This window comes from Trachurus trachurus, assembly GCF_905171665.1.
Source record: "Trachurus trachurus genome assembly, chromosome: 7".
In the NCBI taxonomy this organism is placed as follows: Eukaryota; Metazoa; Chordata; class Actinopteri; order Carangiformes; family Carangidae; genus Trachurus; species Trachurus trachurus.
The window spans coordinates 29,367,709-29,511,887 of record NC_139901.1 but is presented as its reverse complement, the minus strand read 5'-3'; the positions used below and the strand labels follow the sequence as shown (position 1 = coordinate 29,511,887).

At 42.0% G+C, this 144,179-nt stretch overlaps 7 protein-coding genes across 8 annotated transcripts; 4 read left to right on the top strand and 3 right to left on the bottom strand.

Annotated features, from left to right (window-relative positions):
- Positions 1–2,817: 2,817 nt before the first annotated feature.
- Positions 2,818–6,940, bottom strand: opn7d (opsin 7, group member d; the record flags this gene model as incomplete). The annotated part of the gene is made up of 5 exons (XM_083975218.1): positions 2,818–3,285; positions 4,200–4,537; positions 5,994–6,121; positions 6,546–6,708; positions 6,850–6,940. The coding sequence occupies 5 exons, from the start codon at positions 6,938–6,940 to the stop codon at positions 2,818–2,820; spliced, it is 1,188 nt and encodes a 395-aa protein (XP_083831344.1).
- Positions 6,941–27,267: 20,327 nt separating this feature from the next.
- On the bottom strand, positions 27,268–30,882 carry emilin3a (elastin microfibril interfacer 3a; the record flags this gene model as incomplete). The annotated part of the gene is made up of 4 exons (XM_083976231.1): positions 27,268–29,216; positions 29,763–30,358; positions 30,486–30,605; positions 30,731–30,882. The coding sequence occupies 4 exons, from the start codon at positions 30,880–30,882 to the stop codon at positions 27,268–27,270; spliced, it is 2,817 nt and encodes a 938-aa protein (XP_083832357.1).
- An 18,112-nt stretch (positions 30,883–48,994) lies between these two features.
- On the top strand, positions 48,995–60,842 carry samd10a (sterile alpha motif domain containing 10a; the record flags this gene model as incomplete). Its single annotated transcript, XM_083974668.1, has 6 exons — positions 48,995–49,007; positions 50,794–50,975; positions 58,688–58,856; positions 58,962–59,110; positions 60,631–60,682; positions 60,820–60,842. The coding sequence occupies 6 exons, from the start codon at positions 48,995–48,997 to the stop codon at positions 60,840–60,842; spliced, it is 588 nt and encodes a 195-aa protein (XP_083830794.1).
- Positions 60,843–61,500: 658 nt separating this feature from the next.
- Positions 61,501–85,441, top strand: uckl1a (uridine-cytidine kinase 1-like 1a; the record flags this gene model as incomplete). 2 transcript variants are annotated; one of them, XM_083975326.1, is made up of 15 exons in its annotated part: positions 61,501–61,544; positions 67,569–67,762; positions 70,679–70,785; positions 72,529–72,699; positions 74,757–74,828; positions 75,001–75,190; positions 76,230–76,291; positions 77,567–77,583; positions 77,751–77,852; positions 77,962–78,055; positions 80,519–80,581; positions 80,705–80,827; positions 83,660–83,767; positions 84,092–84,248; positions 85,322–85,441. In XM_083975326.1, the coding sequence occupies 15 exons, from the start codon at positions 61,501–61,503 to the stop codon at positions 85,411–85,413; spliced, it is 1,596 nt and encodes a 531-aa protein (XP_083831452.1). In that variant the 3' UTR covers positions 85,414–85,441. The 2 variants fall into 2 exon arrangements, with proteins under 2 accessions (XP_083831452.1, XP_083831451.1); XM_083975325.1 differs by having other exon boundaries at positions 80,519–80,827.
- Positions 85,442–90,920: 5,479 nt separating this feature from the next.
- On the bottom strand, positions 90,921–106,500 carry LOC310988154 (uncharacterized protein; the record flags this gene model as incomplete). The annotated part of the gene is made up of 6 exons (XM_083974667.1): positions 90,921–91,460; positions 93,370–93,534; positions 100,136–100,662; positions 104,595–104,673; positions 104,835–104,892; positions 106,367–106,500. 6 exons carry the CDS (start codon positions 106,498–106,500, stop codon positions 90,921–90,923), a joined length of 1,503 nt encoding a protein of 500 aa, XP_083830793.1.
- Positions 106,501–118,994: 12,494 nt separating this feature from the next.
- On the top strand, positions 118,995–125,573 carry LOC310988697 (sodium/potassium-transporting ATPase subunit beta-1-interacting protein 3-like; the record flags this gene model as incomplete). Its single annotated transcript, XM_083975384.1, has 6 exons — positions 118,995–119,048; positions 120,127–120,264; positions 122,389–122,469; positions 123,940–124,137; positions 125,218–125,278; positions 125,521–125,573. 6 exons carry the CDS (start codon positions 118,995–118,997, stop codon positions 125,571–125,573), a joined length of 585 nt encoding a protein of 194 aa, XP_083831510.1.
- Positions 125,574–127,852: 2,279 nt separating this feature from the next.
- On the top strand, positions 127,853–137,508 carry LOC310988631 (YTH domain-containing family protein 1-like). The gene is made up of 6 exons (XM_083975305.1): positions 127,853–128,306; positions 128,689–128,716; positions 131,086–131,180; positions 132,071–133,801; positions 134,951–134,995; positions 135,770–137,508. Exons 1-6 carry the CDS (start codon positions 128,277–128,279, stop codon positions 135,782–135,784), a joined length of 1,944 nt encoding a protein of 647 aa, XP_083831431.1. The 5' UTR covers positions 127,853–128,276; the 3' UTR covers positions 135,785–137,508.
- The last annotated feature ends 6,671 nt before the right edge of the window (positions 137,509–144,179 follow it).

Here is a 144,179-nt window from a genome sequence, read left to right as displayed (position 1 = left end):
GCTGCTGTAAAAATGGAAATATTTGCAGATTGTGTTTTATCTGTGCATTTGCAGAGGAAGCTTCTAATCTACCAAGTGAAACATCAGTTTAAACATAGTCAATTATTGTTGCGCCTTCAAGTGCTTAACCAACAGATTTGTTAGTGTATTGAGCGGTTATTTAGGCAAATAACTTTAAATGAAGTAACAGGAAATGCACTGTTGTTTTGGTTTTTGTTGGTTTTTGAGACACTTGCTCCTAAAATGTAGAATGTACTGGACTATGGGCATCACAGATTTGTATTATCTTGTCTTCATGTCTCAGTTTCTCTGTTGTCTGAAGCGCTTAAATGTATAGTTCAACATTTTGGCAAATTGGCCCATTGCCATTATCTCTATAGTCATAGCAGTAGGTTCGTTACCTTTATTTGTCTGTGCAAACTATTTTTAGAACGGTGGAGCAGAGCCGCAAGCTGCTCAGAGCTACGCTACGCAGGCTAATGGGATTTCTTGGTTTCCTTCATCAAACTCATCAAATACACAATCCAACAACTCCACAACGCTCTGGTGGACAAGTTGTGCACATTCACCATGCTATGAGATAATAACAGAACGTTACGAGAAAGAGTTGTTTTAGAGGTAAATGCAGAGACTGCTTGATAAAAAAACTGCCCCTGAAGGCAACGTGCATCAGTGTTTTTACATGAATTTCCCTCTAAAACAACTGTCTGGTAACGTTCTGTTATTATCTCATAGCGTGGTGAATGTGCAGGTCACAACTTGTCCACCAGAGCGTTTTAGAGTTGTTGGATTGTGTATGTGATGAGTTTGATGAGGGAAATCCAGAAATCCCATGAGCCTCTGTAGTGTAGCTCTGAGCAGCTCACGGCTCTGCTTCACCGTTCTAAAAACAGCTTGCACCGACAATTAAAGGTAACGAACCTACTACTAAGACTATAGGGATTATGGCAATGGGCCAATTTGCCAAAATGTTGAACTATCCCTTTAAGCTGTTGTCTTCAAAAAGAAAGGTTGAGCAAAGATTTGTTTCCGTCTTTAGAAATGATGCAAACCAAACCAGGAATTTTAAACAGACATGGCACCAAGGTGCTGCCAGTAATGTCAGTCCGCTCCTTTGTAGAAAATGAGATTGCAAGTGAATTTGAACCTTGTGGACTCTCAAGTTAATGAACAGTTCCCCAAGCAAAACGTCTTCACTGATAATTAAAATGAGTTACGGAAGTGTTTTCTTTTTTTCTTTTAAACACCGTAACCATGCAGCTTATTTCAATAGGGGGGAAAAAACGTTTTAAATGTTTTTTTCCCCCACACCTGTGATGGATTTCTTTAGAGTCAAGGCATTTTTAAATTTACTATTCCTGTCATATTTTACATATAAACCTTTGTGATGTCTAAAAACACTGTGGCTCCTTCGAGTTTGAAAAAAGGAAAGAATTTCAAATCAATCTGGTAACAAATGTCCACACAGTGTTTTATTCTGTAGTAAATAAGGCTGCACAGGAGATGGGTTGGATTTCGACATCAACACGCACAGTAGGCTTTCCTTTTATATACATACAGTACATGAAGCCACACAGCACAGCACCATGTTTAAAGGGAAAGCAGAGTGAAATATATTACTGAATGCCGGCTGCTCTGAAAGCTACCTGTCATACAGTACATGCACGGTCGGACGCGGTAGCTTGTAACCATGATGAATAGAGATTGTTGATGACTTTGTAACTTGATATGTAGTGTAACTTCACATAATTTAACAGAAAGTACAAACACCAGAAGATTAAGGGCACTGATGAGTTGAGGAATCTGTGAAATGAAAGGGCTGGTTTTGACTAAATAAAAGTCTGAATTTTGGCTAAACGTGAGGTGTAATCAACCTTGAGTCCCATATTTAAAAAAAAAAATCAGCATTCATATCAGATTTAACAGTCTTAATGTCGACAGTGTCAACAGCAAACTTGCTTTTGCTGGTTTCATCCGACTGCCTGTAATAGAATAACTGCAGGCTACGCACTTGTCAAGCATGTTGACTTCGTTAAAGTGACTAAAGCTGTCTTTTTATTATCAAACACTTGAAGCCTGCAGGCTTGAAGTTGTTTGTCTGAATTGTTTCATTCCTTACAGAAAACAGCAGCTGTCAGTTTGATTTCATGTCTGTGTTTGAGTAGATTCCAATGGAGACGAGGAGAAAACATGCAGAGAAACATTCAAGACTACATCGAGCGAATGATTGATCTCTCTGGGCTGAGGAACACTTAAACAGTTTCGTGCAACAGTTACACATGTTTCTTAAAAAAACTTGATCGTAGTTGGTTGTGTATTAATCCTGTAGTCCACAGAAGGGACTGTAAACGGTGTCTTCTTCTCCAGTAGTTAAATAAACCTTTTTTTCTTGCCATTTGTTTTGTAACTTCTGTAATTTTGCCCTTGTATTAAGCAGTTTGTCCCTGTTGTACACAAAGGTAGAGTAGCAGGTCGTTTTCGGCTCTTTCAGACTCCAGTCTAGTCACAGAACATTAAAAAGAAACCGGAAACAACACGGAAATAAGCGACACAATATTACAAAGTATAAATTTCAGTTGCAAATCCTCTCGGATGAAGTAAGCACAGTGTGGACTTCTGGGAATCAATGAGCCACTTGTGAGTGACTTTCAGGAAGAATGCCTTTGAAGGTCCTTGTGAATGTTGCTGCGCTATAAAGTCGCAGTGACACACACTTGTTATAAATTTGTTGTGTGCCCACAGAAAGCTCTCTTGTCTTTTTCTGGGCACCTTTCCTGTCTCGTTATCTTCATGAAAGAGCGAGGTCAGGTGGCGTCACTAGAGGAAATCGGCCTGTGGTTTGGCCGAGAGCTGGCCGACTGTCACCTCTCTGTAGCTGGACCCGGTCAGGATGCAGGCAGTCCTCTGGGCCGCCGTCACATGACACAGCCCTGCGTTGTCGGTGCAGTGCAGACACGCGCCGTAACTCTCCTGCTGTCCGTTCGAGGCGCTCGCGTCCTTGCGCTGCGAGTTGGATCCGAAGCGTTCTTTGGGATCCGACAGCGGACTCCCTCTGTAGATCCTCTGCCGCAACATGGACGTGTCTCTGTAGAGGCACTCGCGAAAGTTGGGCTTACACAGCAGGTAGACCATCGGGTTGTAGATGGTCGAGGACTTGGCGAAAATGGCGGCCATGGCGAAGGCAGTGGGAGGAACCTGCGTGGCGTCTCCGAAAGCGGCCCACATGGCCACGGCGGCGTACGGCGTCCAGGCACACAGGAAGCCTATACAGACCGCCACTGACAGCTAGGGGGAAAGAAACATGCATGAAAAAATACATAATGGATACAAAGGGCAAAAATATGTCATGCAGAAGATTTATTTTATTTCACATCAGTGGCAAAGTATTAAACATAAATGGTTAAGATACAAATATCTGCAGGATGTACCCTTTATTTGGTAACACTTCATAATAAGTACACACTTTTGAGCATTAAATACTGAATTCTTCATTTATAACACATGAATACTCATTAGTATGTAGTTTATAAACAATAAAAATGTTTTACTCATCATTGATAAGCACTGACTGTATTTATAAACTACATACTAATGAGTATTCATGCATTATAAATTAAGAATTTAGTATTTATTAATGCTTAACTAATGCTTAATAGTGTTTATTTATTATAAAGTGTAACCCTGTATTTATTTCTGCGAACATATACATACAGGTATGTAGCGCCACATTATGTAATAACGCCGCTTTATGTAGGCTTAACAATGTAATAAATTATCACCTCATGAGGTAATAACGTCACATTTTGTAATAAAATTCTTGAACACAATTTGTAATAAACGTTGCCGCATTTTATAATAAGTTGTTACATATTGCATTGTTATTACAAAATGCAGCTGTTGCACTTTTTTAATGAAGAAAATGTAATAATTTGATGCATTATGCAACAACTTATTACAAAATGCGGCAAAGTTTATTACAAATTGCGCCATTAGTACATCATTAGGTGAAAATGTATTACATAATGCAACGCTATTACATAATGTGGCCCTACAAGGTAGCTACATATGCAAGATCTTACAAAGATGAGTTATTTTTATAACCTTTTGAATGATTCACTGTCTCATATCCTGCTCAAACCCTGCCAAGTGCAAAACCTGAAGTCAGTGGTGCTGAAGCGACACACTGATAATCCTCTGACCTTGACAATGAGAGCGTGTGCATTGGTGGTCTTGGTCTGTGGCGGTGACACATGCTGCTGGACGGCCTGACGTGATCCGCGCACTGTCAGCAGAATGAAAGTGTAGGAGAGGAAGATGACGGTGCAGGGCAGTGCATAGCAAAAGACGAAAAGGCAGACAATGTAAGACAAAGCTGAAAGCTCGTGGTTGGGTGCATGCCAGTCAATGCAGCAGGCTGTGCCATAAGGTTCAGCACTGTAATGTCCCCACTGTACCAGGGGCCCTACAGCAAACACGGACGCGTAGCACCACACTCCCACCACCAGGAGGCGGGCGTGTGAGGAGGAGAACTTGTTACCTGATCAGACAGGAGATACAAAGACACAGAGAGAAAAAAGGTTTGCAGTTACAGTTGTGATAAAATCTGCAGCGTTGGCACCGACAACATCCTCAGATCAACATGCAACAGTTGAAGCTACTCCAGGCAAATTCAACCTGGGGCTCTACTTTTCTAATATGTTAGGTCTAAAAGAATGAATCTGTATTTTCTTTTTCATGTCTCCTGTTCTGCAGTAGTTCTGTCTGTCCTCGCATCGCCACAGCAGCGTATAATGGGAGCGGACGGATCTTAGGCTGTTTAGGCTGTTTACATCCCACAAAACCAGATTTTTTTTTCACAGGCAACCTCAGATGGCTTCAAACATACACCGAGGGGTTTGTTTACTTCAGGAAAGAGAACATGAATATGTTTGTAAACAGAGCTGTGATACAAAGTCTTGCGCGAGAGTCAAGTTATGTAATCATACTGAGCTCGTCAACTTGACTCTCACGTGAGACTTTGTATCACAGCTCCGTTTACAAACATGTCTTCTCTCTTGAAGTAATCAAACTCCTTGGTGTACGTTTGAAGCCATCTGACGTTGTCTGTGAAAAAAAATAGTGGTTTTGTGGGATGTAAACAGCCTAAACAGCCTAAGATCCATCTGCTCCCATTATACACTGCTGTGGCGATGCAGAGACAGACAGAAGAACTACTGCAGAACAGGAGACATTAAAAAGAAGATCTTTAGATTCATTCGTTTAGACCTGAAATATTAGGAAACTAGAGCCCAGGTTGAATTTGCCTGGAGTTGTGCTTTAAAGGGATAGTTCAACATTTTGGCAAATTGCCCCATTGCCATAATCCCTATAGTCATAGCAGTAGGTTTGTTACCTTTAATTGTCGGTGCAAGCTGTTTTTAGAACGGTGGAGCAGAGCCGCGAGCTGCTCAGAGCTACACTACGGAGGCTAATGGGATTTCTTGGTTTCCCTCATCAAACTCATCAAATACACAATCCAACAACTCCAAAACGCTCTGGTGGACAAGTTGTGACCTGCACATTCACCACGCTATGAGATAATAACACAACGTTACCAGACAGAGTTGTTTTAGAGGTAAATTCATGCAAAACCGCTGATGCGCATTCCCGTCGGGGGCAGTTTTTCATCAACAGTCTCTGTATTTACCTCTAAAACAACTCTGTCTGGTAACGTTCTGTTATTATCTCATAGCGTGGTGAATGTGCAGGTCACAACTTGTCCACCAGAGCGTTTTGGAGTTGTTGGATTGTGTATTTGATGAGTTTGATGAGGAAAACCAAGAAATCCCATGAGCCTCCGTAGCGTAGCTCTGAGCAGCTCACGGCTCTGCTCCGCCGTTCTAAAAATAGCTTGCACCGACGAATAAAGGTAACAAACCTACTCCTAAAATAGCAATGGGCCAATTTGCCAAAATGTTGAACTATCCCTTTAAGTTTGCCAGCCAGTCACTCACCGTGGTTGGGGAAACAGACTTTGAGGCAGCAGACTAAGGACAGAGCAGTGAGGTTGGTCAGGCTGCACAGACCAAACAGTACGCCGCACATTGCATAGAGCTGACAGGTGATTTCTCCAAACAGCCACCTGTGAGAGGAGGAGGAGGAAATGTGACGGAGCAGCTCGGGCTGCAACTAATTCATTAATTATGAATCTGTGGATTTTCTTGATGAAGTGCTTAATTACTTAGTCTGTATGATGTCTGGAAATTACTGTATGAGCAAAGCCTCTTGTCATTTCCTAAAACTCAAGGTGACCTGACTTGTTTTGTCCCAGCAGCAGTGAAACACTTACAGATTATAAAAATGATGCAATGATGTAAAGCAGAAACAATCCTTGCAGTAATGTTGAATATTTGGCTTTTCTGCTTGATGCTATTAATGAATTCATGCTGCAGTGTTAACCTACGACTCTCTGTAGTTGCTGATTATTGTTCATTGAGGAATTAATTCGGTGTCGAGATGGTACAGTACAGTAGAAGTTGAAGAGAAGAGGAGTGAACCTGAGGTACCTGTGTGAAAAAGATGATGGCACTGCCAGTGGGAATAGAGAGAGCGTCATCCCAAGGTCACTGATAGAAAGATTGATGATGAAGAACTCTGCCGGCTTCAAGGTCGACCGCTTGTGGTACGCAACAAGTAGCAGAATGCAGTTGCCCATGAGAGACAGTACACCTGTAAAAAACAAAAAGAAAGAGGGAGAGAGATTGAGTTTGGCTAGAGATTGTGCACCTGTGGGGATTCGACAGGCAGGCGCAGAGCGAGCAAATGATAAACAGAAGGAAAGGACGACGACGGCTTTTCATGCGGACTTACAGAACACACTGTAGAGGGAACCCATGAAGATGTCGTACTCCTCTGGGATGGTGGATTCGAACACAGCAGATGTGTCTGAAGCATTTCCCATCTGAAACACCATTGACATTTACTGTAGGACACACACACACACACATCAACACACATACATTCATTGTTGTAAACTTGAATGAAAACTCTCAAAAGGGAGCAAATTGTATTGTTGGACGAGTTTGATTGAAATTACAGCAGCAAAAGCCGCTCCAAAACCAAATAATAAACATTTTTCCTCAGTTTTGTTTCGACAGCATCTAAAATGTGGAGTGTCTGCTCGGCAGTCTGGAGTGCAAGCTGTGCTTTCTTACTGTCTTTGTTGCACAATACCTCCAGCCCCATTGGATCAGATGTAAAAATAGATGAAAAAGCTTCTTCTTTTTTTTTAAATAAAAAATAATCCTTAGCTAAAGATGAGGACAACAACTCGTATTAAATTGAAATATACAAAGCAAAGCTGGATTGACAGATGGAAAGAATTTGAAAGACTGTGCCTTTCAGGATTTACAACAGGAGCAATGAGATGAGAGATCAGGAGCCACGGAACAAAACAATGATGATTAAGATAACACACGCTCAAATTTGCCAGATCAAAGGACGGTGGATTTGCAGGTTTTGTCCCCGACTGATGCATGTTGTTTACACATGATGCAACCTCATGCACATGCACAAATACAAACACGTGGAGCAGCAGGAATAGGAGTGATGCATAATGAACCCAGACAGGAGTTTGATCACTCAGCCGTGCAGGAGAGCTGACAGGTGCTGCTAGTGGATTTCAAAGAGCTGATAAATTAACCTCATAGATCCTCCTGAGCATCAGAGGTGCCCACGCTCTTTGTTATGAGTCAGAAATCAGTTAAAAAGATAAAATGTAATGAAATAAAAAGAATCCATGGGGAAGGAGGAGGAGCTCTGCAGGGAGGAATCTGGAGCAGCACTTGCAGCGCTATCGCATATGATGCAGAGGCAGCACTGACTCAATGTTTTAAACAATCACAGGGGATAAAGAAAGAGGCTTCATTATTATGCAAGTCAGCCCACCAGTCAATGATGAAATGCCTAGTCAGTCTGAGTGGAGTGAGTAATTATGACCACTCAAATACAAGAACTCCTCTGATGTATCGGCGCATGAAGATTATTATCAGGCTCTGTCATCAATAAGCACATTTCCATATTATTCTGCTGGAGCACAATTTAGGTTAGGGTTAAGTTTAGTATAGTATAGTTTTTAACCGACTTAATGAGTGATGTACATGCTTTTTGGTTAAAATATAGTTTTGTTTACAGCGTTTTTACTATATTTGTGACTTTTATTCTTCATAGTCTGATATTAGATATGATATCAATGCTATTATCAGCCTCAAAACACTGATTAGCACAATGAATATGTCTTTCATACTTCCTGCAATTATCAATTATCCTTTTTTTTCCCCCACAGTAATTTCAGTGCATAATACCAAGACCATTAAATTTGTGTTGGGTTGTTTCCTTGGTGATAACCATCCTCTACAACAGTGGTTCTCAAAGTGAGGTCCGGGGACCCCCAGGGGTCCCTGAGTGGTTTCAATGGGGTCCCCAACTTTTTCTCAAAATTTTACCTCATTTTTTTCCAGAAATATTAAATATTTTCCAAAAATTTCTTGACATTTTTCCAATAATTCATGCCATTGGCAGTAATTTGAACATACATTGACTTAAAAATGTAACGTTATTCAGTCTCAGAACAAATATTTGTGTATTTCTGGTGTTTGTTTCAAAATTTTGTCCAATGGGCGCCGGGTCCATGGTCTAATTTGTGTCAGTTTAGGGGTCCTTGAAGTAAAAAAGTTTGAGAACCACTGTTGTAGAGCAGTGGTTTTCAAACTTTTTTACATCAAGGACCATATTGGACAAAATTTTGAAACAAACACCAGAAATACACAAATATTTGTTCTGAGACTGAATAACGTTACATTTTTTAGTCAATGTACGTTCAAATTAGGGCCAATGGTGTGAATTTTTGGAAAAATTTAGAGAAATTTATGTAAAAAAAATCTGCAAAAAAGTGGTAAAATTTAGATTCTGATTTGAATAATGTTCACTTCAAAGGGGTCACTTTGAGAACCACTGCTCTAAAACAAGTAGAGCTGACAGAGAAACATCTATGCAGAAAATGTTTTTCTTTTTATCTCATCCAAGCCTTCGGACAGGAAACCGTCACACCTGGAAGATTTAAAGCTTGCACACTAATCGGGGAAAGTTTCTGCACAGATCCGAGAGTGTGCGGTTGCTTCTCCCTCAGCTGTGCCGGTCTCTAAGCTCCAGCTCTCCCACTAAGCCTGAGTGAGCGCCATTTCCCATTGGTTTTTCAGGAACAATCCCATACTTATCCCGTCCTATATACAGTACATCAGCAGAGTTTTGATTTAACAAATGAGCGCCTCATCGACAGAAACAGTTGGACTCTTTCTGTCAAAGCCGAACTCATTCTCCACGTCTGAGCGCATTTATGTAACCAAGGAAAACAAAAACCTACACCACCACCCTCAGCCATGTGAGTGTGTGAAAGTGTGACACAAAGAGCTGGGGAAAGCTTAACCGGCTGAACTGAGCTGCGCCTTTGGTCTGCAGTGACAGATTGAGTATTTTGAGACTTGGCTAAACTGTGACACCACCACTGTTATCATTTCTCTGAGCCTGCGCCGAATCGCTCCTCTGTTCAGCCGTGATTAACCGGGCGCCTGTGCGACCATGACATTGACCTCAGAAGATGATGATGAGCAGTAAACTGTATATTGCCCGATGACCTGGCTTATGCACCCCATTATTTCACTTTAAATGCACATTTGCATCCTGTCCCGACCCATTTGTCTGAGCGCCGTCGCTGTGAAAACGTTTCTCACTGTGTAATTTACCAAGGAGAAGATTTTTAATTTCTCCATATTCACTTTTACTGCCGCCGTCAGCATGACAAGTTAGTAATTCCTGCTGCGTGTCATCAAAATGTCTCATGTGATACCACCGCTGAAACTAGAGCTGTCACTCACACAACCAGTTAAATGTCTGTATAGTCAGAGAAGATGAGCAGCCATTTGACGGCTGACGGGCTTGTCAGGGTGTGTAAGTGTAAGGGTAGTTGGTGTGCAACCACATGGACCGGCGTCTGAGCCCTGACGAGGCCGAGAGTCTGCATGGTTGGCATCAACCGGCAGCCTGTGGCATCGCTCCATCGTTGACTCGCATTTTAAAACTGACCGCTGCCTGCCTTTGTCACAAAATGCTGGCTCCTGAAAAATGTCCCTACTACAGATGTTGAGGATCGAAAACCCCATGAGCCCCCGCTGTCATGGAAAAATACCTAAACTGAGTCGAGCCGAGCTGAGCCGAGCTGTGACTGTGAAGTGGAAAACGGCCGTTGGTCTTTTTGGCAACAAAATCCTCGCTGGTCTTAGCAAACGCCCAGATGTTTGTTTACAGTGTGTGGGGAGAGCGTGATGGGAGGAAGGAGGCGGAAGTCACTATGGTAACCCAGTGCAGCTGAGATACATGAATGGGGGCTGTACCGTAATTACCCTAGTTAGAGTAAAACATTGATTTTACGATTTCACGTTTTTAAAGGTGTACAGAAAAGAAAAATGAATTTGATTCCACTCTGGGTCCTAAAATTTGTGTAATAACTCGTCTATCAGACGATGTAGGCCGAACTTTGTGCAAAATTCTATTTTCGAGTAAATCCGGGATGAAAGTGGGGTAGTTTTTTTTTCACATTGGATAATGCAGGCGCACGGATTATGCGTCACACTGCTCATGATTCATCAGCCACTGATATTGGATCCGTAATCCGTCAATCAAACGTCTGAGACACACACACACCGAGCTCGGTCTCGCCCCAAACATTGAATATCCCGCCCGCTCGATAACGACCAATCAAATTTGTTTTCCCTACTCGGGTAAACTTGTGCGGCAACTCGTGGAAACTCGTAGAAGGACAAACAGGACGATGTTAAAGGTGTTCAGAAATGGCCGTTTGTCCTAACTAAATAATCGCGATTACGATTTTAAAACGATTAATCGAACAGGCCTAATGTCCTATCGAGCAAATTACTTATTCAATCCGACCTCAAAACGAATTGTTCAGTGTTGTGTATTTGTCTTTTGTTTCACATTTTCAATCTCTGTACTAAAAGATGAAAATTATCTATACTAAAAGATGAAAATTATCTATAAATAAATAAAGACTGAAGTCAGACTAATCTTAAAGCAGAAGTAAGTGATATATTTGTGTTAATATAAGTCTTAAATAGTTATATCTTCCGACAGCAATCACTTACATAGAGTGTTTGGTCTGAAACACGGGTCTCTCAGTCACTCTGCTCTGCTCTGAGCCGAGGAGAAAACATTTATCGTATCCTACAGTTTTTATCCAATGAGGAGAGAGAACGGCATGCAGGGCTGTGTGTGCAGCCAAGGGACACCGTGAATGTGGGGACGAGGACTGTTATGGTGCGTTCAAGGCAGCCCGTAACTCGTGTTTTTCCGACCTGTGAAGTCGTACCAGTTCGATCTGGTACGAGTTCACGGGTCGGAAGTTACGAGTGGCCGTTATAGTGACTTTCACAGGTAAAACAGGTCGGAAAAACACGAGTGGGTTGCCTGAAACGCTACAAAGTCGTAAGTTGTGACTTGAAGCTGTAATTTACGGTTTCAAAAGCCTGCCTGGAACGCAGCATTAGCCCAAACGACCGGATCGCTTACTTCTGCTTTAATTGTTCACATCCGTGTTATCTGACATGTTTCCCTCAAACCAAATGCAGAAATCCAGAATAATGCTGGCGATGGCATTTATACATTTCATTCTTGAACAAACAGCCTCCAGTGCGACATTGACAGTCAAACATCCGTGTTTGTGCTTTTGACGTCGATGAATCATAAAATATGTGTGTCTCTGGATGTTCAGTGTCACATAGGATCTTGGAAACTCGGCTTGATCTGCCAGCTCTGTCCCCTCCAACCAGCCGTGACAGCGTTGCCGGTATTGTTTTCACCTTACGTGTGTGTGTGAGTGTGTGTGTGTGTACGTGTGTGTGTCACCATGCCAAAAAGTATTCCTGGAGACGCCGACTGTAGCGAGAACTACCACAGAGGCAGTTTTGAGCCGACCACTCATCTGTCTGTCCGAGGACTGGTTTTATCACCACGACAGCGTCACACCTTGGCAAGGTGACGTCCCATATACACACTAGAGGTCGACCGATTCATCGGTTTGGCGGATTAATCGGCCCCGATAGGACGTTTTACAAACTATCGTAATTAACGGAAAATGGCCCCGATAGTGGCCGATGGCTGTTTTTTTTTTTTCCCCCCGCAGCGCCGTGAACTGCTCCTTCCATGGCCTGCTACTCTCTGTCTCTCTGATCACTGAGGGGCGGGGCTGCTCTGCACACACAGCGCGCATGGGGGAGGGAGGGGGGGGGGGGAGAGAGAGGGAGGGGGGGAGAGAGAGAGAGACGGTGCGTGAGCAGCGCAGCGGCAGCAGAGAGAGGGAGAGAGGAGAAGGAGGTGGAGACGACGACACGCGTCACTGTAAGTGTATTTAAGTTGAAAGTGAACAGACATAACCTCCTTGGTGGAGGCAATAAGTACCACCTGTTCAACAAGCATAAACGTGCATCATATTTCAGCATAAACAGCGACATTTCCACCGCAAGTTTTACGCAACCACACGTGCTTAACAATTAACAGCTCGTTAAAACACGCTAAAAGAAAGCTGTCTCTGTGTAGTCTGTTCATCTTAGTTTGCCATGAATCTTAAAATTTGGCAATTTCTTGTAAACTTTAGCCGCTGGCTGAGACAAACCAGCCCCCCCAACCCCCCCCTCGATTTTTCCCCCCCAGATATTATGGAGGTTATAGTGACTTTGCTGTTGGAAACTTTACTGTTGCTGCAGTGGGTTAGCTAGGCTATATTTGGAAATTAATTCCGAATTTATTCTTTTAAAAAAGATAGCCTAATTAAAAAAAAAAACCATTCTTTAGTAGTGATAAAGAACAGGTGTTTAGACTGATGTTCAGTATATCCATTTAGGTGTTTATTATTACATTGAGACTGATGTTACTGATGTTCAGTATATCCATTTAGGTGTTTATTACATTGAGACTGATGTTCAGTTATGCAGATTTATTTATTTCGGTATTTATTACTTTTATATCCAGTTCAAGATTTATATATTTATTTTGGTATTTAGTACTTTGAGTTTGATGTTCACTTTGCGATTTTATACATTTGGATATTTATTAGCTGTTCAGTAAAGCAGTTGCTGCTAATAAAGTCAGAGATTGTGAATTTCCAACAGTGTTGAATTTTTTCGGGGGGGGGGGGGGGGGGGGGGGGGGCAGTATCGGCCAATTAATCGGCTATCGGCTTTTTCCTGCTCTAAACTATCGTTATTATATCGGCCTTTAAAAATCCACTATCGGTCGACCTCTAATACACACACACACACCTTACGCCAAACATGTGTGTCTCTAGTTTATCCACACTGTTTTTTCCTGTTTCATGGCAATATCGGATAAAAAAAACGAAAACATTTGAAGAAAAGCTGTCCAGCTGTTGCAATCACCTTTAATAGTTTTTGCCTATTTACTCATTTCTGTGCTCAATGTGAGCAGTTCTTCAATAATTAATAGGTGGGTATCGCTTTAGATTTCTGAATTTAATCAATTCGATTCCAATCCACAGTTTCCAATTTGATTCGATTTCCGATTTGATTAGATATTGTTTTATTTAGAGATATTTCAGTTTTAATACCAATTTTGCTTGGTTATGAAAGAGACTTTCACAGAACTAATGCTGCAAATTGTGTAAAGATGGTACTCTCACCTGTTGCAGCAGTTGGCCTACATTAATGCACATGCATCAGCTGGTTGGAAAGAAGTTTGTTTATCTGGAACTAACTGACTCACTCAGCACTCCTCGGTACTCCTCCGCACAGTGATACAGCGCGTCGCGGAGCCCGCCTGTGTGTAAGAGTACCGAGGAGTGCTGAGTGAGTTGGTTAGTTTCAGATAAACAAACTTTTTTCCAACCAGCTGATGCATTGTACATTTTTACTTTAGATCGTACTCTTGAACTGGTATATTGTTTTGAGACGTGACTTCTCGTAGGCGGCAAAAATACGCTGTTTAATCGTCCCTCATTGACAACAGTGCATTGCCTGTGTCTCGGTGCAGTGTGATACGCCGTTGTTGTGTCAATTTCTGCTAGGCCTACTTGAGAACTGCTACTTTGTGGTTTTCCGCATGCGCAGAGCCGATTTTCCAAGTTTCATTTCCACGCCCATATTTTTTTGAAACCCTGTGTTGCAGCTCTTCAATCCACACTATTGTTCAATTTTGAATAATATGTACTGTGTTGTATTATCGCTAAGCACTTGATTTACACGTGTTTATTTCATTTTTTAAATTTATTTTTTAATTTGCACGTGTTACATTCATTTTTTAGCCTTTGGCAACATGTTCACATCATTTATGGTGAAAAATGTCCTTAAAATCCTTATTCTATTTGCTTTTAGCCTTTCAAAGTTGGATCAGTAGTCTTACATGAATGCATAGAGCGGGAGCATTATTTGATAGGATGTTATTGGATTATCAAAATATGCTACCCCTGACATAAATTTCATTACACTGACTTTTTGTACACTTACTTTATGCCTTTATTTGATATACAGAGGTAGAAAACCACAAAGTAGCATTTTTTGATAGGGTACGGTAGCTTGAATCAATAGACAGACCTATTGGTTTTCGACAAAGCAGCAGAAATCGACTGTTTCTCAGTCTGGGGAGAGCAGAGACCCTTCTACTGTACCTAGTGTACTTAATGGGAATTTGTAGCTCATACAACCCCACTTCAAAAAAGCCGAACTATCCCTTTAATAGTGCAACTCTTAAGTATGATCGTGGGTGATAATTCAAGTACTGTGATCGATGTGTATTTCAGCAGTGAATGGTCACAACAAAATGTAAACAGTAGCGCGCTGCTCTGTGATCTTGTACTTTAAAAGATCAATCTACTGTATGGATTTCATGAATCGATATCTGATCTTTCAAATGAAGATTGATATGAATTGGAAAATTGATTTTTTTGAACCCAGCCCTAATAATGAATCACCTATTTATTTAGTCCATAACACCCAAGAAAAATGAGAAATAGTCAAAATGTCCAAAGACTCTGCTTGTTTTGTCCAACGAATACCAATTAATTCAGAACCTAAAGACATTTAATCCACTTTTTAAATGTGTTGTTGGGGAAATTACCATTAACAAAATAGTTGTTGGTTAATTTTCTTTCAATTGAATTAATTTAAATGAATTATACAAGTCCACACACATAATTTCTGTGCAGAATATTAGTGTTTCATTGAGCTTGTGGTTCACTGCAGAGAGCAGCATTTGAAAGCTAAACCTTATCGTATCCAACCTCAGCGTGCTGCTGCTGCTGCTGCTGCGCCGGCGGCTCATCCTCTCAGGGCCGCGTGAGAGTCAGACCTCTGTGAGGCTGAAGTGGCGTCTGCTCACCCTTGCTGTGTCCAACTGCCTCTGTGTCTAACTGCCTCCTCATTTGAGAGTGAGTGACAGTGACAGTGGAAGTGAATGTCATCGCGGCACAATATTTACACCATGCTTTAGCAGCATGACAAAGAGTTGCCAGAGGCTCAACTCTCAAACATCGCAGGGCACGCTGTGACAAATCTTACGTAATAATAATAACTGTGGAGAGTTCATCACGTGAGATTATGTCCACCTAACGTACAACGTTGAGGCTGCACAGCATTGCAGTAGAAGAGTCTGACCATGAGTCTGTCATGGTTTTTGTTGCAGTGCGACTCTGCACTTTTAGTTTTCTTCATCCTTCATCCATCCTTTTTGCAAATTCAGCATTTTCCTACAGAAAACGCTTTGTAATTTAAAATTTTAATTTAAAGAGAGGGATTAAAATTATTTATAGTTCTTTCTATTATTTATTAGGCAGTGTGGTATAAGACATCAGGATTTGACCATAGGGCAGTGAAGACTGGAAAATTCTTACGTATCTGATTGTTACAGACTCAATTTATCATGAAGCCTATTGCAAACAATACAAACATCGGTCATTTAATAGATCTTTAGTCTTTACTGGATTATTTTTCCAAATGATGCTATTAATTAAAATCCTTTCTATAAGATGCTGTAAAGTGTCACCGATGTTAATCCGATTTAAAAACGTTGTTTCTCTCATTGTCTCCAAGCCTGTGGGAAGGACAACAGCCACAAAGAATGCAAAAATAAATAAATAAGTGCAATTCTGCCACCCTAGTAAGTCCTGTCATCATCACTCCAGCACGACTGCTTCCTCCTCATGACACAAACATATTACATAACCACAGTCTGATTGAGTATGGGAAAGCAAACATTTCCGTGTCAGCGGCGGGTCATATGCTTTCATGTTATTTGCCATTTACTCTAATCTCCAACTGAAGGTCATTCACTCTGTTAAACCTTATTGTGTGCCATTGAAAGACATCATGATTGATCAGTGTCAAAATATATAGATTTTCCGTTGTGAGGCGAGAACTCACATACAAATGACTCTTCATTCAGATATTTCTGTGCAGCCAACAGCAATAGGACATCATGCATGCGGACATGCATGTCCAGAGAAATAATGTGTGGCAAGCAGCCGGAGAGCAAGTCGACTGTTGGATCAGTCAGCATTAAAATAACTTCAACTTGACTGAAAGAAAAAGGAAAGCAGTGTTTTTTTTTTTTTTTTTTTTTACAGAGACGAGTGATCAGTGATCTCATCCCTAATCCTGCCGGAGATCCCACAAGTTGGCTGTGATGTCTGCGCGTTCATCACAGCAGCATTGCAGCCTGCACAATCTGTTTCCACTTCTTTGAGACAGTGTTTGAACCTTGACTGAATGCCCTTCAGTGATTATCCTTTTTAACAAGAGCAGATTTTATCATTCCACAGGGAAGAGTTGTAAGATTACGTCCTCCTGCCTGCGAGTCAGAATAAACTAACAGAACCCCTGCACAGAAAATGAAAGTACTGTACTGTAATGAGAGAAATGAAGTAAATCCTTTTGGAGACATGTCAGCTTTTTGTCTCATATCCCATGGCTAGCAAAAAAAAACAAAAAAAACATGCAAGATCAAACAACCCCGTAATCATCCACAATCCACTCTTTGTTGTCGTCTAATTTCTTCATATTGCACTGAAAACAGACCAGACACTGTGCTGCTGCTGCTGCTGCTGCTGCTTACCTTCCAGAGAGGAATGGCTTGTCCTCAGTGAAACACATGGAGGCCAGGTGGAGAGCAGGACACAGAGGAGAGGAGCCGGCCAGTCGCCGAGAGAGACAGAGAGACAGAGAGACAGAGAGGACAGAGAGAGATAGACAGAGAGAGAGAGAGTCCGGTTCAGGTATCTTCCTCCTCCTCCTCCTCCTCCTCCTGTTCAGTGTGACACACACAGTCCGGCCAGGTGGACACGGTCTCGTTCTCTTACGCAGCGCATGCACTCGGCGTCGTCATAATTGTGGAGATGCACTGAGCCCCACTGATGTAGAACGAAAAGCCCACAGTGACGGCAGGCCAACCAGAGAGAGAGAGAGGGAGAGAAGGAGGGAGAGAGAGAGAGAGAGAGAGAGAGAGAGGGATCAGTATAATACTCTGAGTGTCACTGATGACTCAAAGTACCGCTCCCTTACACCATTTTCCTCTATCCCTTCTAACTCACTACTTTTCCTGCTCTACTTACTTATATCCCCTGTTCTTTGATTTGTTTCCACACTTGAGCGTTATTCACCTTTAGACAGCATCAGTGTGAGTCATGCATGTGAGGAGGGCTTCCACTGTTTAGTCACACACACACACAGCCACTCATATCTGTACTGTACCTACGAGCGACGGTGTGGGTATAATTGCATACTTGTTACTTGTTTTTACAATTAATCGCGGTATTAAACGCCACAATTAATTAAACGTAAAGATTCCTAAATACCGTCGTCACTTTCCAAAGAAGATTATGTTGGAAACACAGAGGCAGATGTGCACCAAGGTAAATGTAATATATACTGGTCCATTTACCCAACGTAACATACAATTGGTAGGAATTTAAATGTTAGTGTCTCATTTATGATAAAAAACAAACAATTAAAATAAACTTAAACATTTGGTATAGATGACAATTAATGATTTGAATATTTAAAACACACATTTAACACACAATAATTGGTTATATATTAATACTAGATACTTAAAGGTATAATATGTAGGAATTCCCCCCATCTAGCGGTGCGGTTGCATATCGGAACGTATTCTTGATGTTGCATTCGCGTGAAATCGGGCAGACGTCAGACAGACAACAGACGCTGCATGTAACAGGGTAAACAAGTGGTCCGCCAAACAATGCAGGCGTGACAATATGTTGTCATGGTGATGTGGTATTGTTTTACCGTCTTTCTCTCGTGGAGTAAAATGACATCCGGTTGGTTTGCCGACGGCCGTCTGCCTGACTGCACCTGAATGCAACACCAGTGCCTCCGTCCTTCCTCACACTACACAGTGGTGACAGTTTTAACAGGCCGAGCCGACAGCTCCGCTGAGTTTCCGTGGTTACCTACGGTCACGCTGCCACTGAACGTAAAAAATGGCGATGCAACATGGCCGCCTCGGTTCGGTGCGTCGCCCACTTATGTATTTGTAACGACTTGTAACAACTCATTCTAAGGTACGAGAAAGCTTTCATTTGTATGCGGGTGTGATTCCACTTCAGTAAAATATGTATTTATGAAAGACATATTTGATTTTTGCTAATAAAAAGCCAAATAAGTTACATACTGGGGCTTTAAAATATTTGATTTTTCACATTCATATGTTGTGAAATTAATTAATGCATAATAACCGTGATAATCGTAATACCGTGATTATTTCTCTGACAATAATCTTACAGAGAAAATCTATAATCGTGACTTCCCTAGTATGTACTTGTCAAAACTGACAGTCATAACCCGTAGGAGGTGGAGGTGGGGGCTGCAGTGGGGGGGGCGTATTAATATTGCAGAATGCGCCTCTGAAGTGGTAATTTAAGATAAGACTCCAAGGGAGAAAAATCACAATTGTAATTTTTCTTATCTTGTCAGTGGGATATTAGGCAGCTTATTCCCATCTTTCATCATGGTGCTAGTTTGTAATGAAGAAATATGCCAGTGATGATCTTCAGTGAGCGCCCTGTGTGTTGGCCCCTCCGTGTTAATGGTTTTTAGTAAACAATGACAATAAGATGCAGAGTTTACTACTGGAATGAGATTTTATTACGTGATGTGACGATGCTTGCTTAGTTCATTGGTGCAAAATGAATGTGACAGCCACTTTAGAAAGTAACAGTGTCACGCCGTGTCGCACAGTTAATGCGGTCCTGGTTGGGAGCATTTGAACTGCACCTGAAGCGCTGTGTCATCCTACTGCTTCAAACCCCTCCATGCAGTTTGCTCTCGGTAGCGCTGCTCTTCTGACTGACAGTCGTGGAAAGCTGCTTAAGGGAGCGTGGGGCTCGCTCGCCGGGGCTGGCGCCGGGGCTGCAGGGCTGCCAGAAAGCTGTAAAGAGCAGCACTGTCATATTAATACCTCGGCGCAGGGTCCTGGTCCTTCTCAGCCCTCTTGCTCTGACACGTTTATGAACTTAGTGTCACAGCCTGTGGTCCGTTGTACGATGAAGTCCCTGCACTGACTTAACTGGAGATGACAGTCGGGCAGGAAATGATCAGAACAAGAGGAAATTGTGAGAGATCATTCGAACATGGAAGCAGTCACTTTTATATCAGACTGTAAAGAAATAGTAGTAGATATCTTTAAAGGTAGAATCTGGAGTTTTGTTCGTTGCAGTTTGTACACAAAACATTGAAACACAGCGGTTGTCAGGACCGCAAAAGAAAGGAAATACAGTCCGAGTGAAGCGCTGGAGCCGATAGCCGACCGTCACCAACATGGGGAGCCTCCAGTGTGTTCCAATGTTATTATGCCGTTGTGGTAAGCTGGGAAGCGGGTGTTAGCGGCAGATGCTAACCGCTACCGCTAGCCGAAGTTAGCATCGAGCTAGCTCACTACAACCGACGGCCCTAATACTTACTTACCAGTCGAGGCTTTATTTGTCGTGACAGTCGGGAATCGGTCCGTGGCTCCAGCGCGTCACTCAGACTGTATTTCTTTTTCTTTACGGTCCTGACTGTGGCTGCTGAGAGAGAGAGAGAGACGTGCTAGCACGCGGTAGCATCAGAGACGGCTAGTGAGGCTAGCAGCCCTGAGCTACTACTCTGCTGCACATAGCTTCACCTGAGCTCCGTCATTGGCTGGAGAGAAAACACAGACTCTCTCGCGACTATCCCACTCTCCACTCAGAAATGTCCACGTGCACAACAAAACAAAGCAAAAGACCAAAATACAGGCAGGGGGAGGGGGTGCTGCAGACACAGCCCCCACCACACAGGACTAGAAGCCCACAGGTGATGATTAAGATGGATTTCATTTATATACAGTAAGTCTAATGTTTATTTTTGGGCACAAAACTCCAGACCCAACCTTTAAGTTGGTCCCTCCACCACTTTTGTCCAGACTGAAATGTCTCCAAAGTTATTGGATGGATTACCATTCAATTTTGTGTATAAATTCAGGGTCCAGAGATGAATCCAACTGACTTTTCTTATAGAGCATTTCCTCCAACTGCAGAATTTTTACAGATAACCTTGTACAGTATCTCAGTGGCTTTGATGAGCCCCTGACTTTTCCTGTATCTGCCACCATGAGGTTATGTTATCATGTTCCCCTTCTGGATGAACTTTGGTGATCCTCATCAGCTTGTAAAATCTGGGGCTATAGTTGGAAACACTTTATAATAAGTAGACCTACACATTATTAAAGCAGATATCAGTGGAATGTTTTTGTTAATATAAGTCCTAAATAGTCCTATTTTCCGTCAGCAATCACTTACATGAAGTATTTCAGCCTAAACACGAGTCTCTCCGTCACTCTGCTCTGCTGTAACCCGAGGAGAAAATTTTCCTTGTGGGATACAAGTGTTATCCAATGAGGAGAGAGAACGGCATGAAGGGCTGTGTGTGCAGCCAAGGGATGCGCGTGAATGTGGTGACGTAGCACGAGGACCAATTGATGCCTGACAAGGGCGGGGGCTGCTAACTCATGGTGCGTTCAAAGAAACTCGTACTTTGTGTTTTTCCTTCCTGTGAAGTCATACCAGTTCGATCTGGTACGAGTTCACGGGTCGGAAGTTACGAGTGGCCGTTATAGGGAACTTTCACAGACAACAGGATGGTAAAAACACGAGCTACGTGTTACCTGGAACGCTACCAAGTCGTAGTTGTGACTTGAAGCTGTAACTTACGGTTTCAAAAGCCTGCCTTGAACGCAGCATTAGCCGAAACGGCCGTGAAGCTGATATCTGCTTTAAGTTAAGCATTAAATACTGAATTCATCATTCATATGAATACTGATTAGTATGTAGTTTATAAACACAGTTACCGTAAATATGTTTTTCTCATCATTGATAAGCACTAACTGTATTTATAACATACTAATGAGTATTCATGTGGTATAAATGAAGAATTCAGTATTTATTCATGCTTAACTAATGCTTAATAGTGTGTACGTGTTACCCTATAGTTTCCTAATATTTTAGGTCTAAAAGAATGAATCTGAAGATTTTCTATTTAATGTCTCCTGTTCTGCAGTAGTTCTGTCTGTCCCTGCATCGCCACAGCAACGTATAATGGGAGCAGATGGATCTTAGGCTGTTTAGGCTGTTTACATCCCACAGAACTGCAATTTTCAGATCAGATGGCTTCAAACACTGAGGGGTTTTGTTTACTTCAAGATAGAAGACATGTTTGTAAACCGAGCTGTAATAAAAAATCATTCTTTCAGACCTGAAATATTAGGAAACTAGAGCCCCAGGTTGAATTTGCCTGGAATTGCCTTTTTAAAGTGTTTTCATGTTGTGATGATGAACCTATGTAAAATTATAGTGAGTTTTAGCTGATTGTTTAACATTTAACATTATTGTTGCACTGTACACTGATGAGAACCAAACAGCAGACAGACACAGTTAGTAACAAGCAAATGTTTCCTTCAGGAGTTGGTTGAAAAACATAAATATAAATATTAGACACAAACATTTCTAAATCCACTTTTCATCACCATTTCGTTTGTATTCATGCTTTTAAAAAAAAAGAAATTTAACGTCTAGTTTTTATTTTGGCTACTGCTACTGTAAAATATATCCTGGAGCCAATCCATGCAACAAATATCTCTTAATTAAATTTACTCTTTTGATTCCTGCTGGATACCGAGCTGACGCTGTCATCCAACCTCGTGTTAGGTTTCGCAGCAGCCGTTGACGGAGAGCAGATCCCATCCCTCAACCTCTGAGAGGCTGGATTACAAAGCTTCAGGCTGTAGACTTAATCTGATGAGTTTTTGCAATATGGCTAATTGGCGCTGCTGGAAATTTTTTTTGCTTCTCGCCAGTGAGGAATTTGAATGCGCATGTGGAATAATGAACGTTTTCTCAAAACAGTTTTCTCAGTTTCCTACGAAGCCTGCCACTCTGTCAATCCAATTAGTGCACAGCCACATTCTGCCCAAAGACAGAGGAGGGAAAAACAGAAAATGTGAAAAGCACATCTGAGGTATCTGGTGAAATAAATGTCAAATCCAAGTCTGTTTTATACTGGAAATATCTGAAACAGTGTGAATCTGTTATGTGGTCAGCTAGGTCAGAAAGATCCTCTGGTATTAATTAAATTGACTTTGTGATGTTAGAACTGTTTTATCATTTACATTCAAAGAAACCTCTACAGCACAAACATGGTCTATTCATCCATAAGAATAAAAGGACCACTTTTCCTTTCTAATAAGCTATTGTACTAATTGTTCAGGTATAAAAAAAATGACTACGTTTCATACAGATTAATACATTAACTTTGTCATAACTCATTAGCATAAGCCGGCCCTGGATGGGATTTTCAGTCATGTCTCTGAGTATTGAATTATCATTTTACAGTGCTTCCTGTCTGAGTGGCCCTAGAGACAGAAAACTGCACTTTGAGTCGTTGGGGTACGTTAAATGTATTCTGTGAGGTTTTTATCTCTGCAAACCACTCACACAGCTGATTTACAACAGTCTCACACACACTCAAAGAAGTAAGAAGTAAGAACAAAAAAAAATTATAATAAACAAAAACTCTTGGGACCTGTTTTAGCTGCTACTCTGTGAATTGTCATGAAGTAACTGAACAACACCAGTGCTATACGTGAAAATGTGAAGCTTTTTGAAATAAAAAATCGATACGACAGACAGACTGAAGTATTATTGACTTCGGTTTCAACCCTTGAGGGCTGACGGAATCATAAAAACACCCAACGATTTTAGACTATATCATTCAGCGTGTCTACCCAGTGACCCAGCCGCTGAGTTGTCCTCCAGCTGTGAAAATAAGTTTCACACCAGGCAGTCATTGTAGTTTTTTGTGAGAGAAGCGATTGAGTTTCATGAGTTTCTAAGGAGGAAAGAGCAGAGTAGTAAATTGAATTTAACTAAGAAGAACATGTGAGGGATGATGTCAGTGCTGGTCTCACAGTGAAGAGGACAAGGAAGGACGATTGTCAGTGTCTCTGTTTTAATGGGTTTTAATTGTTTCTAATCTTGAAATGACTAAAAGTGAACTGGACAATACAAGGACGTTTTGGCCTGTTTGGCTACATATTACTGCAACTGAGAGACTCTGTTATCTTTTTATTATGTCCCTCAAAATAATATTAACATTAACATTTCCCTTTATTCATTCATAATCCATACGATTTATAATTTTAGGTGAGGCGTTTAGTGAGGGTAGGTCACCAGTCTGTCACTGTTAAAAGTGTCAGTTACAGCTAAAAAATTGTGTGAATAACACTGATGAAAGAAATAAAAACTTTAGTTCACTCTGTTGATGTTTTTTTAAACAAGAGACAGTGAAAGGAAATGGGTGTAACGGTATTTCTGCATGTGACCCTTGTGTACTTCATGCTTCCAACATCCGTCCAATCTCTACCGCTGATAAATAATTAAATCCTGGGATGTACATGTATATGGAAAACCTTTCTGCACTTTTCTACTCATGAAATCTTTATGTTCATTGAAGGTGTCTGCTGGCATGAATTAACTTCCCCTCTGCTGCTAATGTTGTTTAGTTTAATAATCTTCTTTCACTTTGGGGACCGAGCCAAATTGTACTTTAGGCACTTAACTCTGGCAGACATCCATCCTCTGTGAGTGTTGCGGCCTAGACCCTAGGAGTGTTGCGATAAGGACTCGGTATTTCATCTTCCTCGACACAACGAAAGCTGAGAGATTGGTGAGATGGCCCCCACTCATTTGTAATACTTTTATTTGTCATCTCTAACATTTATGTTTCGGAATTTCACAGTGTCTTATTTTAAAGCCCCAGTGTGTAACTTATTTGGCTTTTTATTAGCAAAAATCAAATATTGCTTGAATAAATACGTATTTATGAAGTCGAATCACACCTGCATACAAATGAAAGCTTTCTCGTACCTTAGAATGAGTTGTTACAAGTTGTTACAAATACATAAGTGGGCGACGCACCGAACCGAGGCGGCCATGTTGCATCGCCATTTTTTACGTTCAGTGGCAGCGTGACCGTAGGTAACCACGGAAACTCAGCGGAGCTGTGGGCTCGGCCTGTTAAAACTGTCACCACTGTGTAGTGTGAGGAAGGACGGAGGCACTGGTGTTGCATTCAGGTGCAGTCAGGCAGATGGCCGTCGGCAAACCAACCGGATGTCATTTTACTCCACGAGAGAAAGACGGTAAAACGTGGGTCAGGTAAACAATACCACATCACCATGACAACATATTGTCAGGCCTGTATTGTTTTGCCTCATGCTGGCGGACCACTTGTTTACATAGAGGCTTGTTTATCCTGTTACATGCAGCGTCTGTTGTCTGTCTGACGTCTGCCCGATTTCACGTGAATGCAACATCAAGAATACGTTCCGATATGCAACCGCATCGCTAGATGGGGGGAATTCCTACATATTATACCTTTAAGCCTAATTAAGTACAACTTGTCCAGTGTAGAGAACAAAAACGCCATGATTGCATTACATGTTGCTGCTCCTTGATAAATGTCAATTGCTGGAGTTTATTACTAAGAAGCTCCGAGTCCTTGATTCAAGGTGACCCTCTCCCGGACTCGTATATGCCAACTGTAATAAACACTCTGTTCTCTGACCATCCCTATAATGAGGACAAAAGCACTCCTTTCACCTTAAGCCTCTACAGAGGACATTATATAGGATGATTCACATTTTAGACCACTGCAGCCCTCTGTTTACTCAAATAACCTGTGTCCTCTGTCTTTGTGCCAGCTTTGCCTTTTGTGATTTGGGTGCATGCCTTGGCCAGTGACAGTCTGCGAGGTTTGCAGGGAGCATAACTCAGAATCGGATCCATGAGTGAGCAGTGAAGAGACTATGAGTCAGAGGAGACAAATACACCAGAGCCCCTCACTGCCCTTTCTGTCCAAATGTCTAGTTGGAAACAAACAAGATTAATGTGTTGTTGTCTTGGGTTGTGCGAGGTGTGAGCTTAAAGAAGGGATGTGAGGAACACACAAAAGAGAGGGAATAAAAAATATACATGAATCATGACAGAGATGTAATGAAGCCATGAAATAAAGTGGGACTGTGGTGTACTGTTTATGTATGGGTTTAGTCATGGTACATAATGTTTATTTTTAGACATTAAGTCCTGTTTGGAGGTTATGTGTGAAAGATTGCCTCTGGAAGAAGAACAATATCTTTCTCTTCGTCTCACTTTTTGTGAATGTGCATTTGTTTTCATGGCATCTGCATCATTACCCAGGTTTATATCTGTGACTTGAAATCACTCAGTCTATCACTCAGCACCTCTAACCAAAATGTTGTGTTTCTCTCTTCTCTCTGTGTCTGCCCTCTTTTCCTCCTTGGCATTTTCATAGTTATTATTCACCACATGTATCAGGCTAAAACATTTTCACTCAGCAGTGAGCTGATCTCCCGCATAGGTGTCAATTTGATGGTTATTTGTCCGATAGGGGGACAAGGGAGGGGGGTAAGGGGGTATTAGCAAGGTCACCATAGTGCCCTGTTGTAACATCCATTAAGAAATATGTTCAGAAAGGTGGGCTGGTAGATTTGTAACCCAGAGAGAGAGAGAGAGAGAATTTGTAGTAGGCCGCTGTACTGAAGTACCCGCTGGTTGTTTGTCTGTATCACCTTGGCAATAATGCCAAGTTGTAATTTTCTTCTGGCAAGCCAGGGCTGTCCCTATGAACTTAATTTTTGGAGGGAATGTTTATGCGCTGCATGAAACACAGCTTTATTCAAGTCAGGCCAAGTCCCCAGCAGTCAGCAGCATTAACGCTTCTCTATTGCCCCCTTGTGGTTTCCTCACTTTTCTGCACCAACACTTCACTTTCACCTCAAAAATTAAACATGACAAATTTCTCAAATTAGTTGTACTATGAGTCTCACAGCCGTCAGCTGATGCTTCTGAGGAAGACGGCAGGTTAAAGTCGAAACATGTCAAGGTAAAAGAGCATCTCCCAATATTTATCTGTTTAAAATATATAGTACAACTACTGATAAGAAGAAGAGAAAGTATTTTATACCCAACACCTGTTGTTTGAAATGACTGTTAAACAAGACAGCATGAGCAGTACAGGCACAGTAAACACGGTAAAGATTTATTGGATTGTCAATATTAAAAAAAGAGTGTTGGTAAGAGACTGAAATGCAGACATTTTATGCATGATTACAATTAGTATAAAAGCTAATGTTCAAAAAGTGAAACCATATAAAAAACAACATATCTTGGATACCTACTAGTCTAGACATAAGAAAAATCAATACAAAAACTTAAACATGTAAACATCGTTAAACAACTGGTCATATAAGGATTTTTCAAAATCTGCATGGAAACAGTAAACTGAGGCAGGTGTAGTTCGCTGTTGTTTTCCTCAATCGCTGTGGCTCTAAAGAAGGGTCCATTGAAACAAACAGTTCATCTTAGCACCTTCATGATACAATTTCACACTTCTGTGTCATGAGTGCAGTTGGAATTAGCTGCCATTTTTGTTTTCACTGCATACCATTAACATTAACTAAATCCATACATAGTTCAGTGCAGGTTCAAAACCTTTGTATTTTACAATTCAAATAATCAGACGGGTTTTTAGTGGACCCTCACTACACCTGCAGCATTCTTATCCTTTCTCATTCAAAATGGTCCGTGTGTGCACTGAACTAATTCAAAATGAAGGTGTCCCCTCTGTTTGGTTCGGCCTCCAGCTCTACACTTTGTTGTGTTGGCTCTGCTTTGGGAGTGCAGTTTCTGAGTTCGCCCCTCAGCTCAGTCAGCTGCTGAGCGTGGCTAGAGAGAGTCCCGTTCACTTGCAGGAGAAGCCCATTCGACTGTCTCTCGAGCTCCTCCCTGATTCTCTCCAGGTCGTCCGCCAAGTAGTTCAGGCCCTTGCACTGATCCTCCACGGTGGCAACACGTCCACCGACCTCAGTTACCTCTTTCTGAACCCCCATGGCGGTGCTCCGGCAGCCACGGACCTCCTCTGCTAGCCGCCTCTTCATCTCGTGCAGCTCGCTCTTAACTCGGCTGAGTCTGCGCTCACCTGCCCCAAGCATGGAGGCCTGATGTCCAACCAGCTGGACCACGCCCTTTATCTGCTTGGCGAGACGGACCTCCCTCTCGTGCCAGGAGCTGTTGGCTTGATCCACCTGGTGGACGACTGTTCCCAGGGAGTCCCGGAGGCCTCTCAGCGTGTGGTTAACTGAGCGGACATTAAACTTGAGGATTGTGAGCTCTCCCTGGATCGGAGTATCTCCTCCTTGTTCTTGCTGATCCCTGAAGGTCAGACGCCTCAGGATGTTCTGTAGCGTAACATTCAGGGTATTTAAACGGTCGCCTTGCACGTCCAGTACTTGATTTATTTTCTGCTCCTCTGCAAGGTTAGCGTTTGTTGCGGCGGAGTCTCCCTGGATGGCAGACGGGTTTTGAGGTGGTGATGAACAGGAAGTAGAGCAGAGAATCTCAAGGCTGCTCAGGTGCTTCTTCACTCTGTCCACATCCACCTCCAGTCGTCCTCGCAGGGACTCTAGTTCTGTCTCCAGAGTGGGAACGGCGTGACCCTCTAGCAGAGCTGGGGCAGTGGCGTTACCCAGCTCCTCCAAAGCCATCAGTAAACGGCCCTCCAGAGCCATCAGCTTGCCCTCCATTCTGGCCTCCAGGCCCTGTCCTGTCTCGGCTCTGTCTGGGACGGCCCTCCGCCTTCCAGGGTCATCACTTTTAATCTGTCCGGTCAGATTGAGTTTGGTCTCAACATACCCCAGACGTCCCTCCAGCATTCCTTCGATGTGGTCCTTGTGTCCGCCCAGCTCCACCCTCAGGTGCCCCTGGGACTGGTTGAGACCTGCCACTGATGTCTCCAGCAGCTTCACCCTTTCAACCAATCCACTCACTCTGTCACTACAGTTTTCTGAAGCCTTTAAACCGTGGATCTGCGTCTGGAGGTTTCTTAGCTCTGTTCTCAAATCTGTGGTACTTTCCACCAGAGCATCTTCCATCTGTTCTTGCCTCTCACCTTGCTCCCTCTGGCACTGACGACGCACATCGCCAGCCTTCTCGTCGCAGCGGCTCTCTGCACTCTCCACACGCTTCTCAAACCCACCAAGGATTTCTGTCCTGGCTACATTGAGCTTGGCATCCATCAGCTTCTCCATATCAACCTGGGCGTTGCCATCTGAGTCTGGCACCACTCCAAGTCCATTTGACATCTTCGTAAGTTCTCCTTCATGTCCCATCACGGTTGCTTTGAGTTCCTGCAGCTCTATTGTCTTGGCTTGTAGCTCTGTCCTGAGCTCCTCTACCTTTCCATTCAGTTCTGTAAGTCCTGGAAACACATGACTGCCATCTAGACCCTCCGTCTCAAGGTGGTCCCCAGGAATCTCACCAAACCCTACGCTGGATGGACCTGACACTACGGCCGGAGCAGGAACAGGGCCAGGGGCGGCAGAGAGCAGAGCCGACAGCATCCTGTTGGCATCCTCTCTCAGAGAGGCTCGTAGACTTTCCTCCAGTCCATTCACTGTTCCCCTCAGGGTCTCCAGACCCAGGTTTAGACGTCGAACATCCTCTTCCATTCGATAAATTCGCTCCTCTGTCTCGGTGTCTAGGGCCTGACCTAAGGAGAGAAAGGAAAGCTATTAAGACTGGAACAAACATACGCTTAAGTGATTTGTTGTGATTACAGTTTGAATCTGATTGAAAAAGATTTATAAGTCAAACTTTCAATCTTGTATTTCCATTGTTTAATGAAAATATGCATGAAGATGACCAGTTTAATCTCCTATACAGGTGCATCTCATAAATTAGAATATCATGGAAAAATCAGTAATTCAATGTAAAAAGTAAAACTAATACATTTTATAGATCCATTACACATAGAATAAGACATTTCAAGTCTTTATTTAATTTCTTTAATGAAGACCTAAAATTCAGTATCTCAAAAAATTTGAATATTACAAAAGACCAATTAACAAATGCATATGGTGTTGGCCTTCTGAAAGGTATGTCCATCTACGTATATGCACTCAATACTTGGTTGAGGCTATTTGACTGTTGAACTACTGGAATTTGACTTTTCCATGATATTATAATTTATTTAGATACATCTGTACACTAAACAGTTAATTATTGAATTAGGATGCAGTCTGGAATAGGGACACACCTGCAGTCTCACCCTCAGGCTGCTCACCACCAGAGGATGGGGGAGGGATTTCCTCTGGTATATGTTCCTCAGGTCCTTGGCTGAGCCCATGCTCATGTCCAATTTCATGTTCATGTTCATGCTCATGTTCTTGAACATGCTCTGTGTGATGTGGCTCCTGGTGCACTTGCATCGGCTCTGGTTCTGGCTCTGGCTCCGGCTGCGGTGGATAGGGCTCGAATGAGGTGTCTGGGTAGGAGGAGGAACTCGGAGGCCCAAAGTGACGCATGGGGAAAGAGTGAAAACTGCCAGTGGGCGGTCCTTTGGGTTGACTCCATGGGTTGGCTTTCACAGCGGTGTTAATAGGTGGGCCCTTAAACATGGGACCCTTGAACATGGGGCCTTTGTTGTACTGCGGGCCCTTGAACTGTGGCCCCTTAAACTGTGGCCCTTTCATTGGCGGGCCCTTGAATGGTGGCATCATTTTCATGGGGTGTTGGTAAACAGGAGGACCCTCCATACAGCCATAACCAGAGTAACCTGGACAACAGCGCCACTCCAGCTCTGTGACAGTCTTATGTGCCACTTTGTACAGTGGTTTGTACATCAGACGATACCTGAGGGGAATAACCAACTATTAGTTTATAATGTTTGGTCACAAGTTTCATTTTTCTCTTCAGGATGAGGCAGATAAAAAAAAACACACATTTTAGCATAAAGTAATAAAATATTTTGTTTACTCACATCAGAGTTGGACACTTTTGGCCCCAGGAACACTTGTTGTATTCAGCCTTTACATAGGGTGCTGACCCATCCTGCACAGTGTAGGGAACTGTCTTTTCAGTGACATAAGCACAGTGGTTCCTATAAGACAGAAGATAAAAAAAATGAGGTAAGTCTAGTTGGCTGAAAAAAATAAATAGTACAATGTAATTTAATATTTTAGATGATGAAGACTTGATCAAGACAAGGACAAAGAGAGAACTTACTTGTGTCTGCTGGTGGGTTTCCCTTGGTCATGATGTTGGCTCAGCCCAGCCTTATACTGGTTAAATTGGAATGGTCTGTAGAATTTGGTTTCGACCATTGACAAAAATAGAGTCAGCAAGACAAAATGACTTACAGCCATTGCAAAATGCATCCTTGAATATCCCCGTGTTATATCAAAAAGCTCAGTGAAAAGAGTCCTCCAGCTGATCTCACAGGAGAAAAATATTCTTCCCTTTAAGGGCAAGCAGGAGCCTAAGTAATCCACTCCACTCACTTTATATGGAAATTACTGAATTGACAGTCTTCTGACAAAACAAGATGTCTCAATATGCAGAGGCTCTGAAAAAAGGCTGAAAAATTGATATTGGAACGAAAGAAAAAAAAGCTTTCAGTCTCAGCGGTACAACCTTTGCTAGAAAGCAGAATGCCACCCTGTGAATGTTGAGTCTGATGCCGGCCGTGGGTGTGGTGCACTCTGTCAGACTGACAACAGTCCACTGTGAGTGTGGTGGACTACAGACACCACTAATAGGGCCCCACCGACACCATCTGCATATCTCCTCCCACTCAACCTCCTCAAAGTAACACCAGGTTGACATGAAAGTCGAGAAGACAGCCCTCAACTTCACAGTTTGCACTTATTGCTGTAATTTTTTTTTTTTTTTTAGAAAATCCAGTTTTTTATGAAACATCAAGGCTGGCTCCACCAATCAGGGCCAAGGTTGAACTATTTTCCCATGGTGACATCACGGCTAACCAGAAGGGAAATAGTCCATCACCTCCAGAGTGTACAAGACCAGGCCTTGTCCCAAAATAGCAGTTCTTTTTTAACCACCTTTGCGTAATGGTGGAAATAAATAATGACCCAACATGACAAGTGGATGTAGCTGATGTTTAGTTGTCCTTTAGAGGATGAAGAAGATTTACCCTGTGTTTTGTAGAAACTTAAAATGTATACAGCATGCTTTGGCTTCAGGGAACTGATATTGTTCATAGTATACGGTTTCACTGTTGCACAAACCGGAAAGAGAACATGCTGTTGTTAATGCTGCTACTTCTACTGTACATCTAGTACATTATCTACACATTAGCCTTTGGGTCACAAAACCTGGCTCAAACTTTGACCTAATAAAATGGGAAAAGTTGCAGCATTTTGCTTCCTAAAAGCTCAGTCTGTGATATTATCAACATCATCCCTTGTAACCCTTTTCAGCTCCCATTCTACTTATCTGTAGCCTATATGTATTCATTATATTAAATTCTTGTGCATTATCAATGTATCCCTCTATTCTTTTATCAATAGTTCAATCTGTTCACCACAAACAAAAATTCTTTAAAAAAAAACAGTCTATCATTTTTTCTTCACAAACTAATGCCCAATGATGGACAAAGTATTTTGACATTAAAAATGTATTTGACTGAAAGTAGAGAATTATCTAGTATTGAATATCATACCAAAAATATTCATATACAAAATGGCTTATTTAAAAGATTTTCGGATCATAATAATGGATAATAATGATAATGTGTTTATTTGTAAGCTTCATTAAAGTTGAAGCTGCTGCTACTACTATTTTATATACTTCAGAGTAGCTTAATCTATTATATTATAAGTGCTATAGAAATAAAGTTCTTCTTATTATTACATCATAATGATTTTCTGAATCTGCAAAGTAACCTGGACATTTGCCTCCACAATGTATCTGAGTAGAAGAATAAGAAAGTTTGTTCTTTTGATTTATTCAAGCGCTTAAACAATTAACCAATTATCATAATTCTGTGTCATTTAGTATAAATTCTGTAGCGCTGAAGAGGAATCCACATTTACCTTTTCATTCTGGCATGACTGAGCTGTTTTGATATATGGTAGTGGTGCTGGCATTGTTGAGTTTTGAGAAGCTGAGAAAATCTGTGAAACATCTTGGGCTCATTTACTTCACACATGCTCATTGACACAGTCCAAACCCTGACCTAACAGCAAACCTCCAGGAGCAGGAACAAATACAAACAAAAACACAGTGTTGAAGGCTGTGACAGTACACACCCAGGTCCTTGAGTGCCTCGGCCCACAAGCGCACACATTCATTCACAACACAAAGTCTTTGTGGAGTTGAAGTAGTTCAGCACCACCGTGGGTACAGAAGGAGGTCACCACATCGGAGCGTCTGTGAGAAGAAGCCGCGTTGTAGCTGCATGTATTCATCCTAATCCATTTAGCTGAATATGTCTCCATCAAAGTGCAGCTCTCCGCTTTCAAAATGAAATATGGAGAGTCGCAGCTTTTGGAGGACAAACTGAACAGTCACTCTGAATAAAATTAAAACTTTCAATGAAACTGGAACTCAGATGAAGTTTTCAACAGCTTTTTTCTTTTGGCCTCTAAAGCTGTTGATTGCATTTGATTTTTCCATCAATTCTTCATTTCTTCAGTAATTTCTATTACACAGGGGGAATGCAGGACAGCATTACAATGAACATGTCATTATTCTACAAGGTAAAACATTACCATACCATTACCAAAAGCACAGTACAGTATATAATAGTCCGTGGTTTACAGGTCTCTGTGTGTGTTTTGTATTGTATAGTTTTAATTCAGTATTTCAGTCACATTTTACAGTATTCAAATATTGTACCTTAAACTCAACTACATTTATCTGTCAGCTTAAGTTGCTGGTTATTCTTCAAATTAAAATACTATTTAAAAAAAAAAAAATACAAAAACATTCATTATTGTGTTAAAGATGATGCCCAAACTACGTTTGATTAGAGAACCTTTGACCTCTGACCTCTGACGCCCTGACAGAAGAGTGTGTCATTGATTCAACCATAGAGATTTCTCCTTTCTGCACTTCACAAATTGTTTTATTCAAATAAGTGTCTTGAAGGCCCAAAGAAGTCAAACTTAAAGCTACTTAAACTAGAAAGTCACACAGATTAAAATTGATTAAATTTAGGGGAAATTATGTGGATGTGCCCCTAAAAAAGTTATGGGTTCTTCCCTGGGCCGTGCATCATCGTTAAACCATGTTCAGTGAACATTGGTTCAGTATTTTTTTCAAAATCCTGCCGACAAATAAACAGACATAATTTTATCGTCTATTTTACAACACACCAGATTCATATTGTGATTATTTGTAGGAGGCCAGACCCCTTAGGAAACAATGGACCAACTTTTACTTACAACTTACTGTTGTTTAGACAAGCCTTTTAGTTGATTGGTTGCCTCAGATATGTAATTTTATAGTTTGAATTGCTTTATTTTGCCACTTTGCAATTTATCATAAAGCACTTTGTGATTTTATCTGTGATTAAGCGCTATAAAAATAAACATTACATACTTACTTAGAGCAAAACTATATATGGAGAGTAGTTAAAAACTCTACTTTGACCAGCTGCAAAAGAAAATGCTCTTAAAACTGATTTATAGTATAAGAAAAGGTCCTTATCATATAATATAAAGAGTCAAAAGAGGCAGTTTTCTTATTTCTCTCAGTTGGGGGAGTTGTAATGTGGGATCTGAAGCCTCAGCATACAGTATATATGGACCACCGTTAACGCCAGACAGTCTTGAAACGCTGTTTTGCCGTGATCATTGTAACATGACCTCATTTTGAACAAGAGAAACACTGTGTCCATTATTGTGCATGGACCTTTTGATTGACCCTGTTTAGAAGCAGGCCCCATTTCCTGCATCCTGTTTGCACCAGGTCCCACCTCTCTTACCTGGAAACACCCTCCTTCAGTGCAGATCACACAACAGTGAGTGAGTGAGAGTGTGCTATATACATATATTCTCCCTGAGCTCTCGATTTGTAAACAAGACTCTCATTGTGCCACGCGAAACATGTCACAGCAGCACACGGCGTCCAGGCTCGTACTTTCTGCTCCCGTTAAACAAATGCATCTTTATTCTGGCGGCCGGCGGCATGCAGCTCCACCCAGAGTTTTCCCCTGAATGGCATCACACAGTTACAGCTGTTGTAGCTTCCACTCACCTGCCCGTCATGACGCTTACGTCAGACTGAAGCTGTTGATGGACTTCTCGACATCGCTGCATTATGAACAGGGTGAAGCCTGATTTGTCTGCATGTTCACAAAACAGCACATATGGACGTCTGTGCAGCATATGGGCAGATACATATTTGTTTATCCCTTCTCGGTTTCTTTGTGTCTGTTTAGTTTTAACACCAGCTCTACAAATTCTGAGCGTGCCTGTAAAATCCCTTTTTTGTGTGTTTTTGGTTTTCAACAAAGTTGGCGCCTCACTGCACTGTGTAGTGTTTATATACTGTATCTCTTAAATGCTGCATGTTAATTGTCAAAGGCTGTAACTAGATTTTCTTTCCATTTCCTCGGATTAACTGTACAAGACTTTTAAAAGGAAAATGTTGGAAATGCAGGTTAAAGTTGTGTCTAATTTGCAGAACTGTTTGTTTTAGAGTGGCCTCTTATATGTTCACATCCACCAGAGAGAGTTCGGTCTCAACACTTCACAAACCTGAATCTTGTTTCCTGTCGTGTCACCCACTATCTGCTTTTTCATACCAGAGCTGAATCTATGTGGGACTATTTCTTGAAAGATCATTATTTTTTATATAGTTAAAGTTAAAGTGAATTCACTCTGAGGCATTTGTCATCATCACCTTAAGACTTAAGTGTCATTAAATAAGGTAAATGTTGATCTGGACAAACCTAATTTGGTGGCCACATGTCACGGCACACTTCACACATTAGCCAAGAGCTTCAGTGTGTTTACTGCTGCCAGACTCACGGCAGTGTGTGTGTACACATCTGGAGACAGGACGCCGCCCCACCCCCCAACACACACACACACACACACACACACACACACACACACACACACACACACACACACACACACACACACACACACACACACACACATACACATACACATACACATACACATACACATACACATACACATACACATACACACACACACACACACACACACACACACACACACACACACACACACACACACACACAGGCTTTCTCTCTCTATAAAGGCAAACTGCTTAGCTTTATAAACTTATAAACTTCTTTTTTTCTCATACAATTAAGCTCTCAAAATTGAATTTCCTTTAAAAAAAAAAAGTTTCTTTAGAGTTAGATAATTTTTCACTGATTAAAGCTTTTAAGAATCATTTTCTCTCCAAATTAAACAACCAGCAGAACTCAAAAGCCACATAATCTCTGCATATATACTGTTTATACTGTTAAATTTGGCTCATTTAAATTTGTTGAACCTAACTTCATAATCTAGTCTAGACTAACAAAGCTGAATTACACAGAACAACGTCTCCGTTATTCATTTTATCGCCTGATTCTTCACCACAATGTCTAATGAGCATATATGGTGGAATTTGGATAAACCTGTTCAGGGTGGATAAGTAGGAAAGTGACAAAGAACCCAATACATCCAGTAGGGGAGAGCCGGGTCGATTGATACACTTTTCATTTAAACGTCTTTTTCAAAGATGACGTTATGTACACAAACATTTTTATCATGTGATCAACAACTCACATGTGTATTCTCTTAGTTACAAGTGTAATTTAACACATATGTTGGATGATCGCGCTGTTTTATAACTTTGAACGTAAGTTGACATTTGTCTCAAACGCCCCACCTATGCGGGTCGTTTGAGACACAGAGGAGGGACGGTTGAAACAGCATGTTTTAAACAGAAACTACTGACATTACTCTCGTTTTTATGAAGCATATCGGACAACATACTAGTGTACTTGTTATTGCCAAAATGTCACATAATTTCTCACAATATAAATAGGTCAAATAAATATTTTTGTCCCGTGCGTAATTGTCAAGATCCGCATTTCGATTAAACTCGCCTTTCTTCTTTTGTACGAGTTGTTGGACGACTGCATTTTCATTTCATTTACTTATTTCCCTGTCCTAAGTCATGTTTATGGAAACACAGTTGAACATATTGTCATTTTACCCTCGGCATTTTCCCCTCACTTTGCTGAATATCTGTTGATTCACGTCATAAACACGAACATTAAAAATATGTGGTGTTTATTAAAAATACATGTTGTTCATTCAAATCGGTTGTTGTTCATTGCAAAACAGTTAGGGTATTAATTTGGTGATTTATATACAGATATTGATCGCGCAGTGTGACCACAATCACTACGCACGGTGGCGTGAGGGACATTTGAAACTGCTGTATCAATCGTCCCTGCAGCGACTCCTGACACTTAAACCTGTTTTGCCTCTAAACTTCAAAACTATGACATTGCATACATTAGGACCTGTTTATGTACGAATTCATCTGTTGTTAGGTCATATTATTATTGCATGAAACACACAATACAACTTTTGATCACAAAAAAACTACCGCACCTAACATTTTACTTTCCGTAGTCAAAAACCGGTTCGCGCTAATAACTTTTGAATGGCGTGACGTAATTTCACAAGCTTTCCCAGGATTGGTCGGTGTTGAGTGCTGAACATAGTGACACAATCTGACGGCTCAAGCTTGTGTGGTTTTCGAGGAAATCGCTGTTTATCAATTGTCCCGTGTATCAATCGACCCGGCTCTCCCCTACATTCAGTGTCAGTCTACATCATTAGTGTACATCATGTACATCATATCGTTTATTTTGTCTGACATGGCTCACCTGTGCAAGTCCAAGATTTCAATCATTTCACTTCAGACATGCCTAGGGGTCTTTTACAGACAGAGGTCTAAGTTTTCTTGTCTAGTAGCAGTAAGACATTTGTGATATTACAGTCATTCATTGTTCATACAAGCTGTAAACTAACTTGTATTCATGCCCATCCATAGTGCAATATCTCCAACCAAACAACAAAATAATATTTTGTGTCAGGTAGTGTGGAAGGACTGGACCCAAATGCAGACTCAAGGGAAACAAAGCGGGTTCGGTGGCACAGAAAAGGTTTAATTTAAACTCACAAAATCCACGGAAACATGCAGGGGGAAACACTGGCACACGGGGCATGGACACGGCGAACAACAACACAGACGATTAGACAAAGACAAAGGGAGACACCGAGGCTAAATACACAAGGGAAGACACAGGTGGTGAAACACATTGGATAACCAGGAGCAGGGAGCACACAGGAAGACAGGACACAAAACTTCAAAATAAAACAAGAAACAGGAACTCAACAGGGACCAAAAGACACAGACCATGACAATCTTGTACATAACAGTACTATTTTGTTTTAGATATATTTTTGTACATAGTAAAGTCTTTATATTTTCTTACTTCCTTTAAAGGGACTACGAGGAGTTTTGGAAACCAAAGTGTTTTCACACTACATTTCCCATGAGCCTCTGCACGCAAGACAGAAGTTTTCATTGATCAAGAACAAAAGTCGGAGGTTCGAAGACGATCAGATACCGTCGTAGTTCCGACCATAAACGATGCCAACTAGCGATCCGGTGGCGTTATTCCCATGACCCGCTGGGCAGCGTCCAGGAAACCGAAAGTAGGAAATGCTGGGTGAGTAGACCACTAAATAATAATATCACAATAACTATAAAGACAAAAGTGTGGATAACGTAGATTAATCCACGTAATATGAAACTTTTTTATAACCAAAAGCAAATTCCTCTGGGTCTCTTTAAGTGTCCTATACTTTTATGCTACTGTTGCAAGTGAATTTCCCACACGTGGGATCAATAAAAAGTCCAACATCTTATGTATATTACACTGTAGTGACTCATACTACAAACACTTTTTTATTGATTTCAAGTTAAATCCAGTGCCATGTAACTAAATGTCCATCCTGGATGAAATGACTACTTCATAGAGCAGAAATTATTAACTTAATTGCTGTTACAGTGAGACTGTCTTTTTCTTACCTTGCCACATACAAATAAGCAGATGTGTAGTTAGATGGATGGATTTATGAATGAATATATTTGCATTTAGTCTTTGACAGTGGGTCCATATACTGTTAGACAGGGCACAATAAATCAGTCCTCACAGAATAAGACTGCCCCCTTGTGTTAAAAATTAATATAGACGTGTGACTGCCACCACACTTTCCACCAAAAAAATGGGTCAAGTTATTACTCGGTCCATAGTGTTACAGTGTCATAATAATAATAATAATGTTTAATGTATTGTTTGTAATTGAGTAAAAATGATAGACTTGGCAGGATTTTCTGGTTCATTCTGAAATGACCATAAAAACAGCTGATGAATAGAAATCCTTAGTTAGACAATAAAACAAAAGGCAGCTGCTCAGTGTAAACCTCAGATGTATACTATTAATATTTGAGGCTCTTTGAAGTTCTCTCCTGTGGAAACTATTAATTTAAGCGAGTCTTTTCATCTCTTAGCGCTCTAACAAGGCCAAATGTGTCAATGCTTAAAGTTTAAGAGGAGCTCCAGTGGCCCAGTCTCTGTTTTCTTTCTTCAGAAACATCTGCAGAAAAACTCCTCATCATAGCCCCACGCTGCCAATTAAAGCCACACCAGTCAGCTGGGTTTATGGGCTCGTGTGGAATCTGTGGTGCAACTGGGATAAACTACAATGTTGTTTCTGTGACCACTGTTTTTAAAGAATCAGGCGAGGACCAATGAGGCCGTAATCACCGGCGGTCGACGGGAACATTAACTGGGAGTATTTTAGGAGGCGCCGGGAGGATGTGAGAGAATATCTGGCAGATGTTTTTGTATCTAGTGTGGCATCATTTGAAATAAACATCAATGGCGTGACGCAGCGGGGAGCTCCACCTCGCATCTTGCATTGTTTCTGATAAACCCAGAAATAACCAGGTTAATGCGGGACATCCAAGTTACCTGAAGTGACACAGCATCACAAACTGCCATGCTGTTGTCAGTAGGGCTGGGTATCGTTTAAAAATGTTCGATACCAGTACCCTTAACATGATATCGATACCAATTGAGTACTTCATTCGATACTTTTTTCAGCTTCATTAGATACTAATCATGTGAAAAGAAAGCAATCGGTTACATGAATGTCGCCACTCCTCCCCATTCAAAAGATTTTTACTAGGGATGGGCAATGAATTGTCAGTCGTTCAATAAAAAATAAAAAATACGGTGGTGGACCAATCACACCGCGCATTGAATCGAAGAACACTTGCGGCGATTGGCTGCAAGCAAAACCATAGAAAACAGTCATTTTTTATTTATCTGGGTACAAAAAGTACCGATTGCAGGTATCGTTTGACAGGCGCAGTTTTAATACTACTTGGTACTGGGTTGTTTCGGTCGATACCTAGTCGATACCTAGTTGTCAGTGACAGGTATGTGACCGGTGGTGTAGCAACAAAAAGTGGACTCCATGAACTGAAGGGCAGTTTGCAGAGTTTCTCCAATGATGACTCTCAGATCCATAAATATTCAAATGTCTGAATGTTTGGTTTAGAAACTTGCACTTCGTACAGTAATATCTTGCAATCAAGTGCACTTTTAGGGAAATATGTATATTTACTTTCTTCCAAAAACTAAAAAGCTTAGTTTAGCATAAAGACTGGGAACTGGGGCCATAACCAGCCTGTCTCTGTCCAAAGTTAGAGAAAATCTACCTTCTGCAACTCTAAACTCAACAGATTAAACCTCAGATTGTCATTTTTAAACAGGTTTAAGAAACAGGACAAACAACCAGCTCTTGCTGTATAAGTTTGCATGTCTAATACTTGTTTTAATGCTGTTTTATTCTGTCTTCTATTTAATAAATTTTCACTGTGCAAAGTGTCTTTGAGCATTTGAAAAAGAGCTTACAAATAAAATAAATTATTATTATGACCTAATGTGTTACTTAGGCATCTTAATAAGTGCTGATAGGAGTAATTGGTTAACTGTGGACAGAGCCAAGCCAGCTGTTTCTGTCGCTCGCAGTTCCCAGTTCTGCTAAACTAACCTACAGTAACTGTCCTGACCTAACCCAGTTTCATCTTAACAAATAAACAATAGTCATGGTACAGTGGGAGATAATTTACGCAATGATTGCACTTAAGCATGCAATGACTTCTTGGCTATGGAATGAACACAACGCAAAATGTTTGTTTATTTACACTTCCAGCTGTTATGAAGCAAGACTATCATTCATCTGTTGAACAATAACTCAACGCTAACTCATGTGCCGCTAGGGGTGTTAACGGTTAACACAAGTCACGGTTCGGTACAGGTTCGGTACAACAGATACAGATTCAATGTAAAACTAAAAACCATCTTCTGTTATTAAATTAAAAAATAACTAGAAAATTAACATAAAACAAGTGCATTAGGAGTGTAATAATCCCATTCATTCATACTAGAGGAAAAAACACCTTGGTACTGGCAACTATACTGTTTAGACTAGATGCCAGTTGCTTTGGTACACCCCTATGTGCCACCATTGTTTTCTGTTATTCTACTGTTTTCAAATAGTGGATACATTTTCAAAGCTTTTTTGCTGAAAACAGCTGGCTTATGCATCTGAAAACAGACCTTCATAGATCAATGAGAGTGAAAACAGAGTAATGACAAAACTTTGGAGGTGAGACGGCTGAACAATGAGCCTATTCACTCTAAACCTTTTGTTGGGCTGAAGGTAGCACCAGATTCTCAATTCATCATATATCGAGCGACTCCTTTCACACCATCAAACTGTTTTCACATGAGCATTGTCCTCGAAAAAATATCAATCATGGACGCTTTAAGTAAGTAGAATTTTGAGGTATTAGTAATTAACTTGTGTGTTTTATTTTGAAAACTATAGCTACTGCTGCAGATTAAAGCCTCTACACATCTTCACACAGGTGTTTTTCATAACTCTGGAATAGATGTGAGCTGTTAATTGGAGCTATGTTAATGGTGTCTATAGAGATTTGCACTAATGAGGATGATAAGAGGGAATGTGCCCTGCCCTAAAGGGTACGACAAAACTAACAGAGTGGGACAGAGAGACAAGTGCTGTTTGTACAGGACTTCACTGTCTGGTGAAGAGGTATAATTATACTTCATATAAAAAAAAAAACACCTGTGGCTGAACTATTAATGTACAGAGGCTGTAAGTTATTTACATACAAAATGACCATCATAAATGCATGTCATAACAAGCAGTCAGAGGTTGCTCTAACTCCCTGTGGGCCAGCTACAAAATGAAAAGACTGCTTATACATTAATGCATCAGCGCTAACAAATCAATAATATATAAGACAAACTCTGACATGGTCCCATTTGGATTGTAATTTTACTCTTTATACGTTTGAAGTACATTTTTCGAATAATATTTGCATTTAATGAAGTATGTATATTTTGAATGCAGGACTTTGGCGTGTAAAAGAGTGTTTTATGCTGTAATTGCTACTGTGAGTATTTAGAGTAAAGCCTCTGGATGGTGTTATTGATCTATACAGTACGTCTCAACAAGAAAGTGGATTTATATGGCACTGCAGTTTTAATATTAATAATATAATAATAATAATATTGTGTGTAGGTTGTCTGACTCGAAGAAAAGATGTCGAGTATCCTTAGCTTTGGAAATGTGTTAGAATATTTAACAGTCCTGTTTTAAAGAAACAAAGTATGCAAATATCCTGTAACATCCTTCACACATGTAGCCCTTTCTCTTATCAAGCCCTATGCACAGACCTTTTTAATATTTTGTGTTTCAAGTGCCACCTTGATCTCGCAAATCGTCTTTCATCATCACACTTTCAAAGACGGTCATGTTTTGGTCCGTACCAGAACATTAAATAAATCAACAGTAACTCCTGCTCGGTGGTGTAAACAGCTGCTGTGTCAGATTTTGGTAGAGTTTTGTTTTGTCGAAACTGGTTCAAAACCAGAGCAGCCTGATATAAAAGTATGAAATATTTATAAATATACAGATGAGAACCACTACATGTATTTTAGTCCAGATCCTTCAGGGGCGATCCCTCGGCTGTTCCCTAAAGCTCTGGTGCGGCTCGTAGCAGAGGATAAACAAGTTCAGTTTGCCCTCATTTTTTAGGCCATTGAATGTAGTATTTATAGGTCACCGTGGACAAATAAACCCAAACCCCTCCCTGACACAAAATATTGCTATTAAATCCACACAAATGTTCAGGCAAATGACACAAAAAAACATTGTGTTAACATGATACAAGTGCTAATGTTGAAATGTCAAATTACACCATACACAAACAAAAACACTAGAGATGGAAAAATATGTTTTCTGAATTTGCTTGTGTTTGTCGAAGTGCATCTGTGGAGTTTCATACCTTACATAAAACCACTGAATATACAGCTAGTTTAAAGTACAAATACACAAGTATATCCAAAAAATATCAATATAGCATCTTTATTTTATTCATATGCAATATTAGAACTTGACCATTGGGGAAAAATGGTAAAATAATGACAATTTTGCAAGGGCTGTCTGATCTTTTATTTAGTTTCAAATAACTCTTAGAGGTGAAAGAACTACATTAATAATAGAATCAAACTTTTTTGCAAGAAAGGTAAGTATTCAGTTCAGAAAGAAACCCCAAAACATTGTTAAGCAAAAGCTATTTACATGCAAATAGGCTGTAAGGTTTCTTTGATGTCAAGGTTTTAGCTGGTGAAAAGTAAGTGAATGAGGTTTAATATAATATAAGGTTTAAGGTTATCAAAGCCTCGCAGAAAGGATGAAATTTAGCTCCAAGGACCAAACTTCAAATATTTATCAGTAAAACAGTATTTGAAGTAGATCTATAGAATTTTGAAGGTACACTGAATTTCATAGAAGCTTTCGCATGAATAGTTTCAAGAAATTTCAAGACAGTCAAGTCAAGTAAGGTCTGGATCTAATTAGTCTTTATTGTGCTTTTTTTTTTTTTTTTTGCAAGATTTAATGTTTTTATTTTACAGTATGTGCTAAGCAACACACATCACTTTGCTTTCCCACCCACAAAATGGGTGCTATACATGCTAAATCATTAAACTGAGCTCCATGACCAGGATAGCAGCAGTAAAAGCAGAGAAAGTGCTGTAAAAAAATATTATGTTCAGGGCTGATAATGAATGTAAACATGATATTGAATCATATACTATGCAGACAGTTCCAACTCTTGGCTGTCTACGTACTATGGGTCTCATTCATGAAACGTGAGTAAATCTGTGTGTAGATTTGCACATAAAAGCTCACGTTACTAAAACTCTACTCCGGATTCATGAACGGTGCGGGAAACTCAGATTTGATCGTAAACACGTGTGTAAGATGATGAATCCCAGCCCATCGTAAACTAACAACACGCCCCTGGTGATCAGCAATTAGCATAGATCTCCATACATGAATAGCCATATAAGGAGATCCTGACCACCATGTTAGGAGGTAGGTGCCTCCTGCTCACCTGCGGCCATGACGCAAACGAGGAAAGAGGGAGAGAGAGAAAAAAGAGAGATTGCGGATCGAAGTCATTTTGGGTGAAGTGGAGTCCAGAAAAAATATTTAATTATCTTCTGTTAGTAGTGGTGTGACTGGGACAGGTCAAAGGCTGGAGGGAAGAAACAGATTTAGTGAATTAATAATAATAATAAATATAAGGTTTATTAAAGAACCGTTTAAGAAGTAAAGCCAGAAATATTCGATATGATGATATATGAAAATGTTCGATATGAAACATGAAAAAAAAACAGCAGCGACGGGAGGAGTCTCTTCACAGCCTCAGCTGTAGGCAGGTTATATTGTTACAGATGCACCAGCCGTCTGTCACAGCTCCATCCAAACCGGTGCCGACTGCGCTACATGCGCAGGGTGAAGTGTGCACCCACCGAACGTGTTGCAACACAAAAAAGTTTTTTTCCGGTTTTATATCAGATTATTTTCATCATTAGATGGAGCCTTGACGTGTTTGTGCGTGTCCGATCCCTAAAACGTCTCTCTCTCCAAATATTTCTAATTGTTTGTCATGTTTAAATTACGTGTTTCAAAGGCGTCGGCGTATTTTGAACATGAGAGAGAGTAATACGGATTAAAATTGTAATTTTCAACAGTGACAAGCAGTATTTCTGTGCATTCCTACATTTACACAAGCGCTACACACAGTCCGGAGCAGGTGTAGATTTTGTGAGTAGCTACGAAAAAATCAGCACTACTAAAAGATTGATGAATGCGGAAATCCACGTAAATTTGCGTTGCTCAGGGTTTACACAAAAATCCGTGCTGCTCACGTTTCATGAATGAGACCCATACTATATGTCCAGCTGAAGTGCACTCTGAACCTCTCATACACACCCTCAAGTGGACAACAACTGGCACCTGCAAATGGAGATTACAGGAGGCTCGAAGACAAAGAGCAGTCGACAGGATGTCAAAGACAAGAACTGGTTGACCTGGGACTTCGAACACCAGGGAAGAAACATCTTAGTGAAATTGCCAGGAAGATTGTTTGAACTTCTCCTCTGTCATGTTATTTGAAAAAAACAAGTTGTAGGTAGTGGTTATGACTCTCTTACCAAGACGCTGTGAGGAAGAGAGTTGACAACATGATGAGGGGGGAAGAAGACCCTCCTGTACCTGAAGACATGCAGTACCTTTCAGGGCGATGAGACCTGATGCATATGGCTGCAAGACGTGGCAACTAAAGTGGAGACTCAGAAACGTACATACATCGGAAATAGTATTAAAGGAGAATTACAGTAATTTTCTAAATAACGCTCTACAGCTCTAGGTCCCCGAGTGCGACCACAGGAAAAGACCGGAGAAGAATATGTGCAGCCAGGACTTAGCTCTCCTCCCGCTAGCTGCGCTACATTGCAGTTGAACAGCAAAGTAATGGGGGCAGAACTTTAAAACCGTGACTTTGCCCTCTGTTATGCTTAAAATATCATCACACATGCTTTGCAACATCCACCAGTTCCTTACCACACAACACTGAGTGTGCATAAACTCCGTTAATATGAGACAGCAGTGCTACATGTGTGTTTTTGTAGCTCTGTTCATGCTGGCTTCCTTGGTATAGACCTTACTGTAGTCGACTGTCGAGCGTCGACAGTCTGCATCGGTGCAGAAAGTGGAAGTAGGGGAATATGTCCACACGTTGAAGAGATTTCATGGTCGTGCGTGTTTATTCGAACTAGAATATACAGATGAGGAGCAGTCTTCATTGATATGGAAACGGTCCCGAGCTCGAAAGTCGACTAGTAAGGTCTACCAAGGAAGCTAGCATGAACAGAGCTACGTGACAAAAACACACATGTAGCACTGCTGTCTCATATTAACACAGTTTATGCACACTTGTTGTGTGGTAAGGCACTGGTGGATGTTGCAAAAGCATGTGTATTGATATTTTGAGCATAATAGAGGCCAAAGTCATGGTTTTAAAGTTCTGCCCCCATTATATAACTGTTTAACTGCAATGTTGCACAGCTAGCAGGAGGAGAGCTACTGTAGGTCCTGGCTGCTGCACATGTTTTTCTCCGGTCTTTTCCTATGGTTGCCCTCGGGGACATAGAGCTGTAGAGCGTTATTTAGAAAATGGCTGGAATTCTCCTTTAAACATGCACAAATCCAGAAGCAAGGGCATCAAACGTGTTGAAGAGGAAGTAGGAGGAGGTAAAGGTGCAAAAGAAGCAACATAATACGTGGAGTGGAAACATGTGACGGCGGCCTCACCTGTCTGAGGTGTAGCCTACGGTGTGATGATGGTTCACTTCAAATAACTCTCAGGCGAGACGATCTGTGTGACAGGTTTCATACCTCATGGCCCATTAGATGTAGAGATAGGAGACAAACTGTCGACATCATCAAAGCAAAGCGTCTATACTGTAGATCCTGATCTTCTGTGGTTCCTCGCGCTGCTTTTGAACTGTTGGGCAAGTTGTTGTTGTTTTCGTGAAACTGACGAAACGTATCTGCTGACGTCTAAGCACACCATGCATCATCATAGTTGTTGTGTAGTTGTCCGTGTGAATACCAATGGGTAAATGAACAAACTGCACCAAGAGTTGCAAAACTAAGTTTTAAGGTAAAAATTTGTATGTGGATGTTTCCTTCCTGTCATTGTGCCAGTCCAGATAACAGCAAAACAAACTGTGCAGGAGTTCACTGTTGTTTATGATGGGCACGATGTTGGACTTTTTCTTTCAACTTTAATTGTTACCCTTTCCTGTTCTGTACCGTAGGCAGTTCTCTCCCCTGACAGCTGGACACTTGATGATTGCAGTAAACCAGACTATCATGGATGGCAGTGTTCCCAATTTTGGCAAAGGCCTTGTGCTGATTTATTTTTATTTCTTTTCTTTTTTTTATTTTATTTTTTATTTCTCATTCCAACACACTCCTGCTGCCCCAACATCAGTTATCCACCACAACTGGGAGCAGCTCTTGAACTGTTGCCAAGGTTAGGCTTTAAAACTTGAAGTGTGATTTAACCCAAAGAATGAACTCTGAGCCGTTTCTCCATAAACTAACATTGAAAAAACCCACAGCTGGTCTGAAAGCATTTATTAGCCAGGTGTCTGATTATTTTTGAACCCTGTAAATTTGAGCACTGTTTAATCTCTGTATTCTTAAATTAATGACATGGACAGAAACAGTGCATTAACATGGTTTTTAATGTTAGTTGGCTGCAGGGGTAAGTATATAACAAGCCTGTATGTTGACTTTGTGTGCAAGTATTCATCTTTTATGTCCTGCCGATGGTATCTGAGTCTATACGTATGCTGCTCTTATGGTTTCCATGGAAATTAACGGGAATATATGGGAATAAATGGGAATAAATCCGAAATTTACAAAATTGAAGGTTGGCTTTTAACAGGGAACTTAAATATAGTTGGGGAAAATATATTGTAGCATATAATCTTGGCTAAAACAACCAGATTTAATGCAAGTACACTTGAATATCTATGCTATTCTCAATTACATGCACAGATGATTTCTTGAACCCTGGAGGCCACAATTTTGGGGGTTATTTTACTTTTTGATTGGGTGGGAGATGGGGGGTGTGAGTCATATTTTACTCAACATTCATGTTTTTGTTGTTCAGTAAAATAATTGATTGTTCATACAAGAATTAAAACTTGATAAAGTTCTACTCACAAATAAATCTGTTGAAATGTCATGTTTTTTAATTGTATTATTTTGCATGGATGTCTGCTTATGACAAAACAAAATATTTATTATAGGCTATGATACAGTTTGTTTATACTCCCAATTTCCAGTTAATTCCCATAAATTCCCCAGCTTAACTTCCCATGGAAAGTTTCTGGAAATTTTCCACCCCTTTGCAACCCTAGCTGTATGTTGACTTTATGTGCAAGTATTCATCTTTTATGTCCTGCTGATGGTATCTGAGTCTATATGCTGCTCTGCTCTATATGCACTAGAAGGCATAAGATCAAATCAAAACAAGAAAATAAAACACAAATTCAATATAATCTTTACTTACAAAAACAGCAAAGACATGGAAGTGACAGCAGTCGATACTTTTTGATCATGACATGATAAATTATGATGATGCTCAAAGGTCACTTCCCCCTGCAGCTATAGCTACGTATATCCATTACTGTAAGAGCATGATGGGATCAATGAAGTGGCTTTATTATGGGGCAGGTGGGGGCCGGAGCGGTGCTGTCTGTTGGTTTATCTTCATGGACAAACGAAGCCCACATAGAGGGTCCATCACGGTGCCCACAGGCGCGCACAGAGCTGCCTTTCTTTAAGAAAAAAAAAAAAGAAAAAGAAAAAGGCAAAGGGGGAATTCCTTCTGTTGGATGCTGCAGTGATGAGAAGCCTTTTCATCCGGCTGTTTTTCAGTCTCTCCACTGGCTGCGTTAATTACAGGGCCCGGGGCTGCACTTTGAGCTCACTGCGCTCCAATGCGAGCTCTTGAGAAAAAGCCGCGCGTCTGATTCTCACGACACAGATAGAAACCACACACAAATAAATACACGCGCGCACGCACGGATGCTCGCGCCCGACAGAGCAAGCAAGCAAGCGGAACCAGTCTCCCTCCCAGCTGCTGCTCGGCCACATTCCTGTCTGTCTGTCTGTCTGCTCTGCCTGGTCAACAACTTCAGCTCCAGCGGGAGGGAATGACACCGAGGAGAGGACGACGTGAGCCGCCGCTTTGAAGGATGCGGAGACTCCTTCCTCCTCTCACACCACCACGCACAAACTTTTGTCTGTAGACAGACCCAGCACGGAGAGGGAGAGGAGGAAGAAGAGGAGGAGGAAGAGGGGGCGCAGGACCCGCCGCAGCCCGTGTGTCCGTCTCGATGATGGGCAGACTTTGACTTGATCCACCACACACGGCACCGACACCATGGCTGTGGACGGTAAGCAGCAGCTTTCTGTCGGTTTCATTTCCTTATTAATTTCCTCGGAAGTTATTTTTTTCCTCCACAATGGAGCTGAAGCGCTCGCATGAGTTCATTTGAATAAACTCAACACTTGTGAGACCGGTTTTCCAGGTATGTTAATAATAGTAGTAGTAGTAGTTGTAAAAAGCGCCTGCTGTGCTCTGATGTGATGATAATAACATAATCACATTAAGAGCCATGAAACGCTGCCTTCCTTGCCTACCTCATTAAATCTTTACATAATGCAAAAGATGCCACTGGGAATAATAATAACAACACGACATGACAGAGTGGCAACTTGTAACTCAGCTGTGTGAACGCCTGTAGCCTACACAGGGACATTATAGAAACACTGTGGTGGTTTAAACTAAAGGATGCAGATGCTGCTGGTGCTGAAATGGACAGCTCACCACAGGAAACCAGTGTCATCACCAGTCTGATGGTCAGACTGATACTGGGGTCAGTTTGTAGTTTTTAATTCCTGTCTGCAGCCCCCCTTTTCAATGTATTTTGTTCTGAATGCACATGTGCTGCTTTTTTGTGTCAGAAATGTTCAGATGTTCCCAACAGAAGCTTTAATCTGCAGTTTAGATTGAACCAGTGCACCAAGTGAAACATATCGCAGGCAGGAGGCTCTTCGCAGCAGATTTAGTAAAATAATTTTGCTTCATGAAAGTGTTTTCCTCTGCAGCGCTGGCACTGGCAGTATATGTGTTAGTTAATGAGCGCTTTTTTTCCCTCCCATAGACGTGCAAAACTAAAGGAGGTAAAAATTCAGTCTGACAAATGGTCTTAATTATCCGTATTCAATCTGTGAAAGAGGCACATTACTGTTTACAGCAGCAGCCTGGAGGAGTGATGGCACAGTGAAAGGAGGGTTCATGTGTGCACAGTCGTGGGGTTACACCTCAAAGAAACAAAAAAATATTGCATGGAGTTTTTATTCATAATAATCCGAAGCTGCTGCTGCTGCTTTGGCTTGATGATTGCGGGACTCGGCTTTGCTCCACTCTCAGCGGGAGATGGTGAATGACAGAGAGAAAAGGCACAAAGCTAGAAAAACCCAAAGACACTCTTTCATCTCTTCAAACCCTCGTCCCCCGTGTCGGCCTCTCACTCTGTCCTCTTTTCAAATTCTCTTAGTCAATTTTAAGATATTGAAAGTGCGCGTATCGCACACACAAACACATCTGCAGAGCTTCAAACACAGCAAGAAAATCCTTCCAATCTGGCACATGAATCAGTAATGACCCGTGGCTTTCTGCCAGAATCTCTGCCAGTAACAGTGTGTTTACTGTAGTTGCACACTTTCTTTAATTACTGGGTGTAGGGAAGCCACCTGCTGTTGAGTGGGCTTGGATGTCTGCCTACAGGCCTCATGGTAATGATGAGAAAGTGGCTCGTCTCACAGCTCTGACATTCACCTACAAGGTCTGCACAAAGTAATAGTTACACCTGAACGCCGCCGACTACCAGGAATAACCCACCAGCTTGTCCAGGCTCACATAACTTTGAACATTTCTTCGTGTCATTGCCTTCTCTGTTTCATTAGAACAGGCACAAGCAAGAACATTGAAATGAGATCATTCCTAAATGACAGGGTGTCTGCTTGGGTTCAACGCCGACTTTTGTTTTCTAGTCACGCAGAGGCGAGGAGGTTTTTGCAGAACGAGTTTCGTGCTATTTTTACATTGTCAGTGATGATAGTTAGTTCTGGCTGTGTAATCATTATGCTTGATGCTTTTTTTTTTTATCTCTCCAGCGGCGTCCAGTTTCAGTTTCTGCAGGCCGGCCGTGGAGTACAGGGCTCTGCCTGAAGACTTCAAGTACCAGCTGAGTCGACGAACAGGTGGGAATCTAACCTGGCATGACGGGCGTGGGCAGAAGACAGCAGGAGGCCGGACAGTGAAGCTGCTGCAGCAGCCGGGCACAGAGTCCCTGCAGGTACTCAACACCTACATGACCTCCACGTGTCCAACAGAGCGCCAGGTTCACAAACTGATGTCGTGTGATTACACCTCCAGGTTTCTTTTTTCACCTGGCAGAGAGGACACACGTCTGTTCCCTCCTAATGTAACATGATGGCACCATGTATAAAGAATCAAACTGAATCAAACTGAAGAATCAGTTTTAATATTATTATATCTAATAATATAATAGCAGTTATAACTATGACTACAGTGCATCTTCACTGGACTCACTATTCAATTTGATTACAATTCATCAGTCTACGATTCAGTTCGATTGGATTATACGATGCATCACACCTCAATTTTCTATGTTGCCACACATGACTTCTTCATTAATTAAACAGGAACTACGCAGGATTTCTCCTGTGGCTTTAGGCCTACTACATTTTTACCTTAAAGCAGAAGTAAGTGATATATTTGTGTTAATATAAGTCTTAAATAGTTATATCTTCCGACAGCAATCACTTACATAGAGTGTTTGGACTGAAACACGGGTCTGTCAGTCACTCTGCTCTGCTCTGAGCCGAAGAGAAAACATTTATCGTATCCTACAGTTTTTATCCAATGAGGAGAGAGAACGGCATGCAGGGCTGTGTGTGCAGCCAAGGAACGCCGTGAATGTGGCGACGTAGGGACGAGGACTGTTATGGTGCGTTCAAGGAAACTCGTATTTTTCCGACCGTGAAGTGGTACCAGTTCGATCTGGTACGAGTTCACCGGTAGGAAGTTACGAGTGGCCGTTATAGTGACTTTCACCGGTAAAACAGGTCGGAAAAACACGAGTGGGTTGCCTGGAACGCTACAAAGTCGTAAGTTGTGACTTGAAGCTGTAATTTACGGTTTCAAAAGCCTGCCTGGAACGCAGCATTAGCGAAAACGACCGGATCACTCACTTCTGCTTTAATTAAAAAGTTCCAGACTAGTTGTTATAGTTACTACATGACTTGTGACTTGTTACCAGTGAGAACAGCGGCTCTCTGCCTTCATCTGGTGTCTCACGGCTGAAAACCAACCTTGCAACATCAGTGTAGTTACTCAGCCGCCGCCCCGGTGTCCCAGCCTTGTCTCTGCTGCACCGCGACACAAACGCGCTCCGTAACCGGCAATCTTTTGTTTATGACAGTTAAGACTACACAGATACACACGTCGTACCATCGTATATGTTACGTAAAGTTAACCACCGCTCCATGTATTGATTTTTCACCAGTTTCATTGTAAACAAATGCACATGGAGGAGAGGAGCGTTACCGAAACAGCGGAAAAGCAACCGGACTTGCATAGTTCCCCTTTAACATAAATGGTCAGATAAATATGATAACTTTTTATACTGTATACATAAAATAAAATAGCAAATATTATTTAAATGCACTTCCACAACACAGCAACTTCCTTGGAATCTGAACACACGCAGACAAAGAAAAGGCTTAGTCTACTTAAAGGTGCACTTTGTTAATTTCTCCAAAACAAAACGTAAATCTTGGCATTGTGCTTTAAAATCACTGTCCCTGTACGTGAACAACATCATCAAACTTGAATAGTTAACTTCATCGATTCAGAATCGTCACATTAAGAATCTCGATGCATCTTTGAAAGATTATTTTCGGCGCTGCTACTTGGAACTGGTTGTTTGATTGATGCCAAACCTGTGAGGTGGTGGCCAGTAAAAGAAGATGATGTGATACAACTAAAATTTCAACAGCCTCACCTGCAGTTAAACCACTGTGTGTGTGTGTGGCTAACAAAGTTGTTAGCAGATGTCTGGCCCTGTCGGTGATTTTAATTACTTCCTACATAACTCCATAATGTACAGGATGGTGAAGTTACAGGAAACCATTAACACAACTGGACCCATGCAGCTGATGCCAGTCGGACGGCAACGCTGGTTGAAACATAAACATATAAAAGAGTAAAAGTCTTGTGCTGCATGTTTTGCAATGGTTTTGCACAGTCTTTAAAACTCATGGTGGCGCTATGGTATGGTGCCACTTAAAGGTCCAGTGTGTAAAATCGGGGTAAAACCATCTAGCGTCTAGATTCTAGTTTGCAGCACTCGCACTCACCCCTCCCGTCGGCAAAGTGACGGTGGCCTCCGAGGACAAAAAACTTGTTTACCACAACTGGGATGATTGGGAGCATTTTAGGAGCATGGAGCGATGAGATGAAGATCTAAACCATTGTGTGCTGGATGGATTTTCCGTTCAGGCTTTCGTACAAACATGGCGGCGCAAGATGTCGACACTGTCTAAAACAAGACCTTTGCTATATGTACGTATATAAATTATTAAGTTATAAAGAATTATAAGGCTACGAAAACCAAACAAATTAAATTTTATAGCGATTATACACTTATACAAATATATTCATGGGTAGTATATTCAGATTTTGCCAGTAAACCTTGACAATTACGACACACTGAACCTTTAAAGTGAACAGTTCAGCAACTGGAAGATTAAATGATCTCCAAAAGGCAGAAAGTTACAGATGACACATTCCCTTTACATTTCAAACAATATATAGTATTTATAGTATATTCAGATTTCGCCAATAAACCTTGACATTTATTACACACTGGACCTTTAAATTGCTAATGTTGCTAATTTTTAGAGACTCCAGAAGTGTCCTGTTTTTCTGAGTTCTGATATTTCGCCAAGTGAACGTCTGGTTCATCTGGTCTTGATATGCGGCCAAATTGTTATTGTGCAAGTTCTTGAAATTCAGTCGGCTAATTAGTTTTCTAGTTCATCTCTCAGACCGAGGAGAGGTCGGCTCCGATTGGCTGTTTTCCACAGTTCGGTGCAGACTGGGTCAAAGTTCATGCGTCCTGCATTTGGCTCTCTGGCGCTCTGTATACATCCATACGAGGCCGATGGACAATGCAGCGCACACACCAGTAATGAGGAGCTGCTACACTGTGAAGAAATGCAAAAATATTCACAACATGTACAATGTCGTCATTTACATTCCAGTGCAGAAAGTGTGAGAAGAATTCAGGTTCCAGTTTAAATATGTAAATAATAAGTTTCCTTTTCATTATCAGTCCCGCTGCATTTCAACACACAAAAGTCATTCATGCAAATAGAAAAACAAATCTTATGCCTACTTAAAAAGTTATTCAAACGAGTCCCTTTTCCTTCTTCAACATGAATATACATGCCAACGATTCCCGACTGTCGTTCACTTAATTTTCTGTGCAGAAACGTCTGAAAGAAGAGATTCGTACACCGACAAACGCGGCCGGTCTCCGTACATTGTTGCGGATGGGCACTTTGTTGACAGAGAATGGACGCTGCTCTCTCCCCCAGCGGGTCTGTGGGCTCTAACAGCCTTTCACCGTGGCTTTAAATAGCACCGGTCCTCCAACACTGTCTATGTTGGCTGAGAGCAGAGAGAGAGAGAGACACACATTTTTTTTTGAATTGATGGTATAAAGCCGGCTGTGATTGTTGCAGGTTAATAAACATTATGCAAAGCCTTTTTTTTTTTTTTTCCATTGGTGATTCTGTTCCAGTTAAAATTAAATCTTTCAGTTGACATTCACTTTGTTATCTGATACGGGCATTGTCTGCTCACACAGTCAGCGCCGTCGACAGAGAACAATCCGTTTGTGTTGTACAGTAAACCGGCCTCGTTTAAAGCCCTCGGTTACTAGTCGGAGAGTCCACGCCTTTGTCTTCTCTGCATGAAAGGCTCTTTAAAAGGCGGTTATGAGCTGGAGCTAAAGCTGCAAACATAGAACTGGTCTGGGCTGATAACAGAGTTGTATGCTCTGCATTGTTCGTTTGCGTCAAGCCTCTTGGATGCACATAATGTAGTGGCCGGTTTATTTTTGTCTTGAGGAACATAAACTTAATCAGTGCTGTGTGTTTGGAGCTGCACTGGAACATGCACACAGCGTTTTCATTGTTCAGTGTTTTCTCCTTTAATTACTGGTGTTTACTCTGTTTTTTTTCCAACATATACCGGTATTACTCTTCACCTTCTCCTCCAGTCTCCTCTCATCCACATGTTTGTTTGTGAGCGATCCTGTAGAAAACACTCATTAAAGTCTCCCGCTGTCATCTGACTGTCATGCGTCCCCATAGCACCACTGTACTGACAACAGAACAACACAATACTTTTATTAATTTTGCAAACACTGACTGGCAGCAGCTTACTTCTGCGACGGCCAAGAAGCAATTAATCGCTTAATTGCAAAAAATAATTTAGAGAAGTGATGACAAGTGGGATTTTGGTTCGCTGCCTGTTTGACACATTAAAAAACAATCGGTCACTGGTGTAGAGGCAGAAGACAGTTTATAGTGATAAATACAGTTCACATGATTTAAATGTGTTAAAAAGATGCATAATTCGACAATATATATATAAATATACAGGGTTTAATGATTCATCATTTCATTTATAAGTTCATATAATGGTTAAAAATGTTAAAAGCATACTAGAATTCATGTTTTTATGTGATTTGGTGCATGTTGATAAAAAAGTGTACTTCGCCTTTAAGACCGCAATGTGTGCGAGATATTCTGTTGATCTTAAGACCAGAGAGTCAGTGCTTGAGAGCTATACAGTAGAAGCAAATGGTTTTCTTACCTTCTTTTCAGTGATTAGTTACAACAAGTGTTAGCCAGCCACATTCCTTTGTAATTATGTGGAATAATAACTTTGGATTTAAAAAAAATATTTTTTCTTAACCACAAGAACGTTTCCAGAGTGTATTTTTGTTGAAGTGCATAGCCGGGCTAACTACAGACAGTACACTGCCTGTGGAACGTAACTTCTTGCTAGCAATAGACCACTGAGTTAAGCCATTGCAAGATCTCAAGCTATTCAAACCTCTACAATTGGTGAATTGGAAAATCTCTCCACTGTATTAAACATGACAGATGTTACAGCTACATTCAAATTGAATTTACCAGTGCAGTTCAGAAGATACATGATGTACCTATCACCAGTCAAGTGTCATAACGCTAAGTGCAACAAAAGTGGCGGTGTGAAAGGATAAATACCACGTTCACGAGAAAAAATAAAGGCAGTGCTTCACTGAGATGAAAGGAAATCCTGGGCACAATTTGGACATCAGTGTGTGGGTAAAATATATGACGAGTTAATTTGCAAAAGCAGATCACTCTGTTTTTTAATTATTATTTACACCAGATGATATCAGTCAAACTAAAGTTGAGTGGCTTTGACCAAGGAGATGAGACGTAACAAAACAGATGTATCTCAAAAACATATAGCTTTATTGAAAACAACACTATGCAAAGAATAATTCAAAAGCATTTAAAAATGGCATTTATCTGCTTTTGCAAATGAACTCTTCATATTTATATATAATTCATCAAGTAAACTCTATCACTCTTATATTTAGGAAATATGATCTGTTAGATGTTAAACCACACAAGGACATAGTGTTTTTAGAGGGAATATGGTTGTTTATCACAAGGGAATGAAATATAGCTATGATATATAAAGATATTTAATAGATTATCAGAATCATATATTATGAATTAATGTATCGTGCACTACATGTCAGAAGTGGCCTCAGAAGACATGTACTCTAATGGAAATATAATGGGGATGGTATTTGAAGAACAAACATGTCTCTGAGCTGCAGCGTGCTCTATGTATATTGATCAAACAGTAACATGTTGCTCTGCAGCAGATTGAGATATCAGCTCACTCTGATGTATTAAACAGATTTCTAGCACAAGACTTTCCTCGTTCACTCTTAAATATAAGCCTGCCCCCCTCTTCTTTTTTTTCTTTCTCTTTTTTGAAGCACCTCTTTCTCCCATCTGAGGAAAGTCTGAGTCGGGAGAGAAGCGCTGAACCTGCTGAATTTTTAAAGCTGATTGACTGATCAAAGGCCCAGTTTGATTAGTCCTCCACAGTTTTACATCCTGCACATCTTTGAGATTAAAGAGCTGCATCTCAAGATCACACTGGCCTACAAGCTCCTCTGTCTGCGCTGTTCCTGGAGCTGCTGCTGCTGTTGCTGCTGCTGCTGCTGCTGCTGCTGCTGCTGCATGTTCGGCTGATCTTCCTTTACGCTGCGTTTGATCTGCGTGAACATATGGTTGTGATCCTCGCAGCGTGCTGTAATGAGTTTGAACCCTGTTCTTCCTTATGCGTCTTGTCAGTTTCTCATGTACAGTACACGTAGTTGGCCCATACAGTGGCATGCAGCAAAATGTTGAGCACCCCTGGTCAACATTTCTGTTAATGTGAACAGTTAAAGGGATACTTCACCCAAAAATCGATAATTCACCAATTTTCTACTCACCGTCATGCCAAGGAAGAGTTTGGAGAACTTTCAGAGTCATCAAAACGTTTTAGGAGTTCCAGTTCCATATAATGGCGGTGGATAGAGTTCACTTTTGAATCGTCCAAAACACACACTATGAAACATCCAGATACCTCCATACTGCTCGTCTGTACTGACCCAAGTGTCCTGAAGCCGCCACATGAAGAAGTTGTTCAGAAAAAATGAATGTGATCTCTGTTTTTATCCTTGTTGTAGCAGCAGCTCCCAGTGGCTCTGCTGATGTTTGTGCTCATGCGCGAGATTTGCTGCGAAATGTTCGTTCGTCGTTGTAAACCATTGGATGTTTGATGTAAACACGGAAGAACATCTCGCAGAAAATCTCGACAACTTCTTCATGTGGCGGCTTCAGGACACTCGGGTCAGTACGACCGAGCAGTATGGAGGTATCTGGATGTTTCATAGTGTGTGGAAGATGAAATGATCTCCAAAAGGCATGAAGTTAAAGATGACGCATTCCCGTCACATTTTGAACAATATATATATATTTTTTTTCATCTTTTACATTTTCATAATGACAGAAAAGGAAAAGGGCCCTAGTTTAGTTTAGTTTAGTTTAATAAGTTTATTTGTATCAGGGACAATGTACAAAATAACATTAGTCTCGAGATGAGACAAGATGCCTTGTACCGGATTTAGCTTACTAGCTACTTTCCATCCGTAGTCCCTGGGCAGGTGAAATAAGTAAAGGTTTGGGCCCCCTGCATAATTAGTAGCTAGTAGCCCACCCTTTTGAAACTATCACAGTGTATAAATAGTAAATATCTTGTCTGACACCTTGGTAAAAGTTATCTGAGAGCTCAAGTCTCCTGGATTTCCCATTCTGTTGCGGGCTGCTGCTTTGTTTCCCTTTTTCACTCTAAAATTGTAGAAAACAAAAATAATACGCTGACATTGCCTAAAATATTGCAAAAAAAAGAGAGTTTTTTTAATGTCCTTTGGAGATCATTTCATCTGCCACTTGCTTTGCATGCCAGTATGTAGATGCGCATGTTGCATAACTTAGCTCTTTCATCTGAAAGGCACGGCAATTTTATTTGTATAGCCCATTTTTACAAACAGTTTGTCTCAAAGGGCTTTACATGGCATCATAACAACATCCTCTGCCCTCACATCGACTGAGGAAAAACTCCCGGAAACCCTTGTTGAAAGTGTTTGAGTCTGAATTGTCACCGTACAAGCTTGATAAATGAGCAGCAGTGTTTGCAGAGCTGACATTAATATACAGGGAACAAAAAAACATGTGTTTATGGATCTGATCATAAATAGATGTGGGATTTTTTAAAACCACAGTTCCAGTTGTGGTATTAGTCAAAATGTCAAACTAGTTATCTAACATGCATGTTCCTGTCCTGTCTGTCTTGCAGTACCGATCCAGTGACAGCTACGGGATCTATCACACGAGCCCGACGCAGCCCAGTCTGATCCGTCCAGTCGTGCTCTGGTCACAACAAGACGTTTGTAAATGGCTGAAGAAACACTGTCCGCACAACTACCTGACCTACGTGGAGGCGTTCTCCCACCACGCCATCACAGGTCAAACCACTGAAATAACTCACACAGCATAAATAACAGATGGAGTTGGAGAATTACAAAAAAAAGAAACTGATGCTTTGAATCGCCTCTGCTTCCTCCTGGCAGGTCGCGCGCTGCTGCGTCTGAACGGGGAGAAGCTGCAGAGGATGGGGCTGGTGCAGGAGACGCTTCGACAGGAGCTGCTGCAACAGGTGCTGCAGCTGCAGGTGCAGGAGGAAGGACGCAACCTGCAGCTGCTCAGCAGAGGTGAGGGAGTGTGTTTTGTTGTTGTTTTTATGTCCATTTGCAAAACATCGCCTGGAGAGGAGGAGGCACTCAACATTTTGGAAAGAATTCAGCTCATGTTACAGTATACGGCTGGGGAACCAGTAAGCCAGGCTCTGTTCAAAACTAACAAAAACACTTTCAGTAAAACTTACTGATTGACATATCATATGTTTCTCCCGTTGTATAGATGTATAGATAGATAGATAGATAGATAGATAGATAGATAGATAGATAGATAGATAGATAGATAGATAGATAGATAGATAGATACTTTAATACTTTAATAATCCTTCATAGGAAATTATTATTATTATTATTAAGAGACTTTCTCAACATATCATGGTTTAAATAAGGATAATTCGATTTTATTGCCGTTTATTCAATATTTATGTTTTATGACGGGGGAGAAGAGTGTATTTGTTTCAGATTTGGGAAAATTATCCTCAGGAATAAAACCTCATTATCTCAGTAAGACAGAAGAAACAAACATCATCGCTACTGTACAGCACTCGACAGTGAGATTTAGAAAAGCTGATGTTTTTCTGTTTGGATAGAACCAGGCTGGTTGTTTCTCCCTCTGTCTCCAGACTTTATGGTAAGATAGAAGGACAAACACTACAGAGCATATTGATCCTCTCATCTGAGCCAATGAGCATATTTCCACACAGTGCTGAACTTTTTTTTTTACATTCTTTTTATTGAACATATTCAAAATTATAACAGTCAAGCACAGTGTATATACAGATTATATGAGATATAATGTAGCAAATCCAGAATACATCCACAGCAATGGTCTTAAAAGTCCTTATTAGATCTAACATTTAAGGCTGTTGCACTCTGAGTTCCCAGGTACTCTAACACTTTGTCAAACTTTGCTGTAAAAAGGTCAGTCATTAGTGACTCACCCTCATGCTGATGAATACTCCGGAGTAGTTTGTTATTCCTCAAAGTGCATCTGGAGACCTGGGAGGCCGGTTCGTAGTCCAATGAAAACTTTATATGAGAGTCAATAGCACCTGACACAAAAACGTCCACAAAACTACACAGAAACCATTTAATATTCCTCCACACTGCTCGTCCACTGCAATCCAAGTGTCCTGAAGGGATATAGTCCAGAGTTTACTGGAAACAACGTAATTGAGGCAAGTTTGGTCACGTCCATGTGCATGGCGTGAAAGCGAGAGCACGCCCCAGGCAAATTCAATACAGGACTGTTTAGGCTGTAAAAATGTCCTAAATGACGTAGTTTCCAGTAAACTCTGGACTATCTCCCTTCAGGACACTTGGACTGCAGTCGACGAGCAGTGTGGAGGAATATTAAATGGTTTTTGTGTAGTTTTATAGATGTTTTTGTGTCGTCGGGCACTATTGACTCTCATATAAAGTTTTCGTTGGACTACGAACCGGCCTCCTGGGTCTCCAGATGCACTTTGAGGAATAAAAAACTACTCTGGATTTCATTTTTTGGTTAACTATTCCTTTAATACCAAATCTTTGTTTTTCTTAGTCTGATATCAAAGACTTCCACAGATGCATTGAAGGAGGTTCATCTCCTAAATGTACTGTGTTCTTACTGTATGTGATCTTAGTGATTCAGGGATACATCCAAATAGACATAATAATATTGGATTAGGCTGTAATTGCTGCTTGTTTATCAGTGCTTAACTTCTTTTATTAATCGTTCTCTCTTTTGCAGGTTCCTTTGGAAAGGTGTCGTAGCCATATTGCTGGAAGAAGCTCGAGGACCCTGTGGAATTATGGGATATATGACTTTAAAACAACAACCACAAAAACAAAACAAAAACAATAACACAAATGTGAATCGATCTGTGGGAGGAGAAAAAAAATTCTTCCGGCGCCGAGCGACATCATTCATGATGTGTGATAATATAAAACTGAAGACGGCAGGTTTCACTTCGATGAACAACAGACACAATCTTCACGGACCGACGATGACGGTGACGATGAACTGAACTGCGATGATGAAAAAGCACCATGACAATCTGTTTCTGTCGATTTATTGCTCTGTTGTGTGATTGATTACAATAACCATTCCTCTCTCACTGTCTCTGCCTCTTTCTCTCTCTTTTTTTTAAATGTAAAAAAAACAACTACAAATGAATAAAAAGAAACATAAATGCCTTTATTTGTTCTATTATTCATTTTAATTTACAAATCTCTACATAAAAGGTCAGAGATGTGTGCATTTATCCTTGAAGGGGCGGCTGTGTAGAAGCACGTGATGACGACATAGGATGACGACGCTGGTGGTGAACTACATTACCCAGAATCCCACCGCATGCATATGTCGAGGAAGGGGAGGAATCAATCCATGGCTTTACCCAGCTGATACCGGCTCCGAGGTCTCGACATCCCCATGGAGACGGAGTGCGGGACAATAATGTCATCCCGCTCGGACAGGTACATGAACCTCTGACGTGTTTTTATTACTGTGTTTTGTTTCTGTCGATACGAAAAATACTGCGTGGTTTGGTTTTTATTTTATTTCTAAATGTCTGCAGCGTGTTGGAGCTGTGATGTAGCGTTATAAACCACACTGACTCCCCCTCCTCCTCCTCCTCTTTCTCCTATAATTAGAGCAAATACAGCTCTGTGTTTCGACTCTAATGTTACTAATACAACAGAAATCCCCTCTCTGCTCGTATATTTTGCATTAACGACGCCCTACGGTGACAGGATGATGATGCTGAGTGCAGTTGTTGCAGAAACAGAAACGCGATAAAACACGAAGCTTCTCCCAGAAGTGGGTGAGCTCGTGCGTCACAGCCCAGGCTTCCTATTAATGAGAAACCACTAGAAAATCCTGAAACACCTCCGTCATAAATCCTCCAGTATTTTACTTATTAGTCTGTAATAATAGTAATTGTGTGTGTCTCTCTGTGTGTGTGTGGGTGTGTGTTCAGAGAATGAGGGATCTTAAAGGATTGTGTCACAGGCTAACAGTCAGGTGGTTATTATCTAAAGGAAGGAGGAGTCAGTTTATTTTCAACCTTTAAACTCTTTAATTATCCAGTCTGGGGTGAAATGTGCATTTATTCACGTACAGTGTTGCAGATATTCAGAGCATTTTTACTTACTTTATTCTACCCTATACAATACAATACAAATGACCCATTACATTACAAATAAATGTCCCAATTCAAAATGTTAGAATAAAGCTATACTGTAGTAAGTAGAAAAAGCATCAAAATAAAAGTAGCCTACTTTTCATGCAGCAGAATGATAAATCCCACCAATGTTAATAATCATGATTATTACAACATTATTGATGCGTTAATGTGCAAGAACAGCAGCACGTTAATGTTGCAGTTTGGTCAAGGTGAAATACTTCAAACTTGTTGCTGATATAGATTCCCTATGTAACATATGCTGTTAAAGAAATGTGGATATACAGTATATAAAGAAGGAAAGTACAAGTGCTTCAAACTCATTTAAGCTTTTTTTTGTTATTATTTGTTCGTGAGGCCATAAAATAAAGTAACTAAACATGTTCAGTTTATGATAAAATGACAGAGAAAAGCAGAAAATCATCTAGTTTGAGTCCAAAAGCCTGAATTAGGGAATGTGTTTTGATTATTGAAATCGTCATTATTGAAATCTTTCAGTATAGTTCATAATGAATTTTTCAGCTCTTGTCATTCTGTTAATGTGTTATAATAATAATCAAGCTACACAGATGTGATAAACACACACTAACACTCTGGTTAGAGTCGTCTTACATCAAGTTAAGTTTTAACGTTTGGTGCTTGAATTGGGAAACCTGTTAATACTCACGTCTATTTGACTAATGTATTGAATGCAAAGAGTTTTTTTTATTTTTTTATCCAGGTGAAGAGTCTCAGGAGAGAGAGTGTAAAGCTTATAACAATAAAACTGGCTTCACGTCTATTGACCTGAGGAAAAATAATTGCACCACAATCAATATTTAGAGCTGCGGTCTCACTTAGCTCAGATGAGTTCAGAGGAAGTGGCCTCATGAGACCAGCAACAGAAACAGTTAGAAACTTAATAGTTTTAGTGTAAATGTAATGTTATTTCAAGGATCAATGTGCCACCTTTTGTGATTTTTTTTTTCTGTTTAAAGGGATAGTTCAACATTTTAAGCAAATTGGCCCATTGCCATAATCCCTAGTCATAGCAGTAGGTTCATTACCTTTAATTGTCGGTGCAAGCTGTTTTTAGAACGGCGGAGCAGAGCCGTGAGCTGCTCAGAGCTACGCTACGGAGGCTAATGGGATTTCTTGGTTTCCCTCATCAAACTCATCAAATACACAATCCAACAACTCCAAAAGGCTCTGGTGGACAAGTTGTGACCTGCACATTCACCACGCTATGAGATAATAGGCAAGGCAAGGCAAGGCAAGGCAAGGCAATTTTATTTGTATAGCCCGTTTTTACAAACAGTTTGTCTCAAAGGGCTTTACATGGCATCGTAACAACATCCTCTGTCCTTAGACCCTCACATCGACTGAGGAAAAACTCCATGGAAACCCTTTTAACAGGGAAAAATCGGAGAAACCTCAGGGTGAGCAACAGAGGAGGGATCCCTCACCCAGGACGGACAGACGTGCAATAGATGTTGTTACAGACAAGAAACAGTTTACAGTTTGTCACAGAATGTGCGATATGGAAATGTTAGCAGGAGTTGATGAAGGCAGTCTCTGGTGAGGGAAATTCATGCAAAACCGCTGATGTGCGTTGCCTTCAGGGACAGTTTTTCATCAAGCAGTCTCTCATTTACCTCTAAAACAACTCTGTCTGGTAACGTTCTGTTATTATCTCATAGCGTGGTGAATGTGCAGGTCACAACTTGTCCACCAGAGCGTTTTGGAGTTGTTGGATTGTGTATTTGATGAGTTTGATGAGTGAAACCAAGAAATCCCATGAGCCTCCGTAGCGTAGCTCTGAGCAGCTCACGGCTCTGCTCCGCCGTTCTAAAAATAGCTTGCACCGACAATTAAAGGTATAACGAACCTACTGCTATGACTATAGGGATATAGGGTGTTGAACTATCCCTTTAACATCATTGGAAACTGAATAAAAAGTCAAAGCCAGACGTCTTAAGGAGCTCTGGGAAACTTTGATGGGCATTTTTCACAGTTTTCCCCTGGTGCGTTTGCTGCCAGGCCTTGAATATAGGTCACTATTACACTGTGTTTGTCTTTGTGTGTGTGTGATGCTCTGATGTTTTTGTGACTGTGTGCATCAGATTCAGTGAACTGAGATAAAGGATCACCAGCAGCAGCAGCTAGAAGAAGAAGACATCCGTCCTGTCCTGTCCTCGCTCTCAGGAGCATCTATTAATACCGGGGCCAAGCAGCTCTTTGCTGTCAGTGTCACAGTGTTGATCCTCTTAGTGAGAGTCGTCCCACACACACAAACACCGAGAGGAACGAGGGACACATGGGCAGCAGCCTGGAGAGAAAGAGAGAGAGAGAAAGAGAGAGGAGAGGTCAGGGCTGTTTGACTGTTCAGGCTCCACAGGTACAGATGGAGTAAAAACACACAAACTGAGCTATAATCTGCACCACACAGACTAACACGGTCGGTGTTAGTTTGAGATAGACAGAGAGGTGTTGTTGTAGTTTTTTTTTGTAGTATTTTTTTTTTTATTTAACGAGGTTGTTGCCCCCGGCGACAGACGACGAGCTGGAGATTAGGAGGTTCTCGTCTGAAGTTGACATGACTCTGCTGGACTGTGCCGGGGCCAGGATCTCTGGCTGCTGGTCCCTCAGGTCGGACCGCAGGTAAGATACTGTAGATAGAAGACGTGCAACTGTCGTTATAGCTGCTGCTGCTGCTGCTGCTGCTGCTGCTGCTGCTGCTGCTGCTGCTGCTGTTGTCTGGTCGGTGCAGCCGGGGACGCCACACGACAACGCAGATATGTGTGTGTATCTGTGTGTGTGTGTGCCATAAATAGACTGCGAACAGGGTTTGTTGGGAGGTCAGAGGAAGTGCAGGATCTAGGTTAGTTTTTTGCAGGGATTTTGGGGTGTTTTGTTCGTGCTGGGTCTCTGAGGGATGCTGCCTGCAGTGGAGCCATTACTGAACACAAGCTCTGGAAGAGAGAAACATTAGAAACATTCATTAGTAGTACACGCTCTCTCTTTCTCTCTCTCTCTCGGTTCCTTTTCTGCTTTGTCCCATTTTGTTTGCAACGTATGTTAAGTTTGTAGATCATGTGTGAAACAAACCAGCAGAATCGCCAATTCAACTACTAATTAGTACTGCCAGTGGTAAAAAAAACAGCAGGAGTTGCAACTAAATGTGTCCTGGGAGAGAAGGCGTGACGCAGGAGCTGTAAGCTGCGTGTTGAATAAGATCCATAGTAAACAGTGGCGTGAGAGTCTGAGCCTAATTACTGTACAGTCATCTGAGGTCATTATATCACACTGTGACTTCAACACCGTGTCAGAAGTTACTGGGACTGGTTACTTCAATCTAGATAGATAGATAGATAGATAGATAGATAGATAGATAGATAGATAGATAGATAGATAGATAGATAGATAGATAGATAGATAGATAGATAGATAGATAGATAATTGAAAATAAAGATAATGGTTTTTTTTCATATCCGAAAAGGAGTGGAAAGAAGAAAACTTATTTACTCCCACCCCTTATTCATAAATTAGCCATCAAGCTTTCTTGTCATTATAATCTATATAATAAATTAATTTATGAGCATCCTGGCAGAAGAATTTACTTCGGTATGAATAAAGATCTATCTATCTATCTATCTACCGGTATCTATCTATCTATCTATCTATCTATCTATCTATCTATCTATCTATCTATCTATCTATCTATCTATCTATCTATCTATCTATCTATCTATCTATCTATCTATACAATAGAATATACGCTACAAGTGCTATTATTATTTAATTAAACTCAAGTTTGTAAGAGTTTCCAGCAAAATGAGCTTTAACTATCTGTTTAAATAACAAGAGAAACATGTTGTTTTGTGTTTTATGTTGTGTTCTCATCATAATAAGGCAGCTAACATGTGTTGTAAGACATGTTGTAGGAATGTCAAAGACTGTATTTTTACTTTTTGCTGCTTAAAACTCAAAGATATTGTGAAAAAAAGAGCTTTAACTACAAATACTCAGTGACTGTGGCCGTATAGTTCATTTATATTGCAGCCAGTCAGTATACTATTGTGTATACAGGTTGTAAATGTAAATGTACGTATGTTTGGACAGGTGAGAATTTAAAGGAAGAACCTGTTCAGACATGACGCAGCTGAGTTTGACCTCACAGCAGGTTTAACAGCTCGACACGCTTACATAACACACACACACACATACACACAACTTTGTGTTTGTGTAACTGTGGACAAAGATGTTTCGATGTTGAGCTGCAGGTTTGAAGTGTAAGTTCTGCATCTTGACAGTTTCGTTGTTTACTGCCGAGCTCTCTGAGAAAGTCTCTGTCAGGATGAGTTATGTCACATTTCTTCCTTGTGAATACTTTTTCTTTTTCTTGCGTAAGTGTCCTTTTCATCTGTACAAAAATATTAGAAATATGTGTGTTGTGTTTTTCACTTCAGTGCTCTTGTACCTTTACCTACATGCTTTCTTTGGTTAGATTCGTAATTTGTATTTTTTGGGTAGTGAGTTTGAAACTAATAAATATTTTCAATACTACAGTAATACATTAATTTATTACAGTAAAAATTCAAAAAACTTCCAGAGCACACTAGAGCAGACCAGGAAAGACAAGATTTATTATCAAAAGTAAAAGCAGAAGGGGCGAACAACGCGTTTCACATGTTGCTTCATCAGATTTGCTTTTTCCATTAATTTATTAATTAATGAATCTCTAAAATGAGAGAAAATTGTGAAAAATGCCTTTATGATTTTCTTAAAGCCCAAGATGATAATATCACATTTCTTTGTCTCTTGGCCTTTAGTGAAGCCTGAATGTTGTTTTCTTTGTGTTTTATCTCTTTGGTTTAACTTCATTTTTGTTTGTTGCTGTCAAAACCTTTTATTTAAAGCTGATTTATGACGCTCTCTTCAGTTCTTCTCTTCTCTTTCCTAGTTTAATTTGACTTGTAAAGCACTTTGTAACTCTGTTTAGTGCCATATGAATAAAGTTTATTCTTATTATCATGATTATTATTATTATTGTTACAGTCTAAAACTTTTCAGATGTGACATTCACAGAACAGTAAATCCTCATGGGTGAACAGCTGAAAAAACGCTTGACATCTGTGACTGACAGCCTGTTTGATTAATTGACAATCAATAATTGTCTATTATTTCCCTGTCACTCAACTTATCGATGAGTCATCTCAGCTGCATTTTGTTCCTGCTCCCCTTCATTCACTCAGTCGCTCTGTGTCGAGGAGCATTGCCGTGTGTGTGTGTTCAGACTGTGACCTGTGACCTGTGTTGTTGTTGTTGTGTTTTCCAGTGGGAGTGGGGACGACTCGTTGGACCGGCTGCTGCCCCCCGCCTCCACGGCCCCCCCTCGCAGGAAGAGCACCCCCATGCTGAGTCAAGCCGAGCCTCCTCTGCTGCGCACCGGCACGCGCACCATCTACACGGCCGGGCGCCCGCCGTGGTACGACGAGCACGGAGCGCAGTCCAAAGAGGCCTTCGTCATCGGTACGACGACGCTCACTCATCATCATCATTATCTCAAGGAAATCGAACAAAACTGGACTTGGTTAAAGACGTTTCACCTCTCATCCAAGAGGCTTCATCGGTTCATGTAGCATCTGACCAGGCTGAGACTGGTCCAACTATCTGGTGGTGTGGAGATCCAGGTATTTAACCTCTTGTGAGGGCGTTCACAAGGCCGATGATGCCACTGGTTCCCTTTGTGCTCCATGTGCCAGTGTAACGTAGGTGCACTTACTCACCCATAAAGGACGTGCAAACCGGCTGCCAAGCGCTCATTGAACTCTTGGCAAAACAGCAAAGGGCCAGGTTGACATCGGCTACACCAACGACAGTCATTAGAGTGACAGTCGTTGGTGGAAAGTTGGTTTTGACTTTGTTAGTGGGGATGAAAGGGCAGCATTGTAAATTGTAGATAGGTGGTGTCTCAGACCCTCTGTTTAGGGATGGTTTCTCTACTTTCACATAGATGGCTTCTTTTACTCCTCTTTCGAACCACCTGTCCTCTCTGTCCAGGATGTGGACATTGTTGTCCTCAAAGGAGTGGTCTTTCTCCTTGAGATGTCAGATGCGAACATGAACTGATGAAGCCTCTTGGATGAGAGGTGAAACGTCTTCCTAGACAAATAACCAAGTCCAGTTGCTTTCGATTTAAATTTCCTTGAGATAACTATGACCTGCACAAATGAGAATATTCACAGGCTCATCATCATGTTTTTTTGTTTTTTTTTTACTTGTATCTGTGTCTGCCAGTGATGGGAATAACGGCGTTACTAACGGCGTTATCTTTTTCAGTAACGAGTAATCTAACTAATTACTATTTCCACCGTTACAACGCCGTTACCGTTACCGACAATTAAATGAGGCGCGTTAAACTACTTTGAAGCCGTTGTCCTCCGACTTGGCTCATCTCATCTCAGACACAGAAGCTGCTAAACTGTTGTTGTTTTTTCCTCCTCTCCTTTGGTGAGGGGAGGGGGGAGGAGGGAGGGACGAGACAACCGCATAAGTGATGATGATTGGTTGAGGCAGAGTAAGGTTTCATGCTAAGCCAATCAGAGGCAGTGTTCAGTTTGTACACAAACCACACACGCACGCAGTTTAGCCTCACACACACAGACTAGCAGAGGGAAGCTGCCGAGATCGGAGGGAAAGTGGAAACAGACACTACTTTAATCTCCCTGAGGTAAAAGACAAGAACATGTGAGGTGTAGCTACATTATGTCCCGGAGCGAAGTGTTTGTCCTGAGCTTCTGCTCACCTGACTCTGTGCAGCTTCTTCATTAAATCCAAACAGTCCGACACAGCGACGCTCTGCTCCTCTTTGACTAAAGTCTCTGTAGCTCATCAGCTGGAACTCTTCCAGAGCAGCTACAGCAGCGTTGTGACCTCAACCATGGTTGGTGAGAGCAGAAATGTTGTTGTTGTAGTGAAAATGGGCGGGCTCGTGAAGACGCGAATTTACACAAAGTCAAAACGAGCGATAAATCGCATTTCTCGCGTATCTCGCGTTTGGTCGCGCGTATAAACTCGAGCGAAAAAAAAGCGTTCCTCGTGTTTGGCGGGAAGCCCCTTGCGGGTCTTCCCGCCAAACACGATGAAAAGGACGAAGACGCGAAGGTCCCGTCGCCATAAAAGAATCGGGTGTAGCGTCGCAAAAAAAAAAAAGTCGCGTATACCGCGTCTCGCGCCTAATCGCGTCTCGCGCCTAATCGCGTCTTTGCGTCACGGCCTTTTACACCGCGGACGTAACGAATAAACGGTGACGGTGTGAACGAACAACATAGAACAGGACCAGACGTGGCGTTGTTTCCTCTTTTCACCGACAGCTCCACTCTCCCTTACTTACACTAACTACTGTTATTGTTGAGGCCAGATAATTGTGGGATTTGTAGTTTTTGACCAATCGTGTGCTCTTTCTTTTTGTGATTTTTCCGGTTCACACATGTTTGTTTTTTTTAGGGGCAAATGCGAGTGAAATGCTCGCCCATGGTGGGCATAAGAAAATGTAAGACCTGTCTAAAATTATTTAAGACTTGAACACAATAATTCAACAAATTCAAGACATTTTAAGACCTATAGATTTTCACATTTTAGACTTTTTAAGACCCCGCGCGCATACCCTGTTATTTCATATAAAAGTTTAAGTGCATACATATTTTATGATGCTGTGTATTATATATTTAAGACCATCTTAGAATTTTCTAATAAATTTAATACTTTTTAAGGCCTTAATTTTAGATACATGAATTTAAGACTTTTAAGGATCCGCAGATACCCTGTTGTGCGCTCGCAGCAGGACAGATAATCAGATGGATAATCGGTAAAGTTAATAATTTCACTTAATGTGGCCATGAATAAATTAATTTCGATGTTTCGCCTGTTATTAAACGCAAATGTTGAATAGGTCTCCGCTGTTTTCACATTTAAAAAGGTCTTTGTTGTCTTTGTACAGAGACAATATGAGATTTGCTTGTAGCCACAGCACTTAAAAAACCCACTGTAACCTATTTTCATAGGCACACCAGCCTCGCTTTCAATAAAACACACACTCGCATTCCATAATTGCGATCAGTGAAATATATGAAAACAATAAAATACAATTTAAAAATGAGAGAGAAAAAAATCCAAATTCTTCGACATATTTAAACTTTAAAAAAAGAAAGAAAAAGTAACGCAATAGTTACTTTCCCTGGTAACTAGTTACTGTTATAGTGAAGTAGTGGAGTTACTAATTCAGTTACTTTTTGGGAGAAGTAATTAGTAACTATAACTAATTACTTTTTAAAAGTAACATTCCCAACACTGGTGTCTGCACATGCAACACGACCAGACAACATTAGACACACTCTGAAACACAAACATAATGGGCCTTTGAAATGTGTGTGTGTGTGTGTGCAGGGCTGTGTGGGGGCAGCGCCTCAGGGAAAACCACCGTGGCCAATAAGATCATAGAGGCTCTGGATGTGCCGTGGGTGGTGCTGTTGTCCATGGACTCCTTCTACAAGGTGAGACTCATCACTTCAGTGTTATTATTTAAACTTTATCTCTCTTTGGCTTCACTGTTGTCACATCTGGTTTTAGTGAGTTCATTTAAAAAAGCATAATTTCAATCGATTACAGTGATCCAATGCATTGCAATCACAGGCTTGAGTTAATGACGATTTGCAGTAACTCTCAGATTGAAGCCTTCAAATCTCATTGTGAATATTTGGTGCATTAAATCCTACAATAAATTAGAATATCATGGAAAAGCCCATTTGCAATATTTCTGGTCAAATTGCCCCAACTAAGTATTAAAGGAAAATTCTGGTCATTTTTGACCCCTAAATCGTTGTCCTGATGGTCACCCAGTGTTGGTTGGAGCAAAAAACGCGACTAAAATTGATGCAGGCAAACCAGAGTTACACCATGGCTACCCGGCGCTAGGGATAGCCACAACGCTAACCTATGGGGGCAATTCTTTCAACCACAACAAACACTCAGAAAACAATCAAATATCTATGGTACATGACTGGAATCCTTAGAGACACCACTGAACTCATATAGTGTACAGTATAAACAGTATAAACTTTGTGTTTTTGCATGTAGTCACTCACCTCAGATAGCCGAACTCTGTGATGATTTCTTTACAAAAAATAAACGGTCGGAGATATTTTGGACATTACCACAGGTTTTGAATGCAAAAATGTATTTATTATTTGATTGAATAATAGAGACACAAATGTATCTCCATACCGAGGCCCAAATGCAGCTGTTTGCAGATGTTATGCTGCTGCTCTTTGTATAAATAACTTCTTCATAACAACTTAAATTGTGACGACATGTCAGTGTTGTGTTCACAGACTGTTTCTGCTGCCTCCAAGTGGACAAGAACTAGTTGTTGCTGGTTTAATTGAATGATCTTTTAAAAAACACATTTATATCTACAGCTGTGAAGGTGCAGCAGCAGTGTACATCAAATTAATAATAATAACAATAAGCTATTTGTATTTTAAAAAGGGTATGTACTGTATATTTATTAACACATCATTATTTTTAAAATAAACAACGCCCTGAATAATTTAATTATCTGCTTATCTGTTCTTGTTCTCTGAATGTGATATTAACATGCATGTAAAACACAATAGTGAGTCCACAAATGGAAATAAATGTACGTGTGAAGACAGGTTATAATGAAACAAACCTTTTATTCTCATCATTTAACTGTTGTTGATGAATAAATATGACTTTTTGCAAACAGAAATGTAAGTAAATGCTATAAACTTAACATTTTATGGTGTTGGAAAATTAGCCAGACAGAATAAAGAACACAGAGAAACCTTTCCATTATTTTTCAACATTAAAAAATGTCATTAATTATGGCAATAAAAAGGAAAATGTATCGTTTGTTTGAGCCCTAAAAGGCTTTTAGGAGGAGAGAAGATATGTTTTCTTTTGTCCTCAGAGGAAAAGTTTGGCGAAACATTTCTGGAACTTCCTCTTAAGCTGCAATGTCCAATTTTTTAAACATTTTATTTCATGTACAATGTGTTAATCAGCCTTCGGTGGGTTTTCTAACTCTGTGTTGATTCACTGTGTTTACGCCCTGGTGAGCTCAACACCTGCTGCTTCTTCAGACGCACAGACCTGAGATCTGTATCGACCTCCTCCTCCTCCTCTAACTGAGCAACAAAGTGAAGAATCATGTTTTCCTTAAAAAAAAGTTGAACCTTCAGTGTTGATCTTCTCTGTGTGTTTGTGTCTCACAGGTTTTATCGCCGGAGGAGCAGGCGCTGGCGGCCAGTAACGACTACAACTTCGATCATCCCGGAGCGTTTGACTTTGAGCTGCTGGTCACGACCCTCAGGAAGCTGAAGCAGGGCAAGAGCGTGAAGATCCCCGTGTACGACTTCACCACGCACGGCCGCCAGAAAGACTGGGTGAGCTACTGCTGCTGCTGATGTTGTCGTTGTTGTTATATCACAGAGAAGAAGCTTTGGTTTCACAGTTTGGACGTTTTTCTGCAGCTTTTTATTCATCAATCCAGAATCAATCAAACTGAAGACGTAGAGCTGCTCATTAGGGGCATAAAGTGTCATGCAGAAGTTTACAGTATGCACCCCTCGTCTAAATTTCTGTTAAAGGGACATTGTGTAACTTCTCCTGTTATCTATTCAGGAAAATCGATTATTTGGTTCAAAAGTCTGTTTTTCATTAATCAGTAATCCCCCCCATCAACAAACTGAAGTGTTCCTTTCAGCTCTGAATGAGCCGTTCATATCATTCATATCTCCATGGAGCGGGTAAGCTCGGTGCTGCTGCCATGTGGTGTCGCCATGTTTTTACGTTCAGTGGCAGCGTGACGGTAGGAAACCACGGAAACTCAGCGGAGACACCGGAGCTGTCGGCTCAGGTCGAGGTGGCGTCTGTGAAAAGTCACCGCGGTAACGCAGTGAGGAGGAATGGAGCGTTACACTGATGCTGCATTCACCTGCAGTCGGGCAGACGGCCGTCGCTAACAAACCAGATGTCGTTTTAGTCACAGAAGTCCAGAGAAAGCCGGTAAAACAATACCACATCGCCATGACAACATATTGTCACGTGTATTGTTTTGCCTCGTGCTGACGGACCACTTGTTGACATAGACGCTTGTTTATGCCGTTACGTGCAGTGGCTGTCGTCCGTCTGCCGTCTGCCCAATTTCACGTGAATGCAGCATGAAAAATACGATTGAGTTGCTTGTGATATAGTACAACCGCAACGCTAGATGGGAGTAATTCTTACACAATGTACCTTTAATGTGAACAGTTAAACAAGTGGAAGATGAAATGATCTCCAAAAGGCAGAAAGTTACAGATGACACATTCTCTTTACATTTTAAACAATATAGTATATATACATATACGTATATATATACTGTAAATTTCTTTTTTTTTTTCATCTTTTACATTTTCAAAATGACAGAAAAATAAAAGGGCCCTCAGCAAAGGTTTGGGCCCCCTGCATAGTTAGTATCTAGTAGCCTAGTGTGTAAATTTACACAAATGTATTATTAGTTATCTGAGAGCTCAAGTCCTCCTGGGTTTCCCATTCTTTTGCAGGCTGCTTTGTTCCCCTTTTCACTCTAAAACTGTAGAGAACCAAAATAACACACAGAAATGGCTTAAAATATTGCAAAAAAAAAAAAAAAGAGTGATTCATGTTTAACTTTATGCCTTTTGGAGGTCGTTTCATCTTCCACTTGCTGTTCTGTTCACATTCACAGACATTTTGACCAGGGGTGCCCAAACTTTTGCATGAAACAGTAATACATCGATTCAATGATCAACAAGCATCGATCCAAAGTGAAAACATTAAACAGACATAACTGCATACAGTATCATCATTCAAAGACACGCCTTTATTTTGAAATTTCCCCTGGTAGATCTGAGCGATGATGAGTGTGTCTGCTGCAACGCAACGCGTGTGAAGCTAATGACTAAGATCTAAAAATATCTGGTTTGAGACTCTAAACAGGAGAAAAGGTTCACACCACAATCCCTCTTTAAATAGACAGTTCAGTAACTCAAAATGTGAGACTTTAGAATGAAGAAGAGGCTGATTTTAGATTATTTTTCATTTATATGTCTGGTTGAGCTCAGAAATAATAAGTTAGTAGTATCAGTGGTCCCTCAATAGAATCAAAATCATATCTTCTCGTTATGAAACTTGTGATTTTCACCCCTACACCGACAGGAAACCACATTCAGCTGCAGAGAAAACATCCTTTAAAACATTAATGTGTGTGTTTTACATGTGTAAACAAGTGAAAGTGACACGGCTGCAGCGGTTTCTCTCTGTAAACATGTTTTTTTTCCTGCAGTATAAGCAGCAGCATGTTCCTCTAAAGTGACGCTCTGCAGCTTTAATCTGAGACGAGTTAAACCGACTGTTCATGAAGTTATGTTCTACGCTTTGAAGACTCTCACTTCTTCTCTTTTTCTCGTCCTTTATGCAGAAAAATGTGTACGGGGCCAGCGTAATCATATTTGAAGGAATTATGTCTTTTGCAGACAAAGAGCTTCTTCAGGTGAGGAGGCGTTCAGGTGTTTTTTTCTCTTTTCCTGCTTTTTGAAGAATTCCTGAGTGAAGTAATCACCGGCAGCTTTTTTGTTTGAGCAGCTGCTTTGTTGAAGTAAATGTTATTGAACTGTTCGGCGCGTGTGTGTGTGTGTGTGTGTGTTTGCTCTTTCCACCTGCAGCTCCTGGATATGAAAATCTTCGTGGACACAGACTCCGACATCCGGCTGGTCCGTCGGCTCCGCAGGGACATCACAGAGCGAGGACGCGACATCGAAGGCGTCATCAAGCAGTACAACAAGTTTGTGAAGCCGGCGTTCGAGCAGTACATCGAGCCGACCATGAGGCTGGCCGACATCGTCGTGCCCAGAGGTGGGAGAGACGGACGCCGCCATTTTATTATTCTTAACCCTCCTGTTTGTCGTCCTTCTGGGTTAAATTGACCCAATCTGTTCCCTTCCTCCATCCTTTCTTCTTTCCTTTCTTCCTTTCTCCCTTTCCTGCTTTCCATAATCCCTTTTTCCCTTCCTTCCTTCTCGTCGTCCTCACTTCTTCTTCCTTCCTCTTTTGATCCAATTGACCTGATCTGTTCCCTCCCTCCATCTTTCTTTCCTTCCCCTTTCCCTTCCTTCTTTCCTCCCTTCTTTCCCTTCTTCTTCCTTCCTTGAATGAGTCTGTTCCCTCCCTCCCTCCCTCCATCTTTCTTTCCTTCCTTTTTCCCTTCCTTCTTTCCACAATCCTTTTTCCCTCCCTCCCTTCCTTCCTTCCTTCCTTCCTTCCTTCCTTCCTTCCTTCCTTCCTTCCTTCCTTCCTTCCTTCCTTCCTTCCTTCCTTCCTTCCTTCCTTCTTCTTCCTTCCTTTTTGACCCAATTGGCCCAATCTGTTCCCTCCCTCCATCTATCTTTCCTTCCTTTTTCCGTTCCTTCTTTCCTCCCTTCTTTCCCTTTCTTGAATGAATCTGTTCCCTCCCTCCATCTTTCTTTCCTTCCTTCTTTCCACAATCCTTTTCCCTCCCTCAATTCCTCCCTTCCTCCCTTCCTTCCTTCCTTCCTTCCTTCCTTCCTTCCTTCCTTCCTTCCTTCCTTCCTTCCTTCCTTCCTTCCTTCCTTCCCTTTGTCCTTACATCTTCCTTCCTTTTTGACCCAATTGACCCAATCTATTCCCTCCCTCCCTCCATCTATCTTTCTTTCCCTTTCCCCTTCCTTTTTTCCTCCTATCTTTCCCTTTGTCTTTCCTTCCTTCTTTCCCTTCATCCTTCCTGCCTTCCTTCCTACCTATCTTCCGTCTTTCCCTTCGTCCTTCCTTCCTTCCTTCCTTGGCCCAGGAGAACAACAGGAAGGTTTTAACTGTGTTTCAAAGCAGCAGCAGCAGCAACAGGCCAAATGACTCTGTGTTGTTTTCTCTCTCGAAGGCGGAGGGAACATGGTGGCCATCGACCTCATCGTCCAGCACGTTCACAGCCAACTGGAGGAGGTGAGTGAGTCAGTGTGTAAGCGGGCGCAGACGGTGGCGCCACCATGTGGTCAAACGCTGTAACACAGAGAGAGAGGAAGAAGGTCATAAACTGTTTGTACTTTTATCGATCCTGCTCCAAAGTCTGGTGATATTTTAAATTAATCAAATTAAAAACATCATTATAGTTTCAATTCAATTGTTCAATAGTTTTTTATCGAATCAGGATCCACATCTGATTCCCTGTTGAACTGAAATCCTTTAAAATCCTTTGTCCTTTGTTTGTTTCACACTGTCCAAACCAAAACCACAGGCGTTCTTCTGTGATGAACGGGTGTGAAGCCGTTGCAACATGTAATTCACCACCGCTCTGCGACTCTCATTAACCCTTCCCTCGCTCATTTTTCTTCCTTTTGCTTATAAAGAAAATTAAATTACATATTTTAGTCCTCATTGCAGGTTTGTGCCTCACTTGCAGAGGCTGCAGATTAATTCTTCTTTATCGTTATTCAAATATGAATTAAAGAAGTTACAGATTTTTCTGTTAATATGAGACACTAAACACAAACTGAGGGTAAACTTATTGCTCTCTGGGCCACAGATTATTTAATACCTGTTCAACACTGTGGAAATCAGAGCACTTGTCTTTTAACATGTCAGACGATGAATGAATATTTAAGACTCTTATTCTGAAAATTCTGTATTGCACAGTCGCATCGGTTGTGTCCAGGTGTGTCGTCTCCATAGTCGTCTGTGGTAAAACTGTCAGACAGAGCTGGTGATTGAAATGTTGATTTAAGGATTCATTGGCTCCTGAGCTGAACAAATCCAGGCTCTTTACCCAGATGACACCAGATCCAAAATGGCAGCCATCACTGAGCCACATGGGCACAGCAACGTTTTTGTTTTTTTGTTCCTTTTATTATCACGAACAAACACACTCACAGTTTATTTTGATCTGCAGCCTGGTGCTGTGTAAATACTGTGACTGCAAATCCACAGCTGAAAATAGTCCCCAACAAACACAATCAACGTTTTTCCTCCTGTTCCAGCGACGAGTGGTGAAAATCACAGAAAGTTTATATTTGTTTCCTCATTTTAAAGATTTACGTCTTCAGCGATATTTAACAGACATGCTGTGGAAATCCTGAAGCATTAAGAGGTGTTTTGAAAGGATTTGTAAAACCAGAACAGTCTTATCCTCTGAAATCCTTTTATCTTCTGACTTATCTTTTCTTTTTCTTTCTCTTTTTTTACCCTGTCTCATTGTTTTTCTCTCACCCTCTCTTCATGCAGCGTGAGCTCAGTGTCAGGTACGCTCGTGCATATTGTCACTTTGTTGTTTTTGGATCAGTCGCTCTGTGTTTAGAGAACTTGGCCTCGTCGGTAACTCTCTGTATCTTCGCTCTAAAGGCAAGGTTAAAGTCCGACTGCTTCATGATGTAGCAGAGAATCAGAGTTAAAAAAGCTTTTCTCTCAGGGCGCTCCTGGCCTCGGCTCAGCAGACTCAGCCGCCGCTGCCTCAGACGCTCAGCGTGTTGGAGAGTACGCCGCAGGTCAGAGGCCTTCACACCATCATCAGGTACCGGGGCCGTCGCTGGAGTCTGCAGGCAGCTCTTGTGTGATTGTGCAAAAGTGAAAACAATATAATACAACTTTATTAATAACGAATCATTTTCACTCTGCTGCAGGAACAAAGACACGAGTCGAGACGAGTTCATCTTCTACTCTAAGAGGTTAATGCGGCTTCTCATAGAGAATGCACTCACCTTTCTACCATCTAAGGTACTTTAAAGCAGCTGTCATCTATGTTTTTATATGAACAATTAATCACATTATTACTCATGTGAAATGGATGAACCCACAGATGATAAGTGAGAGTTTTAGAGAGTTTTTCACATGTCTAGTTAAAGGGATAGTTCAACAGTTTGGCAAATTGGCTCATGGGATTTCTTGGTTTCCCTCATCAAACTCATCAAATACACAATCCAACAACTCCAAAACGCTCTGGTGGACAAGTTGTGACCTGCACATTCACCACGCTGTGAGATAATAACACAACGTTACCAGACAGAGTTGTTTTAGAGGTAAATTCATGCAAAACCGCTGATGCGCGTTTCCGTCGGGGACAGTTTTTCGGCAAGCAGTCTCTGTATTTACCTCTAAAACAACTCTGTCTGGTAACGTTGTGTTATTATCTCATAGCGTGGTGAATGTGCAGGTCACAACTTGTCCACCAGAGTGTTGTGGAGTTGTTGGATTGTGTATTTGATGAGTTTGATGAGGGAAACCAAGAAATCCCATTAGCCTCCATAGCGTAGCTCTGAGCAGCTCATGGCTCTGCTCCGCCGTTCTAAAAATAGCTTGCACCGACAATTAAAGGTAACAAACCTACTGCTATGACTATAGGGATTATGGCAATGGGTCAATTTGCCAAAATGTTGAACTATCACTTTAAAGAAAGAGTTTAAGTGTTAGCAGATAAAGAGCTGAATTTTTCCCCTGAGGAGTCGGCTGAGGGGAAAAAAACAGAACCAAAATTCATGATATGTTTAAAATAAGCAACTGTTTATGAATCTAAAAGGTGGTTGAATGTGGTCACAGTTTGTTTTCACTGCCCCCAAGTGGACAAAAGAAATCATAAAAATTCACTTCACCACAGGTGTAAAGGACCATATCAGTGGTTCTGCACGTTTGAGACTGTCACATACAAATCATCTTAACAACTTAACGGGCTGAGATCAGGTTTAATTTATGTTATTATAATTTAAAAACAGCTTCCAAACAAAGACACGAGTCAATCTCTGTTTCCAAATGTTTAATTTTTGGGTGGATTCGAGCAGCAGGTGTTTGGACGTATTAAAGGAAATAGAACCGATATGGATGGTGCACAGTAGCTATAACCATTAACATCCCATAATGCACTGCTCTGCCAGCTGATTCAGATTTCTGCATTAAGATGCCAAGAGGAGGGTTCATCGTTGAGACTAAACACAGTGAACGGGGTTAGACATCGAACATATTGATGAACCGAGCTCAGACGTGATCAGACTGGATCAATAACGACAGAGATAAATAAACATTTAAGACATTTAGGAGCTCTGGTCCTCGCAGATACAGTCAGAGGAGTCGTCCTGCCTCGCCAAGGCAACAAGGAAACCTGCTGGTTTGGTTTCTGTCTGTGCCCACGGAGGGAAGAGTCAGTCCGATCAATACCGGCTTGTTCTGATCGATCGACTTCATCCTGTGAGGAAACATGAGGAGAGGACGGCGAAGCCACTGTCGACTCAGAGAGAGAGTTAAAGCAAAAACTAGTGGATTTAGTTGCAGTTTAAAGGTTTAATATGTAGGAAATCCCCCCATCTAGCGGTGCGGTTGCATATCTGAACGTATTCTTGATGTTGCATTCACGTGAAATCGGGCAGACGTCAGGCAGACAACAGACGCTGCATGTAACAGGATAAACAAGCGGCTATGTAAGTTTATGCACCCCTGGTCTAAATTTCTGTTAAAGGTACATTGTGTAGGCATTACTCCCATCTAGCGTTGCGGTTGTATATCGCAAGCAACTCAATCGTATTTTTCATGCTGCATTCACGTGAATTTGGGCAGACAGACAACAGACGCTGCATGTAACAGGATAAACAAGCGTCTATGTAAACAAGTGGTCCGCCAGCACGAGGCAAAACAATACAGGCGTGACGATATGTTGTCATGGTGATGTGGTATTGTTTACCTGACCCACGTTTTACCGTCTTTCTCTCGTCTAATAAAATGACATCCGGTTGGTTTGCCGACGGCCGTCTGCCTGACTGCACCTGAATGCAACACCAGTGCCTCCGTCCTTCCTCACACTACACAGTGGTGACAGTTTTAACAGGCCGAGCTCACAGCTCCGCTGAGTTTCCGTGGTTACCTACGGTCACGCTGCCACTCAACGTAAAAAATGGCGATGCAACATGGCCGCCTCGGTTCGGTGCGTCGCCCACTTATGTATTTGTAACGACTTGTAACAACTCATTCTAAGGTACGAGAAAGCTTTCATTTGTATGCGGGTGTGATTCGACTTCAGTGAAATACGTATTTATGAAAGCAACATTTGTTTTTTGCTGATAAAAAGCTAAATAAGTTACACACTGGGGCTTTAACAGCAGATATGTTGTAATTCTCCTTTTGTATCTGAACAAAAACCTGCACATTGTGTGTGTGTGTGTAGTAAAACGTTTCCTCCTGTGTGTCCTCCAACAGCCGTGCGTCGTTCAGACTCCACAGGGCCACGAGTACGAGGGCCGCAGCGACAACGGCAGAGGGGTGAGTGATGCTCCGGGCTTTTACAAGGTCTTGTTAACTTGCAGTCGAGAGTGTGTGTGTTTCTTTGTGTGTGTCCTCGGCATCCCCGTCCTCACACACACACCACGCTCGTCGTCTCTGCAGATCACCGGCGTGTCCATCCTGCGGGCAGGAGAGACCATGGAGCCCGCCCTGAGGGCCGTGTGCAAGGACGTCCGCATCGGCAAGATCCTGATCCAGACCAACCTGGACTCAGGAGAACCAGAGGTGAATAAATAAATACATTTTAACATCAGTTACTCCCAAAATATTTGTGCTACATATCGGGCTGGGTCTTGACTAAACATGAAAACCACTTTTGACATGGGTTTCAAAATGTTTAACCTCTTCCTGGCCAGTTGTTTTTGCTGCAAAAACACAACATTTCTATAGGGCTCTATGGGGTTTATGTCTGGTGACAGTATCTTCTCATTTACAGAGTGATAAAAAGAGATATCCAAAATCCCCTCTGTGAAAACTTCTGACTCTAATATGTCAACGAAAAAAAACAAGAATTTTGAAAGGGGCTTTATCCATTGTTTTGGAAATTAGCGCATATTTCATTAGATATTGCCTCATTTACATATTTAAACATACATTTTGACAAAATTTGTAATACAAAAAATATTTGTCTTAATGTGAGTGATAAACTTGGGAAGTTTCATGGTGATATCTGTTAGTTAAAATTTTTACTTTAAAATACATTAAAAAACCCATAGGCGGAGGTGGACATTTTTGTCATGGATGTGGTTAAAATGCATTACGAGTCCAAAATATGGACTTTAATTCTGAAACTCGGGACATCCAGAGTTTACCCAAAGATACACCTCCTTGCCAAAAATCCGTCCGCTATTGGGAAAGGACCCAGAGTCTTGTGGCAAAGTTTTTGTGGTCGGGAAAACGACCTAGAATTGGGGGTACGGTACTTCAGCAGGGCAAACAGCTAGGGGGATTTGGGTTGCCCAATTTTAATTTATACTATTTATCATTTATGTTCCGCCCTTTAAGAAACTGGTTCTTTCAAGATGTGAACCCTTTGTGGCTCCAGATGGAGCAGGATATTGTTTCTCCTTACAAATTGGAAGAATTAACCTTTTGTGGTCTACCCTCCAGATACTGTCAAACAAAATTTGGCCCTTTGGAAATTGGGTGGCTGGGAGATGCAGTGGCACACGCAGACACCAATTTTTAGAAATCAGCTGCTATGCTTGGAGAGGAAACCAATTATTTATTCCCCATGGTCTAACTCTGGTATCCGTATTTTATCTCATATTATAGACGACAGAGGACTTAGGTCATATGAAGATCTCAAGAGCTTATAATCTACCCAGATCTTCCTTTTATTTTTATTTACAGCTGAGACATGCTATCTTAGCTCATGGAGTTCCATGTAACATGCCTCTTCTCGAACATCCCCTTCTCAAGCTTTTAGGCATGGAATCTAAATCCAGAGGTCTGGTATCCACTCTGTATCAAAAAATACAAGAAGCTAAAGGCCATACACTGGGGGTGACCAAAGTGTGGAATGTTGATTTGAAGGAATATAACCAAGTTATTGATTGGAAGAGAGTATGGGGAAACATTAAAATTACGTCACGGAATTTCAATTATCAAATGATTCATTATAAATTTATTCACAGATTTTATTTAACACCCAGGAAACGCTGCCAACTTCAACTTTGCTCCACTCCCACTTGCCCCTTGTGTAACTGTAGCCAAATAGGAACTTATTGTCATATGATGTGGCAATGTCCGGATGTGGAGCTTTTTTGGTTTCAAGTAGCATCTCCGATGGGAGATATAATTGGGATCAGCATACCGTGTAATCCGATTGTTTTGCTGCTAAACGATGACTCGCAATTAGTACTTAAGTTTACTCAGAAGAAATTACTTTTCTTAGGCCTGACGGCAGCTAAGAAGATGTTAATACAGAGGTGGAAACCGCCACACACACTCAATATCTCTCGATGGACTGCCTTACTGTACGACATTACTTCTCTGGAGCTCTCGATTGCCCGATCGAATGGGGCTATAGCGAATAGCATCGAGGTCCTGTCTAAGGCATTGGAGAAGATTAGACTTAAGTTACATAGACAAAATTGGTTAGTCGATAGGGCTTAGTCCCCCATGTATGAACTATAAAAGTGTATGGGGATGTCTGGGTGGAGTTGTGCATGGGGATTTGGGAGTTGGGGGGTGCCTGTGTGGTGTGTTTGGTGTGTGTGTTGAGTGTTTGGGGGATGCTGCTGGCAGTGTGAGCTGATTGGATCGCCCTTGTCTCGGGATGGTCATTATTTTTTTTTTATTTTTTATTTTTTTATTATTACTTATTTACTTATTTCCATTATTACTGGTGTACTCTTTAGACATTTGTTAGTAGAACAGGAGAGGGACAAGGGGACTTGACACTTCTGTGTTAATTAATTGAACTTTATGTGATGTACTTCCCCCTTTATGTTCAGAGACTAAATCCAGCAAGGGGAAGGGGAGGGGGGGAAATAAGCCAGAGGGGGTAGGGGTGGTATAGGTGGGATAAGGGTGGGACAATAGCCCACATGGTTATGACGTACTCATTTTGTATATGATGTATGGTGGTATATGTACGATGTACGGTGGTATATATATATAGATATATATATATGATTTAAGTTGGTGTATGTATATATGTCAATTAAGTAACTGTGAATTTGATTTAATGTGGGCATATTGTAAAACGGGCGGGGGGGATGAAATAATAAAAATTTGATCAAAAAAAAAAAAAAAAAAAAAAACCTCCTTGCCAAAAATCCGGCCCTAGTGACCTTTCATTTGACCGTGGGGAGTTGGGAAAGTGTGTGAGGTGGAGAAAAATGTAACTGTTGTTCAAATCTCAAAATCACATCACATCAAATTGCATCAGATAAAAGACGAAAGTATTTTTGATTGTTTTCCTGTTTTGTTTTTTTAATTCTTCCACATGATGTGTGTCTCCGTGGTAACTACCCTTCCTGCCTCTGTAACCATGGTAACCTGTCTCCTCCTCCCTCTCTCTCTCTCTCTCCCTCTCTCCGGCCTCGCCAGCTGCATTACCTGCGTCTGCCCAAAGACATCAGCGAAGATCATGTCATCCTAATGGACAGCACGGTCTCCACCGGCGCCGCCGCCATGATGGCGGTGCGAGTCCTATTGGTGGGTGGAGATTAAACATCGTCGTTACTCCCTCAGTGCGGCCGCGGCAGCAGGGACGAACGACCCCGCTGCTCTTACATCACATCACATGTCACATGTTTGTGTTTCTGTCCGTCCTGGTTGTTTGATCAGCACCTCGTCGTCTTCCTCTTCTCCTGTCAGATCGTTTCTCTTAGTTTTATTTTTTCCTTCCTAATCGCAACAGATCAGACTCTGACAGCTGTTGGTGTGTGTGTGTGTGTGTGTGTGTGTGTGTGTGTGTGTGTGTGTGTGTGTGTGTGTGTGTGTGTGTGTGTGTGTGTGTGTGTGTGTGTGTCTGAGCAGGACCACGAGGTGCAGGAGGACCGGATCGTGCTGGTGTCGCTGCTGATGGCCGAGCTGGGCGTTCACTCCGTGGCCTACGCCTTCCCCAAGGTTAAAATCATCACCAGCGCCGTGGACAAGAGTCTGGACGACTCCTTACACGTAATTCCTGGTATCGGTAAGAAGACGACGACAACGACAACTTAGATGCGCTCACTGTCACTATTTATAACCGCGTGTCTCACACACACACCTGGTTCAAAGCAGAACTTATAAACCTCAGAGCGTTTGAAGAGTTTAAATAACAGCTGATGTACGACGTGTTCGGCTCCCAGCGCTGCTTTTAGGTTGATGCAGGGATTAAAAAGTATATTTATCAGTTGATAAACCGTATTTAGACACTTTAAGATGAACGTTGATGTGCTATATTCCACTAATTCATTATTTTAAAGGGATAGTTCAACATTTTTGGCAAATTCATTGCCATAATCCCTATAGTCATAGCAGTAGATTTGTTACCTTTAATTATCGACGCAAGCTATTTTTAGAATGGCGGAGCAGAGCCGCGAGCTGCTCAGAGCTACGCTACGGAGGCTCATGGGATTTCTTGGTTTCCCTCATCAAACTCATCAAATACACAATCCAACAACTCCACAACGCTCTGGTGGACAAGTTGTGACCTGCACATTCACCACACTATGAGATAATAACAGAACGTTACCAGACAGAGTTGTTTTAGAGGGAAATGTAGAGACTGTTGATGAGAAACTGTCCCTGAAGGCAACGTGCATCAGCGGTTTTGCATGAATTTACCTCTAAAACAACTTTGTCTCGTAACGTTCTGTTATTATCTCATAGCGTGGTGAATGTGCAGGTCACAACTTGTCCTCCAGAGCGTTGTGGAGTTGTTGGATTGTGTATTTGATGAGTTTGATGAGAGAAACTAAGAAATCCCATAATGAGCCTCCGTAGCGTAGCTCTGAGCAGCTCGCGGCTCTGCTCCGCCGTTCTAAAAATAGCTTGCACCGACAATTAAAGGAAACAAACCTACTGCTATGACTATAGGGATTATGGCAATGGGCCAGTTCGCCAAAATGTTAAACTACCCCTTTAAGACACCTGGGAACTATTTAGATTTGTGGAAAAGAGGCATAATATGTCTCCTTTAATGTCTCTTAATGTTTATTCTAGTTGTGATTTTATCATTTCCTTCAGCTCCAGACTCTGACTCCACTGTTGTGTGTTTTGTAGGAGACTTCGGGGACCGGTACTTTGGGACGGACGGGTCGGACGGTTGGAGCGACGACGACGACGACGACGACACGGAGCAGCCGTCGCACTGACACAAAAAAACATCTGTGAGATCTTTGACAGGAAAAAACACGAGCAGCACAGCACTACTACTTGAAAAAACAAAACCTCTGTTACCGTGCGTCTTCTTCTTCAGGCCGTAGACAAGCAAAAACAAAACAAACACACAAAAGAAAAAACACTGTTCTGTTCACGTCTCATGTTCTGGACATGAAGTTTTCTACTCGACACGACAGACGAGTCTCAGTCAGTTCTGCATGACGGGATGTTCTATTGCTGTATTTACAACTCAGAGCTCATCGTAAATATTTTCATACTCAGAGTCACAGAGGTGAAACAGTGCCAACAACATAGAGGTGCAATAAATCAACAACATTATTTATTAATACTATTAATATCTCATCCAGCATCAGGTTGCACCAGCTGTTTGAAAATCCAGTTCTCAGTGACAGTGACAGAAAGAGTCGAGTTGCAGCTGAGGATTATGGGAAATCGAGGGTTTTTTCTCTTAGAAATAAACCATAAATATGATGAAGTTAATAATAACGTTCGTGTGTAGGGAGTCGTAACAAACTGTGCAGTTGTTTGTTGAGACTTTAACCTCATGGTGGCGCTGGAGGAAAATAACTCATGTCACATGTTGAGCTTCAAATTCCAGTCGTTCGCTTTATTATCATGTGAATAGAAACTCGTATAAATGTGTTTAACCCTCCTGTTGCCCACCTGGGTCAAGGAAGGAAGGAAGGAAGGAAGGAAGGAAGGAAGGAAGGAAGGATGAAGGGAAAGAAGGAAGGAAGGCAGAAAGGGAACGATGGGAGGAAAGAAGGAAGGGGAAAAGGAAGGAAAGATAGATGGAGGGAAGGAACAGATTAGGTCAGTTGGGTCAAAAAGGAAGGAAGAAGTAAGGACGAAGGGAAGGAAGGAAGGGAGGGAAAAAGGATTGTGGAAAGAAGGAAAAAAAATGAAGGAAAGAAAGATGGAGGGAGGGAACAGATTTGTTCAAGGAAGGAAATAGGGAAAGAGGGGAGGAAAGAAGGAAGGGGAAAAGGAGGGAAAGAAAGATGGAGGGTCAATTGGATCAAAAGAGGAAGAAAGAAGGAGTTAGGACGAAGGGAAGGAAGGAAGGCAGAAAGGACGATGGGAAAGAAGTAAGGACAAAGGGAAAGACGGGAGGAAAGAAGGAAGGGAAAAAGGAAGCAAAGAAAGATGGAGGGAGGGAACAGATTCCTTCAAGGAAGGAAGAAGGGAAAGAAGGGAGGAAAGAAGAAAGGGAAAAGGAAGGAAAGAAAGATGGAGGGTCAATTGGATCAAAAGAGGAAGGAAGAAGGACGAAGGGAAGGAAGGAAGGAAGGAAGGAAGGAAGGAAGGAAGGAAGGAAGGAAGGAAGGAAGGAAGGAAGGAAGGAAGGAAGGAAGGGAGGGAGAAAGGAAGGAAAGAAGGAAGGAAGGGAGAAAGGAAGGAAAGAAGGAAGGATGGAGGAAGGGCTCAATTTGACCCAGAAGGACGACAGGAGGGTTAAAATGATTTCATCCAGTTTGAAATGAGGTTTTATGTTGCAGGATTTTTAATTCAGTCTTTCTGTGCAACTTGAATTAACTAGATTTTTATTTTACAAACAGCTGCTGCAACCTGCTCCTGAACACGCTGTGATACAGACTCATTTATACTTAATTCTGCTTTTTTTTGTTTTTTGTTTTTCTTTAAATGTAATGTACTGAACTGAACTCACATCTAAAGTAGAGGAGCTGTCAGAGCCTTTATATTAAACACACAGTTATATTATTATTACTATTATTATTATTATCACCACCTTAATCCTGCAGGTTTACACACAGTAACAACAGGTGAAGGAGCTCAGAGAGTGGGAGGAAACACATTCATCTTCTGTTTTTCATTCTTCACCAACATGGGGGAAAAAAATAGCTCTTTTTTTCTGGACTGATGGTGAAGGTGAAGGTGTGAGGACGTCGTGGACGGCTGAATGATTTTCCCGGAGCTCCTCTGACTTCTCAGGGTTCAGACACAGGCCAATACTGTGGCTCCTGCTCTGATGCACTTTAAAGCCTGAAGGGGTCAGTGTAGCTCACATTTACACTTTCTCCCTCTCTCTTTCTCTCTCTATCTCTCTTCTCTGTGATTTATAGTGAATCTATAAATGCACACACACACACACACACCTGGTTCACCTCCGTTTGCACAAGTGTGAAATGTGTTGATTTGATGTCATGGATAATGAAACAATGTTTCTTGGAGAAATAGTTCATGATGTTAAGACGTGTGTCACTTCAGGGAAACAAACTGTGCAGTAAAAAAAAAAAAAAAAAAACTCAAAGCCTCCCACTCCTCCCTCCCTCCTGTGTGTTCGCTCTGTGTTTTATTTTACTCCTGATTGCCGTAACGACGACGAGGATCCATCCTTCCTCCATCCAGCCTGTTGTTATTATCTCTGTCGTCGTGTACCTTCAATGAACCCGACACTCTCTCTTTCACTCATTCATTCATTCATTCAAGCGTTTATTCCAGTCATTCATTCATTCTCCACACACACAGTGAGATTAACACATCACATTAGCTCTGGATGTTGTATCATCTTCTTCACACCTACAGTATCTGCTGCTGCTACTGCTGCTGCACGCTTCTTCTCTTTGTGTGTCTGTCTGTGTGTGTGTGTGTGTGTGTGTGTGTGTGTGTGTGTGTCTGTGTGTGTGTGTGTGTGTCTGTGTGTGTCTGTGGGTGACACTGTGATCACGGATGTCATACGACGCACGCTGTATTCTCCAAGACAGCAGAAAGACTCGCTTCGCTCCATGTGACTACTGCCTCAAGGTTAACCTGTTACCATGGAGACAAGCCCGCCAATGAAAATTCGGCAGACGGTTGCGATGTTGACTGCAAGCTTTTTGTTTTAAGGGGTGACCTATTTTTTTTTTTTTTCCCTCTTTCCTCCCCCCCCCCCCGCCCCCTCTACACACACCCCACAACCCTCCTATACCCATCCACCACCGCTGCTGCTACTCTGCTGGCACATGTGCACGTGCACACACACACACACACAAAAAACACACATGCACGCACACTCCTACTCCATGTGGAATGAGGTTGTAAGATTGTACACAAAGAAGCAGCCTTACATAGAAAACACCGACACTTTAAAGGTTTTTCTTCCTTCTTTTTCTTTTTTTTTCTTCTGAATTTGACCCTCAGAATAAAATAAAAATAAACGTGTTCAGATTTTTTTTTCTCCCTGCTCTCATTGGACTGAAGATATAAATCTAGAGGCAGCTTTTTGAGATCATTAGAAAAAAGAAAGAGCCTTTGTTCCCTCTGCAGTCGACGACGGGCGGCGAAGTGAACTCTCAGGTTTTTAAAAAAAAAGAAAAATAAGTTCAGTGTCAGCTTTTTAAGAACCGAGACTATGAGATAAAACTTTTGGTTTTTTTTTAAAGTGCCACTTTATTACAAAAGTATAAACTTGACTGACATTTCATGAATAGTAATCTTGATATAAAACATTACAATCTTTTGCACTTAGCACTTAATTACACGCTTTTTCGAGTACAAGACCCTGTAGTCTGAATAGCAAACACACAACATTAGCTGCCACATTTAAACTTAGCTTGGGTTTCTTTTTTTTTTCCAAAAAGAAAAAATATATATATATAAAAACAAAAAGAAAAAGAAAAAAGAAAACACACCGTAGCTTCATGGCTTCAAAAAACAACAAACAGAATAACACTGATTTTTTTTTTCTCTTTTTTTTTTTTTTTTTTTTTTACATTGCAGCTGTTTTGCAGTTTGTGTCACAAGAGAAGTCATTCCAAAAACACAATTAAACATAATAGAAAAAGATAGATTTCTTGACACTGATGATATATTTATTAATTCTTTCTCTTTTTGTAATGTACATACACGTTGCATCAACATACAGTATAATCACATTGTTTGCTGGGGATATTTGGTCAAATGAACTCGTCGTCGTCGTCATATTGTCCAGGATTTGGATGTTTTGCGTGTATATATATATATAATATGTGTGTGTATATGTGTGCAGATGTGTGTGTTATATCCTCACATTGACGCTCTGCTGCTTCACGAACCCTTTGCTTCACATTTTAGTCACTTCTGCGATATTTTTAACACAGATAACAGAGAGGAGAAGAGAAAGAAGAGAGAGAAGAGAAGAGAGAGTTTTCATTCATCGATGGAGCGATGACGAGACATGACACTTTGCTAATACACATCAGTTCAGCTGCACTATGGTGAAAAAACCCAGAGCAGCAGGTTCACAAGAGGAGGAGGAGGAGGGGATTGGGGCGATGGTGTGTTGAGTGGACTGTCTCCACGTTTCGATCAGTTCTCTTTAGTCTTGTTTCATCTGTACTGTCTGTGTGTGTGCATGTGTGTGTCTGTGTGTGTGTCTTTGTGTGTCGCACGGTGCAGCAGGAGGGAAAGTGAAGCCTCCTCTCTGCTGCACAGAGTCTCTGAGTCCCACCGAGCCACAGACGTCGTCCTCTCCATCTAACTGGCTTTGTGCTCTACACAGAAATAAAGCAACACACTGAAAGAAGGAACAAAAAAACAAAAAAAAGCAAAAACCAGAAACAAAAAACAAAAAAAACAACCAGCGACAATAGAAAAAGAAAAAACATTCATATAGAGGTACCACATGACAGTGCTTGATTTTTTTTTTCCTTTTGGTCACTTTTTTTTTTGTTTGTTTTTGTTTTTGTATTTTTTGAAGCATGCAACTCGTAGCAGGCAAAGTGCAGAAACAGGATCAACAAAGTAAAACACTTCATTTACAGACGGCAGTGGAGACAGTGTTCAGTCCATGTGAGATGAGACGAAAACGTGACGGAGGGACAGAAGGAAAGATCTGCTGAAGTTTCTCTTCTGCTAATGGAAACGGTCTAAAGTTAGCTGAAGCCTTTTATAGGAGGAGGAATGCGCAAAACGTGTGCAATTTTCTTTATAATACTCTCATAATTGTTTCTCTTGGTCCCTGAGCTTTCAAGTATTTTTGATTAGTAATTCGTTCCTTTATATCATTTAAATTCCGTCCTGAATCACATCTTGACCAACTACAGGGAAGGTCTGCTCACGACAGACTGTAAGTGCTACAGAAGACGCCTCTTCTCCCAAATAAAGATCCTGCTCGGACCAGATAAGTGACTATTTTTACCCGCTAGAATTGAGGAAGAATTTAGGCTTTTTACTTTATTGTGCTTTGCACATAAGTATCAGTAAAATAGAAGTGCTACTGTTACTGACAGATTGCTCTGCAATAGTCTTGTGCTCATTTATTATTCACTACCTTTGGATTCCTTATAAGGTTTATAGATTGGACTTTCTCTTCAGCCCAGGTCATAACAGGTCGGCGTTATCGCCCTCGGCCTCGCAGCCCGTGACGGGCAGGATGTTATGACTGGATGTAAACAGTATGTGTGGGTGAGCATGACAGGGGCTCGGCCGCCGCTCCGCGTGGCGTCGCTCGGCTCCTTGTGTTGGACCGGGGGGGGGGTCACAGTGCAGCCGCGCCTCAGAGCCCCGTCACGTACATCTCCATGCCGTCGTTGAAGGTGAATATGGTGGTGGTGCTGGAGGTGGCGGAGCCCTGCTTCAGGTCCCCGATGCTCTCGTACAGGTTCTCCCCCGGCAGCAGCAGCGCCTTGGCGGGCAGGTGCTGCAGCTTGGGCGTCTGCTGCGTGGGCGGCGGCGGCGGCGGCTGCTGCTGCTGCAAGGGCTGCTGGGTCTTCTTCCTGCGCGGCCGCAGCGTGGCGCACGTGTTGGGCGGCCGCTCGCGCTTCCAGGCGCCGCCGCCCTCCAGGTTCTCGTAGGACGGGTCGACCTCCTCCGTCCCGATGGACTCGTAGCAGTGGTCGTCCAGCGGCCCGCCCGCCGCCTTGCCCTCCAGCGGCGCCCAGGTCTGCGGCTTCACCACCACGCTGAAGCCCCCGTCCCGGTCGCGGTCCCGGTCGCCGCGACCCAAGGTCCGGAAGCCGGGGTTGGCGGGGGGCGAGCCCGGCACCGCCCGCTTCTTCTTCCCTGGTTTACACACCTTGGAGTACATCTCAGCCACCTGCAGCCGACGACACAATTCACTCATTAATATAATAATAATAATATGCTGACGACACATTAAATTTCATTTAACAAAAAGTAAAAACAATGAGTTGTGGTTTTGTTGTGCAAGTTCGCCACACAAAATCCACAGCTTGTTGTTTCTACACTTAGAGTTCGAGGACGTATCATGTGTTAAAATGTGAGATTAGCTGTCTTCATGCTAAGCTAAGCTAACTGGTTGCTGTTTGCACCTTTAATTGTTTTTAACCAGACAGACAAGAGAGTTATCCTGCGTCCAAAACAACTCGCAACTTGGAAAAAATGAGCTCCAGGATGTGAAAGATGAATTGAACGGCGTCAAACTCAGATATTCAGGTATCATCTCAGAGCTCCAATTTCAGCAACAAAAATGGCGGCCATCATGTTTCATGGTAATTGAATTGTAACAAATGGTGCGTTCCAGGCAAGCCGTAACTCGTACCAGTTTGATCTGGTACGAGTTCACAGGTAAAGTTACGGGTTAGACTGCCGTTCTAGTGCATTTTCACGGGTAACAGGAAAGAAAAACACGAGTTACGGGTTGCCTGGAACGCTACAAAGTCGTAAGTCGTGACTTGAAGTCGTGACCTACGGGTTCAAAAGCCTGCCTGGATTATTAAAGTTATTTGTTGTTTATCTGCTTCCAGAATAAGCCTAAATTGCTAGTTGCCAAACTTCTTTCAGGCATCCATGTTTTTTCTCCTCCTAGTTTACCTGTAGCGTGAACGGTATGATGCTGAAAAAATGTTTGATTTGACTTCTCAGTTGTTTCCGAGTCGTCTTGAACGCAACAGCAGAGCAAATGTGTCAATTTCCCAGAAAAAAAAACATCAAATTTGTGCTTTACCCTTTCCAGCTTGAAAAGTGCAGATTTGTGGTTTAGAGCTTTGTTGAAACTCACAACCAATATTTACAAATCTGAAGATACCAAAATTTCTCAGGATGAATTGCTGCAACATTTAAATAAAACTAAATGAAACCACTGATCCAGCAACATCCAAAATAAAAACACTGACTTGTATTTGATATATTTAACCCTCCTGTCGTCCTTCTGGGTCAAATTGACCCAATCTGTTCCCTTCCTCCATCCTTCCCTCTTTCCCTCCTTTCTCTCTTCCTTCTTTCCACAATCCTTTTCCCTTCCTTCGTTCCGTCCTTCCTTCCTCCCTTCTTTCCCTTCATCCATCCTTCTGCTTCCTTCTTTGACCTAATCTGTTCCCTCCCTCCATCTTCCTTTTACCCTTCCCTTTTCCTTCCTTCCTTCCTTCCTTCCCTTCGTCCTATACTTCTTCTTTCCTTTTTGACCCAATTGACCCAATCTGTTCCCTCCCTCCATCTATCTTTCCTTCATTTTTCCCTTCCTTCTTTCCCTTTGTCCATCCGTCCTTCCTTCCTTCCTTCCTTCCTTCCTTCCTTCCTTCCTTCCTTCCTTCCTTCATCCTTCCTTCATTGACCCAGGAGGGTTAATCTGACCTTATTTTTGAAAATAACATCAAAATTCAGACATAGTAAGTTATGATAAAGTGTAAAATTATAGTTCTTCTGAAACTGAAGAGTCAGAATAGAAGATTGAGTGTGTTATTTATTTTTATTGAAGTAGACATGATATTTTTTCATCTAAGTGGTTGAAATAGTCGGCGGATTCTCAGAATATCTTCAGCACAACTGAGCGTTTGACCTGTTTATTTTTCTCCTTCTTTAAAGATCACAAAATCTGATGCTCAGCGTTGCGACCTGACGAGAATGCACTGGTTAAAGAAATAAATAAAAACGGCAGAAAAATGGGGCTTATGATATTTTGCTGGTGTGAAGGGGAAAAAAGTGCTTTGTCTAGTATTAAAGCGGCTGGATAATAAATTTAAAGGGCGACACTGTGAACAACAGACAGAGGCCGAGGAGCGGTCGCTCACCGCGGCGGCAGACGGTTGTATATTCTCCACGGTGTGAGCGGTCGTCATCGGGCCCAAGGCTTTATTCTGCAGCAGGAGCAGCTCCTCGTCCTCGGGGGGCTTCCAGATGTACTGCTCGCCGTTGCCCATAAACATCACTTCCTGTCAACAGAACAACAGATTACATGTCAGAGGAGGCAGAGACGATCACGAGAATATAAAACCTGCATTTCTTTTTCTTCAAAATCAGCTCAGAGGAAAAAACAGATGAAGGACTTTTCATTGTGAGTCTGGACCGTCTTCATACATATGGAGATACATTTGTGTCTTTATTATTCAATCAAAAAAAGGTTGATTTAAACAAAAAATATATTTTCAATCAAAACAAACTTCACTTCAATAAAAAAAAACATTTCAATCAAAAAAAAAAGTGTTTGAATGCAAAAAAAATTGCTTTTGAACCCTTTTTTGATTGAAAAGGTTTTATTTATTTATTATTTGATTGGAAATATTAATTAATTAATTTTATTGAATAATAAAGACACAAATATCCTACCCATAATATGGCCGAAATACAAAAAAGATTACTTTAATCCAAACAAATATTTTCAATCAAATAATAACTCACCACAATAAAAAAAAAACTTTTTTAAATCTTTGATTTAAATGTTTGTTTGTTTTTGATTGAAGTGAAGTTTATTTTGATTGAAATTATCTTTTTTCTTTCTTTTGATTGAATAATAAAGACACTAATGTATCTCCATACAGACAGGATTGAATAGATTTTCCCTGGAAGGTGGATGGAGCCTGTGGCGTGAGAGAGAGAGAGAGACCATGTGCTCGTATTATTCTGGGGGAACTCGGTTTCAACATGTTGCGTCATCCGCGAGGAAAAGAAAAAAGAAAAGAGAGAAGGCGAGCAGCAGCAGCAGCAGCCCTGCAGCGGACCGTGTGCGTACACATGTAAGACTGTGAACCCGCCTGTGTTGACTGAACTCAGGTCACAGCTGAGAGCGCGACCTCGCTGACCTCACGCGGGGCAGCAAATGGTCTCCCACTGTCACCTGGAAGGAGAGCGGCGAGCCGGCAAGCCTCAAAGCCCCAAAGCCCCCGCCCGCTGCCCCCCGGTGAAGAGCAGACAGTCCACAGCCTCCACTCCTTCTGTTCTGCTGCGAACATATGGAGGAGCCGAGAGGTGCCGAGAACATCCTCGACAAAACAGACAAACACACAACTCACTTCAGAGACGCTCGTACAGAAGTGCCAACGCATCACAACGACGTGAAGAAACAAAAAACTGCAACAACGGCACAATCACAACTGTGCAGAACAACAGGAAGTCTGAGAAACAACAGTCTGCAGACTCTGTTCACTCTGTCACCTGGACCTCACCTGTGTGTTAAAGGTACATTGTGTAGGAATTACTCCCATCTAGTGTTGCGGTTGTAAATCGCAAGCAACTCAATCGTATTTTTCATGCTGCATTCACGTGAAATTGGGCAGATGGCAGACGGACGACAGCTGCTGCACGTAACAGCATAAACAAGCCTCTATGTAAACAAGTGGTCCGTCAGCACGAGGCAAAACAATACACGTGACAATATGTTGTCATGACTATCTGGTTTGTTACTGACGGCCGTCTGCCCGACTGCAGGTGAATGCAGCATCAGTGTAACGCTCCATTCCTCCTCACTGCGTTACCGCGGTGACTTTTCACAGACGCCACCTCCACCTGAGCCGACAGCTCCGGTGTCTCCGCTGAGTTTCCGTGGTTTCCTACCGTCACGCTGCCACTGAACGTAAAAACATGGCGACACCACATGGCAGCAGCACCGAGCTTACCCGCTCCATGGAGATATGAATGATATGAACGGCTCATTCAGAGCTGAAAGGAACACTTCAGTTTGTTGATGGGGGGATTACTGGTTAATGAAAAACAGACTTTTGAACCAAATAATCGATTTTCATGAATAGATAACAGGAGAAGTTACACAATGTCCCTTTAAAGAGGAATTATGTAAGATTTTTACCTTAACATTTTGGCAAATTCACCTATTGCCATAATCCCTATAGTCTTAGGGTGTATAGTTAATTACCTTTAATTGTTGGTGCATGTTGATTTTAGATCCACGGGGTGCGGTATTTCCGGGCTTTCCCTCATCAAACTCATCAAATACACAATCCAACAACTCCAAAACGCTCTGGTGGACAAGTTGTGACCTGCACATTCACCACGCTATGAGATAATAATGTAACTATTACGAGACAGAGTTGTTTTTGAGGCAAATGCGCAGCTGGAACTACATTCCTGACATGGCTGCTGGGGGGAGTGATTTCAAAAGCGGAAGTAGTTCCAAGTATTTGCTTCATGTGGCGTAATGTTACATAATTATATGTGAATATTTCATAGCGTGGCAAATGTATAGGTTAAAGTTATCAGATTATGACTTTTTGGACATTTAACTGCTCCCAAATTCAACAGATAACCCAATAAAATCACGATTGGCGGCGGAGTTGAAAGTTCTGCAGCCAGGGACACTGGAACACAATAGAGGGGTGTTCAGGGTCAAGTTTACTGTTGTGGAAATATGGATGCTGATTGCTGACGTTTCCTCCTGGAGATCCAAACAACACGCTGCTATAGAGCCCGTCACTAAAGCCTTAATTTGACGGCCTCCAAATAAATCCACCAATCAGAAGGTTCAAATCACCATCTAGTATGGCAAATGAGAATATTCACCGGCTGATCTAGTATGGTGTTTTATTGATCCACAGATAATCAGTGATAGATGAACTTGAGCCGCAGGAAACACCACAATAAACAGCCTGTGTCAACATTAACAAGAGAAGTGAAGAGGAAAAAGTAACTAATTACTTTCAGAAAGAGTTCAGAAACTCAGCGGAGCTGTCGGCTCGGCCTGTTAAAACTGTCACCACTGTGTAGTGTGAGGAAGGACGGAGGCACTGATGTTGCATTCAGGTGCAGTCAGGCAGACGGCCGTCGGCAAACCAAGCGGATGTCATTTTACTCCACGAGAGAAAGACGGTAAAACGTGGGTCAGGTAAACAATACAACATCACCATGACAACATATTGTCACGCCTGTATTGTTTTGCCTCGTGCTGGCGGACCACTTGTTTACATAGACGCTTGTTTATCCTGTTACATGCAGCGTCTGTTGTCTGTCTGACGTCTGCCCGATTTCACGTGAATGCAACATCAAGAATACGTTCAGATATGCAACCGCACCGCTAGATGGGGGGAATTCCTACATATTATACCTTTAACAAGAGAATTGAAGAGGAAAAAGTAACACAAATGTTACTTCCCAAAGTAACTAATTACTTTTATGAAGCAGTAATTTTCAGTAACTTGTCCAGGACTGGTCATCGAACAAAGGAGCTGTACAGCACAGCTGGTGGCTCAAATAAATAAACTCTCAGACTCTGCTTTTTAAAAAACCGAAACAAAACCATCCGCATGACACCAGAGCACAAGACATCAGCTCAGTCTCCTGCTGCAGGCAGAACCTCAGCAGAACCTCTGGAGAACCTCTGGAGAACCATCGTTCCTCAGTTCCTCAGATTCAACCAGACACTGAGTTGCTGCTGTTGCAGAGTAAAAAACCTGCAGCTTTTCTCTGATGTGAGGAGGTTTTTTTTCACCTCTTCAACACAGTATGTGATATTTTTTATTCAGGTCACATTCGTTTCCAACCGTCAGACTCGAACCATGTGGCTGCAAAATCCCCAGTTCCAGTTTTTTTTTTTTTCTTTTTAGAGGAGCTGGGAGGAGGATTGTGTTACCTTTAGACAAACCAGGCTAATCCTCTCTGCTTCACGTCTTTATGTTAAACTAATCTAGCTTCGTATTTATCATACAGACGTCAGAGTGGTGTCGACCTCCTCAGTGAGACGCCGTTAAAAGTCCTACGTCGTCTTCTGTGGTGATAAAACAGGTTTTCAAGTGTGTGGAAGTATCAAAGCTTCAGTCCACAGAGAAATGACACAGAAACTGAGTCTTAAAACCGGGCGTCAGGACTTCCTGTGACTTTGTAACGTAACAACAAAGCAGTCACCAAGCTCCGCCCACCACCTCACCTGGACTGACCATCCAACACTTTGGAGGATTTAGTTTCTCTTTTATTCAGTTTTATTCTGAAATCTGCTCCATTTTTTATTAAAGGCATAGTTCAACATTTTTGGTAAATTGGCCCATTGCCATAATCCCTATAGTCATAGCAGTAGGTTTGTTACCTTTAATTGTCGGTGCAAGCTATTTTTAGAACGGCGGAGCAGAGCCGCGAGCTGCTCAGAGCTACGCTACGGAGGCTCATGGGATTTCTTGGTTTCCCTCATCAAACTCATCAAATACACAATCCAACAATTCCACAACGCTCTGGTGGACAAGTTGTGACCTGCACATTCACCACGCTATGAGATAATAACACAACGTTACCAGACAGAGTTGTTTTAGAGGTAAATACAGAGACTGCTTGATGAAAAACTGCCACTGAAGGCAACGCGCATCAGCGGTTTTGCATGAATTTCCCTCTAAAACAACTCTGTCTGGTATCGTTCTGTTATTATCTCATAGCGTGGTGAATGTGCAGGTCACAACTTGTCCACCAGAGCGTTTTGGAGTTGTTGGATTGTGTATTTGATGAGTTTGATGAGGGAAACCAAGAAATCCCATTAGCCTCCGTGAACAGTATCCCTTTAGGAGACACATTATCCCAGTCCTGTTCAGAGCTGCTGGTTTCAGTGCCTGTCCCTTTAAATGCAAATTAACTACTGCTCACCCCGCCCCTTCTACTGGTACCAGGTAGGGGTGGTATTATGCAAATTTTAAAACTAATGACATCATTGTCAGACAACTGAGAGAACAGCTCGTAAAACCACATGGATTTCAACCTCAGGAGCCTGAAAATTATAGATTTTTTTTGTCAATTCTCACATTTTGGGGGCCGGAAGGCAAAACAAACACCCAAATATATGGTAAATATATGTTAAAGAGCCTTCAAAAAGTGATATTTCCATTGTATGTCCCCTTTAAATCACTCAAGACAAACAGTCAGCCAATCAGAAGAGAGGCTCAGAGTCTATGTTCTGATTGGCTGACACCGACCTGTTGTTACTAGCTCCAGAGAGACGCTGGAAAACTGCACTTAAAGAGGAACTAAACCCCCAAACCACTTTTTTTCTGCTGAAAACAAATGTATTTGGGTATAAGGTAGTGTTGTCAGTTGATTCTGGTCCAACTTTTGACATTTTAGTCAAAATATTTCAACTTGGTGTATTTTGTAGTAAAAATGCAGTGTGACTGCCCTCTATGGGTTGAAACACGGCTATTACAATCGAATTTTTCTATTGGCTGAGATGGAGGCAGATGACGTTTTGGAGGCAGCTTTCGTCACCGGCCACCAGCTCCCCGACCAATCAGCACCGGCTGCTGCCTGCCGCTAACGGTTGCTAGGCACTCTAGCTGCTCTGCTGCGGCTAACGGCTGCTAACAGCTGCCTGAACGGGAATCGTTAGTGCGGCCGCCGCCGGCGCTAACGAGCCGTTAACGAGCTAACGAGCCGGCGGATCAGCTGTAGATGCTGTGTCAGGGCTCCTAGTAGTGTCCACGCTACTAGTGCTGTTAGAGTCGCTCGTTAGCGCTAGCAGAAGTGTCGATGTGTGTTTATTACTTTTTTTTCTCTTTTGTGTGATTTCGCGGGTGTGAATGGGGCGCAGGGGAGGGGGAGGGGGGATCGGAGAGTGCTCCTGAGTCCCGCCCATAATCAAGGCATTTTTTGAATTTCAAGCTTAGAGCACGTCATCCAAAACTGAGGGGTTTAGTTCCCCTTTAAAATCACAAATATATCTTCATACAGGTCAAAACAGTAAGACGTGTCACATATGTGAGTTTTAACCCTCCTGTCGTCCTTCATCTGTTCCCTTCTTCCATCCTTCCTTCTTTCCTTCCTTTTTCCCTTCCTTCTTTCCCTTCTTCCTTCCTTCTTCTTCCTTCCTTGAATGAATCTGCTCTCTCCCTCCATTTTTATTTCCTTCTCTTTTCCCTTCCTTCTTTCCACAATCCTTTTTGCCTCCCTCCCTTCTTCCTTCCTTCCCTTCGTCCTTACTTCTTCCTTCCTTTTTGACCCAATCTGTTCCCTCCCTCCATCTATCTTTCCTTCCTTTTTCCCTTCCTTCTTTCCTCCCATCGTTCCCCTTGTCCTTCCTGCCTTTCTTCCTTCCTTCTTTCCCTTTGTCCTTCCTTCCTTTCATCTATCTCTTCGTCCTTCCATCCTTCCTTCCTTCCTTTCGTCCTTCCTTTCTTGACACAGGAGGACAACAGGAGGGTTAGCATCTCAATCATCAAATTGTTCGTGAAACATTAAAGCAGAAGTAAGTGGAATGTTTGTGTTAATATAAGTCTTAAATAGTTCTATCTTCCGACAGCAATCACTTCTATAGAGTGTTTGGTCTGAAACACGGGTCTGTCAGTCACTCTGCTCTGCTGTGAGCCGAGGAGAAAACTTTCCTTGTATCCTACAACCTTTATCCAATGAGGAGAGAGAACGGCATAAAGGGGCGGTCCTCTCTGTGTGTGCAGCCAAGGGATGCGCGTGAATGTGGTGACGTAGGGACGAGGGCGGGGACTGCTAACTCCATCGGCTGACAGGAAGTTAGCCAAAACCACCGGATTGCTTACTTCTGCTTTAAAATTACTTTGGAAACAAAACATTTAAAAAAAAAAAAAAAAAATTTCCACCAACCTTTGGAAATGACGGGACGCTGAAGGCCTCCACGTTTCTCCGGGGCAGCTTTGTGCTGTGGGGGTGCGGCGGAGGGGGGGCGGGGTGCGACGGCGGGGCGTGTCGTGGCGGCGGCGCCGGCGGCTCGCCCATGTCCGTTCCGCTGTCCCTCTTCTGCGGCGCCTTGTCGGCCTTCCTCAGCTTCCGGACGCAGGCGTACTCGGCCGCCTCCTGGGGCGCGTGCGGCGGGGACAGGACCTGCTGGGCCTCGGGGTCCGGCAGCCCCCCTCCCTCCACGTCGCCGTCCGGGTCCGGGGGCGCCGGCGTGTTGGCGGGCACGGCCGGAGGCGCCGGGGTGTCCGTCTGCCCCGCCCTGCCTACCATGGCGTAGAGGGCATCGTCAGTACGTGTGGTGGAGGAGCGTCGGCCCACTTCAGAGTAAGTGTGCTCCCCGTCCTCTCCAGTCCCTGAGGGGATCTGGGGAAGCTGCCTGCCTTGAGAACGAAGGTCAGAGTTAGACCGGCGGCTCCGCGGCGCCACGCTGGCTCCTCCAGCGCACATACTTACAAAAAAAAAACACCCGTTTCGCTCCTCTCAGGCACAAAAGTCCACGCATACACGGGTGCTTTTGAAAACAGAGATATTGTAACTCCTCCGTTTTCAAAAAAAAAAAAAAAACCCAGGTAGCCCTTTAATTTACAGGCCGTTAATTGCGTAACAATGTCAAGAAATAGCTTAGAAATAACAATTAATTGCGTAGTGATGTCTGTTATAATAAGTAATGGTATGTACTACTGTCTAGAGCTAGATTTACTGCTGTAACATGTTATGTCAAAATGTCATAAGTAAAAGAAAATGTTATGTCAAAATGTAAAAAGGAAAAGAAAAGATTATGATGAAGATTTTATTCTGTGGGTAATGGGGGCGGGACTAGATAAGCTTTTGCTTCTCCCGCTTTTCCCTTTCGGCCATGTGTACTGTATTATTTGAACTAAGATGTGATTTAATTGACATGCCCAAAGTAAACAAATAATAATACTACTAATAATAATGTTTTTCATAAATACAAAAGATTACACATGCTTTTCACAGAAAGGCCAGAATTTTTCTCCACCAATGCAATTGACCGATACTTCTGGGCTATTTCTCCACAATCAATCGTTATTTCTTTCTTGGCTATATTTCTTGACATTACTATGAAATTGACCGTTATTTCTAGGCTATTTCTAGATATTATGACACAATTAACGGTGTCTAGAAATAGCCTAGAAATAACGGTCAATTTCATAGTAATGTCGAGAAATATACTGTAGCCAAGAAACAACAATTGATTGTGTAGAAATAGCCCAGAAATAACAGTCAATTGCAGAAGACTTGGTGGAGAAAAATTCTGGCCTTTTCCAAAAAATTCAAATCAGGAAATGTGTAGTCATTTGCCTTTATGAAAAACATGACATTACTATTACTATTCGTTATTTCTAGGCTATTTCTAGACATTACTATGCAGTTAATTGTTACTTTTTGGCATTATGACGTAATTAACGGCCTGTAAATTAAAGGGTTTACCAAAAAATCACATCCACACCAGCACGTTCTTTGTTTTTTTTCAGTATTTTTTGGACTGCTCTGCCCAGTGAGCTAAATGACGCTCCCACACCAACATGTTTAAAAAAAAATCTCTGTCCACATGTTAACGCAAAATCGCGATTAAAAACGCTGTGCACTGCTGCCACACCAGCAGGTTACGATATAAATTTAACTTTTAAAAAAACGCATTGACAGAGCATAGAAGTACAAAGCGAACTCCCGGTCTGATCTTTGTTTAGGCTACTACCGGTTTCTGCTTCTCTTTCTGTTCAGACGTTGCATCTTTTGCACGCACAAATCCATTAAAAAATCAACACTGTAGCAGCACGCGTTCGGTACAACATGCACGCAACATACATCACATGTCATGTGATAAGAATCAACCAATCAGCTCCATGTTCCTGCTTCTCCAGCAGGTCTCTCCCCGGTCCAGGCCCCTGTGCAACCAACAAATCAGTTTTCCTTCTCCACACGTAAACGCCTCTTTGAGGACTAAAAATGGCGTTCACGTGCAGACAATACACCTCAAACGCATAGGAAAGTACCCGGTTTTGGACATTTTCGTTTCACGATTGGTCTCAGCCTGAACAGATCTGCCACCGTCTGAGAACATGAATCCACGTCTCAGTGGTGGTGAGAATAAAGCCTGGTTTATGCTTCTGCGTCAAGTGGACGGCGTACAGTAGGCTACCCATCTGCAGGGAAGATGGTGGACAAGGGCGCCGCCATAGATCCAATCCATACCGGAAGTTGGTCTTCTTATTCGCCACTCCTAGTCCATACCGGAAATCTAATCTATTGAAGTTTGCAACCAAACTGAAGTTTTCAATCCACCATCAAACGATAATTTAAAAAAGTATATTAAACCAAGTGGATTACGGAGATTAAAACTGAATAAGTATAAAAGAAGACAGGAGGACATTTGTCTTCCCCGTGTGTTAAGTGGCCAGATTTAAAACACTTGAACAATCATTCACACGACTTTACAGTATGTAAAACTGAGGAGTTAGTAATAATTGGAAAAAAAAAAAAAATCACCATGTTACAAAGTTAAAGGGATAGTTCAACATTTTGGTAAATTGGCCCATTGCCATAATCCCTATAGTCATAGCAGTAGGTTTGTTACCTTTAATTGTCGGTGCAAACGGAGGCTCATGGGATTTCTTGGTTTCCCTCATCAAACTCATCAAATACACAATCCAACAACTCCACAACGCTCTGGTGGACAAGTTGTGACCTGCACATTCACCACGCTATGAGATAGTAACACAACGTTACCAGACAGAGTTGTTTTAGAGGTAAATACAGAGTCTGCTTGATGAAAAACTCTCCCTGAACGCAACGCGCATCAGCGGTTTTGCATAAATTTACCTGTATTAAGATACACCTTCCGGTATGGATTGGACCTACGGCAGTGCCGGTGTCTCCCATCTTCCCTGCAGGCGGGTCCCCTACACCTCCAAAAAATGAACTACACGTCAAAGTGACGCAGACCGCAAGGACTGTGATTGGTCAGCTCTGCCTACTGGTATGGCGGTGAATTGCACAACAATAACACAGACCGCCAGCGCTCATGTGGGTAAACAAACAACCTCTTTTTCTACGAACTGGTGAGTTGCACAACAACACGTTCCCTCGACGCAGAAATTCGAAAGGTGCGTAGTTATGGCGTAGAGTTGACGCAGAAGCATAGACCAGGCTTAAATCTGGAGCTGACAGTAGATTTTTTTCTTTTTTTTTGAGAACATGCAAACATCCCAAAACTGGCTTCAGTCCACACGCTGCAGTGGAAGCAGGACAAGTATGAAGCAGGACATATGCTTATGTTTCTTCAAGCTCCTCTCAGGCTACTGTCACTGTGCCCACAAGCACAGATCCCTGTTGACTGTCACTGATGGAGCTCCAGGATTTGTCTTGGCTCCCAGATTTTCTGTCTTTAAGAGAGAAATCACAAAGTGAACAGTCCGACAGAAAAAATAGGCTGAGCTGTGAACGTCGTGTGAATCTAATGTGAATAAAAATGTCTCCTTTTAAACAAACGCCCTTGATATTTAACCATAAAGGCGTCTTATTGTGGTCACATTAGATGCTGATGATCATCATCATCATCATCATCAGTTGGTTGGTGATGTTGCGTTTGTGGTTTTAATGAGTGCGGACGACTCTAAATCCACTGTTTATTAGTTAGATAATTGTACCAATTGGTTAACCCTTTAATTTACAGGCCGTTAATTATGTGATAATGTCAAAAACAGCCAATAAGTAGCAATTAATTGCGTAGTAAATGGTCAATTTCATAGTAATGTCGTGCTTTTCGTCTTCTGCAATTGAACAATATTTTCTGGGCTATTTCTACACAATCAATGGCTATATTTCTTAACATTACTATGAAATTGACCATTATTTCTACACTATTTCTAGACATTATGATGCAATTTATTGTTATTTCTTGGCTATTTCTTGACATTATCACTTAATTAACGGCCTGTAAATTAAAGGGCTACCGATAATTGTTCCATTTATGTGTTTACTTGATGAGACACTGATGTGCTGTAAAAAAATAAATAAAGAAAAATTAAATTGACTGTGGGGTGGAAACCTTGCATCTCCGCTGCTCCTAATTTTTAATGCTTCAATCTGAATAAGGATGAAGAATTACATGTTCTCTATGTGGACGGGGAACAAAGACAAACAAACAAAACACAGATTTTCAAAATGTCCCCTACAGTGATGCAATTTTCTTTTTCTTTTTCTTTTTTTTGCTTTGTCATGCAGCTAAAACAAGAGCAGGCTGTTTAGGAGATACGAGGTTTTCCCACCCCTCTGTGTGCACAGAGAAGAAGACATCGTCGTCGTCGTCAGGGTTCGTTCTGTATGTGAAGGATTCACTCACTTTTGCCGTTGCAGTTGATCTTGTTCATCTCGGTGTCTGATTTACTGATGGACCGCAGCTTCGACTGCCTGAGTATTCCCTGGCAACACACACACATATACGCACAGACACACACACACAGGTGGTTACACACTAATTAAGACTGAAGAGCTGTCCTCTCCTCTGAATGATATTGTTCCCCGGTGAATTGAGTTGCTTCCTCTGCTGCAACACAAACACAACTGTCTGTCTGATACCTACCATGTCCATGAGCCGGTGTTTTCCACCTTCGCTGGGGACATTGTGTGTCTTCCCCTTCCTGTGGTAAACACAACCGCACACTGTCACACAGATTGGCACTTACTACACTGATGCACAACTCTGTCTGTGTGTTCGAGTGTGTGTGTGTTCGAGTGTGTGTGTGTGTGTGTGCGTGCAGAGTCGCTGTCTGAGTCACTGTCCATGTTTGTCTGAGTCACCTTATGACTGTGCACATGGGAGAGAGTAACTATGTACATTTATTCAAATAATGTTTTGAGCAGCTTGTACTTTGAGTATTTCTACTCTTCTTTATTTCTGTGGTGTGTTTATTTAAAGGGATAGTTCAACACTTTGGCAAATTGGCTCATTGCCATAATCCCTATAGTCATAGCAGTAGGTTCGTAGCTACGGAGGATAATGGGATTTCTTGGTTTCCCTCATCAAACTCATCAAATACACAATCCAACAACTCCAAAACGCTCTGGTGGACAAGTTGTGACCTGCACATTCACCACGCTATGAGATAATAACACAACGTTACCAGACAGAGTTGTTTTAGAGGTAAATTCATGACGTGCGTTGCCTTCAGGGACAGTTTTCATCAAGCAGTCTCTGCATTTCCCTCTAAAACATCTCTGTCTGGTAACGTTGTGTTATTATCTCATAGCGTGGTGAATGTGCAGGTCACAACTTGTCCACCAGAGCGTTGTGGAGTTGTTGGATTGTGTATTTGATGAGTTTGATGAGGGAAACCAAGAAATCCCATGAGCCTCCGTAGCGTAGCTCTGAGCAGCTCACGGCTCTGCTCCACCGTTCTAAAAACAGCTTGCACCGACAATTAAATGTAACGAACCTACTGCTATGACTATAGGGATTATGGCAATAGGCCAATTTGTCAAAATGTTGAACTATCCCTTTAACTTTACAGATTGTAGAAGATTAAACCACGTTTTGTGTGTTTTTGAGTCGTTGGCACTGTTTGAACCCGAGATGCTTCAACAGAGGAGTTTATAATAATTTCTTCAGTGTTTCACAATAAAAGTAAAGATCAGGAAAATGTCCCAAAAAAAACATAACTTTGTTTTTCCTTCTTTCCTCCCACATGAATCATCTCATGACCCCTCAGATGTATCTTGTGACCGTCTGATGGAGGATTAATAAAGTTATAAATAACAAAATACCAGTCACGAGGGACATTTTAGAACAAGTACTTTTACTTTAGAAACTTTAAGTACATGTTACTGATAAAACTTTTGTTTTTTTTTAATGAAGGAGGTCAGCTTGTTTTTGTGTTGGTACTTTAGAGAAGGCTCTCAGTGTCTCTCCTGCTGCTGCTGTGTGCATGTAAATGCTGGTAAATTGACCTGCAAATGCAAATGTACATGTGTGTATCTGCATATGTGTGTGTGTGTGTGTGTGTGTGTGTGTGTGTGTGTGTGTGTGTGTGTGTGTGTGTGTGTGTGTGTGTGTGTGTGTGTGTGTGTGTGTGTGTGTGTGTGTGTGTGTGTGTTAATACGTGCGCTCTCTCTTACCTCTGGCAGCCCACACAGAGCACCACGATGAGGATCGTAACAACAAAGGCTGAGGCAGCAGCGATAGCACCCAGCAGCAGGACCTTGCCGTAGGGAGGAGCCGTGAAGTTCAGCCCGTCCTGCATGGAGGCCATGTGGGAGCGCTGGCGCTCACTTTGCTCTCACACACTCACACTCACACCCTTACACTCATGCACGCATGGAAGTGCCACAGTCTCACTGGGATCTGCAGAGAGAGAGAGAGAGAGAGAGAGTGGTGCTTAATTACAAAAAAATGATCTGACCTTTACAAAACATTAAGTAGGTTAACAAAGCAGTGGAACCAGAAGTAAAATGTTCACGGTTCAAGCGACAGAAGAGAAGCGGCGGCTTAAACGGAGGAGACGTGAGGATTCCTGTCCAGCTCTGAAGCAGCAGCAGCAGCAGCCAGATGAACAGACATCGACCCTCAGGCTTCAGCCGCTGCTGCTGCTGCTGCTGCTGCTGCTGCTGCTGCTGCTGCTGCTGCTGCTGCTGCTTCACCTTGTTGGAGGGATTACTGAGCTTTGTGTGTCACACTTACACACATATCAACAGGATACCTGCTCACAACCGAAGCCTCCAGGCACTAACGTCCACGCAACCACAGATGAATGTGAGCCGAACAACAAACCTGCACTAAAAAATACATGAACGGAGAATCTGCCTCTGTGCATATGGACCGAAAACAAAAAACAGTTCCAACAGGAGCACACGCACATATTGAGGAGGCTCAGTGAGTCAGAGCGGAGCTGAACACGCCAGCAGGCAGAGCGACCTGAAACTGTGACGGAGACCAAGTGTGAACGATCAGACACAAACATCTTCTCTGCTACTTGGCAGACGCGTTTCACATGATGTGCCAGTGTAATATGTTTCAAAATGAGCAATAAAAACACAGAGATGTAAGAAGGAGAGCAAACAAACAAACGAGCCTGTTCTCATCATCATCATCATCATCACCATCTGTCCCACTGTGACAGCGCGTGTTCATGTGTTTGTTTGTCGCTCGACCTCCTCAACAACACAAGACACAACATCTGACAGGTTTGAGGATCTGTCTATAACCTCACAACATCTGTCCAGATGTCTGTCTGTCTGGTTATAACCTCTATAACCTTTTTCTTTTTTTTCCATCCAGACTGGAGTTAATCTTCACATTGCTTCCACAGTTTGTCTGTAGTCTGGTGAACAACCTGTCTGGAGCCAACATGTGAGTCTGAGGCAGCTGAAACCATTTAGCTCTGTGATGTTAGCGAGGCTTAATAAGGGCTCAAGCAAACCAAGCATGAACGGCCGGTACGCTCTTCTTCACTCATCCCTCTTCATCCTCCTCACTAAAAACCATCTGTCCAGGACCTGGAGTTTTGTCCTGATGATGACGCTTTAATAAAAAATAGACTCACCAAGATTCATAATTGAAGTGATCCGGATGATTTCAATTTGAATATTGATAATGATATTAAAGCGCTCATGTAGGTTTCTATCTGTTTTCACTATAATTAGTTTCATTTCATTTTGATAGTGAGTCACACCTCTAGTCTAGTAAACTAACGGGGCTTTCATCCTCCAAATGCAGGACTGCACGACAAAGTAGAAAACTTCTTTGCAGAACTTTTGAGCGTGCCATAGAAGCCACTGATGATGGGATGTGAACTCTGTCAACGTGGGAATCAAACCCACAACCTTAAAGCTCCAGTTGGTAAATTGATGAAAGTGAAAGTAAACTCTACACGGTATGGTTTTGCCTTTCCCTCATCAAACTCATCAAATACACAATCCAACAACTCCAAAACGCTCTGGTGGACAAGTTGTGACCTGTACATTCACCACACTATGAAATAATCATGTATGATTATGTAATATTATGACACAAAAAGCAAATACTTGGAACTACTTGCGCTTTTGAAATCACTCCGCCCAGCAGTGTCAGTGTCTGAAAAGTAGTTCTGGCTGCATTTACCTCTAAAACAACTCTGTCTCGTAACGTTCTGTTATTATCTCATAGCGTGGTGAATGTGCAGGTCACAACTTGTCCACCAGAGCGTTTTGGAGTTGTTGGATTGTGTATTTGATGAGTTTGATGAGAGAAACCAAGAAATCCCATGAGCCTCCGTAGCGTAGCTCTGAGCAGCTCACGGCTCTGCTCCACCGTTCTAAAAATAGCTTGCACCGACAATTAAAGGTAACAAACCTACTGCTATGGCTATAGAGATTATGGCAATGGGCCAATTTACCAAACTGTTGAACTATCCCTTTAACATCAGGAGCCACACTTTGTACAGACAGAGCTAATCTGACAGAAACACGATGTGACCGTCTCTCTCTCTCTCTCTCTCTCTCTGAACACTGACATGTAGGAGCTGTCAGCCCGTCTGTCAGAGGAGTCGCTGATCAATGCATCGATTGAATTGAGCTTTGTGCCATTATTAGTAGCCTAAATATTATCAGGACTGGAAGTGTCATGTCAGATAAAAGTCCGGTGGACCTGAGGGGTAGTGGTGCAGACTTTGGTTTGAGAGGTGTGGGACTGAATCCTAGTGTGGGCATCAAAACAAGAAGTGTGTGGGCCTTCGTATCCGGTCCCCGAGAGGAACAAATGTCACATCATGAACGAGTTAATTATTTCTGTGATTAAAACTGGGATTTTTGTGTTTTCTTTTCTTTTTCAGAATAAGGTTCAGATGTAAAACTCTGACCCGCTGCTGGGATCGACCTCTGACGACCATGAATGCACAACAAACGTCATCAGTAGCGGTCAGTGCCATCCTACAGTCTGCTTCACAATAAAAGTCTTCACTCTGCTGAAATCTTTAAAAGCAGCTGAAGAACAAAATCCAGGTAGAAGGATAAAAAAAAAAAACATGAACACACTAAGATGAACATGCATCAGCGACATTACCACAGCTCTGTTATAACTGTAAAACAGCTGGATTATCATTAATATGATGCAATTATTGATGCTTTATCAATATGTTTCCTGCTCTCTCCTTCTCATCTCAGCATCTCAGTGCTCCCTCCTCTCTGTAAAACAACTCACAGCCCATAATATTATACACAGAAATTTTATTTCTTAGCCACAGTATTTATCTGATTTTCTATCAAACCGGACACTAAATCCTATAAAGGATGGAAGCTGATCAAGGAGTTTTACAAACTTCCAGTAGATCCATCCTGATTACAACACAATAATCTATCAATAAATCCTAACTTCCGATATCGGCTCTGACGTGTTCACTCGACTCGTTTGAAGAGCAAACATGAGAAACATGATTCACACTAGTGACGCGGTTTTAATGCCACTAATTCCTCCACATCACATGCATGCTTTTCTACTATACTGATCAATCTGGAGCAGCATTATGGGATGTATTGTATGGGATTTAAAGAACCATATGCACCTATGAAGCAAAGATAATTTAATTCGCAGTTGCAACAGTGTCAGTGTGTAATTATATCTGTGCTGATTTGACAACAGAGCAGAGGAGTGGAGATGGGAGAGAGAGTAATGAGCGAGAAGAAAGGGGAAAGGTGTAGGTGTGGAGGAAATAAAGGGAGAGAGAGAGAAGAGAGAAGAGAGAGAGGAGGGGAGGAAGACGTGCGTAGGAGTCTCGTGGCAGGTGTTTGAAGACGCAGAAAGCAGATGATGATGAGAAGAGGCTGTCACATTCCCCTGCAAGGTTTCCCATGCATGCAGGCCTTTCTCTTTCCTCTTTCTTTCTCTCTTTCTTCCCTGTGTCACAGAGTGTGTCCATACCTCCCCACCCATCCCTCTCTCCCTCTCTCTCTCTCTCTCTTCATCCCTCCATCCCACTGCCTCCGCCCGCGGTGCTCAGCCTCATGACGCCTCAGCAGCACTGCAGTGTAATCTCTGGCCCCGGAGCTGCTTCGTCTGAGCCAAACGATTGGACGTACGTAGAGCTCAGAGCAACAGAAAGAAAGAAAGAAAGAAAGAAACGGCCCCTCCACACCAGCTGCTGTAGCTACTGCTACTCCCTCTCCTCCTCCCTCCCTCCCTCCTTCTGCCTGTGGCTCGTCACAAACTAACCACTCGAATACCTGCAGGTGCAGATGTGCCAGGTGTTGCAGCAGGAAACTCACACCAATCAGGACGGAGGAGGAGGAGGAGGAGGTGGTGAAGAAACTCAATCAATCACACTGCGAAAACTCAAAATCTTTCCAAGAATATTTGTCTTATTTCTTGTCAAAATGTCTCATTTCTAGTCAAAACTAATCTCTTTCCACTTAAAACAAGACTCGTCACCTAAAAATGTACTTGTTTTTAGGCCATTTTCACTTGTTTCAACCAAATTTCCACTTGAAATAAGTAGAAAAATCTGCCAGTGAAAGGAAATGTTTTGTCCTTGTAATAAGAAAGAAAAACTTGCTCCACTATCAGATTTTTCTACTTATTTCAAGTGAAAATATGCTTGAAAGAAGTAAAAACTGTCTAGAAACAAGCTACTTTTTTGTGTGATGAGTCTTATTTTAGGTATAATGAGATTTGTTTTGACAAAAAAATATATTTTGACTAGAAATTAGACAAATATTCTTGGTAAGATACTGAGTTTTTGCACTTTGGGGATCAATATGTAACAAATCATCCACTGAATGAAGCCGAGAAGATGTGACGTGACTGGAGAAAGCTCCAGAGTATAGTACAGTAAGTGGACCATTGAGTTCTTTTGTCCTTTTTGTAAATTATTATTATCGTTTCTTTTCCTGTGTCAGTGGATAGAGCTGCAGTCAATGAGTCTATTCCTATCAATCAATTGATCTTGATCAATCAATCAGCTGTTTGGTCAATTAAGCACCAGAGACCAAGTTCAAAATCATATCGTTTCCTAAAGCACCACACAAAATCATCATGATAGAAACAGAGAAAACACTGAATTTACTGACGATGTAACAAATTAATAATCAAACAGCTGGTGATTGCTTCCCTTTTTGTCTATTGATCGATTAATTGACGAGAGTTCCTGCAGAAACGTTGGACGCAGGTGAACGATGGGAGTTCAGATCGGTTGTGGAGCTGCAGCGAGCCAATGAACCGGTCAATCGATCTATCAAACTGTGATGTGTTTCTCTGTGAATCTGTGATGGAGACAGTTTTAACTTTAACTTTAACTTTTCTCTTCGGTTTTATTGACGATATTGATCTGCAGCGTCAGAGGAGCGACAGCTGATCACCTGTTGACTTTCATCTTCAGACATGCAGCCGATCACAATAAGATCCTCATAAATCCGATCTTATAACCAACATGTGGCCAAAATATACATTTATATGATTATATATAAGTACAAAAACCATCATAATTATAAAATATATAATAAATATAAAATGTTCTGCTGGTGACACACGATGCAGCACATTGATCCTCATGAATCGACACCAGTGGTCGACGGCTTTAGACTATTTATTTTCTAGGAACGCGTCCTCCATTTACATGTGTGTTCATTATTAATAACAGTGGAGCTCTGAGTCACACACACACACACACACACACACACACACACACACACACACACACACACACACACACACACACACACACACACACACACACACACACACAGGCCCAGCCAGCAGCAGCAGCAGTGGCCTCTCCTCTCTGCCAATCTGCTCAGGTTTTTTGATAAAACCACCTGGGAGTTCATGTGGAGCAAAAAAAAAAAAAAAAAACTCACCCTCTGTGTGACACAAATAACAGCTATGTGTGTGTGTGTGTGTGTGTGTGTGTGTGTGTTGGAGAGAGCGAGGGAGAGAGAGAGTGAGGGAGAGAGAGGAGGGGGGGCTGCTATTGTGTGAGAATGTGAATTAGGTCAAATGTTTGCTTGCAACAACGATTAACCATGGCCCTGTGAGGAAGAAAGCTGGAGCCGGAGTGGAAGAGGAGACTCGGTCTTTATCTGTGCGACGCCGCTGCCACACACAAACACACACACACACAAACAGACACACACTCACAACAACAGGCTGACACGATTCATCCACAGCAAATGAAATAATAATTACAATTTCAGTGTGTGATCACATGATGCACGTCCCTTTTATTCCCCTCCACCACCACCCTCTCTCCCTCTCCTCCTCCTCTCCCTCCTCCCTCCAGCAGCTGTGACAAAGTGAGGGGAGCTTAGAGAGAGAGAGAGAGAGGTGGAGGTGATGGAGATAAAACACAGAAATCAGCCTTTATATGCACGAGGAGCTCATGACGGCAGCCACACACTCTGTCACACACACACACAGGAGTGCAGATCTGATGTCCGGATTGGGGCCGTATGCAGCTCATAACATGCCACCATATATCACAACTTGGTAGAGGCTCGCCATATCATTCAAAAAGTACTGCACAGGGAATCATTTATTGTGCTTATACCTTTCTTGTTGATTTGTCCTAAACAGCCAACAGCGTGTATCACTGCTGTTATATTAGTAAATTATAATATTAAGGGTTTCGGGTATGTAATGTCTACTCATGTTCTTATCTTTAGCCTCCTCCGACCTTCCCAGAGCCCCAGTTCTTCTCCCTATCATCCTTTTTCTCCCAGTGTATATGGGACTACTTTATGCATGATTAATTGATATGGATGAATATCAATAAATGAAGCCTGAAGATTGAGGGGGTCATTTCTTTGTAAGAAGCTACCCGTTCATTTTCCCAGTCCCAGCCTGGTCAGATGCGTACATGAAGCCTCTTGGATGAGAGGTGAAACGTCTTCCTAGACAAATAACCAAGTCCAGTTGTGTTTTATTTAAATTTCTTTGCGATAACGATGACCTGGACAAATGAGAATATTCACAGGTTTACCCGTTCATTTGCATCGTAGTGGAGGAGGAGACCAGAGATGGAAGATGGAGTCAGAAATATATTTGTCAAACATTATTTGTTCCACCATTTCAATCATTTCTATTTGGATGTGAGTCTAAAATGGGAAAAATGGGAAATCTGAAAATACCTTTGTTAATTTTTTAATAATTTGGGGTCTTTTTTATTAGGGGGGACATGGCCCCCCCGTCCCCCCCGTCCCCCCCTAGATCTGCACCCATGCACACACATATAGCCTATAGCCTACACATGGTGGGTGACGGGGCTATAAAGGTTTTTGCATGTGTGTCCAGCTCAGCTCAGCTCGGCTCAGTTCGTGCAGCTCGCATCGGTTCGGATCGGATCTAATCGACTCGGCTAAACTCGGCTCGGTTCGGCTCGGTTCGGCTCGGCTCGGTTCGCCGCGCCTCTGGGCCCCTGTGACACCTCAAACTGCAGTGATGCTGCTGCTGCTGCTGCTGCTGGTGACAACAGGTTACAAACCAAACACACGACTCACATGATGCCACAGAGGGAACAGGCTGGGTGTGAACCAGCTTCTCTCTCTTTTTTTTTTTTTTGGAGAGGGAGGGAGAGGGGTTAAATCTGCGCGTGCAGGTAGAGACTATATAGGTGGCCACCGAAAATGAAAAATGTTCATCCTGATGCAGTGTGTGCTCCCTCTCTCTCCCCTTCTCTCCCTCTCTTTTCTTCCTCTATAATGGTTATCTCTGGTTCATTAAAGCCTGTAGCTGCTTCTCCTCTAAAAATCATCAAAGCAGCTTCCGATTCATCCTCAGATCAAAGTGATGATGGTGAAGGATGTTGTGTCCCTGAGGTCAGCTGGCAACTTACACGACAAAGCCAGTTCAACCCCCCCTCACCAACCCAAACCCACCCCCCTCTCCCCCTCTCCCCCAACTCTAACACACACACGCACACACATAGCTATATAGGCTGCACACACACACACACACTGCACACACCTCCTATTGATGAGTGTAAGGTGAAGGGAAGTGGAGGGGTTAAAATGTTAACGGAAGGTCTGACGTTAATTATCTTTATGCTTCGCAGTCGGTGGTGGATGTTGCACATGCAGGAGGGGGGGAGAGAAAAAAAAACGCGTGACCGGAGGGTTGCACGCGCCTTCTCCCTCATCAAATCACAATGAAGTTCCCTGATGATAAAAAAAAAAGAGAGAGAGAGAGAGAATAGACAATAAAATAAAAATAATGATAATCCGTTCATTTTGGTTTGGGTTAGGGTTTAAAAAAAAAAAAGAAAGGCACGGATGGATGCGGTGCTGAGGTGTGTGTGTGTGTGTGCGTGTGTGTGCGCACGTGTCTGTCTCTGTGTGTTAAATGTATGCGCGAGCACAAAGGAAACCAGGGCGCAGGGGTTCACGTTCACGTTAATCAATAATAAAAGGACAGTGTGAGTGAGTGAGTGAGTGAGTGAGTGCGTGAGCGGCTTATCGAGCTCGATCTATAGCCACATATGCATGATGACCCCCCATCCCTCCTTCCCTCCCTCCCCACCTCCACCTCCCCCCTTTTCTCCCCCCTCCAGCCTGTCACATCGCCACGGGCACAGCAGCTTTGCGCTATAGCAGCCCCCCCCCCCCCCCCCCCCCCCCTCTCCCTCCTCCCCAGTTACTCACTCAACTCAGCTCGGAGGTTTTTTTCGGGGAGGCGCAGCGGGCAGCGTCAGCCCCGGTCGCTTCTTCCTTCTTCTCCTCCTTCTTTTCCTTCTTTTCCTTCTTCAGTGTCTGTTGTTTCTGCTTCTGTTTCTTTTTCTTCTGCTTCCCCTCGTCGGTCCAGCAGCCGCTCCCCGCGAGCATAATCAATCAACGGCTGCGATATTAGCGATGATAATAATAATAATAATAATAATAATAATAATGATGATAACTCGTCTTCTGTCGTTGCTATCCTCTCCTTCTCCTCCTTTTTCTTCTTTTTCTGGGGCTTATTCACCACCGCGCAGGGATGCAGCATATTGTGGCATGTGGCGGCAGCAGCATCCCTCTCTCCCTCTTTCTCTCTCCTTCTCTCTCCCTCTTTCTCTCTCTCTCTCCGGAGCTGCTGACCCCCTCACTCCCTCAGTCAGCGCCGGGCCAGAGGAGGAGGAGGAGGAGGAAGGGCAGGGAAGGGAAAGGAAAAGGGGAATGCCGGGGGAAGAGACGAACCTGTCCTGGCTGTCGCTTCTCTTCCTTTCCTTTCCTTCCTTTCTTTCCTTTCCTTTCTTCCTTCCTTTCTTGTATTTCCACTATAATCTCCAAGCTCCCGGGTTTTCTCCTCCTTCAAGCCCCCTCCATCTCTTCTCGCATCCCCTCGGCTCGGCTACTGTGCTTCCATGTGACACAGCCAGGCAGCAGAGCAGCAGAGCTGGAGAGAGAGAGAGAGAGAGAAAAGCTGGAGAGAGAGAGAGAGAGACCCCCCAATTATGATTTTTTTTTTTTTGTCTTTTGAGTCTAGCACCATCCCTCGGAAGGACGAGGTAGTGCGACTCACTCCACCACCGACTAATGAATGGACAGCAGTAGTAGTATCCTATATATATAGCCTACAGTGGGGGAAATAAATATTTGATCGCCTGCTGATTTTTACTCTTATTTCACTTGATCAAATGTAAATTAATTTAGAACCTTAATATGATTATATTATTTCTGGATGTTTTTGTCTCTCTGTTAGAATAAACCAACCATATAGAAACTATAGACCGCCCATTTCATTCATTGTGGGGGAGCAAACTTACAAAATCAGCAGGGGATCAAATACTTATTTTCCCCACTGTACAGTATATAATAATACCAAGCTGCTCTGTGGTTCATGTCAGAGAGGGTCTGTTGTTCACTTATTTTAAATAAATAGATTTTAGATGACACTGACACACACAGAGACACATTAAACCTGAACATAACAACTCAACACCAGGTCAAAGCTGTTGACCTCAGAGTCAAAATTACATGATTATTATAACCGCAGGCTCCACATTAACATCAATATAAAAGCATTTGTGATCAATAATCTATATATAGCTAATGTAATGTGTTTTTTGTTGTTTTAACCTTGCCCCTCTCACACACCTTTATTAAGCCTGCTGCACCTCCACCGCCAGCGCCGCCTGCTGGAGGCTGAGCGGAACTGCAGCAGCTCCAACCGCCTATCAGGGCGCAGGCGACGGTGTTGCTGTATGAGGGTCAATCAGTGCCACCGAGAGGGAGAAACAGCGATCAGACCACATCCTGGTGGTGTAGTGACTCATTGATTGATTGATTGATTGATTGATTGATTGATTGATTGATTGATTGATTGATTGATTGATTGATTGATTGGTTGATTGATTGATTGATTGATTGATTGATTGGTTGATTGATTGATTGATTGATTGATTGATTGATTGACAGCAGCGTTTCAGCAAGCAGATTAAGTTAAATGTCATATAAACACAGAATGACATCAGAAGATGAAGAAGAAGTATAGGCTAGTAAGGTGTTGAGGAGGTCAAAGGTCAAAAGTCCATCTCTAATCAACTCAATTCATTTTCATGCACATTTAAAAACAACAGTGCTCCACAGAAACATTGACGTATGTGATTGTATTGATTGATTATTTAAAAAAAATCAAACAAAAGCACATGATTGATTGATCAAATGTTAAAGACTTTTAGCTTAACTATGATTTTTTTTTTACCTTAAAGCAGCAGTATGTAACTTATTAGCTTTTTATTAGCAAAAATCAAATATTGCTTTCATAAATACGTATTTCACTGAAGTCGAATCACAGCCGCATACAAATGAAAGCTTTCTCGTACCTTAGAATGAGTTGTTACAAGTCGTTACAAATACATAAGTGGGCGACGCACCGAACCGAGGCGGCCATGTTGCATCGCCATTTTTTACGTTGAGTGGCAGCGTGACCGTAGGTAACCACGGAAACTCAGCAGAGAAAGTTTTCCAGGTAGCGCCTGTTAAAACTGTCACCACTGTGTAGTGTGAGGAAGGACGGAGGCACTGGTGTTGCATTCAGGTGCAGTCAGGCAGACGGCCGTCGGCAAACCAACCGGATGTAATTTTACTCCACGAGAGAAAGACGGTAAAACGTGGGTCAGGTAAACAATACGACATCACCATGACAACATATTGTCACGCCTGTATTGTTTTGCCTCGTGCTGGCGGACCACTTGTTTACATAGACGCTTGTTTATCCTGTTACATGCAGCGTCTGTTGTCTGTCTGACGTCTGCCCGATTTCACGTGAATGCAGCATCAAGAATACGTTCAGATATGCAACCGCACCGCTAGATGGGGGGGAATTCCTACACATTATAGCTACCTTTAAAGTTAGGACGGCGATTATGTTTGGATGTGAATGAGGAAATGGTCTGAGCGCTGGACCGTCCTATTTACCAACGGTTGATGCGGCCGTCGGTGGTGTAGTAGTAGGCTGCGTGCGTCCAACGAAGGATGCAGCCCCTGAACTGTGACACAGCTATAATCAGCCTGATCCATCACTTCACTGCTGAGTGGAGAATGGGCTTTATGCACAGCTCCACTACTTCCTGAACTTAAACAAGCTCCTTTATTTCCTGTCTTACATTATTGGACAAACTGATTAATCCAGGTGTGTCTGACCATTGTCACTACACACCTGGATTAATCAGTTTGTCCAATAATGTAAGACAGGAAATAAAGGAGCTTGTTTAAAGCAGAAGTAAGCGATATTTTTGTGTTAATATAAGTCTTAAATAGTTATATCTTCCGACAGCAATCACTTACATAGAGTGTTTGGACGGACACACGGGTCTGTCAGTCACTCTGCTCTGCTCTGAGCCGAGGAGAAAACATTTATCGTATCCTACAAGTTTTATCCAATGAGGAGAGAGAACGGCATAAAGGGGCGGTCCTCTCTGTGTGTGCAGCCAAGGGATGCGCCTGAATGTGGTGACGTAGGGACGAGGACCAATAGATCCATGACGAGGGCGGGGGCTGCTAACTCCATCGGCTGACAAGAAGTTATGGTGCGTTCAAGGCAACCCGTAACTCATGTTTTTCCGACCTGTGAAGTCCAGTTCGATCTGGTACGAGTTCACAGATCGGAAGTTACGAGTGGCCGTTATAGTGACTTTCACTGGTAAAACAGGTCGGAAAAACACGAGTGGGTTGCCTGGAACGCTACAAAGTGACTTGAAGCTGTAATTTACGGTTTCAAAAGCCTGCCTGTAATGCAGCATTAGCCAAAACGACCGGATCGCTTACTTCTGCTTTAAGTTCAGGAAGTAGTGGAGCTGTGCATAAAACCTATTAGTGCCACCACCTGTTAGTCACCATCAGCTCATCATAATAATCAATCACACAACTGGATGGATGATTGATACATTCCCATTGGGTCTGACTGAAGTTCCTCTGATGTTTCCACCTCACATCCTCCTCCTGAGGCTGCTGACTGTGTCCTTCAGGGCCCCTCCTCCTCCTCCTCCTCCTCCTCCTCCTCCTCCTCCTCCTCCTCCTCCTCCTCCTCTGGGCACTGACCACTCCTCATACAGCGACCCTCCCCCTTCTCCTTCTCCTTCTCCGTGTTTAGTTCCCACTCAGCGACGTGTTTACCTCACGAAGTGGAAACGCTCCGTGCGTCTCTCTCCTCACTCGGCTGGACATGGACGTGAAGCTCCGCAGGTTCGGACCTTGAGGAGATTTTTTTTTTAAGTCACTTTACAGTTTTTGGCCTCATCATCCTCACCTTCATCTTCATCACCTTCACCATCATCTTCAGATCCAGCGCGTGCAGCCTGAGGAGAAGAAGATGGGCTGCTGCTCGGCTCGGTGCACGCTCATCCTGCTGTGTTGTCTGCAGTTGGTGAGATGTTTTCCTCTCTCGACAGACACAAACACATCTGCTCGCACATCAGGCCTGTCGCTGCTGCTCACACATCCACACAAACTTTTACCACTGAAAATAACTGAGCCTCATTTTAAAGCCACATTTTATTTTATTTTATTTTATTTTGTATCGATGACCTGTTGTTCATCAAAATGAGAAAGTTCTTTTGTTGCTGCTTTGAAATCTGCACATTTTATATTTTACAAACCTGTAAAAACTTAAATAAATTAGACACAGATTGTAGGCAATACTTGAAACTTTTAACAGCAATTGCAACTTATTCTATTATGTTATCTAATAACCTTTCACTTACATTGTCATTGTTAATTCAGGTCTCATCTGAATTATCTACTAGCCTAATTAAAGTTAAAAATCAAACCGATAGTTAATTGATAATGCTCAATAAGAGAAATAAAAGCTCAGCCACAACTTAGATTGTGTTGTTTTATTGTTTAATTCTTATTGTTTAAAACAAAGGGTAGAAACCCACTGGTTAAAGCCTCTCTAATGCAGGTTTTCTTTGATGTTTGTTAAATTAAACTGAATATTTTTCTGTTTTGGACTGTTGGTTAGGTAAAACAAACAACAAATATACAAAATTATGAGCATTTTTCACATTTTTATGACAATCTATTGACCAAATAATTAGAAAATGAAACAAAAATGAAACAAATTGTTGATCACAGTTGAACTAAAGTAATGTTTTTTGGGTGAAACATGCTCAAAAGAAGCTTTTTGTAGTATTAAAGTGTAATAATGTGTTAAAGGTAATCTTGTTATATAGTTGGAGGAGCCTCTGAATCTCAGCGACTACAATGAAAGGCTGCAGCCGCTCTGTGTTTCCCACCCTGCCCCCCTCCATCACTGACCTCAGAGGACACACCACTAAAACCCAGAGCTGCTGCAGCTTTGTTCCCCCCAAAGGGCTCAGTTGCCTTGACAACTTATTGGTAACGCACAAGTAAAAGATCAGAGTCTTGACAACAAAAACAACAAAAACAGAGAGTGTGTGTTTTTTGTGTTTTTTATAACCCGTCGTTGGTCCTGTCTCCAGATCGCGGCTCTGGAGCGGCAGGTGTTCGACTTCCTGGGCTACCAGTGGGCGCCCATCGCGGTCAACTTCCTCCACGTCATCGCCGTCATACTGGGCCTGTTCGGGGTCGTCCAGTACAGGTCACGCTACGTCGTCATGGTGAGGAAACAAACACTCACTGAGTACATGGATGTCGCTTTACTTTACACACTGCAAAATCTCAAAGTCTTACCAAGAATATTTGTCTTATTTCTAGTCAAAAACAATCTCATTCTACTTAAAGCAGAAGTAAGCAGAATATTTGTGTTAATATAAGTCTTAAATAGTTATATCTTCCGACAGCAATCACTTATATAGAGAGTTTGGTCTGAAACACGGGTCTGTCAGTCACTCTGCTCTGCTGTGAGCCGAGGAGAAAACTTTCCTTGTATCCTACAACTTTTATCCAATGAGGAGAGAGAACGGCATAAAGGGGCGGTCCTCTCTGTGTGTGCAGCCAAGGGATGCGCGTGAATGTGGTGACGTAGGGACGAGGGCAGGGACTGCTAACTCCATCGGCTGACAAGAAGTTAGCCAAAACGACCGGATCGCTTACTTCTGCTTTAAAATAAGACTCATCACATTAAAAAGTAGCTTGTTTTTAGACACTTTTTACGTCTTTCAAGCATATTTTCCCTTAAAATAATCAAGTTTTTCTTTCTTATTACAAGCACAAAAAATTTGCCTTCACTGGCAGATTTTTCTACTTATTTCAAGAGAAAATGTGTTTGAAACAAGTGAAAATGATCTAAAAACAAGTAGATTTTTAGGTGATGAGTCTTATTTTAAGTGGAGAGATTAGTTTTGACTAGAAATGAGACATTTTGACAAGAAATAATAGACAAATATTGTTGGAAAGATTTTGAGTTTTTGCAGTGCACCAGGTTCACACAATGTTTCCGTGTTGGATTATTACTTCAGAGAGAAACGGTTCATTATTTTTCAGAAAAAATTAGATTTGTTTTATAAGTGTAAAGTCTGTAAAGTGAATTTGTTGTGAGAGCAGCAGTTGATTTGTTTATCATAGGATAAAAAGTGTGGAAACAGTAAAAAAAAAAAAAAAAAAAAAAAAAAAAAGTACCAATAAAGCAATAAATCAGAGAGTAAAAAGTAAAAAGTTCTGGAAAATATAAAATAAAAGTAGGCTACAGTAAGTCCTTGACCTTTAAAATCACTTGTTCTGAAGTAAAATCACTTAAATTATTATATAGCCTATATCAGTGTTTATACCTTTACTTCTCTAACTCATCAGTTTTAAGTCGTTTATATATAGTTTGATAGTTTAATGCAGCAAAAGAAAGAAAAAAAAGTCTTGTTACCGAAAATTGTGCTGTTTTTCTTTTTTACATGTCGTCTTTGCTTTACTTGTAAGTTTATTAAAAGTTTAGATGTGAAATCACACACTAACAACTCAAACAGCTGATATGTGACATATATTATAACTAAAGTACAAACATGAGAGTGGATCAAACTCAAGAAAACAGAGTGAATTATCTGAGTATTTCAGATGTGTGTGTGTGTATCTGTGTCTTTTGTAATGATGTGAAATGTTCTCTCCTTTTCTTTCTTTCTTTCTTTCTTTCTTTCTTTCTTTCTTTCTTTCTTTCTTTCTTTCTTTCTTTCTTTCTTTCTTTCTTACACTGCAAAAACTCAAAATCTTTCCAAGAATATTTGTCTTATTTCTTGTCAAAATGTCTCATTTCTAGTCAAAACTAATCTCTTTCCACTCACATACGACTCACCGCCTAAAAATGTACTTGTTTTAAGATAATTTTCACTTGTTTCAAACAAATTTTCACTTGAAATAAGTAGAATAATCTGCCAATGAAAGCAAGTTTTTTGTGCTTGTAACAAGAAAGAAAAACTTGCCCCACTATCAGATTATTTTAAGTGAAAATATGCTTGAAAGAAGTAAAAAGTGTCTAAAAACAAGCTACTTTTTAATGTTATGAGTCTTATTTTAAGTATAATGAGACAAATATTCTTGGTAAGATTTTGAGTTTTTGCAGTGTATCTATTTAGCTATTTTTCTTTCATTACCTGCTTGGATGATAAGTGTATACCTACAAATATAAGAGCAACATGTAGGCTACGACCTATTTTTTCTTCAAATAAAAAGTTTAGAACAACAAAAACAAAAAAACACATTATCATTTAGATGAAGATTTATTCTTTAAGGAAAAGAACAAAACAACGTGGTCAGTGTTGAGTCTGCTTGATGTGGTCGTCCCTGTGTTTGCTCAGTACCTGGTGTGGACGCTGCTGTGGGTCGGCTGGAATGTCTTTGTGAGCTGTCTCTACTTGGACCTGGGGGGGCTTTCAAAGGTGAGTCCACAGCCTCATAATTAGAGACTCACACACAGCTACACAGCTACACAGCAGGTAAACACTGTGTTCATCTATCTGAGAGACACACACCTTCAATTACAGACACACAACAATGAACGACACGCCCAAACAACGCGTTTCTGTTGTTACTTAACAAAATGTCCAGTTTAATGAAGAAGCAGTGACTGTTAATGTCTCGTATTTACACTGAAACACGCTGGACTGACATTTAATTATCTTTATTTAAAGGACAATTCTGGGCAAATTCAATGTGGGGCTGTATTTTCTAACATTTTAGGTCTAAAAGAAGGAATCTGAAGATTTTCAGCTTAATTGCTCCTGTTTTGCGGTAGTTGTGTCTGTCCCAGCTTAGGCTGTTTACATCCCTCAAAGCCACAGCAGCGTCAGATGGCGACTCAAACATGCACCCAGATGTTTATTTAGCCTACTTCAAGCAAGCTGACATGTTTGTAAAACTAGATCTAATTCAGAGTCGCGCACGGCACCCAAGTTGACGCTCGGTGTGTTCACGTGGAGTTGGAAGCTCCCGTTTGTGTCATAAACACAGGAATATCAACTCTTGACTTGCTTGAAGTAAATAAAATTCTCGGGGCATGTTTGAGTCGCCATCTGACACTGCCGTGGTGATGCAGGGACAGACACAACTACCGCAAAACAGGAGCAATTACACTGAAAATCTTCAGATTCCTTCTTTTAGACCTAAAAATACAGCCCAGAGTTGAATTTGCACAGAATTGTCCTTTAAGGTTTGATGATGTTTTAGTTGGGGAGAAAGTGACAATATGTGTGCTTTCCTTTTCCTCTTCCTCCTTTTCTTCTTCCTCCTCCTCCTCCTCTCCTCTTCCTCTTCCTTTTCCTCTCCTCCTCCTCCTCCTTCTCGTCTTCCTCCTCCGTTTCCTCTTCCTCCTCCTTCTCCTCCTCCTCCTCCTTCTCGTCTTCCTCCTCCGTTTTCTCTTCCTCCTCCTTCTCCTCCTCCTCCTCCTTCTCGTCTTCCTCTTCTGTTTCCTCTTCCTCCTCCTTCTCCTCCTCCTCCTCCTCCTCCTCCTCCTCCTCCTCCTCCTCCTCCTCCTCCTCCTCCTCCTCTTCCTCCTCTTCTCCTCCTCTTCCTCTTCCTACTCATTCTCATCTCCCTCCTCCTCTTCCTCTCCTCTCCTCTCCTCTCCTCTCCTCTCCTCTCCTCTCCTCTCCTCTCCTCTCCTCTCCTCTTCATCCTGCTCCTTCTTCCTCTTCCTTTTCTTCTTCCTCCTCCTCCTCCTCTCCTCCTCCTCCTCCTCCTCCTCCTCCTCCTCCTCCTCCTCTTCCTCCTCCTCCTCCTCCTCCTCCTCCTCCTCCTCCTCCTCCTCCTCCTCCTCTCCTCTTCCTCTTCCTTTTCCTCTTCCTCCTCCTCCTCCTCCTCCTCCTCCTCCTCCTCCTCCTCCTCCTCTCCTCCTCCTCTTCCTCCTGCAGGACAGTGACGTCCTCTCCCTGGGCGTGTCGTCCCATCGCTCCTGGTGGCAGGACCACGGTCCGGGCTGCGAGGCCCCGGTCCTCCCCTCCTCCTCCTGGACCCAGAACCAGAACCCTGAGCTGAGCACGGTGCTGAGCTGCTGGCTGCAGCACCAGTACATCGAGGTGCTGCACTGCATCGTGCAGCTGCTCCTGTCGGTGAGTCTGGAGACATTTAACGGGTCAAAATGTCAATGGAGTTTATGTTGCTTTCAAAACTTAAAGGGATAGTTCAACATTTTTTGGGGCAAATTGGCCCATTGCCATAATCCCTATAGTCATAGCAGTAGGTTTGTTACCTTTAATTGTCGGTGCAAGCTATTTTTAGAACGGCGGAGCAGAGCCGCGAGCTGCTCAGAGCTACGCTACGGAGGCTAATGGGATTGGTTTCCCTCATCAAACTCATCAAATACACAATCCAACAACTCCAAAACAAGTTGTGACCTGCACATTCACCACGCTATGAGATAACAGAAAGTTACCAGACAGAGTTGTTTTAGAGGTAAATTCATGCAAAACCACTGATGCACGTTCCCGTCCGGGGCAGTTTTTCAGCAAGCAGACTCTGCATCTACCTCTAAAACAACTCAGTCGCATAACGTTCTGAATGTGCGAACCCTAACCCTAAATCATTTGGCATGTTTTAATCAGAGGTGCGTTCACAGCCTGCAGTGTTGCCAACTTTACAGTGTTTTATTTTTGTTTTATTTTTTTTTGTTTGGTGATTCTGACGACACCACAGGAATGAAATCAGGAATTATAATTAAAGTAGCAGCAACTTACTCCATTGTCTGATAGATAGATAGATAGATAGATAGATAGATAGATAGATAGATAGATAGATAGATAGATAGATAGATAGATAGATAGATAGATAGATAGATAGAGTGTGTCCTTGACCATATTACATACATTTGCATACATTTACATGCATGATATGAGAAACTGAAATAGGCCTATACATATATAATACATATGAATAGCTGGATTGGAAATATAGGACAGGTCACTTATCATTCATTTATGTGTTGTTTCTTGTTTAATTATTGATTATTGATGCCTGTTTTTTCCCCCTGTGTGACAAGTCCAAATGTAAAAAAAAAGAAAGAAAAAAAAGAAGCCTATTAAGGCCTGTTGAGAGAATCTTAACACAGTGCTACTTTGAGAAAATGTAAACATTTTCACACTTTTTTATTGATCATAATTCATTCATACACATTGCTGTTTTAACGTCCACAGCTCCTGGGATTCGTCTACGGCTGTTATGTCGTCAGCACCTTTTCAGACGAGGAGGAAAGTTGTAAGTAACTCCTGATGATTTCCCCCACACACAACATGAAACCTTTAATATCATCCTTTAATATTATCCTTTTATTTGTTTTGTTTTTTATAGTGTACAGTATAATATAATCCATGACAAGTAGGACATGCACTATGTATTATTTTGCTGCCTTTTCCATTTTTTTCTCTTTTTCTTTGTGGGATGATTCATGCTTGTGACTCATTCATGTTCTTCTTTTCTTCTTTATTTATTTATTAAAGTTAATTTCATTGGTGAGTTTCATCATCCATCCAAACCCTCTCTGCTCTTCTAGTCTAATGGTAGGTGTCACTGTCAAACCCTTATCTCCCCCTCCCAATCTAATTATGACTAGGCCTATGTCACTGTCTATTTTTATTTTAATCCAACATCTTGTATGTTTCTTTGATTTTTTTTCTTCTTCAGATTATAAATAACCACAAAAGAGAAAGCTTGAGAGGGAACTGGGCAGAAGATGGAGCAACAACTCTGGAATACGTTGTCTTGGTTGTCAAACATCTGTCCCAGATGTCAAACGTCGTCACTGTGTCAAGAGGAGAATATATCACCAGTATACTGTATCACTGTAGAAAATACACTGATGGATGTATAATGTATTTTATCTCAGGCCTCAAGTGCTGTTGTCTAAACTTAAATGAAAGTCTACCTCTGTGTGCATGTGTGTGTGAAAGAGAGAGAGAAATCACTGGATATTAAGCACTCAACTCCAACTGTCTTATCACTATAGAAAAGTGTCATTTGAACTGTAAATAAGTGTCTGTTTGTCTCTGATGTTTTGTAAAATGTGTAAATTATTCATGTGTGTCATTGCAGTTAGAGACTGGAGACATTGAGTTTTGGAGTGTTTGATATAAATCAGTGAAATAAACCACATCTACAGTACAGCTTGGAGTGCTGCACACAGTTTCTTGTCTTTACAGGATGAATCTGGAGCTTTTATACTGCTGGATGCAACAGGTGTGTTTACAAGGAAAGGAAAACTAAATATTTTTGCTACAGGAAATGTAACTTAGCTTATTCCAATAATAGTAGGCTAATATTACATATCAAAAATGTGCATGAGTTAATGAGTTAATAATGATAATTGAGAAGAAACAATGCGTGATATGCAGCATTTTGTTTGATAATCAACCAACAAGTTGATAACAGGAAATAGTTTTCAAACATATCAGATACCTTATTTCATTAGATCTACAATCCAGAACTAAATATTTTCTGTTTATATATTCATACAATAACGTTTTGGCTTTTGAAAATGACTCAAATGATAAATCAACCAAGTAGATTCTGGCGATCAGCTAACGATTATGAGTCTTGCTTCCAAAAGTTCAAAGTTGTTGTTCAATTAGGCTACATTAGGGATTTGTGTCAGTTGGCTAAATTTGACAACTGTGTATTTGAATAGAACTAAATCTAATGTAAACATGGCACAACTAGTTATTTATGGTTATCGATAATAAAAAAAAAAACCAAAGGAAAAAAAACATAAAATTAAAAACTATCCAGAATAATTATTGAATTTACAGTCACAGCAACAAATAGTTGTAAGTAGTTTTTTAATTTTAAAAAACGACATTATACGAATATAATTATAAAGTAACCTTAGTTAAAGGGGACATTATGCAAAACTCACTTTTTCATTGCTTTAGTATGTGTATTTGTGTATCCGGAGTGCCTCCTCACCTCTTACTGTGCGTTCACACCAAAAGCTTCCAAAGCGTCGAAAACGCTCCTCGAGGGTGGGCGTCAGACAAGACAGCTTCCAAAACGGCAAATATTTTCAGCCGCTTTGGTCGCTCGTCACGTGACTGACGTCAAAGTTCGATCGCGCTGGTCATTGGGAGCCGAAATACAAAAAAAAGAAAAAAAAGGCAGCCGATGGACATCTCTATTCTGACAGGTTGATAGCTAATTACCCTAAAGTTAACCAGGGCTCAACTTCTCGTTTGGTGGCGCTTTGGACGCTTTGAAGCGCGGCGACGCCTGTTGACGCTTTGGACGCTCAGTGTCGCCGGGCTCTCATTGAAAATGAATTGACTTCCGGCGTTTTAACACTTTGGAAGCTATGGGTGTGAACGCACAGTTAAACGTAAGTTTTGACAACTACGTCGACATTTTGTAAACTGCCATAGTCAGAAAATGTGCCGTTTTAATTTCACCCAGTTTATTACATCACAAGCCGGGTGATTTGAATATTCCAGCCCCGCCCCGATGGTTACCATGGTTACCTCAGCTACCAGAGCGAAGATTCTAAACCGACCGTTTAGAGCAGGGCTGTGAAACTGGTGTGTAGAGAACCCAGCTGTGCTCAATCTTTTGGTTTTTCTGACCCAAGCATGATACTAACTTTACTTTTAGACATCAAGGTACCCTGTCAAGAAGCAGAAATGAGCAGAATATGTCCCCTTTAATATTTATGTTATTTACAGATCCGTGTGTGTGTAGTCTGTAGAATGGAACCACTGCTGCTGCTGCTGCTGCTAGGCAGCGGCGTACGTACGCCTTCGTTTGCGTCACCGACGTCACTTCCGCTCCCCCTCACTAGACCCCGGATGAAGCTGCCATTGGGGCAAGGGAGCAGGGCCGCCGAGGCTGGTCGGATTTTAATTTAACGGAGAGGGGGGGTCGGAGCGGATTGAAGCCCCGGTGGATTAATGAGGACAGCGACGACCAGACACCTGTCCGCTCCGAGCTCCGAGCACCGACGCCGGCCAGAGGCGAAGGCTGCTGCCGCTGCTGCTGCTACCGTTGCTGCTGCTGCTGCTACTGCTGCTGCTAACTGTGTTTAACTGTTAGCCACACACACACACACACACACACACACACACACACACACACACACACACACACACACACACACACACACACACACACACACACACACACACACACACACACACACACACACACACACACACACGTCGGACACACTTGAACGTCTTGTCAGGGCTTAACACACACAACACCTGGTGGATGAATGATGTCTGCCGCCAGTATCGACCCTCAGGTAAGCTACGCGAGGACTCAGCTCTCTATTTATCTATCCATCTATCTATTATTATTATTATGGATGTGTGCGCGCGGCGTGCAGCCCCCACTGTCAGCTAGTTAGTTAGCCAGCTGAGAGGGCAGGTTAGATGGAAAACTGGTAAATAACGCAGGCCTGGACCAACCACAGCGTCCAGTGGACATCTGACTGCTGTAACACAACATAACACAACATAGCACAACACTACACACTGCTCCACTCTGATGGCTTCTCCTGTGTCAGGCTAGTGTGTTTTTTTAGAGGAAGGGTCTCAATGCATCTGTGGAAAACATGTGTGACCCATGCAATGTTTCTCCTTCCTTTCTCATGCACCCCTCCTCCTTTCAACGTGACCTCCAAGACATCGAAGGGACAAGATGCAAGCAAAGGTAAGAGATGAATAATAACAGCCAGGTGTTTCTCCTCTGGATACAGATGTTTTTCTGTTTTTCACGCACCAGATCCTGTGTTGTAGAGTGTCTACCTGCCTGCAGCTGCTAGAAGAAGTTTCAGACTAGAATAATAACACAACACAGCATGTGGGGATGTTTTCTGTGCTGATGCCACAAAGGTGTCAAAGAAACATAAATATCCTCGTTATGAGCATTGATAGATAGATAGAGACAGATAAATACTTGTAAATTTAGTTTCTCAGCTGCACAATCAATCATCAACAAACCAATCAATATACATAGTGCATAGAAACAGAGTAAAATAATAATTAGCGATACATATTCTTCATTGGAGAACCTGCTACAGCTCTTGACTCTGTGTCTTCTGACTCTTCATCTAATCCCAGTTTGACTTGATGGTGTTGAGATCTGGTCTCTGTGCTGCAGGAGATAGTTATTGATGATTGTTTGGGGTCGATATCTTACTACACAGTGATCATATCCCTCTAAACCAAAACTAAATCCTTTGCACTTCTGTATTGTGACATCAACAAAGAAAGACGTCAAACGACATCGTCATGTACATGTTGTGTGTGTGTGTGTGAACCATGTTTATGCAGTTATGAATCATACATCATCGTTGGTGGTGACGGCGGCGGCGGCGGCTTATCGTTTGAAAACACCTTTCACATTTTAAAAAGGTCAACGCTTGTACAGGTGACATTAATCCAGCCGACCACCACTCTGCGTTAGAGAGGATTATCTGTGTGAAATCTCCTCACTGTCACCGAACATCGTGCTCCTCGACCACCGATGGATGTCTTGTGTATATACGTATATATATGTATATTTTAATTCCCTGCTGACTGTAGCTGTGGTGGTGGAGGAGCTGCACAGTTTCTCTTCATACTGGTGCAGAACACATGTGTTATTTTGTGAAGTTTGCACCGTGAAACCTTAAAGTGCAACATGGTGATTTTACACTTTATAAAATCAATTGCAATAACACGAAGAACAAGATCACTTTACAAAGTCAGATTACGGCAAATGATCAGAAAAATACAGGCCAAATAAGACAAAAACACACCGAGGAAGACAGAAGAATGAGGTCATATCATGAGAAATCCTGACTGTCGTACGACGGACATGGACTGTAGATGGAGAGTGGAGCCTTTTATTTAAAGTCCCCCTAAAGAGACATTTTAAAATTTGTAAAAAATACTCTATGACTTTAATTTGATTAAAATTGCTTTCCTACATAAAAGTTGTTTTAAAAAAAACTCTCAAAGAGGCTAAAAACACGTCTACTATTTCTCCCTCATTGAAAAATCCAGGTTCTATGAATATTCAAGTAGATGTGAAGTGTAACCATCACAGTGAACAACAAATGAGATGCAAAAAGATTGGTTGCTAGGGTTTCTGAAAAACTGAATCCAACTTTTTCAGACTCTGGCTTTGAAACTGCATTTTCAAATCTAAAATGCTCAGTTGTGGCTGCATTAGTGACTTCGCTGCTGAAATGTCTTGTAGCAGAACCCAGGAAAAAGAGGAGAATGTGGCACACTCTGTAGCCTTGGATGAAAAAATATATTTATTCAAGGTTAAAAAACCAACGTTTCGACCAACATAGAGGTCTTTACCCTGACACAAACGCGCTCCATAACCCGTAATCTTTTGTTTATGACGGTTAAGACTACACAAACACACGCCGTAACATCGTATATGTTATATAACGTTATCCACCGCTCCATTTATTGATTTTTCGCCGGCTTCTTTGTAAATAAATGCACATAGAGGAGAGGAGCGTAACCAAAACAGTGCAAAAACGACCGGACTTGTATAGTTGCCCTTTAAAAAACACTTTGCATCATACAGTTGTTTGGATCTTAGTCAGTTAGTTACCTTTATTTAAACTAAGAAAGGATCAGAGAAAACAATTACAAACGGAGGACAGGGAATTAGTAATTAGTGATTTGAAGTGATTGAATGGGACAAGTGAGTTTAACTTGAGAGTTAGCTGTAGATTCCAGATGTGTGGGGCATAAGCTGAGAAGCAAACCTCCCTAGCTCAGTCTGAATTTTGGGAATATTCAATTGCAACCAGTTACTAGAGCGGGTGTTGTAAGTGACTGTGGACTGAACAAGTTATGAAGAGATGGGAAGTTTGCCAATGAGGGCTTTATAGATGAATAAAAACATGTGGGAGTCACGTCTTTGAGCTAGGGAGGTCCACTCCACCCTACAAAGCCATACAGACTACAGTGATGGGTGGAGTAGGTGGCACCAGTGATAAATCTAAATGCAGAATGGTAAATTCTGGATCTAAACTCTGATGTGATGAGCTTTGACACTGATTTTCATTGCAGCCTTTCCAGTCTCGGTGCAGAATGGCTCGCTCCACCAGAAGGATACGGTGCACGACAACGACTTTGAGCCTTATCTCACCGGCCAGTCCAATCAGGTGAGGAGAACATCTCTGAATATGAACCGTTTCTGTTTGTCCGTCTCTGCCCTGATGAATGGCCGTCATTTTACTTTTTCATTGGGTGGGTGAGTAATATTTTACTCAACACTCATGTTTTTGTTGTTCAGTAAAAGAATTGATTGTTCATACAGGAATTAAACCTCTACTCACAAATAAATGTGTTGAAATGTCATGTTTTTTAATTGTATTTTCATGGATGTCTGCTTATGACAAAACAAAATACTTACATTTATGTTTGGATATGATACAGCTTGTTTCAATTACCCCCAATTTCCAGTTAATTCCCATAATTCCTATGGAAAGTTTCCAATTTGGAATATTTCCAAAATTCCCCATCTTAACCCTCCTGCTGTCCTGGGTCAAGGAAGGAAGGAAGGAAGGAAGGACAGACAAAGGGAAAGAAGGAAGGAAGGAAGGATAAAGGGATAGAAGGAAGGACGAAGGGAAAGAAAGAAGGAAGGGAAAAAGGAAGGAAGCTGGAGGGAACAGATTGGGTCAAAAAAGAAGGACGAAGGGAAGGAAGGGAGGGAAGCAAAAAGGATTGTGGAAAGAAGGAAGGGAAAAGGGAAGGAAAGAAAGATGGAGGGAGGGAACAGACCAGGTCAACTGGATCAAAAGAGGAAGGAAGAAGAAGTAAGGACGAAGGGAAGGAAGGAAGGAAGGAAGGAAGGGAAAAAGGATTGTGGAAAGAAGGAAGGGAGAAAGGAAGGAAAGAAGGAAGGATGGAGGAAGTGAACAGATTGGGTCAATTTGACCTAGAAGGAAAATATTTTTTTACCAGAAACTTACTGGAAATCTTCTGCCCCTCTGCAGCTCTATGAATAAATGATCCTTATCCCCCTTTTCTTTCCTCTCTCTCTCTGCAGAACAACAGCTATCAGTCCATGACGGACCCGTACCTGTCCAGCTACTACGCCCCCTCCATTGGATTCCCGTATCCGCTCAGCGAGGCGCCATGGTCCACGGGCGGCGACCCCCCGATCCCCTACCTGACGCCGTACGCGCCGCTCAGCAACGGCGACCACCACTTCATGCACGACACGGTGTTCGGGCAGCCGGGCGGCCTGAGCAGCAGCATCTACCCGCACCGCTTCAACTTCTTCCCGGAGAACCCGGCGTTCTCGGCCTGGGGCGCCAGCGGCTCGCAGGGCCAGCAGACTCAGAGCTCGGCGGCGGCGTACGGCGGCGGCAGCTACAGCTACCCGCCGAGCTCGCTGGGCGGCACCCTGGTCCCCGACGGCCAAACGGGTTTCCATAGCGACACCCTGAGCAAAGCGCCCGGCATCAACAGCCTGGAGCAGGGCATGCTGGGGCTGAAGATCGGCGGCGACGTGGTGACGGGAAGCGGCTCCGGCGTGAAGAGCGCGGGCTCCGTGATCGGCGGCGGCGGCGGCGGCGTTGCTGCCGCGGGCAACGGCGGCGGCACACCGATCGGGATGCCGCCTCCGAAGCCGGCGTCGTGGGCGGCGATCGCGAGTAAACCCGCCAAGCTGCAGCAGCAGAAGGCCAAGAACAAGCCGGGGGCGCCCATGCTGCCTCCGCCGCCCATCAAACACAACATGGACATCGACACGTGGGACAACAAAGGCCCCAACGCCGCCGCCGGTGCTAAGATGGCGCCGACTCTGCCGCCGCCGCCGCATCACCACCACCACCATCATCACCATCACCACCAGCCGCCGCCGCCGCAGCAGCTCCACTCCCACTCCCACTCCCACTCGCACTCGAGCCTCCTGCCGCCGCTGCAACAGTCGCTGCAGTCGGCGCAGTCGCTGGTGCAGCAGATGACCATGCAGGGGCCGCCGCCGCCGTTGCCGGGGCCGCCGTCGGGGCCGTTGCCGCCGTCCTACCAGAACCACAGCTCCGCTCCGACGCCACAAACCCGCTGGGTGGCGCCGCGCAGCCGCAACCTGTGCTACGGCGGCGGGAGCTTGGACAGCAGCGGCTCCTCTAACGGCGGCGGCGTTGGCGGCGGCGTTGGTAACGGAGCGTGCGGCGGCGGCGGCGGTCTCGCTCCGGACCCGGGCATGGACTCGCACCCCGTGCTGGAGAAGCTGCGAGCGGCGCACAGCTACAACCCGAAGGAGTTCGACTGGAGCGTGAAGAACGGGCGCGTGTTCATCATCAAGAGCTACTCGGAGGACGACATCCACCGCTCCATCAAGTACTCGATCTGGTGCAGCACGGAGCACGGCAACAAGCGCCTCGACTCCGCCTTCAGGGCCATGAACGCCAAGGGCCCCGTGTACCTGCTGTTCAGCGTCAACGGCAGCGGCCACTTCTGCGGCGTGGCGGAGATGCGCTCGCCCGTGGACTACGGCACCAGCGCCGGCGTTTGGGCGCAAGACAAGTGGAAGGGGAAGTTCGACGTGAACTGGCTGTTCGTCAAGGACGTGCCCAACAGCCAGCTGCGCCACATCCGCCTGGAGAACAACGACAACAAGCCGGTGACCAACTCGCGCGACACCCAAGAGGTTCCTCTGGAGAAGGCGAAGCAGGTGCTGAAGATCATCGCCCAGTACAAACACACGACCTCCATCTTCGACGACTTCTCCCACTACGAGAAGAAGCAGGAGGAGGAGGAGGTGGTGAAAAAGGTAGTTAACGACTTCAAGACGTAGACATGGCGGTTTTAAATATGAGAATTTAAAGGTATAATGTGTAGGGAATTCCCCCCATCTAGCGGTGCGGTTGCATATCGGAACGTATTCTTGATGTTGCATTCACGTGAGATCGGGCAGAGGTCAGACAGACAACAGACGCTGCATGTAACAGGATGAACAAGCGTCTATGTAAACAAGTGGTCCGCCAGCACGAGGCAAAACAATACAGGCGTGACAATATCGAGTAAAATGACATCCGGTTGGTTTGCCGACGGCCGTCTGCCTGACTGCACCTGAATGCAACACCAGTGCCTCCGTCCTTCCTCATACTACACAGTGGTGACAGTTTTAACAGGCCGAGCCCACAGCTCCGCTGAGTTTCCGTGGTTACCTACGGTCACGCTGCCACTGAACGTAAAAAATGGCGATGCAACATGGCCGCCTCGGTTCGGTGCGTCGCCCACTTATGTATTTGTAACGACTTGTAACAACTCATTCTAAGGTACGAGGAAGCTTTCATTTGTATGCGGCTGTGATTCGACTTCAGTGAAATACGTATTCATGAAAGCAATGTTTGTATATAATATAAGTTACATACTGGGGATTTAAGGTGAAAAAAAAAATCATAGTTAAGCTAAAACTCTTTAACATTTGATCAATCAATCATGTGCTTTTGTTTGATTTTTTAATAATCAATCAATACAATCACATACGTCAATGTTTCGGTGCAGCACTGTTGTTTTTAAATGTGCATGAAAATGAGTTGATGAGAGATGGACTTTTGACCTCCTCAACACCTTACTAGCATATACTTCTTCTTCATCTTCTGATGTCATTCTGTGTTTTATACATATGACATTTAATTTAATCTGCTGAAACGCTGCTATCAATCAATCAATCAATCAATCAATCAATCAATCAATCAATCAATCAATCAATCAATCAATCAAATAGACAAAAACAAAACATTCTGCTTCTCCTCCACCACCGTTAACATTCATACAGTCCTTTATTTATTTTATAAGCTGGTTTTTATTCTTTGGACGTATTGCTCATTTGAAATGAGAGGTGGAGTTTACTGATGTGATGTCATTTGTTTTGTTTGACTTTTCACTAAAAACTGTGTATATTCTATATTTTCAGGGCTACGAGCCCACAACGATACCGAGCCGGTCCAGGATTGATCAGGTACGTCCTGATGTCTTCTCTCTTTAATAATAATAATAATAATAATAATGACGCATGTGAATATATAAAATCATGATATTGATATTTAATGCAACTGTTTTGAATTACACCAGTAGTGCATCTGTAAAACGCTGCATTCAGATGATCATGATGTAAATTCACCAAATGTCAGTCAGTGATCAGTCCCTGCTTTGATGTAGAGCTGCAACAACTAATCGATTAATCGTTTAAATAATTGACAGATTAATCGATAATGAAAATCATTGTTAGTTGCACACTGCAAAAACTCAAAATCTTTCCAAGAATATTTGTCTTATTTCTTGTCAAAATGTCTAATTTCTAGTCAAAACTAATCTCTTTCCACTTAAAACAAGACTCATCACCTAAAAAAATGTACTTGTTTTTAGATAATTTTCACTTGTTTCAAACTAATTTTCACTTGAAATACTGTAAGTAGAAAAATCTGCCAGTGAAAGGAAGTTTTTTGTGCTTGTAGGAAGAAAAACTTGCTCCACTATCAGATTGTTTTACTTATTTCAAGTGAAAATATGCTTGATATAAGTAAAAAATGTCTAAAAACAAGCTACTTTTTTGTGTGATGAGTCTTATTTTAGGTATAATGAGATTTGTCTGGACTAGAAATAACATTTTGACTAGAAACTAGACAAATATTCTTGGTAAGATTTTGAGTTTTTGCAGTGCAGTATACCTACTTTGATGTCTCGATCGATACACCTGATGACTTATTGGTTTTTCCTCCCTCTTCCTTTCCAGGATCGTCAGAAGTAAACGGAAGACGACGGCTCCTGAAACAAGCTGGACGATGACGGACGGACGGTCGGTCGTGCTCGGACGTGACGGACAGACGTACTGAAATTTAGAATTAAAAAAGGAAAACACACGGACATAAAGAAATTGAAAACTAAATATTTTTTTCTATTTAATTTCGTCGACTTTGGCCCATGTCAAACTTTTTGAGCCACATCAGCTCCTGGTTCCCAGTCTTTAAGATGAGTGCAGGGATGAAGCTAGTTCCATCTGTTGAATCGCTTCAATAATCTATATTTTTCTTGTTTTTTCTTGTATTTTTTAGCCTTATAAATCTCTATCGCTACCCCCAGAACTTGCATTCTTAACTAAATATAAATATCTGCACGTCTGTTTTGAAAAATCTCTTGACAACAACATGCTGCTGATATTCAGTGACTGTTCACTTTGTGGTTTGTGTGTTGGAGAAATGTTAAGTGCTTGTATTGGTTAAATCTTAACGAGTGAACAAAACTTTATTGACAAATGTCTGCTATCTGTGTGTGGCCAGTTGTATTTTATATTATCAGAAGATGAAGAAAAACAACAACTTCTATATGATTTCCCCCCTTTTTTTTTCATGTGAGGGGTGTGTGTTACTTTGGTGGAGGAATGTGTACACTGAAAGTTTCTGTATGCATAGACATAATCGTGCAAGGTTGTGACATTTTAGAAAGCATCAATGTTAGAAGAATATTTTGAATAATAATAATGATAATAATAATGTGTCACCTGGCTTAAAAACTGATTTAAAAATTAACATTGAGGTGGAGAAAAGTTGGAGTTTTTCTTTCTCTCCAGAGCGGAGCCTTAACATTTCTTTTCAGCAGTAGTGTAATTAATGTATGACTGTTTTTGTTTTTATGTTTTTGCTTAATTAATAATGTTTTTGTTTTTCCCAGTACTGTACCTCAAAAATTGTCAGCCAGAGATTCAGGGAAAAGATGTCTTAGAGAACAAATGCTCTTAAAGGTGGTCCCTCTCTTTCTTATTTAAAGGATGGAAATATAAATATACTGTATGAGTTCAGGTTTTTATCAACACAAGTGGTTATTTTTCTTTTGCTTTCTTGTCTTTTTTCCCCCGTTAACAGTGGTTTTTATTTCTCCTCCTTGTTTGTTCAGCCGAAATTCTGAAGGAAATGTAGCATGTACTGCTTTTAAAACTCAAAGCCAGGCCTGTCACATTGTTTTTTTTGTTTTGTTTTTAGTTTCTTGTTCTTTCCTAACATCATTATAATCTCGACATTTTCATCATTTTCATCATTTTCATCATTGCTATAACCGATTCACTTCATCCTCAGACAATGTAAGCTTTAATGTACCGGCATCTCTAACTAAAGATTGCCTCAAAATGTTTAACTGTAGCATTATACTTAACTGATTTATTGTCAAGTGTATGAACACCCAGAGACTAGCCTATATGGTATATGTTTGTGACTCTTTTTTTTTCTTTTTCTTTTTTTTAATTGCTTGCTGTATTGTGTGTATGTGTGAGCGTGCGTGCGTGTGTGTGTGTATGCTGGAGTGAAAGAAAAGAGAGGGAGTATGACTGAGGAGCAATCAGAGTTATATAACGGTATTGGATTATAGAAAGTTTATGCAAAAACAACAAAAAAGACAAAAACAAAGAAAAAAAAAAGTTTTAAGTCACCCCTGAATTAAATATCCATTGTATCAGAGGTCACTATCACATTCTTAGATTTGCTCATGTTCATTATTAAAGATATACTTATCTGTTGTTGGTCTTCATCATTATTATTATTACAAGTAGGATTCTGTGATTGCACGTTTTTCAAAGCGGGGTTTGAAATCCTGTGCTTAATTAGTTGACTATATCTTTTTGCTCTCTGAATGACACTTATTTGGATCTTAAAAAGCGTTTTTCCTGAAAAGTTTACATTTTTGTGGCGAGTTTGCTATATTAAATTGTTGTACAAAATATTAATAAATAAAAAATAATCATATTTTATATTATATAACTTTGGTAATAGATCAAAACCATCCTCGTCGACATGATATACATTTTTAGTAAACACTGCTTTGCGTGGGACTATTTTCAGTGGCGGAATAACACATTTAATACTAGTGAGTTATGTGTGTCTAGTCTACTTGATAGATATTGGCTCCATCTTGTTTTAACTTGTTTTAAATTGAACGTCCAAGGACACGATGACGCTCTCTGGTCTGCAGTCGACTGGAGGAGAAACACTGACTGCTGCACTGTGTGTGGAAGTGTTTTCAGTTTTATTATTACAGTGTGTTTCATGAATAATTGAGTAGCTACAACATCATCATGTGCAGCTGTAGACGACGAAGAGACAAACCTCAGCCCTCTACACCGACACACGGGGTCGTAACCTGAGCAGACTGTGTGTGGTTCGGCTGCACCGTCATGTTTGTGTTGTGTTTATATCTAAAGGTGAACGAGGGGCAGTGAACGCATCATCCAGCCAAGTGTGAAGTTGTGGCTCATTGATGAGTTTCCTACACAACAAGAAGACAATACAACGCCATGACAGCAAGAAAAACAAACTATTACTAAACTTATTTATTTAATTCCCTTTGTGTGGCAGCGTTTAAACACATTTCATACAAAAAAAAAGCAAGGAACAGTGAAGGAATAAAGATACAAGTGGATTTAGTACAATACGTTTCCTCAAGTTCTTAATTAACTATTGATTTAAACTTCACTGTTTGATTAATGATGATTAGTTTTCACTTCTCATAAGTGTGTAGTCACAGGTTAACATGGACTATAACAATATAGAAAAAGTTCAACCTTGATCCAGTTTGTTCCTTTATGTGAATTTTCAACAGTAAATGACAAGAATATTTCTTTCATTGATCAAAACTGTGGTCACACATTTGTCAGAAATTTCCCTGACAGCATCTTAATGTTCACACGTGTCAAAATCCAGTTGGTTTCATTGTTTTGTTGAATATATATATATATTTTTTTTACAATAATTGTGTATATTCTGTTTGTCCAGAAATAAACACAGAAAAAAACATTAAAAAATATAAAATTTAAAATGTTACATTAACATAAACAGTCAAAAATGTTCACATTTATTCCCTGAAGTTGCTATATTATAGTCTAATAGTGTCATTCTCCTAAACCAACCATCAAAGACACAAAGTGAAATGTGAAATAAATCAGATTAAAGAAGCTGTTCAAAAGAAAGAAAGACTTTATTATCAAAGTTTTACCAATTTCCTGTCAAATATGTTTTGGACTGACATGTTGCCTGCTGTAAACGAGGTCAACAGGGTCCAACAACAAATGTCTTCTTGCCCCAGGGCATCATGGGAGATAAATGTGGACAATAGACGCCGACCTCACACACTGGAAAAAAAAATGCAACAAACCAGCATAAAAAATAAATAATGTAGTTTGGTCAAATGTGTTGGAGCAGCCTTTGTTCCCCCCCCTCTCTCTCTCCTCTCTCTCTCTGCAGATGTTGGGTCTCTCCATCTTCATGAATGATGCAGCTGTGCATGGCGCGTGTGATTCCTCTCTTGGCATTCACCGCGTGCCTTAATTGTATGGCTAATAAATCAAGGTCCGCCGTGAACACGAGGAGCGGTAATCCTGTCCTGTCCCTCACCTGCAGGAGCGTTTACATCACAGAGGACGAAGAAGAAGAAATAAAAAATAAATGCATAAATATACAGTATATATATATATATATAAATAAATATAACGGACTCCACACATCACAGGCCCGCGCGCCATTGCAGTGAGTGAAGGCTCCTGAAATAATAATCCATGACCTATTTTAACATCAATAATAGGATAAATACAATTTAAATATCTGCATCAAACCACAACAGGCTCCTTCTCCTTCTTCTTTCTTCTCCTTCTTCATGTTGGTCACAGCTCCTCCTCCTCATCTCCTCCTCTCCTCCTCCTCTTCTGCGGCCTTAAACCAGCTCCATCCTCTTCTCCTCTCCTCCTCCAGCTGCTCCTTCATTCCGCCGCAGCAGCAGCAGCAGCTGGTTTCCGGCCTGCACAGTGAAACATCTCCCTCCGCCTGATGTGGTTTCACCAGAGACTCGGTCCGTGCTGAGTGGAGGAGGATGAGAGGAGAGGAGAGGAGAGGAGGAGGAGGAGGCCCGGCCGGCTGCAGCGCTCATCATCTTCTTCAGCATCATCATCATCTTCATCAGCGGACCCGGCAGGTGCGCTGATTCGCTCCGGTTCGGTCGGAGCCTCCGGTGGTTAGGCTACCGACCTGACAGGCAGCTGCTCCTCTGGAGGTTATTGAGACATTTCACTACATCAAACCGACCCGTGCTGAGCTGAGCTGCGTGTGCGTCCTCATCATAGAGATGTGACGTCATGACGTGGACGCAGACGCTGGATGGATGCGGAGGTTCACAGGAGGGGGGGGGGGGGGGGGGGGGGGGGGTTCTCTGGCCGAGGTGCTGAAACAACGGTACCGGTGGATCGATGGAGAAACTATGATGGCTGGCTGGCTGACACTGAACGCATCATCAGAGCTCTTTAAAGGGATAGTTCACCCCCCAAAAAATGAAATTTCACTCATTACCTACTCACACCCTCATGTGGACTAAGGACTGGGAGAAGTTTCAGAGTCCTCCGTGGCTTCTCTTAGTTACAGGGGGTCTCGGCGTAGCACTGCATGTCCATATAACAGATGCAAATTGATAGGCTACCAACTGTCTTCGTAACAAAAAGACACACCAAAAAACATCCAAATACCTCCAATGTCCGTCTTGTGTTGAAGCCCCGAAATGCAAAATTGTCCCAAAAGAAATTACATAAGTCTATATTTCAAGCTTGTTTTGTAGCGGAAGCTTCTCGAAGCTCCTCGAAGACCCTGGTTCGTCCAAATTTGACAAACCGGGAAGAGGAGCTTCGAGAAGCTTCCGCTACAAACAAGCTTGAAAAATAGACTTATTCAATTTTTTGGGACAATTTCGCAAATTTCGGGCTTCAATACAAGACGGACATTACATACGAGCAGTATGGAGGTATTTGGATGTTTTTTGGTATGTCTTTTTGTTACGAAGACAGTTGGTATCCATTTGCAACCGTTATATGGACATGCACTGCTACGCCGAGACCCCCTGTAACTCAGAGAAGCTACGGAGGACTCTGAAACTTCTCCCAGCCCTTAGTCGACATGAGGGTGAGTAGATAATGAGTGAAATTTCAATTTTGGGTGAACTATCCCTTTAACAGCAGCACAGTGGAGAGATGAAGCTCCTTTTTTAGAAAGTGTTTTCTATTTGTACAGAGCTTAACCAAAAAAATAAACAATATAATCATAAAATAATTCATTCATACTTAAAATATATTATTTTACAAGTCATGAATGTCGATGTTTATTGTTTATTCTAATAAATCTTTTTTCAGGATTGATGAGTGACAGTGGTGGAAGCAGTGTGACGTTACTTTTTGTAATGAAGTAATCAACATTATTATTGATATTACAGTTTTTCTCCATTGGTTTGGCTCATTTCTTTAAACAGAAATTACATTCTCAAAACAACATGGACAAACCTCCAAACCACTTGGCAAATGTTCACAATAGAATTGTATTTCTCATTCATTTCATCAAATTGCAAATGTCTCAGTATGATTAAGTAGGCTACAGGTAGCCTCCAGCACAATTTCCAAGTGAATAGATGTTGTTGATCTAAACTAATTGTTGATTCTCAGTCTAATGGTTCTTCTCTCCAAAACATGTCAGCATCATCACATGCACAATAGTCTGTTCAATTGTCAAAACTAGTCAAGAACATAACACCTTGAATACCATATGAACGGCCAGGAGGGCGAGGACGTTGGCCAGTGAAGAAGTGTTAGTTGTGAAACTCCAGCCTTAGTACAGCAGCTAAGCATGAAAATTGTGCACTTTTTGAAAGAAACATGAAACTTCTACCATAGGTAGTTTATGCCATGAGGTTAATTTTCAGATCTGGAGGGACGGGAGAGATCAAATCCAAGATGGCCGCCAATAATATTCAAAAATGCCTCAAGTTGGAACCAAACACAGCAGAAAAACACTTAAGGTGTTAAAGTTTCCCACTAACATTTGGGTGCCCATTCTGTGTCTGATACCTTTGAAATCACCAGAATTCAAGAAAATGCTTTTAGAGCAATATGGAGGTAAAATTATGCAGACATAGGGAGGTGAACCGTGCAAAAAGGTTGTTTATTTCCAAAATAATAACAGTAATGATGAGTTTAATAATGATGATGCCAATAATGATTATTATTATAATCAACTAATTTATTATTAAACTTTTTAATAATTCATTTTTTAACTGATATAGCACATTTCATAGAACCTAAGGTTGCTTTACAAAACAAAAAATCATCAAGGGATGGATAAGTGGCTAAAAGACAACACCATGGTCCTTTCATGTCAGGATCACATAATGCAATGATCAAAAAATCTTAACAGTCCCCAGAATAAAAACAGAGATCTGTACATTTAAAGGATAATTTCCGTTTTTTACAACCTGGACCTTATTTCTAGCATAAAATATGATCATTTTACTCACCCAGACAACTTTGGTGTCATTTGGAGTTGTTTTGACGAAATTAGTCCCAGTGGAGCGGCGCATATATCCGTATAATGCAAGAATACGGGGCACGCAATGCAGCCTCTAAATAACACATTATCTGCCGCAAAACTCGTTCATTTCGCCAATATTTTGTTATGATACACTAGTGCTATTCCGCTCCAAGCCCGTGGTGGCATGTTATCAACATCCGGCGCCTGTAGGTTGACTAACTAACCTCTGATCTGGATGATGTCATCTCCGACCGCTGCCCGGCGCGGCTAACTTGCTACCGCTAATGCTATGGTTCGTTTCTGCATGTTTCTGACTTGTAAGAACAAAATGAGCAGCTGGATGAAGTTCAGCGTCCACAGGCTTCCTCTCCTCAACCTGGACTCACTAAAGCTCCGGCTAGTTGAGATAAAAATTAACCTGAATGCCGAAGCAGAATGATTATTATCAGAATGAGCCGGGCAGCGGTTGGAGATGACATCATCCAGATCAGAGGTTAGTTAGTCAACCTACAGGCGCCGGATGTTGATAACATGCCACCACAGGCTCGGAGGGGAATATCACTAGTGTATCATAACAAAATATTGGTGAAATGAACGAGTTTTGCGGCGGATAATGTGATATTTAGAGGCTGCATTGCGTGCCCCGTGCTCTCGCATTATACGGATATACGCGCCGCTCCACTGGGGCTAATTTCGTCAAAACAACTCCAAATGACACCAAAGTTGTCTGGGTGAGTAAAATGATCGTATTTTATGCTAGAAATAAGGTCCAGGTTGTAAAAAACAGAAATTATCCTTTAAGTGCAGCTTTGACACACAAGCACCGCCCAGTGCACCCTTTCTGGCAGTTAATGCGGATCAGCTCATGGCAAGACTTTGCTGCTTCAGGGAGAGTGGTCCAGTGTGGCTGCCATCCAGTGGTTTCCTTTGTCCAGCCGCTGTCAGATGGCTCTGGGATCTCTGGATCCAGGACCAGTGACTGGTTCCACATGTTGGCCTGAAAGCAAGTACGCTTGATGTGCTGTTTGAGGGCAGCCTGGGTTGGAGGGATGTTTTCTAAACTCCTGGACTTCTGGGAGAAAAGCTGTGTCCTGGCATCATTCACTTCCATGCTCTCACTGGTTCGGTCGTACATGAGCACCACAAATCGTTCCAGCAGCAACATGGAATCTTCACTGACCTCACTTGGCATGCACATGAGTTTCTGGAAAGCATCACTGACCTCTGGGAAAGACTTCCATGTCTCCCAGGCAGTCTTCTTTCCACGGCCAGTAAATGCAGACACGGTTGTTTGTGTGTAATAAATGGAGAGGAGACATGGAGCGTGTCTATCACATGAACTGTATTGAGAACTCCCGCCAGAGACATAAACAAACAGCACTTCCTGCTTTCAGTCGGGCCATACCATTTTCATGCAAACGCTAGGGGGGGAACTACCACTATTGAGAGTGAGGAGTCACGTGACGATTTGAGCAGCCAGTCGGCCATGATGGAAGGAGACGCTATCGGTTGCCAGGGGCAACACATCAGAACAGCACAGAGACGGACTAAATTCTAGCTCTTTTTTGCGCCAACAGATGAACAAATTACAAGAAAGAATAAGGAGAAAGTAAATCACTGGAGCAGTTTTTAACACAGCAGTGATTTCCGGCATTGTAAAACAGTAAATTACGGAGTAGACGATTTTGTTTTGCCCATAGACTAGTATGGCTTTTGCCACCGGAATCCTTCCATCATGGCGGAGAAGGGGGGCGGGGCTCTGACATGGATGTATTGGGATTCTGAGCTGTGACGACAACTCCTCACTCTCAATAGAACAGTCCC

Coding starts and splice junctions, on each gene's coding strand:
- LOC310988631 (XM_083975305.1), top strand. CDS start 128,277: ATGATGTCTGCCGCCAGTATCGACCCTCAG. Junction 128,307..128,688: donor CCGCCAGTATCGACCCTCAG/GTAAGCTACGCG, acceptor GTGACCTCCAAG/ACATCGAAGGGACAAGATGC. Junction 131,181..132,070: donor TCACCGGCCAGTCCAATCAG/GTGAGGAGAACA, acceptor CTCTCTCTGCAG/AACAACAGCTATCAGTCCAT.